We start from the raw sequence: 144,179 nt of genomic DNA, 5'->3' as shown, positions 1-144,179 counted from the left end.
TGTCAACACGATCCAAAAATGCAGCCGTCTTCTCTGGGCCAAAGCTCATTTAAAATGGACTGAGGCAAAATGGAAAACTGTTCTGTCAGATGAATCAACATTTGAAATTCTTTTTGGAAACCACAGACACTGTGTTCTGCAGACTCAAGAGAAGAGGGACCAGCTTGTTATCAGCACACAGTTCAAAAGCCTGCATCTCTGGTGGTATGGGGTTGCATTAGTGCCTATGGTGTGGGCAGCTTACACATCTGGAAAGGAACTATCAATGCTGAACAGTATGTAGAGGTTTTAGAACAACATATGATCCCGTCCAGACAATGTCTCTTTCAGGGAAGACCTTGCATATTTCAGCAAGACAATGCTAAACCACATACTGCATCCATCACAACAGAATGGCTTCGCAGAAGGAGAGCCCGGGTGCTGAACTGGCCCGCCTGCAGTCCAGATCTTTCACCAAAAGAAAACATGTGGCGCATCATGAAACGAAAAATCCGACAAAGAAGACCCAGGACTGTTGAGCAGCTAGAATCCTGAACTATTCGCCTTGCTGTGCAATATTGTACAACTTTAGGCAATGAACTATCACTTTCAGTTTTGAAATTTGTGACTGTAACCATACATGCATTAGTGAGATCCTTCTGGTGTGGGTTTCCTTCCAGTCAGTGATACATAAAAATGCCTAATAGTGCCCTCTTCTGATGAACACAAAAATTCAAACCGTTTACATACTACTTTTTCACAGTTCAAATAACAAATGGTTCCCCATATTGGGAAGACAGGGAAGACCTTGCATATTTCAGCAAGACAATGCTAAACCACATACTGCATCCATCACAACAGAATGGCTTCGCAGAAGGAGAGCCCGGGTGCTGAACTGGCCCGCCTGCAGTCCAGATCTTTCACCAAAAGAAAACATTTGGCGCATCATGAAACGAAAAATCCGACAAAGAAGACCCAGGACTGTTGAGCAGCTAGAATCCTGCATAAGACAAGAATGGGGCAATATTCCTCACCCTAAACTCTAGCAATCAGTCTCCTCACTTCCCAGACGTTTAGAGACTGTTGTTAAAAGAAGAGGGGATGCTACACAATGGTAGGCACGGCCTACTTACAATGGCCAACTTTCTAAATGAGTTAATATTTTTCATGAAATGGTAAAATGTCTCACTTTCAACATCTGATATGTGTTCTATGTTCTGTTGTGAATAAAATATGCTTCTATGAGATCTGCAATGCATTCTGTTTTTATTTACATTTAATTTCATTTTACACAGCGTCACAACTTTTTTGGAATTGGAGTTGTAGAAAAATCGTGAAAAAATGTAAAGGATGGGTTTTCATTCTGCAAAACAAGACTCAAGACTCAAAAACAAGACTCAAAACTCAAACTGCAATGAAAAATGTCCTCTTCTTCTACAAACATACTGTGGTACAGATCAAAAGTTTAGAACCTGTACTTTTGGCAAAATTGGTGCCTGAAGTGAATGCATCCAAATCTGTAGTCTAAAGTACAGGCTCCACATAACAGGGTTGGTGTAACGTCATGTTACAACTAAGCCTCCCAAAGTGAGGAATTTATTACAATAATGATGAATATTTGTCATATTGCCCAGCCCTAATCTCAGCTGAAATTACCAGGTGCTGACCGAAACTGTGTTTCACACAGACCAAAGCCACCCAAAGCAGCTATCTGGCACTGTATGTACAGTATACAGCATAGTAATGCATTCCATGAGTACTCACTCTCTCTCTCCACCTCTCTCTACCAGCCCATTACATAAGAAGCATCAGAAGCCGTAGCGAGCCGGCCTATTCTGTGCGAATAACTGCATTCATCTTACGAAACGCCACTCTGAATCAAGCTTATGTAAGGCCTGTTTGAAGCTGTGTGTCGAGCCTGGCGATCATGCCAGCCATACTTTACTCCACCAATGATGGATGTGCCAAAACACCGCACTGCCATGACTAAGAGGTGTGAGAAAAAGAGACCAGAACAGTGAGAAAGAGCGAGAGACAGAGAGAGAGAGAGAAATGGATAGAAAGGGAGGGAGAGAGAGCTTCTTTGAAGAACTGAGTAAATGCAGATACACACCATCAGACAAACACACACAATGACTGTCTCTGAGAGATGGTTACATTCTCCAGGGCTCCAGAGAAAAAAGAGTGAGCAGCACCATCTGGTTCCCTCCCGCCCTCTCTCTCTCTCTCACACATACACACACACACACAATGTGCTGACCCTTTGAGGCAGAAAATGCAGAAGGACAAAAGAGAGAAAAAAAAAATCACTCTCTCTGCAGCGGTATTAGCCTTAAGTCCATTACACAAGTATTTAACCCACAAACGGCTACACGCAGGGTGACTGAGGTCTGTTTATGTAAGTGGGCTAATCAGTATGCTAGGCTAGTGAGCTTGCACAATGGGCCTCCTCAACTAGCAGACTAACTCTAAGGTCACCTAACTTAGTGTGCAGCTAGACAGGTTTGGTGGCTGGGTTTCAACAGCGATGTCAGAAGACTTGGTTCACAGTCTTAATGCGATAGTACAAAATAATTTAATTCGTTAAAATGTAATTTGTTTTCGAATGCTAAGTTCAAACCAGAAGAGGCACAGCTACCAGTAAAGCAGAACGTTTCCCAACATGCTTTCGTTTTCAGAAAAAGATTTAATAGCCGTGTACTCACACTTTACAAGCCCATATTTTGAGGTCATTTTGCTCGCTTACTTAAGGTCACAACACTGGCACTGCAGACATTAGAATCCACTGGATTGGATCAGGACATCCATGCTTGGGACATCTAAGCAGAAGTGCATCACATAGTTTAAACAGGAGTAGCAGATATCTTGAAGCCTGAGTTTTGCCTGTTCTTTTGTCCATGTACAATAAGCACAATGGTAGATTTTGTAATTGGTGGCTCCATGTCTTGCTTGCTATGTTAGGCTTATAGTTCTAGTGCAGCATTAAAAAAGTGAACATGGAACACCAAACAGGACTGTGCTACCTGCAGGACTGCTGATCATTTGAGGTAAGAGGAAAATTGTATATTTAATCTTTCACCAAACTATCACTTTAGGTTCTTCCTCACTTAACCATTAAATTCTTAAGAGGAAAGCGAGTCAGTTTGAAGCAGGTTAGTGGGCAAGGAAGTGCTGAGTCAGCATGTGAGAGAGTTAAGGTGTTAAGGTAATGTGGATCGGTCTGACATGTACAGCTATGGAAATGCAACACCTGTTGCAAGACAATAGAGACTTTAAGCAGTGATAGAGGCAAGTATGCCTCGGCAGTGGCAGTGGCAAAAATCTGTGCTGTCCTGCGCATGGCAAATTTGACACGCAGCTTCCTGCCGGCCATAGCCTGCTGTTCTACTGTGGTCTTGGAGGAAGCCTGTGCTAGCCTTCACTGTCCTAGCGTGGTATTGTGCGATTCGGGGAGTCTTAACTTGTGGGTGGAATCGGATATGACTAAATTGGGGAGAAAATAACACTGAACGAGCATTTTTAGTTCTGTTTATATGCATGGCAGCATAAACTGACTTTACAACATTAAACGTCTCCTTCATGATACAAGTCTTTCATCTTTTCCATTCATTTAAATATGTAACCATACAGCTGTATTCAGAAGTTTGGCTGCCCGGTTACTTTACATGTTTTGCTGTCTTTCTAAGTGATGCGCATAAATGTGCATAAATACACATTAATAGACAATTACTGTTTATTTGCTGAATTTAACATATTGGAAAAAAATGTAAAATGTAGCCTGTGCAAAAGTTACAATGTTTCCACTATGTTATTCACAGCACATGAATAGAAACTACACTACAATTTGCAGAAAAATGACATATTTAGGTTTGTTCCCTTTAGAGGATATTTTAATTTTGAAAATCAACAGAACAACTAAATTGACTGGGGTGCTCAAACATTTGCATACGATTGTATCTATTTCTGATAAAATGTTTAACATGGAGGACGTCTCTTTCCCCCTGAAAAAGCATAGCCTTTCGCCTGTTGTCACTCATGTTTGCTTTGGAGTCATAAAGCTGTAATCACATGTCTGATACTGCACTGAAAAATGTAGTAAAAACTCTGTTTGATAGTCAGTGGAACAATGTAAGTGTTTACATGTCCAAATCTATCAAATAGTCCAGGCAATTTCGGCCTGGACAACGTTTTAATCGGGGTGAGCTTACTGACCTGTGCCTGTTCACATGATCATGTCTTAGTTAGACCAGTAGTCTGAGACTAATATCAAACCGCTGGTGTGCGTGTGAAAGTACTTAATGTCTCTGTGTGCAAACATGATATCAGGGGAAGTAAACAGAGCATTGAATACTAGAGCTGTCAGGATATCTCACTTAAACACTGACTAAAAATAGCCTTCATGATAAATCTGCAATGATTACTTGGCAATTTGATTGATAGACAATTTAAATTATTCTTCAAGGGCCTGTTGCACCAACAGGTCTCAAATAAGATGGTTGTAGCAAAGACCAGTTTTCAGAAAGGACTTTACACCTTTTGCACCAACCAAATTTACATCTAAGCACAACTAAGACCAGTCTTAGTGCTGCATGTTCATGTTAATACATATGTAAAAATGATGGTTGCTAACCAAAACTGCTGCGTGTGTAAATAGTACTAGCAACTTGCTAATGGTTTGGGAGGAGCACACAGCAGTATCACATTTCTCAACATTTTTGAACCATGAACATTCAACTCACCCCTGAAACACCACAGCTCTCTCCAGTCTGCTTCTGTTGGAAATATTAGCTACATTTCTAGCTCTGCTTCCACCTGTAGTTTGTTCAAAGTGAGTACTTTATCGTATAGGGCAGCTACCAAACACACAGACGAAAACGAGAAAAAGCTATTTCTAATCGTAAATAAACAAAACAAACTATCCACTTTGGTTTTTACTGTAGTTTTAAAACCTCTAACCTCAGTCATTCTGAACAAAGTGACATGTCTGCTTTTTGCATGGTTTGTAGTGCAGTTAGCTAACTATTTACTGGTGATACACATAAGTTGTTTAAGTTAGCTGTGTAAGTGCTGCTGCTCACTATGCCAGTTAAGAGACTTTGAACTAGCTGGTTTAGATAAACACTATTTAAGATTTTTTGGTTAAAATTGAAAGTAGTAGCATTACAGAGTCAACAGTATGCTAAAATATGGTGTCTGTGCATTGCTGCAAGTCAACCTGTAAAGACTTAAATAACTGTTTAAAAGTTAAAGGCGTCAGGTTGGATTTCACGGGAGTTTTTCGGACCATGTTACATTTTTTGTTGTACAATACTGGGTCTGTCACTGACACTGGCATCCAAGGTTCCCAAAAAATTAAACATCTGGTTTATTTCACTGCTGTGGTTAATGGCAACAGTTGCAAAAATTGAATTCTTGATGGAACGTTCTGCCTACTACTGTGGTCTGCGGAACGTTACCACTGGTAGAATTTTCCGTCGTGGCTCCATTGAAAACAATCGAAAATCTCATGTCTACTGCCAACATGTGGACACAGAATTAGTGAAATTATTATGACCAGTTGGTGACAAGTGGACAAATCACTTTATATGCATTATTGCTACTATATACTATTGTTCAGCCAGGTCCATTTTTTGTTTGGCCTAACACTCTGATTACTTGAGTATTTAGTAAAATAATTGTTAGATTACTCAGTTACTAATAGTGACATATACTTAGGTTTGAAGAAGTACCTGACCCGAACGCATGTGGGTGGGGAATGGATGGTGAATGGGCCTTTGACGTGTGTGCCGCTGTGTTCATAAGAAGGGAGGATATGATAAAAAGCCAGAGGTGCTTTATTTAGGTATAAACAAAGGGAGCATCCATTCACCTCTGTGCTGTCAGTGTAAACACACTCACACACATACACACAGAGAGGGGACAAAGAGAGGAGTAGAAAGAAAGAGAATATGTGTGTGTGTATATGTGTGTAAGGAGCACACAATCTATTCTAAGCCTCAGTGCAGACAGAGTGATGTCACCAGGACCACTGCAGTGACTCAGTCTGGACCCGCCAGTCAAAAATAGAAGCACAACATCGCACTGACCTCTAAATGATTCCACAGTACCTCATAGCGCACGCTGCGCAACAACACACACACACACATACACAAAACATCTCAGTGACGTAAATGGCTCCAGACCACATCACAGAATGCACCAACACCAGCAACATACACCTACATACACACAGGATATCATGCAGTTCACAAAACATCAGTCACTTCCAGTGATGTTACGCAGCATCACACACTCCTCAACAACCATGCAGCACATCACACAGAGCAACAGGGCACAGCAAACACACCTGAAAACAACATCTAACTAATGGCTGCTGATGCCCTTGTCAAAATTGAAAAGCACTTAACATGGAGTTCACAATTTTTCATAACATTATGTGGTTTCTGACAATGTATGACATACTGTTATCTATAAAAATTATCAAAAGTACAACACTAAAATTTTTTTGTCCATTTTAATAAAAGACAGTATGTTATACAGCATCAGAGACCACATAAGCAAGTTTATTTACAATTACCTAACACTTATTGCAGTTTGAGGCAAGCATGTGCAGTTTGCACACTGCTAATCAGTGAAGTGTAGGTTTCCATTGCTTGTTAGCCACATCAACCTTGTGCAACATCAAAGATGAAAATTTCAGACCCCAACCATGCCTTGGCTGCGGGGTGGCAAATTATCATCAGCCATCTAAATATCTACATTTGGCTGATTGATTTGTTTCATTCAGTAAGCTATAGCTGATTACCTAATATAAATTATGCAAAATCAGCTTAGGTTAAGGCTAATGTTGTTGAAACTTAAGATAAACGAAAGGTAAGTAGAACATAAATAAATATAGAATATAAAAAGTGAAGGAGCATAAATAGCTGCACAGTGAGCAGGCATGGATAGAGTTTCAGAAAGCTATTCATAACTACTTAAATCTGTCTTTGTGGATTCATTCAGGACATAGTGATGGATAGAGCAGAGTGTCAGAATTATGAAATTAGTCAAATTATTGAACAAATCCACTAAGGAGACAGATTAATACAGTTTTCTTTGTATAGCAGTTGAACAGCATAGTGAACAAAACCACCCCCAAACATGTAAAAGATGAAAAGTGTAATACAATATTCAGGCAGGAACACCAATGGAGTCCTTTAAAATTGTACTATTTATACATAAGGCAATTTAATGTACTGAATGTTGAACAATAATAGTATTAGTAGTAGCAGTAGTAGCACTAGTAGTCGTAGTAGCAGCAGCATTAGTAGTACTAGTAGGATGAGATCATATAACAGATACTGTTGCAGGTGGATTTGTCACCCTGCTTGGCTGATCCACTACATTTGATGCAGATTTGACTTTTGATTTAACTATTGCTTAAATAACCTTGCTTACTGCAACAGAAGCACAAGTATTTTAAGAACTGTCACTGTGCATAGATGCATAAGAGATTTTTTCTTTTTAAGCATTTATAAAGTACAAAATGGACCAAAATTCGTCATACAGCTGAATAATTAGGAGGTATTATATTTTATTGTGATATTGTTTCTAGCTCAGTTATAGCAGTGAGCTTATGAATGGTTCAGAACTGTGCAATAACCTCAGGTGAACATGACCTCTAGAACAGTGTGAAAATATATTACGTTGATTTCCTTGAACACCATTGTTAGAGACCTTAAACCTTTGGCCTTTATTCTTTGTAAAACTGCTGTAATTAAACTAACTCACAGAGTTTCTTAATATAGAGTTTCTTAATAAACATGCTGCGGTACACCACTTTATAGCCCAAACTAAAGTAAACTTTATGGTAACTCTAGTGCCTTAGCCAATATGGAAGTCGATGACCTCTGGACTAAAGGACCCAAGCTAGAGACATAGAGCTCGGCCGCCAGAAAAAAAAAAAACACCTCTGTCTTAAGCACCTTGTGTTCACACACAAACACACACACACACACACAACCATAAAGGAGTTTCCTACAAATGTTTTTATTTTGACTTTGTTCTCCATTATTTCAGGCACCATTTCTATAGGAGTAAAAGAAGTATTAGCTTGAACAGTTCTTCCACCAAGTAGTGTTTAAACAAACGAGAAAAAGTGTGTTAGTGTGAATATTATCATGGCTGTGATTTGGTTGCATTAATCTTGAAAACTGCTTTTGCGCAACAGTTCTGCAAAATAAAGAAGTAAAGCAGAGAAACTCCATACATTGCATTAAATGTTCTTTTATGTGGGGAATTCCGTCTGCCAGAAAAGAAATAGCCTTTTGCGTTATGGATACAGAGCCATAAAACTGTCACAATATCAGGTTTAGCTCAGCTTTTTCAATATTTGCCAGATTAACTTGATTGTAGTTTTGTTTCTGCCAGTCTATAAAGCATTTCCCAGCCCCTATTGTTTGCTGAGTTGTATTCTGTTTGCTTATAGCTAATTCCACTTTGTTTAGTTGTTCTGCCCTCACAGCTTCCGTCCAAAAAAGCTTGCTTAGGACCACGATTTGAAATTTGATGTAATCCTGCTGTCACACTCTTCTACAGAATATAACCAAGAATGTGGTTGCAGGGTAAGTGCTGTAAGAAATTACTCAATTTATCAATTTTCTGTTTTTGTATGTACTAAAGTAGAAAGTTAGTAATGGTTAGCTGCAGAGTAAAGCAAGTCTTAGCAACAAGCAAAAAAAAACAAAAAAACAAAAACAAAACAAAAACATGCTGGTGTCACAAATAACGGCACAAGAAGTAATTGTTTTTCAATAACTTTGCAATAATATAGAATTCCATGTATGTGTGCGGTCATTTGTGTGTCTACCGAGTACTTTACAATTAGATTTTAGAACTGGAACAGAACTGCACATTTTATAAATGATATTTATAAACAATTTTGTTCCTGGACCATGCATCTCATACACTGGCTATCCACACTCCCTTCAATCGGTTCCCTTTTATTCTGGTAAAGGTTCATTTTTGTTATATTTTATATAATAACATCAATCAGCACTTTTTTGAACAAGCTGGTAACAGACCATTCTGTTCTTTAGATGTACTAGTGATTTTCATGGTGTATCCTCTGTTGTTCTATAAGAATGGCGTTTTGCATGTAGTGTTATTGGACATATGCATGCTCAGCAGCTCGAGATTCTGCTGGAGCCCTTCAATAGAAGTCTTTCTAAAATGACAAAACGATTCCTGGAGCTCTCTGTAATAAGTTACTTAAGAAATTCAGGCTTGTTAATGTGTGTTTTAGCACATCTCCACGTGTCTGTTTTATTTTAACCTGTCTGTATCCTTAACTGCTTCTAGTAAATCTAGTAACAAAATTCTTTAAAAAAGGGCAAAGGAAACACCCCTGTCTTAAAAGATATTACTTCTACTCAAGATGAAATGTATCCCCTCAAGCACACTACACAAGCAAATTTGCTGAGTTGATCTTAGAATGCATCAACAGGACCCAAACCTCTGTGTAAATGAAAAATCAAACATATTTAAAAGACAAACAAATTGATCACAAAGCATTAAAAAGGTCTTTTTAAAAATTATCTCAAAGGGTCTCAAACTGCACCTCACCTACATATAAACTTTCAAACAAATGCTAACGACTAAATGTCAATGAAGAAAGTTATTGTCATTTAAGTCATGTAGCCAAAATCTACAATGACCATATACATTACAGCTGCACTATTGTAAGTTAATCGTCAGTAGTGAAATCCTGGAAGGCTGAAATGCAAATGAACCCACAAATGTTTTTTACTATAGGCTGAAACATCTTGATCAATTATAGTTTCAGAGGAGTTCACCTTTCTGGTCTCTTTACTGGGCAAGCTTAGCATTTTTTATATTTGAAGACACAAAGAAGACATGTATGATTAAGATACAAATGTTCTTCATCACCTGTTATTGGGCTTAAAGGACTGCCAACATCGAACACTTATTATAACCTATTATCAATTGACTTTTCTCATGAGCATCCTTTATTAAAATGCACCCACGTCAATGACGTAATTAACTTTCATCATCTTTTTGCATTACCATCCCATTAACTGTAATCATTCAACAAAAACACAGGCTGGGGGTGGAAAAACTGTACCACAGACCTACGTCATGCACTACAACAAAACAGACTTCAACGTAGGATGCAACTGTGCATCCTCATTCTGGAAGCCTCCTCCCTGCTATCACCTCAATTCTTCTAAGCGCATTTAAATGAACCTGGGAGAACCTACCTACAACCCATAGTGTCGTGAAGTGAACAACTCATTATATTTATACATCTAATTTAATAATCTGTATTTGTGATACTTTGTAAAAAAAAAAACAGTAGTCTGAAGATAAGGAATAATACCCTGGACAGTCATAGCAGTGGACAAAGATGAACTTCAACTAATTCAAAATTGTCAAAGCTGAAAATCACCCTGTCCAATGGGTTTCAAAGGAAACCCACAAAAGGGCCATCTATGGAGTCAACTTAAAACAATCCATAAGTCTAATCTCTCTCCATGCACAGATATACTTCTAACTTAACACATGATTTGATCCCTGCATTATCTTGAACCTTTGACTCTTCTCTTCAACTTTCACCTGAAATTGGAAGAACTCTCCCAACTTTCACCTTAACTTGGAAGTCAGAAGTGTGTTTGTCCTTTGCTCTACTAGGAAGTCAAAAGAGGGCAAGGTTCCTCGAGGTGTTCAGGTCATTCCTAAGATGGTAACCTGACCTGCTCCATGGGGTTATCACAGAACAAATCTGAAAGCTGAGAAGCTCATGGTCTCATTACAGAACAGACAGAAAAAAAAGAGACAGACAGAAAGAGAAGCAGACAACCGGACAGAGACTATATTTATGAGGCACAAACAAACAACCCAAGCAACAGCATGGCAGTGTAAAGTTATGACAAATAAAATTTTGGAGGTCTAGTGTGTGGAAATGTCAGTGTGCCAAAGGCATAGATCAGAGTCATTGACAAGGTGTTTTGAGTTTCTGGAATTCTTCACCTTTGTGCTGCATTGGTGATATAGTCTAACAAAAAAATGCTGTTGCTATTGTATTGTTTTCATTTCATTAGCTTGAATTTTGCACAACACACAAAGGTCACTCTGAATTTGGCTCTGAAGACAACCCTGTCTGGAAATATAGATAAGATTCACTACTATTCTAAAGTTTGGAATTACTGTATAAAAGTTGGAAGTAAATGTTTTTAATAAAATAAAACCTCTAAAAAGTACAGGAAGTTAAATTAAACAGACAATTACAATATATATATATATTACATGTGTATGTATCTCATGTGGCAACCTACAAAACAGTTCTGCTCCAAAATCACTTGCCATATTAACAATTTGTTATTTAATATCATCGCTGTCCAAAAAAAAACAAAAAAAACAAAAAACCATTTATCTCCATTTTTGTCAATTTTTATTTTTCTACATTACTTGAACACATAGTGTGAAATGGACCAACAGAAATCACTTGGAATACACTCTCTTTAGATTAACTTACATTAAAAGTTAAGATGGTTTTTGCCTTCTCCTGTGAAGTTACCATTTTGGAGATATTTGTTTTTCTTTGGACAGTGACAAAATACAGTAATAACTCAGACGCAAACATTTGTCTAAATACTTACTAAAATATATTTTTAAATATTTTATTCGACAGTTCAAGATTTCTGTGAAGCCATTAAAGCATAAAGAATATACTGCAATTATCTATTTACATTAACTTTTATCCATATTATTTATTAGATACTTGTAGGTTTGAGATTTGATCTCCACTTCTGAAATATGATGAATTTGAATATTTGTTTTATAACTTTATATTTATATGCATTTTAACAGCAATTCTAAACTTCTTAATGTTGGTGTATATACTGTAACCTACTTTTATTATAGAATAAAGCATCTACAACATTTCAGTCTAAATTCCTATAATTTCATCATTCATTCATCATTCATAATTTAAATTGCTCCCAGATATAATTATGAATAGCTCAGATGGCAAAGGTGTTCTCAACTGCTAAAACTTCATGGCAAAGGGTATTCTTCTTTAGTCAATTGAAACATGCACAATTTATCAAAGAATAAAACAAAATAATAACAATTCCAAAATTTTCAACTGTAGCATATATGTCATTTACAGTTAGATATTTACAGATATACAAAACCAAAAATTAAACATAAAAACTTTGCCTTGAGCTACTAACATTACAAAACTGAGTTTTCTTGGCTTGCTTCTGGACAAGGTGCTGTGTGTTACTGGAGATTTTCTTCTGGCAGTTGTTGAGTTCAAATATAGTTGCTCACTCAAAAGAGGCAGGTTAAGCATCTAAGCCTGCCAGATTCTAGGAAAACCCTATGCTGACAAGCCAGGTTACAGTTTTTCCAGGCAGCAGCGTGCCAACAGCTATCCAGCATGCTTTAGCAACAAGGTACAAGAGCCAAAATACACTCAGCCTGAGCGTGCCGTTGACAGTGCTGGAGCTGGGAAAGTTGCAAGGTCAACAACACGGCAGACTCCAATATGGCTCCATAGTGCAGAATTATACAGTAACATAGCACAGTAAAGTTGCCAGAGGAAATCCTCGGGTACTTTGGCCTCAGCTAGGATAGCTAAAAGTCCAGCTGTGAGCTATTCAATGTTGCATAATATCAAGGGCTTAGCTGGTGGTTTGTATGAGAGGCCATGGTGACCTCAGCAACCAGGCAGCTACCAGTGGTGAATAAGTGAGAGAAAAGTGAGGGGGGGGGGTTATCTAATCATGATTAAATGTTCCATATGAACTAACAGGGCAAACTCCCTAACTGTATCAACACACATCAAGACGTGAGTATGTGTAAGTGTTGTGTATAAATGTGCACCCTTCAAAATTTATTTAAGTTAATTTAAGTTATTTAGTGTTGCCGCAAAAGAACCACTTTTTGTTCCCTGGATTCTTCAAAGAACTATGTTTTTGAGGAACCATTTTTAGGTTTAAAGAAACTTCACAGAATGTAAAGGTTCTATAGTAATTTAAGGATTTTCCTAAAACTTTACGTCAAAGCCAAGAACCATTTAAGAAACTTTACCTGTAAAAGTGTAGTGAGTCAGAGACAGAAGAGAAAAACACGAAAAAGAAGAACAGCAAAGGAGGAGTGGCTTTAAAACAGCAAATATTATCCACTTTATCAGGACTGGAGAGGACTTGCTGTGGTTCCAGAAAAAAAAAACACATCAATGTCCTTTTTGTCTGAAAGAGCTTTTCTCTCTATCAGCATCCTCAATCTGAGCTCTATGGCTCCTGTCAGGCACACACACACACACACACACACACACAGGTAGAGAATAACCAGACGACAGACAGTGAAAAGAACTTGAGAGCTTTGGACAAACAGTAACATCTATTATTAGCCAGTAAAGGGGTCTGTGTGTTCCTTTAAAGGTGTGATGAGGGCTCTTATTCCAGGCTTAGAATACTCTCTCAACGTGCCATTAAAAACTTCCAGAACTGTGGTCCCAGTGGGCATTCTGACCTGTGACATACTCTTGTCATGCTTGTGGAATTTGGTCAAAAATCTGTTAATCTGTTCATTTTATTAAAAAGGCCTTTTTATAAATAAAATATTCAAGAACCCAAACCTTAACTGCATCTGCCATGACAAGGTAACCCTTTATGTATGATGTCTTAAAGAGCCTATAAACTGAAGCATTAGCATTAGCTAGAAAACAGTCACCAAGCTAGCCTAATGATAGACTTAAAGGGGAATTCCTTCAATTTTTCAAAATTTCTGAAAAATTCAGTCCTCGCAGTGTAGACAGAGTCATTTGGAGTAGTTTGATGTGAAACTGTTCATTGCAGAGCAACTAACAGACTCAGATTTCTTTACAGTGGTGGTATTAGGAACCAGGGGTCACAATGAAACAACAGAAATATAGTCAATTATTTACAATCCAAAACCACCAGTGAACCTACACATGTCTTCAGAGTTTTATATGTATTGTTGATGATTGTAAAATAGTCATAAATCTGAAAAAAAAAAAACTTTCGTTGGGGACTATTTTTCCTCACAACACCCTCCATGTATCCCTCCACCATGAATGGATTAAAATAAAATAATTAAAACACATTCTAATCCAAAACTTTATCAAAAAACTATCAAAAATGTGTCAAATGTATCTAACTTTTTTTTGTAATATCTTTCTGTAGGGGGACTTTTAGAGGCATTAAACTCTACAGATGTCTGGCTCCTATCACCACCAATGTAAGGAATTCTGCCACTGACCAGCCACAATAGAGAAGTTTGCTACTGCAACTTTTTTCTCCCTTAGGTCTCCCTCTATCACACAGTGCTACAAAGCTGAGAGGGTTCCTGTGAGTCATGTGACGCAACACCACCACATCTTTTCGAACTGCTGCTAATGCAAAGCCAGTGGGCACTTCAACACGCTTGAAGGGGAGCGCTGATAACTAATTTTGTTAGTTCGGCTAATTGATGCACATGTTGGTTAGCACCGTGCTAAGTAATAAAGTCAAAAGGACGGACACCCTGTCAAACTAGATAAAATGAGGACAATTCTGCTCTCTTGGACTCCTAGTCACAGATGGCTGTGGCATGGCAAGGGTTCTAAATCTCTCAACAACAGGGCCAACCATTAGACAGTCCCACTGCCTGCTCTAGAATGTCCTGCATTAGGCCAACAACAATATTACTATTTAATTAATCCTATACAAATACTGACCTGCTGAACAGGAAACTGCCCAGCCAAATGAAACCACCAGCTAGTTTTCTGCATGGCTAAACTATGGGAACAAATGTTTTGCTGCGTGTTTTTAGCCACAGACAAGCCTTATTAGCTTTTTAAGATGACACACATATGAAAACAGAAGTATGATTTTAAGAGTCGTTGGTCATTTTTAAGGGCGAAACTCTGTAGCAAAAGCTACTAATACTGAGAAAAGACTTTACTGTTTGTGTGCTAGAGATAAGCAAGGTAAAAATGCAGAACATCCATGTGTTCACAGTGCATGGGTTTGTGTGATTTCATAAAGGTCAGAGGTTTTACAGTGACAGCTGGAGTTCTAGTTATCATAGAGATTACAGAGAACAGTGTGTATATGTGTGAGAGAGAAAAATAAAAAGAGATAGAAAGAAGCAGCAGACATACAAATAGATACTCAAATTGTCCCACTGCAGCTGTTCAAGATGACATAAAATTTATATTTATATATTTAATATATATATTTATATTTACAAAATCTACATTTATATATATCATCTATATTTGTTCAATGTTTAATTTTTACTGTTACTTTCCAATTACGCAATGAAAGTTTGTTAACATAAAACAGGTGCTCGCTAATATATTAATTATACTTTGGGTATCAGCTTTCTTGTTCTGATGAGTAACAGTGACTTATATAATAATTAGGTTGTCTCTTCCAAACTATTGTTGAAGCACATACTGAACACCAACAGTGATTTAAACACATGAAATGGTTTAAGTGCTGATGAGTGCTGACATCACAACGCAAAAGAAACGTGTGCCGTTTGGCTTTATTCATAAGGTACTCTGTTAGACCTTTAGTTTTATCATTTTTGTAAAGACAAATAGCAACTTTCTATTTAATATGTTAATGTTATTGCGATCCGACCAAGAAAACACGCTCATTTATTATAAACGTTTTAAAAAGCTAGGCGTCCACAAACTTTTGATGGGCAAACTGAATCATAAGCCATCACAAAGCAAGCCATCTGTCCATCACCCCTGATGAACCCTGTGTGGCTGCTGTAATCTGTGGGTCCAACATGGCACACTGCAAGGTCAGAGACAGCCTGTTTCACTTGCTCCAAATCAGCCACGATTTCAACCCTCATGGCTGCCCTCATCCAAAAGCACTTCTGCAGAGCGTTCTGATTTAACACTGTGTTCGTGTCAGAGAACGGCATGACAAAAATATGGGCTATGTAGTGGGAAAACACCATCAAAGCATATTCTCAGTATTTTCTGCATTTGTGCAAATCAGTCATTTGTGATAAATACCTTCAGTTCCAGCATTTACATCCGCACACCAAATATGGTCAATGCTAAGGTCAATCCTGACAAGTAACCTCTATATACATGTGATATTTAAGTAGAAAACTTCCTGTTGTGCTATTATTATTCAGCCATGCAAAGGGTATCACACGCAAAATGACCAAGGATCATGTGGCCTTTCAGACTCAGGCGAACAAGCTGAGCAAGTGTCTAAATATAAAATATAAAATTTTAAAAAATGTTTGGCAAAAACATTTATTTACACACTTTTCCCACTTACCCCAAATGTAGTCGATCAGTTAAGACATGTTTAGTGTCCAAAATTTGCTTCTGGAGCTACAAGGGTAATGTAATTAGAAAGTAATGGAATCTTATACCCTGCCAAATAGCATTGCCTAAATCATCCCACACTTGCCCTTAACCGCATGGATAGGATTCTGGCACTGTAAAACATACTGATCTACAAAAATGGCCAAATCTAAGTCACATAGCTAAAAACGGCAGTAGCAGACACATCCATATTGTGAGAATTTAGAGGTTAAGCTTAAGCTGTCCAAATATAGCTGTGGGCTGAAAATTGTTGAGAAAGGATAACAGAGTTTCTCTATTCCCCACTATGCCACAACCATATGCTAGTCAGTCAGTTCTCTGACTACAACCAAGACATTTACATTTAACTGAAATGTCTTTTAGTGTGTGCTCTTTCTGTAAAATTTTCCTTATCTTTGCTGGCCTGAAATCTGCGGCTCTGTGGCCCTGCAGTCAGACCCTTCTCAATTTTGTTGTGAGAAATCATTCATATCAATTGACAACATGCTTTTGTTATTGCTGAGAACTGAAAAGTCTTAAGTGTTAATTAGGTTGTACGGTGGGTAGTGAATGAACATACCCAGGTATGGCTGCACTCACACTGGACAAGGTATGTGCAGTTTACATTGTTCTATCATGTGTCTTTCTCTGACAACCGCAGTATTCCAGGTAATACTGACTATGTTTACTTGCATAACAATGTTTTGGGTTGAAAATCAGCAAAATAATCACAGGTACTGTGGATTACTGTTATCAGAGGAAGCTGAGGAGGCTTCTGAAATCAAGAAGGTTGCATAACAATGCTCTTGTTTCCTGGGAGAAACAAACCAAGGCTATCGACATCAGAGATCACTTTAAACCTCCCTTTGCTGACGCAAATCCACATGCATTCACATGGTCAGTCCAAAGGCATTTGTTCTGCTTGTTTCACCGATCAGCTGATTCTTTACAAAAATGAAAAGAATTTCAGGAAGTTTTCCTCAAGCAATGGCTAATTTCTTTGCACACTTAACAGAAGTGTGTACACAAAGGGACTAATTAGTCACTAGCCTTAAGGTGATTCTCAAATCCTATGGCACTGAGCACTGTGGAATAGGAAACAAGAATACTTGAGTGTGCAAATTTAATGGGCAGTATTTAAGAGGGATCCTCAATGCTGTCATGAAAGTGCTAGCATCCCTTAAAAATAGTGAAAGAGGTCAAAGGAAAGTAGTTTCTCCCCATGAGCAAAAATATACTATGTTTTAAAATAGGATACAACATAGGCTAGCTTGGTGACAAAAAGCCACGGTCTCTGTTTTAGCCTCAAGTACCACCTAACAGGCCATATCAATGTGGTACTTTCTGAATATTGGCAGAATTTTAAAAATGTGCAAATGCAATGTCAACATCTTTTTCAGCCCAAAGAAATAACAGTTTGGGCAGTTATCAATTTTGCATCATCCTTTTGTAATTTGGGCCCCAAGTCAGAGATCATTAGTGGGATGAATTCAGCATCATTATAAGTTTTTAGGAAACACTCCAGCAATCGCTCCACTGTTTCACTTTATAAAACATAAAAAATCCCATTTTAGCATGTACTGTACAGTTTACTGAAGCCTCTCTGGCAATGTTCAGTAAGGGAGAATTTGAGTTAGACTTGATGTTCTTGAATCCCAGCCAAGACTGATATCTGCTTAGCACCATGGCATGCACATGTGCTATCTGCCAGTGCTGGTAAATTGCACAGAGGCGTCAAGAGTCTGGCACGCAAGCTGTGGTAGATTAGCTTTGGATGGCCAGTGAGCTCTGTACTCCGGCATGTATGGAATGTGGAGGAGGCTATGTATGGCATTTTACGGAAAACTCCTCGTCACTAGACCTCGCAGTCTTCTGACTACCTTGTCATCTCCTTAAAACTCTGCAGAGTAGCCAATCAGAATGGCTAAGTGTTTCTAAACTGCTCTAGTTTAGTGTATATTTGTAAAAGTGTTGCTAATTTGGATTTAAAAGCAATGGTTTGGCAGAAAACAGGTTTGTCCTTATCCTGATCTTCTGACACTATTTGTATTTTGCATAGCCAAAAAACAGTAGTAGCAGCAGCAGCCATCTTTAAGCCTAAATTGTGTTTGCACTCTTATCTATGTTCATTGGTAACACTGTCATTTAATGTTAGAAACCAAAAGTCTATTGGAGACTACACAACAAATCTAAAGTCAATATAGCCCCAAAGCTTATATTGTATAGGGAAAGGAGAAAATCATGCAAGTCTGATTTTGTCTGAACCATCACTTGATGAGAAACCACAACACAGGTCTTAGATCAGCAATGAATGGTACCTTCTAACAACATCATTGCAATGACATAACAGAGGTCCACTGTCTTGAGGGCTCTTTTCGCTCTGCTCTAATGGCCTGCTTAATGGACTGGAGGAATGAGAGTGATGAAAAAGGAGTAATGAAGCCTGCAGCATGAACTGTCCTTTGGCTGAGATATGGGGATGTTACTGGAGTCATGAATGTTGTTGGCAATAGCGCAATTGTTTTCGTCGTGATCAAGCAAGGCCGGAAAATTTATACTATGGGCTGACATAGCCACAGGAAGAACTCATTATCATTAAAATCAATGCAATGCATTGTTTAAAAAAATGCACTGCAGTTGCTGTTTACAGAAACAAAAATATTTCTGAATGCTTCTCAGCATGCTAAAGTGTAAGACTATGTACTTGTAAGCATTTGATATGCATGTGCATGTCTGTATGTGTACTTGTGACTGATGTAGGGGCGGCACAATAGGCTACATCTTGTGTTAATCTTTATTGCAAAAGATGGCCATAGCAGTATTGATATTACAAAAGCCTGCATTATGCAAATCAGCTCCCTAACAAATCATTACATTTTGTAAGCTGGGAGCATCCTGACCAATCCCAAACATTCTAGTTGTGTTTTCTGCATGTTTTGATGAATTAAAGCTTTCACATGACCCAAACATAAATGCAGACCATTCAAATCAAGGGTTTACCAATGTGTTTGTAATATGTTGCAAGGTATTTTGCAACTGCAGTAGCAATATGAAGCTATATAACTGCAATCTGGCATTTTGTCCAAACTGTGCAGTCCTACTCTGGTGTCTAATTCAAGGTACGTGTTTATGACCACAGTTGTATTTGGCCTGGGCAGTCTCTGTAGAGGTGTACTGCCTCTGGAAGCTGTCTGAGAAAGCTTTGACCCTTCACTTCAAACAGTTGGTCAATCCTTGGACACTCCACAGACTTCATACCTGCTCTTCACGCAAGGCGGAGCACGCCAATCGGCCTTGACACGAATCTGCACTGCTCTTTCTCCAAGATAACCATCTTATCTCTTACCTCGAATAATGCCCCCTTAATCTTTACTGTCTCTCAATCTGTACCACACACTGTAAAGTTTTACAGCCCTGGCCTCAGCCAATCACCTGCAAGGTCTGTAAGGTTTATGACCAATGCAAGTCCAATCATAATGAGTTTCAATGAATTCTGCAGATGTAATCATGGTGAAGTACAGAAGAGCTGTATTATACTACTAAATACTGTACTAGCCTTTCAGACCTTCAGTTAACTAATGTGTACAAAGGCAAAACTGAGGACTTGCAAACAAACTTGAAAAAAAGTTTCCAACATGAACATGTCAGGGATAGGATCAGACTCAATTAGCTTCATAAAATCGTCTAATCAAAGGTTCATCTATTGCCTTTAAGAACGTCACTACAATAAGTAGATCAATCAAGACTGGGCAAGGTGCAAAGTCAAGCCAAATATGACCCCACACTTCACCTATAAAACCAACAATAACATTTTCAGCTGTCACAAAGCACTAATAGCACTTTCATTTCAGAGGTGAAATATGTCTGACTCAGCCAACTGTCTTGCACGGACATGTTGGTTAGCATGGTAACATTTGTTTGTTTAACATAAGGAGTTCCCAGAGGATCCTGGGAAAGGAATCTCTTCTGGAATGACAGCACTATTGGAATGTAAAAGGGAGTTGGCGCTTCTTAAGAATTCGGGCTTGACAGAAATCAAAAAGAGGTTAGGCGCAAGGGTGTGTGTGTGTAAAATTTCTTCCCCTTAGATATTCTCATTGGAGATAACACATTTTAATTTTATGTTAAGTATTTCTCACTCATTGTTCATTGAAAATAATGGAGAAACTGCCAGTGCCGATTCTAAGCTTTTGGTAAACAACCAAACAATAACATTCGAATTATAATAAAACATAAAACTGTTTGTTATTAATAGATAGGGTTGTTACAATCATGAAATGCTACCTGATGATTAACTGTCATATAAATTATTCTAATTAACAATTTAATTGTCTTACAAGCCTAAAGTGACCAGATTGGCTGAGTAGCCACCTTACTTGCTAGCTATGTTTACTTAGTAGCTAACACTGGTTGTACTGTCAAATCAATACTGCGTGCATACACTAATATCTACAGTTACACAGAATTATGTGTAGAGTCAAGCAAAGCTACATGTTCTTCGCGAGAGAGAAAATATAAGCAAAAAACACACTCATTCAGGGAGCATTAATGCAGGAAATTAGAATTAGCTACATAGCTAACAAATAAACAAACATTATTTAGTGCTGCTCTCTACACACAACAGCACCAAGTTAGAATTTACAATTTTTTCATATTTTATGAGCCCCATGAAGTCTTAATGAATGCATTTAATAATTTCTTTGATTTACATTATGTGCCTCAACATGACGCACCTAATTCACTAAAAAGTAGCACATTTTTAATAGTTATATGAGTGAACAAAATAAGCTTCATCAGAGTATACTTATTCCTTTTAATAATTCATAAACATTATTTTCATCTTGTGAAAGCAAGGTGAATATGAAAATAGGGTGAACACAGTTTCCAATTTACCACCCACGTCCAGAAAGAGCAACAGTAGCTACTCCTCCATGATTGTTGCCTCTTGCACATTATACATTAAATATTGCTTCGAGAGGAACTGGAGCTTTCCACTTTGCTGTTATTTTTGTTGGTTTGTTGCTTGTTGATTTATCCATAGGTCTCCAAAGAGCACTGTCCAGCATTTTTTGTCATACTTTGTCATATTTTGACATCGAAGCAGACTTGAAATAGTAAATACAGAATGTAAATCAAATGTAAACGAAATTTGTTACTTAACCAACTATGAAATTATTATGTAATTATTAAATTAGATTTTAAGAGTGTAACGAAATAACAAAAATAGCCCTAGACTTCTAGACATTAAGGGTTAATGATTTGAACTGGACTGAATGTTTGTATGTGCATGTGAGACCCAACTACTCTTACAAATTTGATGGGGGCAGCAAAGAAAACTTTGGATTGTGATAATATGCATACCGAATCTCTTCTCTCTCAACTCTCTCCTTTTCACACGCACACTCAGATGACAGGTTATTTTAAAATATCAGTGCTCCACACCTCTTATCTTGGTTTCTTTCTTGACAATAACTTAATCAGACTGACTCATGAGCTCAGCTAGTATGAATGCGGCATACCATTTGCAGTCTTACCGCATTCTCTTAAGATGCTTCACCTCATTAGTCGAAGCATATGTAATATTTTTTATCATAACTAATAGCAACCCATCATGACACCACAGCCCTTCACATAAGTCAGGCCAACCTATTTCGCTTCCTATCAGGGTGTTCACCCTTATGAGGTCAAGTCAGTGTTTGTGTGTTTGTTGTAAACACTGCTCTGTGTTCAAAATCCTTGATACTTCACTCTAATAGAGCTGTTGGCGCTTGAACGCATCTTCTCCATGTTTTCAGTTTCTAAGCATTGTGTGGGAGCTCTGTAATGTATTGGCACAGTTGCAACAAAGCATAGCGAAGGCCAAACCTCACATGCTAAAGCTTTCTGCGTGCTTTGTTTGGACTTTCACATGTTGTTCCACAAAAGAACTTTAAGTCATTTGACCAGGTCATTCCAAGAAGCAATAATGACATTCACAGAACTATAAGAAGAGGGTACAAAATAAAGGTCATGAAAACCAAACGAAGACTTTGTAGAGCCTTTGTAGAGACTTTGAAACAAACATTAAGGCCTCGACCGAAGTGGATGCCTATATGCGCTTTAGGGTACCGTTACGTGCGTTGACCATTTTCCTCTTAGTGTCTAAATCGTAAAATAGAATTTCTCAAAATGCACTGGGAATTTCTAGTAAACACCATGCACTAGGCTAGTTTGTTTGCAATATACGACTGTTTGCCAACAGACGATCGCATCGTGGGAGGGAGTGGTGGCAGGCAAGTGAAAAAAGTGATTTTTCCACATGCCTAAAAAAAGGATCCACAAAAACTGCCTGAAAAGTTTCTTGAAACTAGCGCTGCAAAAATATAGATATTTCAAGAAAGTTTCATGATACATCATATGTCACAATTACTTTTTCTGACAACTGGTAATAGACAAAGTAGTGACACATTCCAAAAAATACTATCAAATACTATTAATCCAATCATTTGTATTCAACATTTCCCATACTATGCAATAATAAAACAGGACTAATTATGCTCTCTTTGCAGTTGGGAAGTGTTTTTAAATACTGACAATATCCATGATATGCTCAGAAAACCATTTTTTGGCATATTGTGAAGTAATTTATCATAATAATGATATTGTCATATTGCACAGCCCAACTTCAAACCCTAATTTACCTAGATCTTGCCATAGGTTTAATAAAATGTGCTTTTACAGCCTAAATTGCCCTTCTAATTAAAAAAATATCTCTGCTGTTTAACCAGCCCACTCACGATGAAAAAAAAGTGCTGCCTTGTCCTGCTATAAAGTTTTCCAAAGATGGACAGAATATTAGGGCTGGTATAGGACATGGACTACAGATAAACAGAAAAGTATGATTTATTTCTGTGCTTTTAAAAGCTGTAGATGGCACATTTTCCAACTTCAATTGAGTATTTGTCAGCGATTCACAATACAACTACAATCAGCTCAGGCTTATCATAGACCACTTCATTAGCTGACTGTATATCAAAATGTGCTGCATGTTGTTTCTGTTGTTACAGAGGAAGGAACTAATGAATGTTAGCTAATGCTAACGGTGGCCACTGAGCTGCTGAAAACAAAACTTAAGACTCTTATACTGACGAAACAGCTGTGTACAGTTAAAAAGACCCCATCACTTTACTGCCTGCTGCTGATCATGTAGCAAAAACAGTGACTGATAACTATAGGTTTTGCAATTATGGAGCAAGAATTAAATGTTCAGTCTAGCCAAGTTGTTCATTTTCTAAAATGCTTTTCAAATGTCTATGATTATAAATCAGCAGCTCCCTCAGGCACACTTAGCAACCCATGTTGGCTTGATAATGTGACTAGTAAACACTGACACAAGTTAATGAGAAAGATGAGAATTTAGTAGTGCAGGTAGGAATACATTTTGGTCACAGATGGTATCTATAGAAAAGTGAAGTACAAACTCTGTCTCTCTCTCTCTCTCTCTCTCTCTCTCTCAACAGTAAATACATCATACCTATACATTACACATAAGACGTTTGCTGTATCAGATTTGGGGTTTTAGCTCTCTAGCATGTTTCCAAGCTAGAAGCTGTTATGTTACAGTATGTGGTACACCTGGCCCACAGTCTGCAACCTGCATCTACAGCAGTTAACAAGGACTGGTCTGAGGCCAGGGTTTACTTGCATTTCATGAACCTTTCCGTATGGATCAGGATCCCAAAAGATCCAGCAAACAGATCAAGCAGGTTTAAGTATCCTTAAACCCAGATCATTCAAGATGCAATAACTTCTTGATGTTTCATGGTCCAGTGAAAATGACAAGAGCTGCATTGTTGTGGTATAGCACTTCCCAACCTGTTTTTCATGCTACTGGAATGAAACCATGTGGGGGATTACATAACCCATGCATATAACACAAAGTGAACAAACCACTACTGTCAACACACAGTATTGAGAAGAATTCTACAGGTCACATAGGCTTAAAGAAATCACACGCTCTTTCACAGTTATGCCCAAAACCACACAGAGCGAGGGAGTGAAGAAGAGATAAACTAAAAGAAAACAAAAACAATACCTACACCCATACAAATGTAACCCACAGTTGAGGTCATCAAACAGTGTAAAAAAGGGGACTATTAATATAAAAGCACATAGTAATATTATATCACTGTTTTCATAATAGGAGTGGTACTGGAATGAAAATAAGAGCAAGGCTGCAGGGTGCCTTTATATGCATGCCAATTTTGATACTACATTAACAATTCACATTTGGAATTATCTGGGTTCTGCTCTACAGTGGCTGCTTTTCTTGTAGTTATACCCAAGTTTTGTCACTCCAAGCCAAGCCAAGACATGGTTTTAGCAGGGTTTAGCTTCTACTATGCAAAATGACCTGACCCATAATGAGTAAGGTTATTTTAGTATTACATGACACCTATACTACAATACTACTATTAAGGGTGTAATAATACATGTATTTTCTAGCTCTAGGAGGCCTATGACAGTTGGATTACTTTCCACAAGTTTTAGCTGTTTAATTATATATTTTATGTTTTGTGTGTCACAACAAACAGAACATTGCATTTTTCATCCATTGGGTTGAGGCAAATACATGTAAATAAAAGAAAGCAGAAAACACATTTATTTGAGATACATCATGGGTCTTACGAAAGCAACAAAAGTTCTAACTTCTGACTATAACACGTTTACGTGCAGTGGTGAGTCAAGCAGTGCCTGTCGTCACAGGTACTGATGTATCTATAGCAGGGAGGAAGTGGGGTGCACCATAATACATTTTCAAGAAGTGGCTCATTTGAACATGGGTTTGTCATACCATAAGACTTGCCCCTCCCTATACACTTTACTTTGCTAGGATGCACCCTGATGCATACTTTTGATCATGGACAGCTGTTTCCATAAAAGATGGCGAGTAAGAGATGCTCGGAGAGCGAGGGGAGTATTGTTGATATGTATTGTTTTAATCGCTAGCTAATCAGCCAGTAGGGCCACTGTACCTTGTACTTTAATACTTACACACAATGAACAAAAAAGGCAGCTAAATTGTTAATAGAAATTATTTATATGACAATAAATCATCAGCTCAAAAAATGTTATGATTGTGACAGGCTTAGGTTCAAGATGATTTTCCATACTGAAGTCAACGTTCGATTCAATTTTGGACATGTTAAAAATGTTTTGATTCTACAGAGCTCCATATATGTAACACACAGATCAGTTAGGCTCAGATAAATAAAAGTTCTCAAACAGAAAGAAGACGGCAAATGAGAGATCCTCAGAAGAGGCCGAGGGGCATACTGGCAATACAGTTTTAAATTCAAAATCGTTACACCCTAAACTAATATGCCACCCGTAGAGATATCAGTGAACAGGGTCAACCCCCCCCCCACAAATAAGTTGTAGCAGATGTTTCATTTATTGCATGTTTCATAACACATTGATAAAACTCTGAGATTGTATGGATTGGCCACTGTAAAGTCCACATAACTACCATAAACACTATGGACTATTATTCTCAGTACTAAATTCTGTGCCCTGTACCTGAATCTAACTCAATAATGTGAAAGAGAATGGCAGAGGTTGTGATAGTGTGTCCATACCATATTCAGTCAGAGCCATGCCATTGTGTGCATCTGTTATAATTATTCTACAATAGCAAAAAGAGCAGACTAGACTAGAAAGAACTGATCTCAAATCAGTTGTGCTGTAACAATACCTGCTGATTCAACAGAACATGCCCAGACGCATAACAAAGCAATCACTCAACATGGGTGTATCAGCAAAAGCCTAGGTATCATAAGATTAGTGCTGTTACATAAGTGAATTTCTTTTTCAGACATGTTTATGTCAGCCAGCATTGTCAATTTCTCTCTGTTTTAGTGAAGTCCAGTCTAAGCTCTCCATTTGGTGCCTTATAATGTTCCATTTCATGCTATAATAACGATATTTTAAGCACAAAGAATTTACCTGTCATTCAAAATGCATGTGTTTAGATATACAAGCAGAAATCCCAGCTATAGTTTACATTTTATCATTTCACACTGGCACTTCATTAATAAATGGAAAATTCTTCTTGAAGTTAAAACATTACAGATTGAAGACTACACAAAGCCAAAAACAGAAGAAGGCAGTGGTTATTAAATATTTCGAGAAGGTATTCCAGGCTTCTGACGTTTGAAGAAATTTCCATAAAACACCAAATACGGTGAAATCAACTAATTAATGCATTTTAAGACCCATAACCTAATAAAATCTGAGATTCTGCAAGCAAGCAACTTTTACTACAGGCTAGATGTACCTTGGCTATTTCTGGAAGATTTAAGAGGACATCAAGTGCAAAGAGTGGTATAAATGATGGTCAAAATGGTGACATCTAATGTTATGATATGAGCTGATATGACACAATAAAACAATGCCAAACCATCCCAGTACTTCTATGATATGCACAGTGTGGCAAATCAGCAGAGCTAACACAATACACTGTTTACTTTTTACTCACATCATCATTGAGTACATTAAACATATTAAGCAATGATAACACTGTCTGAATTGTTTTTCAATTGTTTATGATAATTCTCTGATTAAGCTGCGATAATGAATAGATACTGCAGAGATGAATTAATGTAATGCAAGAGCTCGAACGCTTTCACTGATTGCTGCAGAAATACTCCTAAATGACTTGCTGAGGCAATGGATCAAAGGGTTAAACCTTAAACTTTGGGCCTCGGGCTTCTTTAACGAGAGCCTATGATGTTGACCCAGCCTTGCTGAGTATGGACTCTGCTTGGCATGATTCCTGGTGAGCAATGCTGAGGCTGGCCAAGATGTCTCACGTCTGGTTATTGCAGTCTCTGGGAAAGATTTAGGGGTTCTGTCTAGTTCCAGACACAAGTGGAAAAGGCTCACTTCACTGGAGTTGTCTTTTTGATAAGCCGATCCTTTATTCTGTAGGACCCACAAATGCGAACCTACTGGAAATGGGGCACAATCCCTTGCTGCTTTATGCTATAATAAATCCACACAGTTATAAAGCAGACTGTTCTTTAGGAGAGTCACTATTTTTTATTATTAAAAGTACAATAAGGCCTGGTACAAATAAGGTTATACAACAATATAAATTTAAGTCTAACCCTACACGTCTGTATTATTCTGCAAACTGTGAATAATTTCAGACTGCACCTGTGTTGCGTCCTCCTTCTCATTATTTCCTCCTCCTTTCTTCACAATTCACTAAGAAAGTGCACCCTCTAGTGATAAAATAGAAGCATTGCAAGGCTCGCAGCTGTATCAGCAGAGCCTGGCCTGTGCCTTGCACATGCTTAAAGTGTGCTCTTTTGTTGTAGCAAGAGATCAAAATCTATTCAGGTGCTCTATTCAAATATTTTCTTATATAAGAAATATCAGGAAACACAAGTCCTTATGTAAGATAGATTGTGCATGTGTTTTAGTATTGAACGCATTGACAATAATCTACAGGGACCGGGGTGTTAATTAGGGTTTAACCCCAAGTGTGCTTGCACAAATGTGTGAAGTGCAAGTGTGAGATATGCAGGTGTGTGTGGCTTCAATCTACAAGCCCTAACTTGCTCTTCATTTCTTTTAATGGTAATGTGTTTTCAAGCTTGAAGCTAATTTCAAGTTCTATAAAAAAGACCCTTTAAAATAAAGCTGCGTGCTTGTCTGTACAGCACAAACTGGATCTGATATTTTACTCAAGTTACATGACAAAATCACCATCAGATAAACAGTACATAATGCTTCCATCTTTGAGAGAGAATATGAGAGAAAATCAAGCTCCATCCTTGCTTTGGATCTGAATAATCCACAGATTCAGACTTTTTCCATCCATGCTTCCACTTCCAAGTGAGAAATGGAACTTGCTATGGGTCTGAAAGGATGTGTTGCTGTCAAAAAACATTACAGAGAAAAGGAAAAGACAAAAAAAGAAGAAAATCTGCTAATTAAACCAAGAAACTGCTGGTGTTCTCAGAACAATGGACTGACCACCCCAAAGTCCAGACCTCAACATCACTGAATGTCTTTGGGATTACTTGGGTCACGAGAAGCAGAAAATGTGACCAACTTCTAGGACTGAACTTTGGAGGTGTGAAAAAAAAGTATCCCTGCAGATTTGTTTGAAAAACTGAAAACTTGTACAATGAACAAACAAGTAAACCTAAAAATAAAGAAATAAATAAATGCAATAAATCAACAGATGAAATTTATAGATGAACTAGCGCTATGACTGATTAGTCAATAGCACTCCTAACACACACACACACACACACACACACACACATTTTCTAAACCACTTATCCTTCTGGGTCGTGGGGGGAGCCGGAGCCCATCCCAGCAGCCACTGGGCGGAAGGCAGGATACTCCTAATACAAGGATTATACAAGGAACAGTTCTTGGCTGTTCTAGGAAGAAAAGTTTAACTGTTATAGGACCTTTACGCTGTATGGAGATTTATTTTTAAAAGTGCGTTCAACTTAGAGGGAAAGTGACCATTTACCAAGGACCCTGAAGGAGAGTGGAAAATTTGTTGGCATTGCTATTTCTTGTAGTCAGGCTGGACTCACCTCTAAGCTCCAGTAGAATGGCCCTGAGCAGGTTGTGTATGTTGTGCCTACATTCTCTCGGGGTGGATATGCTGCTCTTTCCACGTCCCCGTGCTCACACAGTTCCAGTGTGGCCAGCTCCTGGGCCAGGTCTGATTGGCTGACTGACCGGCGCCACCTTGACAGGGGTGAGGTAGCAGGAAACCCAGTCTGTGAGGGCAAGCGACCTCTAGGCCCATTCGCGACGGTGGCTTGACCTTTGACCTGCATCCGACTGGAGCTCTCGCTGCGGCGGTTGGTTCGAGGGTCACTGCGAGGGATGGCTCGCCCCCGCTCTGGCTCCTGTGGGAGGGACAGGGATACTCTGGCCAGGCAGGAGCTAGGAGTGAGGTAGCGGGAGGTGGAGGGTGAGTATCTGGAGGCCTGAGGATGGCCGCGGGAGATGTAGCTCAGGGAGGGGTCATACGGATCATAAGGGCGATAAGGGCTGAGCAGGGTGGAGCCAGTGGTGTATTTGGGAGAGGAGTAAACTGGAGACATGATGAAAAGGAAATGGAGGAAGGGAGGGGGGAGTCAGCCACACAGCAAAGAGACCCAGACTGTTAGAAGCAGAAAACACAAAAAAGATGGGTTACACAGTATATAGCTCTATGTTATCTTCTTTGAAGTATATCCACCCACACTTGGAAATTCTTACAAAATTATCAAGTACTGATCTCCAGAGGTGGGTAGAGTAGCCCAGAGTTGCTACTTTTAATTAAATAATCAAGTACACATAGTAGGTAACAAACAACTTGAGTAAAGCATCAGGTCAAAAACATCTTAAGTACAGAGATTGCTACAGAACTGCAGTAAAGTCTCAGTAGATCCAGCAATGAAAGTGAAGTTTGTTAGGTGCCAGTTTTCCTTTTTGGGATATTTTTGGTTTAAAATAAAATGTTAAAGCGCCAAGGTGAACCAACAGATCAGACTGAAATTAAACCCCTGCCCAAAAAAAATGTGATTAGCAAGCAGGAATAGTTAAAGTGGAAACAAGTAGAAAGTGTATTCCTTTCCTCACTACTTGCTAATACCTCTGCTCATTTCTTTCACGTGTGAAGTGAAATTTAAGTCACTGGTAATGAATTATACCCATAGAAAAGATTTACCATTACAAAAGAAAGAATATGAGCTTGTGTGGGTGTTAGAAAACATCCCTTGAAACCTAACTTCTAGCTAATGTCAGTGAATGAAGAAAAAGGAAAATCCACAGAATGAGATGGCTTCTGTAGAGAGCGTTGCTAGTGTTGTTCTAGGATTCCTGCAAAGCCAGCCAAAAAGAAAGAGCAATCTCAGCAAGCCCTGACTGAGCACACTTCCCAAGAGCTAGCACAACAACATGGCACGTATTACAGGGCATGTTCTCTTCTCTCGTTTTCTGAGACTTTGGTCACTAGAGCCATAAATGTAGGTTGCTGCTGTGTGTAAAAAAAGGTCTCTTAAAATACTGATATTTTACTGAGTTTTCAGAAACAGCCATTCAAAAGATGCATTTTTGTCAGTCAGTCATTCAGTTTAGGATTGCCTATTTTTACTGTTCTCGTTATTGTTCATTTTGTAGTATGGAAAATGAAAAAAACATCACTACCATCACTACCTTTCTCTCTCTGTTGATGAACATTGGAACCAAGTCTAAGTTCTTAGGTAAAGGGAACGAAAAAAGACTTTTCAAAATTACTGTATAAGTCAATTGTTAAGTCATTTTAGAGTGGTTTGATGTGATATAGTGCATTGTAGAAATAATGACCATCTCTGATTTCTTTACAGGGGCACTGACAGGAACCAGGAGTCACTATATCTACAACTCAAATATAGCCATTTTATTTATCTATTTAAGAAAAATGACCAGTAAATCTACTTATGTCTACTAAGTTTTTATTTGTAATACTAATAATAGTAGTGAATCTGAAAAAAATTCTTTTGGTACAATTTTTCCTTATAACACACTGCATTTATCCTTACGCTATGAATATATTTAAAACGTAAATTTTAGACCAAAAAGATCATAAAACAATGTCCCAAACATCAGGTAGCACACCTTCGTAACCATTTCGTGTAACCTTTAGTGGCATTCTCTAGAATTTGATATCAAAGCACCCTGCATGACTTCGTTTACATCTTAAGCGTTTAATTATGAAGAACTTTAGAAAAAAGGGTGGAATTCCCCTTTAAATGAACCCAAGCAGCTCTCTGAGATGGGACCGTGGCTGAGGGACATGGGCACTATTTTAGATAAAATTAATACATAAAAAGTGAATATTCTTTTAAATTAAGACGTTACATATGTTATTCGGTAGTTACATCAATACATAAAGTGCCTCAGAGTCAGACTTAAGTGTGGCGAAATCTCTTCACAGTGAACACTGTGAAAAGTATGCCATTAGCCACAGTTACAGAGGCTGAGGCTGCCGTTGCTACCAACACTGATTTGGCTCGGAAGTCAGCTAATTAACGTTGCCCATTTGGGAGCAGTTCGCTTGGTGGTAACTGTAATTATTTAATTTCAAAGGGTTCGTAGTATTGCTAAATGAACCGTATGCCAAACACTGAGAGTGAACCGAGTTAGCTAACGGTACTAGCTGACCGGCGGGGCGGAATAAGTCGGTTATGTCACACTTTGAGCCTGTAGCTACAGCTAGCCGCAGCTAATCCTGCAGTAGTTCAGCTCACCGCAGAGCAAAGCCAACCAACCGTTCTTACCGGCGGAGTTCCAGTTCATCCTCCCGTTACACGAAATTATTCACACGAATTTTCCTCTAAAAACCTGGCCGTTTCCAGGCGAATTCGCCAAAAACGTCGACGCGTAGTTTGTTCAGTTTCACATAGACGCTGCTAGAGTTTGCGGCATACCGAGAGAGAGAGATAAAGAGAGAGAGAGCGTCCAGCTGGGGGTATTTTCGTGTTTTAAGCCGGATTCAAGGAACCGCCTCCCAAGCGGTCGCCCTAGCGACGCGGATGACACACGCGCGTGCACACACATCAGCCTTGTATTGCTATCTTTGTGGGTATTTCATTTGCTCTGAATTGCTATAACCAAGCGCTGGAGTGTTGAACCTAACTCAGCCTCTAATTCAGGCACCGAAAACAAGTACTTTGTTTCTTTTACTCTTCAAATTAAAGCTATATATTTTCATTTTTCCTATTGGATACTAGTCAAATGTCCCCATAACGTCGAACCCTTCATGTTTTATCACTGCGGGTACTCACAAAGCACTTAATACATGAACATAAACACATGCGCGCACACACTGTTGTATTTTTGGCTTGTAATACCTCTGACTAAACACCCTGAATAGAATCAAAGTGGGTAGAATAGATGTGAAGTGCTCACTTTATTCTCAAATAAACATATGCGATTAAAAAAAACTACAGTAGCCTAAGACATCCTCATTAAAGGAGGGGTATAGGCAGACATTTTTCTTTTCGTTCATCATTAATCTGGCATGTAATGTATCATTACCATTGTACAATAGAGCTACAGTTCACGTGAACAGAGTCCATGCATCTGATTACAAACATTCCTCCGGATTCCCATAGTACCATTAGGTCAAGTATTGTGATACATCAAGGCTACATTGCATGTCCGTATAACTTCTTCACCAATTGCTGTATCCTGATAAATGAAAATTTCTATTTAGCATCACATACAGTACATTTAGATAACCACTTTCATTCAAAAATGGGCAATATGTACAGGATTAATCACTAATCCTGTAAAAAATAGACTGCTTGAGGACAGCTGGAATATATAAAAGCCTATTCCCACCAGGTAGTAGGGGGAAATCACTTGGTAGCAGTGTGTCAAAATTCTCACTTAGCATCCTAGTTTTTTCCTTGAAAGTGTTGTCTCAAAATTAGGGCATAGTATCTAAAAAAACAGTATACCACTAGGTCGAAATAATTATTTTCTTATTTTCTTGAAAATTTGCCTTAGTATCCCAAAATAATTACTTCATCTCTGAAAATTTAATTTCAATGTAGTAAGTCATTATTTCGAGATACTAAGTCAAACTGTTGAGAAAGTTAGTCATTACAATGACGTAGTTACTTATTATTTCAAGATATTTTGACATTATAAGTCATAATTTTGAGGTACTAAGTTGAAATTTTGACATACTGCTGCAATATACAGAGGAAAAAGATAAAATTGTGATTTTTTCTCCTCGCCTTCTCCTCTTAGATGGGCTTCCATAGAAAATACTTGTGTTGGCTTTGTAACATATTTTTCTGACTCAGGGAATGCATTTATTTCAGGATTCTGCTAGTTATACGATAGTACCAAGTAACATGATGAATGGAAATTCATCTAGAATTCATCAATGGTATAAGGAAATACTTCACAAGACACTGAATGCTTCACATATTCAGTGCAGAACAAAGCTTGATCTGAGCAATACTTCATCAACGCAAAGAGGGAAATTAAATATTGGACAAAGAATGGCAATTTGAGAACTAGAGTAGGGAACAATTCATAAAACGTCTAATCAAACATAAATATAACCAGCACTGAGAATTTTAACCATTCACTGCAACATGAGCCTCCACAACATGGAGTTTATCAGGCATCTTCATAATCTAGTAAGTTGCACTAACATCTAACATCTAATCTCTAAGGCTGCTTTGGGCAGGGGTCCATGAACCTCTGCTAACAGCAAGGTTCTTGTGGATGAGTGTCTTGGAAGTGGATCTATTTTACAAAGTGTAGGACCAAAGCTGGTTTTTTTTTTGTTTTTTGTTTTTTTTAGAGTGCATCCGTACAGCTGGACATTGGCTCCCACGGCTTTGTGGGGTTTGGTCACAGTTCTTTGCAGATGGAGAAAAGCTGCTGGTGATGTTTAGCGCTCCTCTGGCCTGCAGCGTATGGTTATAACATGCACTCCTCTCTTCTTGTTCTGTCTCTCTGTTTCTCTCTTTCTGCCTGCCGCTGCTCCCCTTCTCCTCCATGCGGCTACGGTTCAGTTAGCGTTAGGAGAAAAGAACGGAGGTGTGTGTGTGTATCAGGAGTGCGACGCCAACGCCAATGGCAACCAAGGGAGCCAGGGGCTGGAGATCATTGCTGGAGCTGGTAGCTATGGAGAAAGATGAACAAAAACATGTTAGATAAGTCAAGAAAGAGAGAGAGAGAAAGAGGGAGAGAGAGAGAGAAGGTTAAGAAAGAATAATGAATTGAACAACGGATGGACATAGATTAGTTAGATAGATAGATAGATAGATAGATAGATAGATAGATAGATAGAACAGATAGAAAAATGAACAAAAACATGTTAGATAAGTCAAGAAAGAGAGATAGAGGGAGAGATAAAGAGAGGTAAAGAGAAAGAGAAGGTTAAGAATAGTGAATGGCATAATGGATGGATGGATGAATGAATTGATGGACAAAGATAGATGCTGCTCACAGTAACATAAGCATGGTGTGTGACGTACATTGGTTGTTCGTGTGTGTGTGTGTATAGTGTTGTCTGTGTGTGTGTGTGTGTGTGTGTGTGCGGTGTGTGACTCATCCTCTCTGCTCATCTTATACTGTATCTGAGGTCATACAGAATGCATGAGATACATTTTGGTTTAGCGTTACAGCAGAGTGGAACAGTCAGGCAGAGATGGGTGACATCCAAGGATGATTGCGCTGACATTTAATATGCAGAGAAGATGTGTGCTTGTGGGTGGAACGTTTCTGACTAGCGCCTTACACTGAACTGCAAAAAAGTCAATTATAGAATCATTTTTTGAACACTGTTGAAAACAATGATTGGTTCATCATTGCCGGCGATTAAAAAAGCGATTCAATATTAATGAGGGAATTTTTCTAAATTTCCGCATCATTAAATCAACAAAGTAATTCCAAGAGGTTTGAGGTGAAAGGTGCTGCTCTTGATAAAACGTATCAAGTCATCATGGTGGTATGAACCAGACTGAAACATTTTATGCATATAAAACTATAGGAGTCATGTTTAGGTTCCCTTTTAGTTTTGGATAGCAAATAAATATATTTGCTATATTTGCACTACACACACTGTGATCCTGGTACTTATCATCATGATACTCACAGAATCAGCTTCTCTACAATGCACATTTTACATCAAAACACTCTGAATGACTTTGTTTACATCTCAATGATTGAGTATGCAGAAGGTTTGAAAAAATGTTGGAATTTAGATTAGTCCTCACTCACAGCTTATTAAAACAAGCAAAGACATTATTTTTGCATTTATAAGTAGAAGAGAAGATATTTTATTATGATTTGAGTTTAATATAAAGTTATTGTTTTATGGAAAGAAAAAACACACTTTATATTTGATATAAGTGTAGACTCAAACTTTTTGATACAGAATATAAATTATAAATGTACTTCATTATGAAGGTCCTTATATATTCAAAAGAGCATTCTGTATGCAGCATTATATCCCTCATTCATGATTTTGTATCGTTTTCATGTTTCTGTTTATCAATGTTTTTGTCACTTATATGTTATTACAACTGTATAACTGTGGTAACTGTATTCAAACATTATAACAAAGGAGAAAGGATTAGACAGAAATCAGAAGGACAACAAGGAAAAAATGTAGCAGTTAGCAAAGTATCTGGATACCTTACCTCGGTTCTTATCTCTAGCTGACTAGTAGTCCTGACTATTCCTGACTATTAGTAATGTATAGAATAAAAATGACCAAAAACCAAGCTAGCATTACCTCGGTCATCCAACAAAACCATAAAGAAAGCAATGATTCTACCTCTATTTAGCACAAAATGAATAACAGAGACAAGTGTTTTTTACCCTTTCAGCTAGAGATAAGAAATGAGGTATGGTATCCAGATACCTTGCTAACTTTAGTTTTTTCCTTGTTGTCCTTCTGATTTGATGAATCATTTCTGTTTAATCCATTCTCTACTGTGATAATGTTACCACAGCTATACAGCTGTAATAGCATATTTAGCTACCTAGCAACAACGTAACACTATAATAAAAAAATACCTGGTTTAACTTACAAACTGACTGTGACTGTGCTGCAGTCTTAATAGTTTTATATAGTTTTAACAAAATTTTCTTTTTTACTTCCTTCTTCCATCGGGTAAAAAAAAAATTCAAAACAGTCCACCCGCTTAAATTCACCTTAAAAGCAGTTGTACTTTTTAAAAAGTTTGTCCCACCTTCAACATACATCATCAGATGAGAGGTTTCCTTGTCTTTAAACCAGCGCTACATCTTTGTAGGATGTGGGTAAGCATGTTTACAAAAGCTGTAGCAATGGCTTGATTTTTCATTTTGGCTGGAGTGGCCCTTTCAATATGTAATTACATAAGAATAACAAAACTAAATAAATAACAAAACTCCCAACTTCTAGGAGTGAAAGCTGAGCATGAGTGTATGTGTATGGCTCACCGCGACAGCTCTTTCCATCTCTCTGCAGCATTCCTGTCACACAGCTGCACACAGGTCCTGTTACCTGACTGGTGCAGATCTGCTCACAACCGCCATTACCCTCTTCACACCAGTCCGACTCTGCAACAGCACACACACACACACACACACGGATCACTACTGTAATTACCTTCTTCAATTATATGCCCACACATGCATCCTATTGCAGCTATCATTATCATCTTGACACATACACACAAACACACACACACACACACACACACCTCGTCTTCTGATTGGTCCCACCGTCAATATGTGCTCTTTTTGCTGGCTGTAGTCTGAGTAGCTCCTTTTGTTGTGTGGACAGTTCTAGGAATATACCCACCACAAGAGGTTAAAACACATAAAAATATCTAGAAAGATATAACCACAAGTTAATTAAAGGTGGAAAATCTCATCTTGGTAAAAAAAAAAAAAAACAGGTTCACTAGACAGTGCATAAACAGACTTAAGAGAACAAACACTTCTACATTGTGCACATTTGTTTTTGTTGGTTAATAATTTTCCAGTCATATACCCTTCACCTATACACAGACTTTTGATGATAATGATGAAAATGAGAAAAAAGTTTGTACTCATAGACATTAACAAAACTATATTTATGCAACGAGTAGCAATTATGATGAAGGTAAACATTTTTGGGGACAACATTATTAAACAACATTCAAATGGAAAAAGCTACAGAGCCATAGTAGACAGTTTCAACATCCTTGTAAAACAATAACAGAACACTGGCAATAATTCAACTTGTAGAAAGGTTGCATGTGCCCACTGTGAAGTACATAAATGGGAGCATCATGATACAGTGAGAAAATGGATGTGTCAACAAGACAATGTTGACAATAATTTTTATATCGAAATCACAATTGAGTGCAATTTTCAAATCACAAGAGCTTCAATTTTTATTACCGAATACATTATCAACAAGTTTTACATGGAGAAAATTTAACATAATAACACAGAGGTTGTGAACTGCCTGTAGATGAGTTAGACCAATTTGAAGCAACAAACCACCCATTTTTCTGTATATGTGATATCACAACAATCACAACTAACGGATAATCTGACACACTCTTTAAGCTTCATACCATAAAAAACTGATATTCTGGTCTTCTTAGCCAAAACAGGCCTGGAAATGAATTTATAGAAAATAATTGCATTTAAATTGCAATCACAGTATTGGTCAGAAATATCACAAATTGACCCCAAATTGTTCAGCCCTACTCAAGACTGGTTTTCTAAAAAGATGGTGAAGGTGCTTGCATGGTCTAGCCAATTTCCTTACTTGAATCCCCTTGAAAATTTCAGACTCTTGTAGCCTTGGGGAATTGAGGACGGTTTGCTCAGAGGAATGAGCAATTCAGCAAAAAGCTAATTACTTCTTCAATCTCAAAGCTGTACCTGCCGACAACAGCTTTGCAGCAAAGTATTAAAGTTATTCATTTGACAGCTTTTTTCCATGTCAATTTGGTTAAACACATAAATGTTTATACTTATGAACACATACTTTAAATTTTATATTTATACAGGCAAAGTCAAAAGCAATTATGTGTGTAAATTTGAATGTATAAAAGTGCATATATTCACTAAAAGTATACTAAATAACAAAAACAAAAGTGTCTGAATACTTGTTTCCCTTGACTGCACTGTAAACTGGGATATAATGTACTGCTCTCCTAAAGAATATGTGAAGCATATATTATGTTATTAGAATTTCTACATCATTCATTCAAAACATTCTTATAGATTGGTGCTATGTAACAATGTGTAGGTAAGACTGAGTTAAAATAGGAATAATATAATGGGCACAAGAACAAATTCAGTTTTGAAAGCTTCACCTGCCCTGGAGATTATGAACAGATTGCATCTACTGAGCAATATCTCATGATGTCTGTTCTAGTGAATAAGGACTTGTATTCTGGCATATGAATGAAGACCATCTGCATTCAAAGAACCATTGTAAGGCCTCAAACAATGACCTGACAACTGACTAAACTTTTTCTATTGTGAAAACCTGGTGATAATATGCACAGTGTGTGTATATTCTCACCACTTTGCATGCGCTGGTTTCAGAGTCACACAGTGTGACGTCACAGTGCAGATGAACCTCATCATAGTCCCCGATGAACTTAAACACAGTGACATGAAAGCGGCAGGTCAGGGACACGCCATTTTCGGCCATGCCTATAGTGTTGTCCTTAATGTTGGGACACCTGAAACACACAGAAGCCTGCAGTAGTGACATGACAGACGTGACACATAGTGCCATTAGGAAATAAATATGTGTGCATCCCCATCTTGATGCACTCTAAGTAGCTTTCAAGACATAATGAAAGAAATCTGTTCTTTGTTAAAATAAACATTTGCAAATGTATAGATTTGATACATAACTTTTTTTATAATATTTACCTACTTACATATATTATATGTATTGGACACAATGATATTACATATAAGTGCTTACATATATACAGTTGTATGCAAAAGCTTGGGCAGCCCTGGCCAACTTACATATTTTGTTGATTTCTGAATTGTGGCATCTGCAAAAGGTAACACTTTTGGATACTCAGCAAAGTTAACTCGTTAGGCCTTAATTGACTGGTTAGGACTGGTTAGGCAGGTCAAAAACTGTCATTATTAATTGTCAGCTGATGACAATTCCAGAGTGTAATAAATTCTCTGACCCTTTCAGCCTTGTGTTCTATGCAGCTGGATGAGGATCCAAAATGAAGCTAAATGATGCCTACAAAGTCGAGAAAGGCTATAAAAAGATGTCAAAATGCTTCTAACTTGCAAAATTCCACTGTTCAAAATATCATTCCCTTTCATCACTGACATATACAAAACAACACCTAGATAAGCCAGAAGCATTTTGGAAACAAGTGACATGGACTGATTGAAAAATGGACCTCTCTGGCCACAATCACCAAATGTATGTTGAAGGAGTTGCATTTGATTAAAACAACACATCAAAAATCAACAAAATATGTCATTTGGCCAGGGGTGCCCAAACTTTTGCATAACACTGTAGAGTAGTCTAAAGCCCTATAAAATAAAAAAAACACTCAAGTAAAAGTAAAAAAGTACCTTTCAGAAAAACAGCTTGAGCTGAAGTACAAAAATATTAGGTAAGTACTGAAGTACCGTGTATTGAGTAACATACAGAACTGCAGCAGAACTTCTAGGATTACGGTTAACTTCTTTGTACTTGTCTTTGTTTTAAATTTTTCTAAATTCTAAAACTTTCTGTTGTTTATTTGCAGGATTAAATAAAAACAACCATAGATTTTCAAAATGGTCTCAGACTTTTGAACCCCACTGTAAATATAATACATATTACACATATAATTATTATATATAGATAATTACATGTATGTAATACATATAGAACATACATATGACCCAGCCTCCTAATATTGCACAAAACAAATATGAGTGTCTCTGTGCATGTGTGTGTGTGGTGTGATTTCCTCACCCTTTCTCTATGATGATATAGCGGAGGCGGTCACTGCTGTAGCGGGATGGCGTGGCCCAGCACATGTTTACTATGAGGATGAGCTGGCTGTCATCAGCCCCCTCCACAAACACGCCCACGAACAGGACGTCCCGGGTGCTCAGCACCACCTCGCCCTCCCGGTATGGCTGCCGGTAAGATGCGTTCTTATACAACGCCATCTTAGTGATGAAGTTTCCCTCCTGGGTGGGAAGTGTCAGGTTTATAACACTGTAGAATGAGAGAGAGAGAAAGAGAGAGGGAAAAAGAGAGAGAGAGAAAGAGAGAGAGAGTGGCGTGATGTGAAACGCTCCGTTCAACTGTTCAACTCCGTTCAACTGTAGTGGTGGTGATAGGAAACAGATGTCCAAAGCATTTTAATGCCTAAAAGGGCACCTCACAGAAAGTTATTACACAAAATTGTTATGAATATGCTGCCTGATGTTTGAGAAATTGCTATATGATAGTTTTGCAGTAAGGTTTTGGCCTAGAATGTACTGTAGGGCATAGTAATACTACATTTTCTGATTAACTACTTTTTTACCATTATCAACATTACATATAAAAACTCAGAAGACAAGTGTAGGTTCACCTATTGTTTTAGTAAATAAAATGACCATATTTGTACTGCACTGTGACTCTGTTTACATCTAAAGAATTTAATTATACAGATTTTTTCAATGGATGAAATTCCTCTTTAAGAGCAACAAGCTGTTAAAACATAGAAAAATGCCGCTCATAGATATTTAAAGCACAAGTTGATTAGAAGAAGAAAAAAAAGAGTAAAACTGAGTTCTCTAGACACAACATAAACAATCTTAATATGACAAATACTTCTACATCTCCCCTTATATTCCAGGACTTTACTTTTGCACTGGGCAAATACTTCAGCTTAAACTTGTTTGGGCAAATATAAAAAAAAACCTGAAAAGAAGGTCACAGCTGAAAAATATAATGAGGTTACTATAATGTATAACTTTTCTAAAGAGTATGTGAAGCATAAAGTGAAACACTAGAAATTTGTGCTATGTGACAATGTTTAAGTAAGACTGAATGGATTAAAGCATTAAAAATATAATGGGTCTTGACTGTACTGTAAACTGGGATATAATGCATTGCTCTCCTAAAGAATACGTGAAGCATGTGTCATTATGTTCTTAGGATTTCTACATCAGTCATTCAAAACATTCTTATAGATGATGCTATGAGACAATGTTTAAGTAGGACAGAGTTAAATTATTAATAATATAATGGGCACAAGAACAAATTCAATTTAGAAAGTCTAACCTCCCTGGAGATTATGAACAGATTGCATCTGCTGTGCAATAAAAATGCCATGACGTCAGTACTCATAAAAAAAGACTTGTATCCTTCTACATGATAGAAGATAAGGACCATGTGCATTCATAGAACCACTGTAAGCCCTAGGATGCGGTTTAATGACACCCTCTAGAAGATAACTAGCTTGACTTCTGACCTCAGCATGGGCTTGAGCACGGTCTCCAAGGAGATCTTGATGTCCAGCTCGTAGGCACAGGAGAACTCCACGTTGATGGTCTTATCACGTGTCACCACATTCCCTGTGTTATTCACGCTCTCGATCCACACTGTGTTCTTGTACATAATGTGGGTCCCATTTGACTGAACATTCACAAACACACACACACACACACACACACACACACACACACACACACACAATCTAAGTGGTTTTGAATTGAATTACACAAAGTGCACAATGAAGACCGCATTATGAGAAACAGTCTCCTCGTCATAACACACAAAAGGCTGAAAAACAAATTACTGTCAAATCTATAGGAAATATACGGAGCAGGATTTGCAAGACTCTTATTGCAAGATCTTCTCTCATCAAACTAAAGTGCAATAAACTGGAAGGTAAGAATATTGTGACAGCGTTTTGTGAGGTTTCTCAGGGCATTGCTGCTCTTCAGTATTAGTTTCCAAAATGCTTTAGCCGAGCACACTAATGTTATTCCTCCTAATAAACAGACATACGTTCAGCTCTGTTTCCTCATTATTCACCACCAACACTGGAATATATTATTTGATGAGTTTTTGTCAACATTAACACATGAAGGTAATGAGAGGGGATGGTGAAGATCGTGTCTGCAGCGTCTGGGATTTTAAAAACGCTAAAAATGAAAAATAAAAGTCATAAATGAAAGCGTCAGTGTAGATAAATTTAACGTCATTATGCTAGTTACAGTAACTTTGCTGCCTGTCACTGTATGAAATGATAGAAACTGCTGGTTAAAACAGAAGTAAATAAAACTCTGGGGTTGTCTTAAAGTTAGGACAGAATTTAGGCAATTTTGCCTGCTAGTGCCACAATATTGTCGATGCTTCTCTGCCCGCGGCGTAACCAGCAAACTGTTGTCTTTCTTTATGGAATGGCGGGATTTTCTCAGCAAATAGACACCATATTGAGCACTATGTGCTTTCCCATTCCTATTTTAACCAGTGACCGCTCTCCTCACTTATAATGTCTCTGGCATCATCTCATGGTTGGTACACTGGTAACTTAGTGGATTGAGTCTGACGCCACAACAATCTGAACATTTGCTCGTACAAATTGCAAAGGCCCTGTGATGGAGTGCGAAATCCCAGTACATTCTTACCAGGCAGTTACCATTTATTTCCCTTATTTCAGCAGGGAAATACTTCTGAATGACCATTAAAAGCATTCAGAATGTTATATAAAATATAATAGTCTATCAAAGACAAAATTAACTTGTTATAAAGCCCTGTTGTGGACAGATAAAAATGCGGTTGAGGTTCTGGTTGTTGTAAAAATACTGTGCGGACCACTGCATTACAGTCTCAGCCTGTTCCTGTAAAGCAGCAGAGGGTGCTTCACCTGCACAATGGAGCCACAGTGTCCCTTTGTGTTGTTGATGTGGAAGGAGATGAAGTCTTCTCCTTCAATGCCAGGACAGCGTTGGTCATTAATGCGCACATCCTCCCTCTCAAAGCCCAGTTGGAAGAGACGACACTTAGAAATGGACACCTCCATCTGCGCATGTTTGCATGTTACCTCGGCCTGGATAATGTCGTCCTCACCTCAACGACAGAAAAGGAAAAGATGCTCAGAAATTAAAGACTACAAAAAAGAACAGCACCTGCTACAGTCATCTTTACTGGCTTTGAAGTATTCATAGTAACGGTGGACATATTTGAATCCTGACTCATTCATTCAGCATAATGACTAAAGCTATAAATGTCTTCTGACTATTTTCAAAGCACAATGTGCCTCTCAATGGACAAATTTAGCCACACTGGTAATATTTAACTACTGGCAATCAACACTGAGTCCATGTGCCTCTAATAAAACAAAGCATCTCTGCGATTCCTGTATGATGCATAGGTGTTGGTGGAAGTTTCATATTTAATTGTCGTTTCTCTTTTAAAAGTCAAGGTTATTATTTGTGCAGAGGGAGCTAGAGTGGCTTCTACTTGGAATACATACAGACACACTCCCTTCTGCCTCTAACTAGTTTACCAATGTCAGTGCTGGGCAGTTCTGGACAGCCACACAGGTCTCCTCCATTCTCCTGCTCACATGTGTTGTTCGTGCAGATCTCTCCTGCACAAGGGTCATAGATCCATTCTGCTAAAGACAGGTCCAGGCACAAAGTTAGCACACACACACACACAGAACTAACTGTGCGGCATTTCAAATGCAAACACAACAGACATGCCGACATATGTTACTGTTCAAAAGTTTGGAATCAATTGTTATAATAATTGTTATTTTATTCAGTAGTAATTTCTACCGTGGAGCTTGACTTATAAGGAGGTATCTGTTGGTAGATGTTTTTTTTTGGGAACAAGAAGTAATTAAACGATAAATTATAGATTGTAATTATCTCTAGTTATTTCTTGTCAACTTATTTGCATTGAGATTTGATCAAAATCAAAATTCTATTTCAAATAAGAGGCATTCTGTATATCAATTTGAGAACTTCATTCTCAATGTTATACAGCTTTCTTAGTCATTTTTTAATCATCTGCATCTCTGTTCATTTGTACATTTTAATAGCTTCCTATAATTCCTTAACATACCAAAGCCATACCAGAATCCTTTCACATAGATAGCTGCAACAAAAATATTTTATTATTGAAAACAGTGATTCCAGACCTCAATGGTCATTCCAAACTTTTGAATGGCAGTTTATATTGTATATCCACTCAACAAAGCCGTCCATTCCTATATTCAATGTTTAAAACCTCACTCCCTGCATCCCTTGCTTTTTCCCTTTCCCCACACATCCCCCTCCTGTCCTGTAGGTGGCGGCGTGCCCTTACAGCAGTTCTCCTGGGCAATCCACTTGGTGGTGAGCGTGCCAAAAGAGCGGCAGGCCTCAGCATAGGCGGCCATGGAACCACACACTTGGGCCTTGCGGTGGTTGTAGCAGCCATCCAGGTAGCAGGACTGGTAGAAGGGCCCAGGATCCAGCAGGCCGTGACACGGCTGGAAGAAGCCCTTCAGCTGGGTGAGTTTCAGACAGCTGTCCTCCCCCTGTAGATCCAGGATGGCCGTGTTGTCACAGGACTGGGCCAGGGCAACATACTGAGTCTCATCACAGCTTCACATATATACAGGAGACAGTGAGAGAAACACATATTGAGAAATGGCAAGTGGGATATACCATCATGTAACTTTATAGAAAGAAAAACATTCTTAAAATCTGTTTATATGACTTAAAAATATGAAAATGCCTCATTTTTTCAAAACTGTATGCATGAAAATCTGATCTTCATAAATCAGATTTCAGCCACTTTCGGCCTAGATCAGATACATATCTGAGGTGACTATAATAAGAACCATCAGATCAGAATTCATTCATTTTTCTTGTTTTACATAACACTTCACTGTTCAAGTATATACTAACTGTATTACTGTGTCATCATCCAGTGTCTGCAGCATATCAGCTGCAGCTAGCATAATTAAAATATGTGCTTGTGGACCATTCCACTGTAGAGGTTTATTCACTCTAATGACAAATATATATCACTTACAAACACAAATGTGAACTGTAAGAGCAGGAAACTGGAAGTGAGCAATAAGACTTGGGCCTCATGCTAATGTTAATGGGCTACATGCATAGAAAAAGTGGCAGCTCCTTGCAGGACATAGACGCAGTGCAAAATGTGGCGATATAGACTTGCAACCATGTTGTTTTCCAATTTTTACATTTTTTTTTGTTGGAGTAGAATTGCACTCTTGTGGAATGTTTTGGTTTCACTGCACCTGCGTTCATATGTCCTTCTGGTCTTGATAGCGTGAGGACTGAGAAAAACAGTGATAGAGAGAGAGAGAGATTAACGAAGAGACAGAGAGAAAAGGATTGAGATAGAGATAGAGACAGAGAGACACTGGCAGAAAAGACCAAGTAAACATTAAAGATACCAGTATAAAGGCACATGTTCACTCACACACCTGTTCTGCATGCCATTGGTTTTCCAGCTCTGGGCAAGCTCCAGGGCACTAACGGCTGGTTTGCCACGAGAGGTGATGTAATCATCAGTGGGGTCGCCATTAAAATTCCCACACAGACCGCACACCTTGTTCTGCAGCCGTGGTCCCATGGTGATGCTGAGTGTGTTGAAGCGGTTATACCGGACCTGGATGTCCTGTGGAGTGTCGATCACCAGAAAGCCTTCAGACGTGGAGACTCGGGTCATTAGTCCCGTCACGAAAGGCACAGACACAGGCGTCCCGTTTACCTGAGGGAGAGACAGGGAGAGTTCAGAATCATAATGGACAACATAACACACCAATTTACATCCTGGACTCAAAGAGCTTTTAGGCACCTGCAAGGGAAAAGGACACCTCTCTAAACTTGATGTGAAAAAACAAACAAAAACAGTTACAAAAGCAAAGAAAGGAAGGTGGATTCAAGAGAGTGAGATAGTGGCAGTTTTTATGCCATTAACTACATACATAGTACATTTTGTTTGTGTGTCAAATACTATGATATGATATTTTTGCCATATAGCCCACATCTACTTATGCACATGCTTAATAGATTCAACATGCCACAGTTTTACTTATCAAACTTATTGTAGCAAGTTAAATATTTTGTTAAAAATTACTGATTAAAAATATTTTTGGGGTTTTGGACAGAGAAGGCCTCACAATCTGGTAACTAAAAATTACATGTCTGTAATGTTTAGTTCTTCTTTATTTAATGAAATCATGCTTTTATGTAAACCCTGCAAGTAATACAGTACTACTCTTGTTTCATTGTTAAGTTTTGGATGCAAATAGAAATTTGGCCAATAAGGAATTGTTTTTCTCTGTGGTATCTAGGTAGATATGGCTAAGCAAGCTCCTCTATTGCTTAAGACTTCAGCAGCTGAAAAGAATGCCTAAAGGTTAACCATTAGCATAATCACGAAGTGACAAAAATCAACCAATTATGATCTGATTTCCAAAAAGCAGGACCAATTTTATGACACAAAATGTCACTCTAGGCCAGACTTGTCAAACTGGGGACCTTGTGGGCCAAAGTGCTGTGGAGATTAGCATTTACCCTTATCTAACACTCTGAATATAGTTAATGAAGGCCTTGCTAATTAGCTTAAGAGCTGAATGAGGTGTGTTTTATGAGGTAGTGTGCTTAACTCTGCAGTGTTTTGGCTCGTGAGGACTGGAGCCTGACACATGTGCTCTAGGCCTTCTGGAAGTCCTAGATAAGTCACTCACTGTGATAAAGGAGCAGCAGCCAAATCAGTGGGTTGTTAGAAATAAAAACAGAGGCTGCAGGTTTATACCAGGGCTCTCTATTGAAAGAGTCACTGTGAAACTCCAAGGTAAAATATATGCTAATATGTCAAAAGCTAAAAGTAAAAGTAAAACATGGAATGTCTTTTAGAAGCTTCAAATGTGAATTGCTATTAGCTTAGCGCTAAAAAACTACTAGAACTCCATAGGGGTGTTAGCAAAAGTTAGCATTGTCATAGAGGTGGGTTTTTGTCATGTTTTGACCGAGTTTTAACTTTTATGGCCTGAATTGAAGGCCTAGCTTCAAAAGTCACAGTTTGCCACTGGCAAGCTCTGTATATGTGGATGACAAACATGTGTGAGTCATTGCTCATGTCACACATAGGGTTTATGTATGAAACAGGCCTAGACAGGAACCTCTAAGATTCATTTTCTATGTGAAAGAGCAAAGTAAGTGTCTTTTGCGGACCTTGACGGTGCTACCAGAGATGAGGATATTCTCCTCATTGATGTAGAGGTAGGCATGGGAAATGGTGGTGAGGTTGGGTGTGCTCCACTTGTCGAAGTTGGCGATAAGTTGGAAGGATAGCTCAGGCAGCTTGTGACATATGGTGGATAGGACAAATGAGCACGAGGCAGGCAGGCGGAGGGAGGCACCGTCAAACGTGCGGAAGACTCCACCGCCTGAAGCTACACAGTGCTGGTTGCGGCGGGCGAAGCAACCCCGGACACCGTGGCGCAATGCACACTCTTCTTCGGCCTTGCAGCGACGTGGGTCACACTGGATCAGGTTCCGACCGATGCACTGGCAGCGCTTGGTACAGTCGCTGTTCCAGAACAACTGCTTGGGCTAAGGTGAAGAAAGGCGAAAAAAAAGAGATGGTACTGTAATACTTTAAATAGTATTTTTAACATACACTATTTTTGATTGCTTATACTTAAAGTCCACATTTCATGTAAAAGCTCACTGTGAGGTAGCTTTTAGGTGGAAATAAAAGCTTTGGATATCTGGTTAAAATCACTACCACTGTAAGCTTCTCTAGAATGGTACATTTCACATTACAGCACTCTAATGTGACTTTGTTTACATCTTATGATGTATTATGACATTTTGAAAAAAATATGGAATTCCTCTTTAAAGGAATAGCTAATATATATATATATATATATATATATATATATATATATATATATATATATATATATATATATATATTAGCCAATATATGTTTGGTGTCTAAATATTACCTCTCAAGAATACCTTCCAGTTAGCATTGTGTGACCAACATGCCTAAAGCTTCACTCTTGCCTGAAATCACATTGAGTTATCTAGCATTAAATAAAACTTGCTTCTGTTGTTTCTGAAACTGTTTGACTGTTATCTAAATCAAATAGACCAAAAAAGTGTCGGATAACTTAAAACAGTAGTAGCAAACATCTAGATGCTTGAATTTTGCCCTTTATTTTGTCTGGTTTTGTTCATAACAGTTTGTCATGCAGTGTCAGAAACCACATAAGCAAATCAGTTTGACATTACTGGAATTGGTACAACATTATTTGATGGCCTTTATGCTTCCATTACTTGTTAGGGAGACTCCAAAAATATCTTGGATAATCGACTGCACTTGGTGTAAAGGGAAAATTAGTTACTTCTGAATCTTTGCCAAATTCTTGTTTAAAGTAGCCATGTAAAATCAGGTAGATCCTTCCTTAGAGCGTCTCTCACCTCATAGTACTTGCCATCGGTGTAGCAGCCACAGTTCTGATTAAGGATGCAGCTCTTGCCATTGAGCACATAGCCCTGGTCACACTGGCAGCCCTCCACACAGTACTGGTTGCAGTCCCTCTGGCCCCGCGCTGGCGCACACTGGGGCTGGCATGCCATCATACAGCTGGAGTAGTGACTGTTCATCGGGCATGATAGCACTAGATACGTACACAGAGGGCACAGCAGGAGGGATTCAGTGCATGGTCTGAGCCTCCCCAGAGATCAGAGGACAGGTTGTGTGGTACCACAAACAAAAATGAAGGTAAATTAATGGGATGCAGAAGATTAATGAAAAATGCTGTGAACGATTCAAAAGATAAAACATGTAAATCATGTTTTTTTTGCTATATTTCTGCTTTCTTTTTCAAATATTTACAAAACTATATTTGTCACAGTACATACAATCATTGGCCACTTTATTATTAGAATCTACCTTGTAGGTCAACCTTGGTGGTGTAAAATTAGATTGTAACCCATTTGTAGTAGAATTTGTGTTAGCCATCCTCCTCTGATTATTAATGGTCAATTTCTGATCACACAGCAGCTCGTGGCTGGATATTTTTGAGTGGCATACCAGGCAAAAAAAGGTGACACTAACGTAAAAAAAAAAACACTTGTACCAGTGGCACATCTGTAGTGTCACTGCTATTTGGAGACTGGTCCACCATCCAAATAATATCTAGGTATCCTATGGTCAGAAACCTAACAGTGATGAGTAGGGTAGATGGTAGTTGTCATTTTGTAATTGTACATCTGTATAGTGAACCGGTGAGTCGGTGTATACAATATGAATCAAATACAAGGCAGGTGTTTCTAGTAAAGCAAATATGTGTAGTCTGTATACTGTGTGATGTGAGGATGAGTAGATTGTGTGCCTCACCACAGGGAGTCGAGCTCCTCCAACCAATCACAGGCACTCCCTGTGTCTGACACGTACTGGAGTAAATCTGCAACCAGTTACAGATAGTCTCTCGTGCCCCCTGATCCACACATGTATCCTGCAGGCAGCTCTGGTAGAAGTACGCTGGTGCCACTTTGCTGTGGCACCGGGCGAATACACCACCACGATCAATAATGAGTCCACACAGCCTGACTGCCTCCGGTTCCACGTAGACATACAAGCCCTCAGCCAAGTGGAAACGGTTGCCTGGGTTACCATTATCAATGCCGGCCACTGCGTCCATCGTCTGAGCAGGGGCAGGGACATCAGCTCCCAGGCCTCTTTCAACTAATCCACAGCGAGGGCAGGAGTCCCCACACCCCACCTGACAGAAGGTGTCACGCTCTGCCCAAGTCATACCCCACTCACTGACACTAAGGGCAGGACCAGACACAGGCATTCCCTGGCACAACCCACAGGTGGCGTTAAAGAGGCTCCGGGGCAGAGAAAGCAGCAGTAGCGTATTCCAGTCAAATGCCACCTAGAGAGGGAAGAAGATTATAAATGGGCTTAAACTTTGACCACCATGTTTGTTATGTGAAGACATAAAGAAGAAGACTGGGTAAATGTTGGTGCATTGTAAGTTAGTGATGCTACTCAACCTTGAGTCCAAAGTCAGTCTCCACCAGTAACTGTAAGCCCAGGGTGTAAATGTTGACTTTCCCTGGGCCCAACTTCAGAGGCAGGTATAAACGCTCTTTGTTTACCTTGTAGCGAGAGAGAGACAGATGCACAATATAAAATTTCTATTTACCAAACTTACTATTAGTACAAGTGAGAGCTTGCTATGCTCTGCATTTCTCCCTGTCTTCCCAAGTTCCCATACCGCATCTCTCAATTTCTGTATCTTTTTCTCCCTTTATCCCCTTACTCCCTCTTCTGATCTTCTATTACAGAGAGAAAGTCCCTGAAAACAGCCTTCTCCATCTTTCCTCTCTTCTCTGTATCTTTATTTGATCTAAAGTTCTTCAGATCTTTAGATGGTGTTGTGAACCTCTTCCAACCATCACTCAAGTGTGAGCTTTTCTCTGACTTTGCTCCAACTTGTTAACAGACAGAGGCTGAAATCAGATATTCATGTTTTCAAAGTGGAATTTATTCTTTTGTCTCCAGCCCCTGTCTGCTTGATTAAAAATAACTTTGTGTCATAAGCATGAAGTGCTTGACCTTCATAAAATGTGAGTCATTCATGTATTAGATGAATTGTGAATTCTTGTGATTATGAAATGTCTAGCCCTCAACAGAACATGTCTTACAAATAGCCGGAATCTCATCGGTGGTTATGTGTTCTTTTACAGGTGTGGGGGCTTGTGTAAATCCACTGGCTCTTTTGTTTGCTGAATTTCACTGAATATTAAAACTGAAGATTATTCAAGTCATTAGGCTGAATAACATAATAATGGGGTTGATTCTGGTCACAATACATAAGCATCAAAGTACAATCATGACTTTGCTTAAAATTTCACATTCACATTATATTGCAAGAGGTCTACTTTCCCTCACCGTGACTGTATGTTTGAAGCTCCTTGACACCTCTATCTCATAACCATACACCTCCAATACAAAGCCTCGCACCCAGATGGCCTGCCCTGTGTCCCGCTCCTCATTCCGGGCTGAGAGCTGGAACCGAGGTAGGCCCCCTGGACCCATCTCTGCACTGTCCAACCCTCCGTCTACTTCTCCATCCTCCTCAAGCCCCCCACACTCCGTAGTCACCAAGTGAAGTGTGCAGCTGCTCTGAAGGTCAAATGGGACACCTCCGAAGGGTAAAAAGTGTCCGTATCCAGCTACCACACACATAGCCTCTGTCCGAGGCTGGCAAAAAAACAGCCCCTCATTCTCTTGGCAGTATTCCTCTGGCTGGCATGGGGAGAAGGTGCAGTACACACTGTTATCGGTCCCATTGCAGAAGCAGCGCTCTTGGCATTCCCAGTCGGTCCAGAAGGTCTCGTTGGTGGCCAGTTGTCGGCCAAGGTAGAAACAGCCACAGTCACTCCGGGCCACACAGAGCCCATCACGGAGAGCATACCCCTCTTCACATTGACAGCCTTCAGAGCAAGGGAATGGACATGGTTCCTCTGGCTCATCCAGGTTCTCACAGGTCAGTGGGCACGCTGTGGTGCACTCATCAAAGTGGCTGTTCTCTGGACATGGCAGAGCTAGGGAGGAGAGACAGAAAAGATATCAAAATCACTGGAGCACTGAGACGCCACTGAGATAATACTGGTTTTTGAATTCTTACGGCAGTTGGTGGCACTCCTCCAGGGCCCCAGATTGATCTGGGCATCTTGACATGCAGAAGCGTAGGCCTGCAGAGAAGAACACAAGGCAGAGCGGTTGCCCTCTTTTACACACATGTTATACAGGCAATTCCTGAAGAAGGGTGAGGGGTTGACAGCTGAGTGGCAAGCAAGGAAAGAACTATTCCCTGGGTCATTTATGTTGCCGCAAAGCCATGGGCTCTGGTATAACCGCAGGTCTGTGCACATGCGGTACAGGTCATCACAGTCACCATTGCATGTCAGGTCATCAGCAATGGCCCTCCAGCCTTCAACGAACTGGTCAGCTGTGTCAGCCTGCCTTCCACTTGGCAGACGGAAGTCATCAGATGGGTCTCCATTAAAGAAGCCACAGAGGCCACAGGTGGAGTTGTAGAAGACAGTGGAGAGGGTGATATTGATGAAGCCTTGGCGGGAGTAACGAGCACTAATTAGACCGGTCCATTCCACTACAGTAGTATTACCGGAAGCACGGTACACCATAAGAGGTTCCAGTGGGTGGACATATGGAAGGACCACTGGCTCACCGTTTAACTAAAGAGAGAGGGGAGAGATGTCATCATTATGTGACCTCATGTGCTGAGCTAGTTTAGCAGTGTGCTAAACTAGACATAAGCCAAGAAGTACATGTCTAACAACAAAGGCTTACAGAAATATGTTCTATGTTAGAAATAAGGAACATAGAACACAGAAATATGTTCTATGTTCCTTATTTCTAACAGCACACAAAATCTGAGAAATTGTAATTTTTCCAATGAAATGCAGACTGTACAAACCTTTACGAGGTCGAAATCAGAGCCACCTATCTGTGTTTCCAGGTGTGCAACCCTGATAACTACAGGCCTTATCCAGGTGGGACCCTTATTCACCAACTTCCTTCCAATCTTCACCTCCACTGCTGACACATTGACCGGCAGTCGGCCCAAAGTCTTCACTAGGTAGAAAGAGCTCTCGTCTGGGAATGGCATGGATGAACCATCGAACGTAGACAAGACGTGTGTCTGAGACAGTGAACACACAGCCTCTCTACGAGGGTAACACCCTAGCAACCCTACTTCTGCTGTGCATACCTCGCCCTCTCGACAGGAGTCATTAAAGCAGGTGACTTCACCCACTGGGCCACACACGCAGCGCTGGAAACACTCGCTGCCCACCTCTCCCCCCTCACCTGCCCAGAAGGTCTCATTAAGGGGGTAGTAGAGGCCATCGCGCTCACAGCCACATTCAGAGCGTCGTACACATCGGCTGCCACTCAGCACAAATCCCTGATCGCACTGGCAACCTTCTGTACATGGATGTGTGCAGTACAGGTGAGAGGTCAGGTCTGAACAGGAGGCTGGGCAAGCACTGGTGCAGACCTGGTAGTGGCTGTTCTCTGGGCATGTCAAAGCTAAGATCCAGTGGAGGAAAAGAGATATAGAGAGTTTTCATTGACCATTGACTTAAAGCCATAATCAATATAGATAGAAACAAGATCTTATTCTTTATGTAAGCAACATGAAGTAACTTACCACAGAAGGAACGTGACCTCCAGGGTCTGATGGTGACCCCCAGTGCCTGACAAGCCAAAGCATATGCCTGTATAGCCTGGCAAAGTGTTGTAATATTGTCTCGATTGCTGCACATATCATACACACAGCTGTAGACAAATGCAGTGGGGTCCACCACAGCCCGACAATCTCTGAAAGGCCCATCAGTCTTGTTAATGAGGCCGCAGTAGTCAGGCCGAAAGTAGAAGGCTTCAGCAGCTGGTTCACATAAGCTGCAGTTCTGGGCACAACCATCTGTACAGCGGAAATCAGTGTCCTCTGCGCGCCAGCTACCACCCAACTCAACAACACTCTCCGCTAGTGAACCATCTGGCAACACAGGGTCATCAGCAGGGTCATCATTGTAGTTACCACACAGGCCGCAAGTGTTATTGAAGTAGGAGCTGGGGAGGGAGATGGAAGCGTAGTGCTGCCCATCGTATGTTACTAAGAGACCAAAATCAGTTTCCAAAGCAACTGCAACACCAGACTGGTACACCTTGACAGCACCTAGCTGGAGTTGGACAGGTAGAGTCTTCAAGAGGCTGTCCACCTGAAACCATAAATACAAGTCCTGAACACAAAATATACTACTGTAAAGACATAAGCTCATAACTTATCATTTTGTTGGCCATTTCCATTATGGCACCTTCTGCAAGAAGATTGTGATCCCATTTTAAAGGGATAAAACCAGGATGAAAACTCACTTGTACAGTGCCTAACGTTCCTTTGGGCAGCGTGACTCTATGTCCATACACCTCCACAGTGACATCTCTTAGCCAGGACACAGAAGCCATGCCTCGGTTTTCATTCTTGGCTTCGACGCTGAAAGATGGGAGACCAGGCACCTCCCAGCAAGGACGTGCCAGTAGATATGAACAGGTACCCTGCAGGGTTAGGAAAAATGAAGATGTCTTAATGTTGTAATAATAAAATCTAATCTTTGGTCTTATCTAATTTAAAGTCATTCACTAATGGCAAGTATTAAAACTGTCTGCATGTGAGTAGTCAAGTTAATGCTAGACTGGGACATGACAAACAAGGTAGGCAGTCAGTGTTTGTATTGCTGTATTATTAAATCACTTGCTTGTGATCTTACTTGGAAGTGGTAGAGGAAGCCATCAAAAGTGTGGTAGTGTGGGTCTCCAAACACTACACAAGTGCTGGTTCGGGTGGGTTGACAGTAGTAGGCCCCCTCTTGCTGCTCACATGTCTCCAACTGGCCACATGGAGCCTCCTGGCAGATGACCTCATTGTCCACATCCAAACATCTGCAGCGCTGAGAACATTGGTCCGACAGCCAAAATACCTCCCCACGTCGATAATACCGCCCTGAACATGAGAGAGGAGTTGGTGTCTTTACTTAAGATAATCATTAAACTTCTATGATACTGTTGAAAAATCTGACAGAACTCATGCAAATCAGTATTGGACTAGAAGAAGCAAGGAAAAGACTTAGATAGGAATATGTACTATATAAGTGTAGGAAACTGAAAAAGAGTCATAGAGATCCACAACAAGTCGCCAGCACTCAAATAAAAAATGAAGGTACTCAAGGATCAGAAGAAAAAATGAATTAATTATTATGTATTGAATAAAGCAGAACATTCAATGTCTAGACTTGTTTGTTCTACCATTATAGCTGCAGCCATTGGCTGGGTCTATCTGGTCTGCATCGACACGGAAGAACCAGCGGCCAGGCATGTTGACATTTGTTGTCTGCTCAATATTGACCACTTCGTTTGAGCGGGAGCCAGGCAGGTTGAAGAAGTGGCTAACATCTCCACCATTGAAACCTGACTACAGAGGTCAACAACGGGCAAGATATCAGACCTAAGGAATTGTGTAATGTTTCACACTTGTTTTGAGTAAATCCCCTTCACAGTTATTATCTAACCATCTGTTATGATGGTTTTCACAAAATTTGATACCTTTGACTAAGAAATGATATGCCACAAATTCCCTTAAAAACACAAGGGTACCTGTGCAGTTGTTCCTCCCAGGCCAGTAAGAGGGTCTCCCCCACTAGCTGTCCCTGTGCTCCATGTGATTTCTCCATAATTAAACATGGCAAAGTATGACGCTCCATCTGAGATTAATACTGACTGGAATGTGTTCACCTGTGACAAGATAAAACACTTTCTTTAGTTTGTGATTAAGTGCATAAAAACAGGGCTTGTGTCAATCAATGTATTCATATACATCAGATTTCAGTAACTCAGAAGGCATCAGGTACCAAAGTTTCTTTTATTAAAAGTCATTGTAAAGATTCTCTTTTATCAAATAGTGGATCTACAGCAGCAGTGCTACCAGTGGAAGGCTACTATCAGTACTGATAGGAAACGCCATGCTGTGTTTGTGGCTATCCGATTTTGTAGTGCAAGATATGTATTTATTTGCATCGCTGCTAAATGAAAGGTTATAAAAGAAACAGATAGGAGAGTTTCTTTCTTTTCTTTACCGGTGTTGTCTGGCTGCCTCCATAGAAGGTGACCTGGTTCCAGGTGGTGATGAAGGCCCAGGTGGCAGTGAAGGATGGCATGTTCTTGAAATATTTCCTGACGTCCTGAGTAGCTCTCTCCAGGATCTCTGGCTCTGTCACCTCACGGTAGTACACATCTCCGCGAATACCATTGTGCACGTCGGCCCATAGGGGAGCGATAAAGGACCGGCTGTCGCTGAGGGGGAAAGCCTCAGGAGTGAATTGGCTCACCGGAATGTTGAAGGAGATCACTCCGTTGTTGTTAACCTGTGAGGTAAGCACTGTTAGTCAACAAAATGGGTACTATCGTTGTTAGCGTTAATTGATGATAGATTATAGGATAGATGATAGATTTGAATGGGTTATATACACCATATTATGATGTAATATGTTTGCATAATATTAAAGTGAAACTGAAGCAAATACAGTGATAACTTACATATAGTGAGCGGTATGGGACATTGAAGAAGATAAATGGAATTAGTAGAGGAATTTCTGTTGAACTGCCATCATCCATCTTTGGGGTTTCTACGTCCCTAAAGGCTGGTCCAAAGGGATAGAGGGTATCCTGAGAGAAAGCTATGCAGAGAACACAAGAAATACACTGGTTACATTGTCCATTACAGAAGTTAAGATATATGGAAAATATATCTTGGCTAGTTGGAGACAGGGACATTTAAACAAGGCCTGATCATCAAGAGATTTAGCTCTATCTTTATCCATTAATGCAGCTACACATTTATTTTTCACATCTCACGACGTGACTGCAATGTTATTGTTAATCATGCTAAGTTATTCAGATTACGAAGCAGGATGCTGCTCACAGAAAGAAGGGAATTCATTAGCAGAAAATAGCATGACTAGGATGACTCACCTCCTCCAGGAGCAAGAGTGCTGAAAAGCTGGAGTAGAGAGACTAAAGTGCTTGTTTTGACCATCCTAAAGACCTAAAGCACACATACATAGAACTTAAAATAGTTTGTCAACAGTAGATTTCTGCAATGCTAAAATGATGGTGGCCTACCAAATGTCAAATGGCCTTAGGGCATAAGTCATTTTCAAATAACATATGCTCTACGTGTGAACTGATCCATTAAGTACTTATAAAAGGACATTAAAAAGGCAAATAGACCAAGTACAGTCCCCCCCTCTAATCTTCCCTAGTTTTAAGAGCAGTCTCCCAGGTCTCCCATGGGGCTTTCTCCCCCTTTCTCCCCCGCCATGGTGGGCCTGTTGGCCCTTTGCTGAAAAGGTCCCATTATGTGATAGGGAACAATGTGTGGGGATCACGTTCACCAGCACTTCTGTGTGAGTGGGCTATGGAGGAGCAGTTCTAGGCCTCTACGTTGCCAGTGAGCTTGTGGCTGGGACTCAAACTGACCGCTCTACATCGTCTGGAGGGGTCCATTACCGTGTGTTTGTGTGCCATGTCTCATTGGCTTCAGAGAAGGGGCGTGAGCAGTTCAGCTAATGGGTCTAATTGAGAAGGCTTGAGTTGCCATGGTCTTTTTTGAAAACCCTTAGGGGCCCAAGTTTGAGTTTCGCTCCCCTTGAAAATTTTTTTCAGCCTTATGATGAAATTACTTTTGTTTGACTGAATATAAGTAAACGCAATCTCTATCTTATTATTGCCACATAATAAGACAATGTTACAGTAGTAGAGTACTAAATACCCCTTAAAATACATTGAAAGGTGGAAATCTAGGTCTAGATAATTCAGATTTACACTCATGCCTCAGCAGACCAAACCCTTTGCTGGATTTAATATTACCATCATGCAAACACTTTACCACCCAGATAGTAGAAAGTTAAGTGTGGTTTCATACACTGTTCACCTTTCAGCCTTAGCACCATAATCAGACATGAAGAAACTGAGTGATGTTAGTTTGCACATTTCCAATGAGTGATTCACTGCCTCAGTTTATTAAATTTTGACAAATGAAAATCTTTGAAACTTTGAGATATATTATATAATTACATTTATTTTGATTGTGAATGCCCATAATTGATTCAGGATTGTATTTACATGCAGTTAACCAGTCACTTACATCCAATTGCGACAACTATAGCTGATTTGACTGTTGGGGAGGTGTCTAACATTATTTACATTGTTTCAGCAGCCATCTCCAAAAAGGCTCTTAAACATTTTCACATTAGTATGAAAATCAAGTATGAATGACACTGAATACTTGTACTCTTTGTTAAATTTCTAAGAGAAAGAAAATACACTTTTTCACATTTTCATTTAGACCTTCAAAGTACTCACCAATCAGCATTGATACAGTGATATGAATGCAAGTTTATGTGTGGGTGTAAGTGTGTTTGCATTTTAGAGCATTTAAGAGTTTGTTGAAAAGGGTAAAGACAAGCCAGGCATTTCATATCCACAATTATAATTAATTTAATGTAAAACTTTAATGTATGTTTAAAAGTAGGTACTTTTGACTTTCAAGTATATTTTTATACCATACTTCCACTTTTAATTGAGTAGGATTTACACAGTCCCCATACTTTCACTTATGTAAATTTCTCTGTACTTTTTCCACCTCTGGATATTTATATAATTTAGTTGTTTCTATTTATATTAACCTATTTATCTCACATCTTTATAGATTACGGTCATCTCATTTCGATTATTTAGATTAGCAGTAGATTGCTCAGATCTGCTCTCTATTGTAGTTCCTGCTGATAAAGCATCATAAATTAGTCATAACTTTCCATTCAGTTTGTACTGCTGTTGAACTGCTGAAACATAGCACACTATTACAGTAATATAATCTACAGCACTGAGCATATGTCTTCAGATATCTGACAAAATTATATGTAAAGCTATTTATCTATCCACTAAGCATTTATTTAATCAAAACACTGACATTAGAATAAATGCAAATAAACAAATAAATAATACATTGTGATTTGATGTGAGTGTTAGCTAAACAATTTTCAAACCTCTCCTTAGTTACCATCCGATACTTAGTTTTGCTAATCAGTCTGTCATTTCAGGTGTGCTGCTGATGACATTTAATGCATTTATCCATTATGGCTTGAGTGCACTGAGAAATCAGGAACCAAATTTGTGTTCTTCTAACTGTATGTCTTTTAAAAACAACAAAAACCTTGCCACTGCATTTGTTTATTTGTGTCACATTGTAAACACACTTTCTGCTGAAATAACCAATTTAAAACAAGTTCCTTCTATGCCTAAGACATGCACAGTACTGTATACATAGAATGATTAAAGTATGATTGAGTATCTCATAAAAAGCAAAATATCTGTTGTTACTAATGATTATTTATCGTAATGAGATCTTTATCATCATGTTCAAATGATAAAAAAATGATATAGTGCTGCACTCTGTTTTGCTAATTAGATGTCTTTTTTATCAGTGTATAATTAGAACTAGTTTTGGAATGACAGTGATCACTTCAGTATTGCCATGAATATCTCACTGGGCGCACAATATAGGTATTAAATTCATACAGTGCAGTCTGTAACACACTGTACGTCAATGGACAATAACAGGTTTTTTTTGTAGTTTTGCATTCCAGCACACTGGATTTGACATGACACATTGTTATTTTAAAGTGCAGAATGGCAGCTTTAGTTCATGGGCATTTATATCTATATTGGTTGAACCATATAAAACTCACAGCCTTTTATGCATAGTTCTTGCCTTTCAGGGGACCAAAAGTGATTTGGTCAAATGAACATAATCTTAAATGATATTTAAGCAGTTTGCAATGGGTGAATGCTTGCTTTTTACCGTGCATCTTATCTTCAGTAATTGAAATGCATCCACAATGAGATGATTAGCTCAGCATGAACATTTAACTTTTTTGCCCCAAAAACTTTAGATTTGAGCAGTTAAGATACTTCAGTGCCCTCCAGAATTCCTGCTGCTCTCATCAACAGTCACATCATTATCAAAAACAAGCAAACCAGTTCTCCACTCACAGCATCTTATTTCAACACTGTGTTTCGGATTTTGAGTTAATCTATCACTCCTTGGTAAACTATGTGTTTGCAATTACTAAGCTTGCCATCACATTCTTGCTTCTTATTTGGCTGTATTTTAGGTAAGGTGATTTCTAGTCATATCATGGCCTGCTTTACTGACATTGGACACTGACTGCTTTGGTGCAAGGTCCTGTAAAATGGAGCTATGTATAAAAAGGGCTATAATTCTTATACAGTTCACCCAATATACACTTAAATTAAAGCTGACATTCAGAACTTTAACAGTAATTGTTTCATTTCAGACCCAGTGTGCTGAAGTACATAGTAAAAGACACAACAAAAGTTGTGTTTATGGTCTGTATTGTATTTGGTTATTCATTAATAACAATAATGTCGTTGAGGTTTTAATCAGTTGTTGATTAATTCACAGTTCCAGCTGCATTTCAGTAATTCTCCCAGCTACACCTGGACAGCAGACATTAGATATACAGAACAGATCAACTAACTAGTATTTAGACAGTGGGCCATAAGTAGTCATTGCATAAACCTTAAAGAGCAATAGGATTCCTGGATTATTTTATTGATGTCGCTGTCCCTCAAGAGAGAGCAGTGAAGCATCTCTTCTTCTTACAAATGAGTACATATCCCCACCTTCCAACATAACTGAAACCTAGTCTTCCAGAGAGAGTGTGCTGCTTAGACCACATGCTCATGTCTGATGTTCTCTGTGATGAAACCGAATGAGGGCGAAATTGGTGTTTGATGGCAATCCCAAGTGCACCACAAGAGATTGTAAGAGATGCCAGAGAAGTAAATCCATCTCTTTGCATAAGCTGACAGGGTTCAGTTGGCTAACCCCACGAGAAACTGATCTCTAACAAGTTGTCTTCCCTGACGACACATCGAGACTGACATTAATGCCAAACATAGATGTTATCAAAAACACTTGGGTACTTATTGGCAGATAAAACTGATGATTTACATATTCACACATTACGTGTGATTCTAAATGGAAGAGAGAAAGGGGGAGAAAGAGAGGGTGAGAACCTGGACATCTCCTATTAGAGATAAAGAAGGAAGGACAGACTCTGCTTCTTACAGTCCTGTCTTAAAAGACTACATGATGACCCGTCTATTGCTCACAAATCAACTGGTTGTGAGATTACACTAGAGGGGACAGGGCAAAGGTAAGTATCTACTCACCTGCCTTCAAAGGATGGAAGCTCAGCACCTCACCTGTGGCATCAGCCTTCCAGTCCCATCCAACTGGGTACCATCCACACAGCTTCAGGAGTGGAGGGGTTCTGTGCTGGGACAGAGGGGAAAGGGAAGGGGAGGGGGGTGCGTGCCCAAGAAAACCCTCCTAAATCCCCCTCACACAAGAGCGCTCTACTGGTCCAAGTCCGCAGGATTACCGAGGAGAGCAGGAGTAGTGAACCCAGCCCAATCCGAGCCTGCGGTGCTTGTTTGATTTTCAAGGAGGCGAAAGCCTGGAGAAAGTGATCCCAGGATGAGAGAAGAGGAAAGTGAATGTTTGTGTGAGTTCCTTTACTGCCGTGCTGGAGGGAGAAGCCACGGAGGCAGGCACTACCTTTTGCACTGCAGATAGTGTTAAAGTTAATCTGAGATCCTTATTTTCTTTTTTTGGGAAAGGGGAAGATGGGAGAGGGAGGGGTGGAGGGGATGGAGAAAGGGGGTGAGACTTTTTTTGGAAGAGGGAGGGAATGAGAGGAGAGCAAGAGAGGAGTGGTGAAGACAGAAAGGGAGGGTAAAGAAAGAGGAAGTTGACCAATGATGGTTAGTGGTAGGTAAGTAAGTAAGGGGAAATATTGAAACAGCTCTGGTCAGAACAAAGAGGATTTCTGAAGAAAATGTCAGACCTCTGGAGCAGAACCCAGTTCCCTAAAAAACAGCTCTCTCCATAGGCCCTGTACTGTCCACAGCATCCCTTCAAGCAAGCGTAAAGCTCTTCTGCTCACCCTTGTGGCATTTATTTACAAAAGAAAACAAGACAGAAAAATAGTCTCTTTGTTTGTAAATATAAAGAAGGGGTAGCTAGAGTTACGGCATTAACATGAGTCAATCAGGACACTCAATATGTATGCGTGTGAGTCAACGACTGTTTGTGTGTGATGCGTGTGAGTGCTCCCCCTCCTGTTCTGCTTGGTTCCCTACACTAATTAAGGACAGTCTCATTTACGGCACACATAAGGCCAGGTCAGTCTCAGAGGGAGTTGATTTCCATAGATCTGGTGCTAAGATAGAACCAAAAGGCGGGGAAATTACTGGTGAATCCGTGGTGATAGGGTCTGGGAAGGAGATGGGAGAGAGATGGGAGTCAGACGCAGCTTTGTTCACAGAGGGACAGTAGAGGTAACCAGAGACCAGAGAGGGGCTGGACGTGTGAAAACCTGCTGGACAGAACGCCAAACCTGGATTCCCTATGACCAACGTGGGAGTCCCAGAGGAGGATTCTTTTACACCTTGTCGCCTTGTTGTGTAAATGCACCCATATTCTTAAATCAATCTGCTGTGCAAGAAGGCAGAAAAGATACAATAAAGTTCCAGCTAGCAGGTTCAACTCTTGACTTATCCTGAGCCGGTGTGAATGGATGAAGTACGGATGGGAGAGGAAGACGTGGCACGAGAGAGTGAGACTGTGATTCCTATCTTCTCACCATCTTGTCTTCCTTACAATGTAATGAGTTTGCTAATAAGACATATCGTCCCGTGTCTTTTCTCTCCATCTTTCTCTCTTTCTAGAAAAGCAGCTTGGTGCTTGTGCAAAAGGTCAGCTCAACCGAAATGGCTCTGCGTTGTCTGAACCAGTTTCTGTCCCACAAAAGACAGGCTGAGACGTTAGCGATAAGCACTAACTCTACTGTTTGGGTGTAGGAGTCAAGTGTCTGATTAAACGCAGCCACAAATCATCAGCCCCATCAACCACCTGCCAACCAAACTTGGCAGATCAAAATCAGGCTGACTGAGTTACCATAATGTCAGCAGGCACAACGAAGAACTGTGGAGGCAAGGAACCGGTTCCGTGGGAAAGGGGTCAAATGTGTTCTGGAGCACCAGTGTTGTCACAGCGTTCTGGTAGGTCTACCAGGCCTGACCCTTGAAGGGGGAGAAGGTCCTGGCCAGGAACCCAGATGGGTCATCCAATATCTCCATTTCCATCCTATCCCCCAGTCTGTTGCTTAACAGTTGGTCCTGCTTTTCTTTCCTTTCGTCCACAATGTCAACCCCCATCAGGTAACTCAAACCTCTACCAAAAATTACTCCCTCTCCTGGCCACACAATGAGTCTCCTTCAGCCCTTCATGCCCTCTCCCCAGCTTTGTGGTGCTCTGGGTGGATCAGGCTACCAGCAGCCCAGCCAGAAGACGTTTGCTTTTGGTACAAGGGAAGGTATAAAAAGCTTTCTTAAAGTCCCCACTATTCCAAAATGTACTAAGTCCCACAGCCACCCCCTTTCTGTGGCCTTTCTTTTGTGGTCTGCCCCTGCTTTCATGGCCTGGTAACCCCCTGTCTGACTACCACTTTCACTCTCCCTCCAGATCACCATGATACTTGGTCTTGCCAGGCTGATGGTGAACTCTGACTCCTGCTTTACTCGGAAAGACTTTTGCTGCCTGATAGGGAAGCCACTAAAGAGGTGGGAGTTTTTTAATCTGTGATGACAAGTGGTGTAGGTGTGTTAGTGTGAGTGAGTTGCCAGATTGGGCACGTGTGGCTCTCACCTGTAGGCGTGACAGCGCTAGTCCAGCCCCTCTTAGCACCTCGGGCCTTGGTGACACAAATTAAACCTGATTATTTTTTCAGCCAAGTTGTTGCACTGATCCAGGAGGCAGGCATGCAGGTAACTGGAGGACTGGATGGGCTCCAGTTGGATAGTAGTTTGCCTGGGGTAAGGTCTTCACTGTGGCTTGTCCCTGGTGTCTGAGGACAAAAAGTGCTAGCGCAGCTAAAACCATCTGCTCTGTGGAGAAAGACCATGCTAATACCAAGGAATCTGCTGAGACAGTACTAGTCTTTGATAAATGTATAGAATGTTTATTTATAAACTAGATTTTAAAGGCATACCCATGCCAGTACCAACTTAAAAGGAAGTTGAACCTTTATGACATGTGGCAAACTTTTTAATCACATTACAGAGGTAGGCAAATGTAGCATTAGGAGTCTTGCAAAGGGAGTCTTGTTGATGCAGTGTGATGCAGTGTCTGCCCAGGTAACCACTTCACAATATCAACAATGAACCAGATGAATTGCTCCCTTTCAGCATCTGAGCTTTCACAACCTTTAAATGTAAAATGTTGCAGAACCATTTTGGGTTTTATTTAGTGTGTCCCTGCACAGGTAACCCTTTTTGACATGAGCCAGAATGAATGCATGAATGCATATGACACCTACATAAGCATGAATGCATATGACACCTACATAAGCTAAACTTACATAAATGTTTATAGACGCTTATTCCAACAGGCATCATTTGCTATAAGGGTTACATTTGTCAATTTTAATCAAAGTTGGCTAAAGTAGACTTTTTGACAGATGACACCTACTGGAATAAGCACTGATAAACATTTATGAGTTATGTCAGTTGCCATGACATGCTTATGTAGGTGTCATGTAGCCTTATGAACAGTACCCTACAGTAAAGTGTTACAAAATTATGCTATTCACATTTAGATTATATTAAACCTCATTAAGAGGTGGTTATTACATCCAGTTAAGAACATTAAAAAGCTGGAGAGATGGTGGACAGCAGTTTATTTTTTAATTAGCATCTCTTCAACAGACTTTTACAGAAAAACAAGAAAGTGTACAACAGCATTCATTTTACTACTGATATCACACATAATGGCAAAAAAACAATATGAACATCAAGATATTCAGAGATGTGGCACTATTGTAACAGCCCTGGAATCAGAAACGCAGCCAGGCTAGAAAGACCTAGCAGTGACAGGGTACACAGTAGTGCTTGCTCCCTTTTCACCAGCTAATCAACACTTTGGTTTCGGAGTATGGGAGAAAAGCCCTCTGGGAGTTGTTCTGAAAAGGCTTAGTATCAACACCATATCTAGAGCGAAACACAAACAACGAACCACTGTAAAAGAAGCAAAGAGGCAAAAGGGAGGCAACTCAGAGACCTGAAAGGTCTGGAGAAAGCTAATAGACATCACTGATTAACAGACGTGGAGAGAATACATGCAGCTGTGGTGACGCACCAGCTAAAGAACCATTGGTAAGTATTAGCATGATTCACAAAGTAACATGAGATGGCAATAAGACTGATCTAATCAAACACCAAGCAAAGTGACAAAGGTGAATCAGTAATAGTATGTCATAATCAAAGGATTAGGGGCAAAAATGATTTCAGATGGAACTCAAATGGCAGTGATGGAAGATGAATGAGTCATTGATAAGACAACAGTGGTTGGTCCATTTGTTGGTACAGAGCAACAGTAGCTGTTTAGTTCAAACTGAAACTGATCAAGGACCAAATTGAGAGAACATATGGGCCACTAATTGGACAATAATGTCTGATCAGTGTTACACTGAGACAAAGTGTGCAACAAACTCCATGCATGCTCTTGCCCCATCAATAGAGATAACATACACTCTTAATGGGTCTTGAGCTCTCTGTTAACACTCTTGTCTAGTGTAGGGTTGCATAGGGTTGCCTGTAACTGGAGAAGGGGCTGCACCCCATATCACCTCAACCAGGATTAGAACCACTTTGCTGGGAAATGATAGAGGAGTAGAGGGTCAAGGCCTGGTAATCCAAAACCTAAGATGTATAGACTGGCATGCAGTGATTGTATTAAAAAGAGACTTCACAGATGGAGCTGAGAAGGGAATACAACAGCAATCTTGTATTATTGGTAATTGTTATTGAAATTAAGGTCAAATGTCTCACAAGCTCATACATGGTAACAAGTGAAATGCTTACGTAACAAAACAAGTATCTCCTGAAGGCAAATGACTTGGCTGAAATGCATCTGTGTCTTGTCTCCTTGAACACAGATCATTTGGAAGATAAGTGAAGTAAAGGATAGAATCTGAACAAAACATATTATCTACTTAATGAAAATGCTTAAAATCTTAAAATTTGTCAGACAAGATTTTTTCATTATTATTATTTTATTGTATTTTTATTATATATTTTTTATCATTTATAGTAATATTAAACCTATTATACACATAAACCTATACCAAATCCTTAAGAAGCCTTTAATAAAATGAGTTCTCTGAACTTTTCATCATACAACTCATGCACGCACACATACACACACTAATTGAGCCCATAACCTGCATATACTGTAAAATAAATGAGAAGCTATATCTCCTTGGAAAAGTACATTACATTTGGCTGCAAGCCACTGCAATTAAGTGCAGTTTCATTTACAATAGTTCTTATTTTTCCCCAATGTGAGCCAAACAGTCACTAGGCACACAGTCTTATTCATGCACCAGGGACAGGGAACATCGATCTAGAGGACCAACAGCGGTAAAAAATGCTTCAAAGGTGTCTCTGCTCAAAAGGACGAGAGAGGTAAAGGGGCTCAGTGGCTGAATATCAGATAACTTGATTCTTCTTGATGTAAAGCCTCACTGCAATCAGTTACTGGTCTTAAAGGGGAATTCCACCAATTTTGCAAAATTTCTGCATAAAAAAAAAGCTAAAGATGTCAAAATCTTTCAGAATGGTTTGATGTGAAAAGTTCCATTCTAGAAAAACTTCCCAAAATTGTTCACAATGGTGACGATGGGAAACAGACATTTGAAGAGTACAATTGAAATAACAGTAACAGTAATAATTTTGTGATGACGTTTTGGCCTGTTTTTGTTTTCATTTCATGGCAGAGAAGTACATGCAGAGTGTTGTAAGGCAAAACTGTTCCCAAAGTAAACATATTTTTCTGGATTTATTACTGTTTTACCATTTTCTGCATATAAAAAGTCAGGGTAGGTTCACTGGTCTTTTTGCATGGTAAATAAAATGGCTATAACTACAATGTGGACATCATAGCCCATTGTTCCTTATCACCACCACTGTAAAGAAATAAGAGTCAGCAAGTTTCTCTACAGTGCACCATTTCACATCAAACCACTCTGAATTATGCAAGAACTTAGAAAAATCTGTGTAATTCCCCTTAATAATGGAAGCTAAAAAGGGACATACAAATTTCATGTGAAAAGACATGTAAGCCCAGAGGGCTTTTGGGTGGGCAACCGTAATGTTACCCAAGCAGAAAGAGTGTCCCCCTGCCATGTTACTATTGTCTAGGGTCTACTGTGCACCTCCCCATTCCCTCAACAACACTCTAAGCTGACTATTCCACTGCATCCATTCATCATACAGGGATAGGATGCAGGAAAATCTCCCCTTCTCTACTAGCCTTTTGTCTGACAGTCCTTTATTCTACATGACTGGACGTAAGGATTTTTGCAGCTCATGGCTTGGTGCTATAAACAAATTATACAGGCTTATGCTAGCTGCTAGAACATTAGCATTCTCTGGTGCTTTATGCTGGGGCAGCTGGAGTGGTAATAAGAGCTTATTACTGAATTAAAAAAACTTGGTGTGTTTAAAACACTCCAGTAATGTGGATTCTGTAGAATAAAATAGTGTGTGTGTGCTTCAGACTGCTTTGTTTCATATAGTGCTTATAACCCAAAGGGCAGTTGTCTTGAAGGTCCCGTGTACTACACATCATTACTAGTGGAAAACACTCTTTGGAACTGCAAATTGAGTGAGATTATTTGTTATTCCTGAGAAGCAGTCTCACACACTCACATGTTTGCATAATTTGAGCAACTACTAAGCAATTAAAAGCTTAAATCTTGAAAAAAAACGCACCAGTGTCTAAACATCACTTCTCTTCACAAGAGATAGTGTCTGAAGAATTGAGGAAAGAATGTGCCCCAATTCAGAGCATCTTTTAGTGGACTTCTGTTTTTGATGGAAAGGAATAGGACTCCCAATGTCAAGATAGTATACAGTCAGCTTTTAGAGCAAGCTAAACTCTCTCTCCTCAATTCCCCACAACATCTGGTTCACTGAATTATGCATTACTTCGGAACGCATAGTTCACACTGGCTTTATTTGGGAGACCTTATCCCTCTTGCTTCTGTCTTGACAATCAGCCAAATCAACTGTTCCCTTTTTCCAAGTAGCATCCATATTATGGCATCCCTTGAATCACTTGGGCACCACCAGGATCTCGTCTCCATCCCGTATGCTGTAAGAATGGAGGGCTCGGCCTCCATACTTGAGCTCCTGAGGTGCTAGAGCATAGCCTAGCTGCCGATCAACATAGTAAACACGCATCTTGTTAGCTGGCAGCTGCAACACGGGCCTGAGCTGCTTCTTTAAGTCAGCCACAGTCTGGTCCAGCCGGAGCTCCAACTGCTCAGAGTGGTCGCCAAAACGTAGCTCCACCTGGGCAGAGCTCAATGGTCGCAGGTCCACGTCCGCCAGTGGCGCCAGGCGCCCGTAACGGGCCACCAGAGTGTGAAACCTGGAAGAAGCAAAAAAAATGAAAGCAGCTTGATCAAGACCTGAATCTTCTCACTGAAAATATCTGATTTGCACAATTTTTCCTTTACTCCAAAGTTGATCAGCCAAGATGTGTTTGCTTCTTCAGTTTTAAACGGGGGCTACAAGGGTACTGTAGCTAACATGTAATGGATCACCAATTACCACCGTGCAAACTACACTATATTATGTATACATTATGTACTTACATTTTTAAGTAATCTCAAATAGGCACTGTATGGTATACTCTATAAAATGAACGAAAGCACATTGCAGAGCTGAAAACAGTAATCAGCCATTGTGAAGTCTTAATTTAGCCTCTACACAAATGGGAACTGAAAGCACACTGATGTACTCAAGAAATCAAATGTACCCCAACCAAATGGGCACCTAATAAAACAGAATAAAATTCCTGATGGGCCAACATGACATTGAAAAAATTCGAATACATGGTATGTATTGAAGAGGCTGGTCTCAGGATCTGTGGACCTATGTTCTGTGATGTTCAGTGAAGTGTTCAATACCATCTAGTTGAATCTGTAAGACCGCACAGGCTGCAAGTATCTGGAAAGCACTAATGACAGAAGACTTGACTTTGACTCACTTTTATGGTTGACACTGAGATGAGAATGAGTACATTTGTACATTACTTGCATTACTTACATTGAAATTCTTTGTATGTTTCTCCATTTTTTTTTCGTATTTTTATTTTTTTGTTATAACTCCCATTTCGTTTATGTCGCCACATCATTTCACTACGAATTTAGGGTAATTCCATTAGCCTGCGTCACAGCCTGCCTCTCTGGAAGTCTGCACCTATAACTGCAAATCAGCATTTTAGCATAGCTGCACCAGTGGAGACACACAAAAAAAGAGGTTTGTACATCACTCACACACACACACATTTTCCAAGCTGATTATCCTTCTGGGTTGTTGGGGAGTTTATTCAAAGAGAACTCTTTCAAAACTTTGTGAAGGACGTGTCTTCTGAGGATGTGAATAAAATTATCTACTATTGTCATCATATTTTCAGTCTTGATTTTGCATCTGAGCATCTAATTCCGATCAAAACATTAAGTCGGACCTTTCTGAGCCTGTGCTTGTGACGTTAATACATAAAGACATATGGCGTGGGCTGAAAAACAGCCTCCAAATACATCCAGTACCTCTAATTTTTAAATTGTTATTTCAGGGATGACTTGCAGTGACGCATGCACACAACATTTTAGTGTGTTCTTTTTTCCCCATATTAAGCAATGCTACTTCTTTCATTTTTAACAAAAAATATTACAAAGTGCTGCTTTAACTGTGGCTTTAACTGGTATTTTTTGGCACTGTAGTGAGTGGATTTATGGCTCTGCACCACTCATAGTGTATTTGTGTACCTGCTTGTGTTTGTAAAGCACAAGGAGTTCTCTTGCCGTGAGAAAGTTCTCAAATCCCGCCCCCCCCACCAACTTAGTGAAGGATTGTGGGAAAGATAAGAGGGATACGAGCAGGAATGATTCAGTAAAATCTAGGAAGGGGCTGCGGGTGCTGTTTTTTTTAAGCGCTACAGTACGGGCCGAGCCAATCAAAGTAATTTCCCTCTCAGCCTGCCGAGAAAAGTGTCCCCACAAAGCGGAGGCCGAGCGTGGGTAGGTGCCTGCGGCTCCGAGCCTTCGCCATGGGAATACTGCCCCGTCCATACAAAGTGCCACTCTGTCTGATGGGGGAAAAAAGCAAGTCTTGCTCAAAGGTCTCATTTAGCCAGGGCTAAGCTCTCTTAAATGCAGGGGAAATCGCATTGGCGGTGATAACACGGCTGCCCTGAATTCCACCCACACACCGTTCTCTGATCAGCCCCAGAGATGAGACTGGACAATAGCTAGTGGAAAGTACAACGGGTTCATACCAAGAGATATACAGTGAGTCTACTGTAGGTACTGTAATACAGTAACCGATGGAGCTTACAGACAGAGAAAGAGACATAAAGAGAAAGGATACAGTGACTTGTCTCCCTTAGTGAGGACAGAACGATGACACAAATGATGGGGTTGGCTTTCGGCTAGATAACTTGTCATGGGAGACTGTTAATGCATCACTGGTTCAAGATGTACATTTTTGTGAATATGAGGACATCCAAGTCTAAGTTATGTTTAGAACAGCAAATCTTGATTAAAAAAAATGTCCTTTAACTTAAGAAATTGATTGCATGATAGGATATGTTCTATAATTCAGTCTCCAGTTCTGTGCTCAAACACACCTACTAAACTTCGTAACTAAGTGCTGGTGTGTTTGAGCAGGGAAATAATCAACGTTTGCTGGACTAAGGCCCTCCAGGACCAGAGCTGGACATCCCTGCTCTAATCTTTGAACTTTCCTATTGATGAAAAATGTTGACTTGGACTTTCGGTTCTAGGAAAAACCTAGATTAGTACAGTTCTTCACACTCACACATCTTATGTACAAAAAGTAATTCTTTAAGGAACCATTAAGTTTAAAGAAGGATTAGAGAACCAAAACTGGTTCTTCTATGCAGTTATGGCACTACGATTGTTGTCTTTGAATTAGAATTTCATTCCGTGGGCCGAGGGATATGGGCTATATACCTGTAAAGCAGCATTAACACGATCATGGCAAGTGTCTCAGCCTTTAATTTTTTTTGTTGCATTTTTACCCAGTTTTCTCCCCAGTTTAGCTGATTCTGTTAGGGTAGCTAACAGATGCTCGCATTGGCTAGCATCACTCTGAGTGATGTGGGGAGAAGGAGGGACATCTACCCAGGGAAAGTGAGGCCTATTGCGCTCTCTAGGACTACGGATGGCTGTGGCGTTGCTGAAGAACAAAAATGCAATCTCTCGATGGTAGAGCCAATGCATAGACAGTTTCAGGCCATTCATTTTAATGGGGCAGTTCATTTTTTTTTTATTCTGACCTCACACTGTGCTGACTTTCAAATGTCAAAACTTTCACAGGTAATGATGCTAGGCTGTTTCTTGATTTCCTGTCGCTGCACAATATTAAAACAGTGTGTAGTCTGTATTAAATGATCAGCTAAAATGTGTGTTTAGGGTGTTTGTTTGAATTCCTCTGATGAGTGGTTTGCCACTTTGAGTGCTGGAGTAGATGAAGCTTGCCATGATACAGGGTGGCGCACAACTCGCTTCCTGTGATTGTGGGTGCACTTCAGTATCCACTCAGCACGTGTGCCAGTTGTGCTGTATGGGAGTGGGTTCCACTCTATTCATAAGCGGCACATCCAAGAGGAAAATTTCATTGCTCAAATATTGCTCTTTGATGGCCCAGGAGACTTATTGGTAATTCTACAAAATTCCTTTTGAGAAATAGCATTAGACAGAAAGGACCTATGAGATACAGGAGAGATAAAAGAGAAATGTTGCAGATAAACATGAGCATTTTCATCTTGGCAAATCTGAGCACAATGTGTGACTTTATTTACCTCTACTAAAATTCAAGAGGAGACACTTGCTCAAAATATCTAAGCAGCAGGAGACTTCAGCGAATGTTTTCAGTCTGCTTTGTCTTTACATCTGATCCTTTTGTTGTATAGGAGAAAATACAGAGATATTAAGAAATTTTACATTTTTTCCCAATGGGATGATGGACCTATGCTGTTTTTTCCACCTGAAAGATCCAGCTCAGTCAGTAAAGTCACATCATTATCATAACATATACCACATGGGAAATCATGGCAAACCCTGGCTAAGAGTGGAATGGTAAAATTGAAATGTACTTTCTGAATCCACAAGTGACAATTCAGTTTCTGAAACTGAAAACAGCTTCTAGTGGCATTTTAATTGTAACTGTAAATTGGTAGCACAACATTTTACATAGGGCTGGTATAAGTGTCACTGACACTCAATTTAAATGGGTTTGTACTCCCTTACTGCTACATAGAAAGCAGTGAGCCAGCACAGATAGTTGGAGCACACCTTGAATGCTGTTCAACTGAGATGTTTGCTAAGCATTGTTCAAACAATGCAGTAAGAAAAACAACAGTGGCTTGCTAATCGACCTTATCATAATAGGAGAAAAAACCTTGTGTGTCTTGCTTTGCACACAGGATCAATAATGACTTTAATATTACAAGTGATTCTGGCATTTATGTTGTCCATATGCTGTAATTCCTTAAATCCACCTGATAGCATCAATGCCAATGCATTACTCGATAAACTCATGCTCATAACAAACATACAATATAAACATAAAAAATACAGTATACTGTGAATCACACACATTTTCTAAGCCACTTATCCTTCTGGGTTGCGGGGGGGTGCTGGAGCCTATCCCAGGAGTCACTGGGCGACTATGAATCAGTATAATGTTAAAAAAAAAATCGCATTCACATATATATCAAGGGTAAAAGTTGAAAACTCTTCAAAAGGATTAAAAAATGGGAGAAATTGAAAACTCATCAAAAGAGTAAATGAAGAAAGAATTAAATCATAAAATGGATCTCAAAACTGATTTGTTGGATTGTAACATGGCTACGATCATCGTCATTTTTCTTGAATTTAAATAATGTGTTCACTTCGTTCCTGCACAACTGCCAATTATACATACATATTGCTAACATTACATTTGCTTTATCAATGACTGTACAGCACAACAACAGAAAAAGAACAACATTGCAACACATAAAGGCACGGACAAATACACAGGCACAAACGTATCTCTGGTGTGCATACAGTAAATCGGAAGTGGAGGAGAAGTATATGCTGTACACTTGCTTATACAAAACACTACAACACTACACCACTACACTAGTGCACCACATCATGTCAGTGGACTTAGGTGAAGACACGTGTAACAGTTACTGTGCAAACCATGTGTACACTGATACAGTGCAGTCTCTTATAGTCTATATGTTCTTACTAGGTAAATGTAAATGTCAGGCTCTGTAGACACACCTCTTAGTAACCACTAACTCCTACCACTTATAGTCTCTTCTTTCATAATCTTTCATCATCCCTTAATCCAACTCAAAGACTTAGCAGCTCTTTTCTCATTCCCTCATTCCCCCCTCTTATCCCCTAGACCTCCATATCTGTCTTCCTTGTCACTTTCCATGGTTACTCTGTGACACATGGGCCTTGAGGTCCCTCGTTCATTTCCATCACGCTCTCCACTCTGATCCCCTTCTTCCCACACTACCTCGTTCATCTTTCATCTTTCTCTGTGCTCCTCTCTCACTCATCTCAGATCTGGCTGTGGTGTCCATGCCAACAGCTGTGGTTTTGGGTTCTCAAAGGCTGTTGGACATATAGAGCCTTTTATCCTCTGCCTTCATTCCTCCCTTATTCCACCATTCTACTATCCTTTCTGTCCTCTATCACTCTGTCAGTCCACTGCAGGCACAAACAGATTATCTTTTGGTCACTCTTTTTCATGATCCCTTGACAATGTCTCTTCCTTTCTCAGCAAAGAGACATCACCAAGCCACAGTACATGGCCAATAAGTCCAGGAGGTCATATCAAATCACTTCACCACTTTTTTCACCCCTCTGTTCCTCTTTTTCATTCACTTCTCTTCTTATTTTCCTTCAAATGCTGCCTACACCCAATTCTCTTTATGCTCGGCTGGAGAAAGCTATAGGCCAAAGGCCTGATCTGTGCTACCAAGGCAAGCAACCGAGTAGGACAGGGTTAGAATTACTCGAGAGTGCCCCACTCCTTATATCCCCTCACCTTCATGGAGATAACAGCACCATGGCTATTCGGGCCCTCGCCTAAGCAACCATGGCAAAGCTTGGGGTTACATAACCTTTTAAGTTTCCTCCAATTCCTGCACAGTAAAATCTACAGCATGAAATGAACTCCTACAGAGTTCAGTAAACATGGTCTCAAATAGACACTGAAGGAATTTAGTCAGTACTGTAGATTTTACTGGGCCTCCAGCTGCTGTTTCCCATCTACAGTCCTGAAGTACCACTTGTTCTGCACATTTTAGTGCTTTCCCTGCTCCCAACACTCCGGATGCAAATAATCAGCTAATTAATGAGCGCTTTCTGATTTGACGTGAGTGTGTTATAGCAAGAAAATGCTAAAATGTGTGGACCAAAGCTGGTAAGCTGTGTCTTATGGACACAGGTTATTTTCAAGGTAAACCCAGACAGTTGACTTTCCTGAAGACAGGCTTTGTGTCTGCACGTTCCTGTGTTTTCTGATTAGTGTTCAGGTTTGTCCCACCTGAAAACACAGCGCGCAAGACCACACTCAATGTACACTAACTGTACCCTTTCCTAAATACAACATCAAAGCATGTCATCTCAAAAAAAAAAAAACATTTATTCCCACCACATCAAACAGCCTCCCATTTTTACAATGAATGTACTGTACATCATTCTTTTTTACTGTATTTTAGTTCTTATTGCAATAAACATTTTGAATTTACTTGGGAGCAATTTGTACATCCAGGTTTACAAATGTCTTTGCGCTTTATAAAGACTGTGTAATCTAAATGATGGTTATTCTAATTGAAAAATCACATTTTTAATCCAGTTCAGAGACAATGCATGAATATTGAGATATATATTATTTATAGCCAAAAGGTCAAATAATGGCGTATCATTTATTTAAACTATGTCACCCAGTCCTATGAAACAAAATCTCTTGCTCATGGCTCATTGAAACAAGTAGAGAAATTCTGTCCAAAACGCAGATAAGCAGAATCTATATTTTCATTCGAGAATCAAACCATATAAATGGGATTTTGCATGCAGTCTTGTTGTGCAAAAAGCATTCTGTTTGCTGTATTTTTTGCATTTCTTGACATTGGAACAAAATCATGCAAATTACATAATTACAATAGAAGAATAACACTTATAACTATAGATTTCAACTACAGACCCTTCAACGTCACCCTCTCCTTCTCTCTCATGAGAAGGACACAAAGCTGCTTCAGCCCAAAGCCCAGAGGGGAGGGAAAGCTGTCTGGGTCAGAAAAGGGGCAACCTTAACTCACCCCTAGTGTTTACCCTACACCAGTGCTACCCACTCAGCACCTGCCCTCCCATGCCCCTCTATTGCCAAGCCTGATCTCAAACACATTTCCATGGGAAACCTCCTGATGCTGTGGAAGGGGGGGGCGAGAGGGGGAGAAAGAGAGAGAGAGAGAGAGAGAGAGAGAGAGAGAGAGAAGAGATGGGGGGCCAAATGAAGTCTCTTATTATTTAAAGGATATGTGAGGAGAAGTACTTTGTTGACTGAATAATCACTTTTTCTTAAACCTTCGAAAAACTTTTATTATCATTTTGCTATAGTAACAAGAGCACTTACATACAGTCGTATACATAAGTTTTTGCACCCCTGGTCAAATTACAAGTTTTGTTGATTTTCTGAGTGAAAATTAAGTACACATATTCCACAGAGAACACACTTCTGCACAGTCACTGTTTTTTTGTTTTTTTAGCTGAATTTAACATATCGGAATAAAATGTGGCCTATGCCAAAGTTGTGGCACATTCTAGATATTATGTTTTTTTCTCCTCATATTTTAAACTCTAAAACTAAAAACTGTGCACTAAAATGTGAAGAAATTTGCCATATTTAAGTTTGTTCCCTGTAGAGGATGTGTTAACTTTATCATGAGAGTATTTAAACTTTTGCATACATACATTCCATTCAATTTACTTTGTGTATCGACAAGTTTGAATCCTCACTTCTGACTTTTCATTGAGGATTCGAAACATTTCCATTTGTTTAGATGTCAAGAAATGACAATAACATGGCAAAAATGTATAAATTATTAATAAAACATCATAATAATACAGCTCATAGTCTACTTACAAATGTAGTATTTATTGAAACCTCATGTTTGACAGAAATACCTACTTGTTTCAATGAGTCAGAAATATAATAAGGTTTAACTGTATAAAAAACAACATTTATTAACTGCATACCGGAAGTTAAGGTGCATCAGATAATATGAATGATGGTCAGTGGCAGCAGTAGCACTAAATCACATGGTACAGTGGAGCTTTTGCTTTGTTCTAGACTGCTTGGCAGTAGAAAGCCTAGTCCACTTACGGTAAGAGGTTTCATATACAATTACTGTATATAGAGTTTTCATTAGCTCTTAGGGGAAATCCATTAATTATTCCACAATAACGTTCCCTCTGCATGCAGGAAATGCTGCGTCATTACTGCCTAACACAACTTCATCAGCTCATAAAGCCTGTGAGGCACTCACAGAAATGAGAGAGGGAGGGGGGGAGACAGACATTCACCATCCCATCTTGCTTTAAAAAAAATCCACCTGTCACCTCAGTCCCCTTAAAGCAAAAGAAAAGACAGGGGAAAAGAAAGAGGTGGAGAGGGGATATAAAGAAGAAGAAGGGGAAAAAAAAAAGAATCGAGCTGCCACCTCGTATATCGGTTTCCTGGCTGGAGTATTTCAGCACAAAGGCGTCTTTGAGGAGGCAGAGACTGGCTGTATTGTCTCCAAAAGGTTAGGCTTCTCTAGTCGAAAACGTCCTCGCCCGTACTCTCCCAGGTTAAAACACAACACGGTGGGCTAAAGAACGCGGGTGATCCCTCTTCCTCCAGCGGCCGGAAAATACCCCCCACCCAACAAAGATGCAGTGACAAGCAGAGAGAGTAGACGGTAAGTGAGAGGGAGGAAGACGTGAGGGATGAGTGCAGGACACAGCCAAGAAGGTTGGAAGAGCACCATGGAGAATGTGAGGAAGAAGTTAATGAAGGAAAATCAGTGCAACATGCTGGACGGCAGCCATAACAAACATTTGTTCAGACACAGCCAAAAAAAGAGCAGCAAACACAGAGTCAGTGTGCGTATGTGTGCCTACACTGTGCGCGTGTTACTGATCTCAGGCCTGTTCTGAATGGATCAGTGCACACAGAGAGCTGTGCTGAACAATAGCTCTTAAAGCTTTCCCGTTTGAAAGATGCGGACAACTGATAGGGACTGCCCGCCGTCCAACTCTCCAGGAGTGAAGCTGACACTTTTTAAAGGTTCCTAAAGGGTTCCTGGCTTGGATGTAAGAAAAAAAGTTGGTGTAGAACATCATGTGAAGGGTCTTTTTAGCTTTTAAAAGGTTCTTCACACTTGCACATCTCATTTACAAAAATGGTTCCTTGGTTTGGTGAAAGGTTCTTTGAGAAGCTTTGATTACTTGTTAGCTACATTAGCTTCATAGCTCCAGTGCAAAACTAAAGAAGCACGCTTGGAACACTAAAAGTGACTTGGCTAATCAATATTTGGGATACAGCGTAAATCATGTAAATTTTTCACTGAACTTCACTCTAAGGGTAGCCAGTGCAATGCCACTCATATGGGCACATCAGGGAACATTGCAGTTTGTGTGCAAGTATCGTGAAACCTACCTTTGTGGTAACTCATCCTCAGGACAGTCCAGGTGGTGGCGGATGTAGAAGCGTTCTGCGTCCTCTCTCTCCCCGTCTGTCACCACACTCCCATTCAGAACAGTCACAGAAGGCAAACTGCAGCCATGCAGGAAACAGCAACTTATTATACAACTTACAGAAAACATGTAATAGTGGCAGAAGTGCAAGTTGGCATTCTGTCCACGGAAGAACATGCGTGCCTGTCAATGCAACAGTGTGTGTCAGGCAGTATTCTTAGGCTGGATTTACATGGTGAAATTTTATGCAACTTTTATGCAACTACTAGCAGGTTGTGAGTTGCATGAAACATAATTACCATGCGCCTTAACAGTTACATAAAGCAATTAAAAAATTATGAACATATTTGAATATTTCACTGGTTATGGAAATTAGTAGCTCATGTTTTTTCATATATTGTATCATTATAGCTATATAAAATCATCTGCCACATCATTTATGTTATTTAGCAGGCAGTTGCATCTTTGCATTAATATTAATATACAAAGTCAAGCATAAAATCAATGATCTAGCTTAAGCAGGCTAAAAAAACATAGCAAATGCTGGCACAAGCAGCCATTTAATCAGCTGTCATGTCAATGTTAGCTGGCTAGCTAACTAGCTAATTAAGCTAACCAGTTACCAGCAAATAGGCAATACTATTCCAAGAGACCTATGTTCCCCAGGCTTATGTTCCCTTTCATAATTTTGGAAACAGCCCTATATTCCCAGGGTCCTATGTTCCCTCAATAAAATCTTCATGGGATATAGCTTTCATGGGATATGTTCTTATGTTGCCTTGAACATTTTTCTTGAAGATGAAAATAAGAGTAACGTCCACACCTCTGGTATATTTACAAACTTATATTTTAATGGTATATGTTCAGTAAATAAAATATATAAACTGTGTTTATGTACATGCTGCTTCCAAATAGATACTCATTCTGGTTGAACATTTCAGTAAATAAGACTGAAATCTGTTCACTATTTAGAACGTAAACATAAAAGTATTTAAATGATTTTAGTCCTAATTTTTAACTTCGCAATAATAAAAACATTGTAAAACATTAGCAAGTTTACATTTCAGCTAAAATGGAATTAAACATCCTCAACGACAACATCTATCCTCCATTTCAGTACTGTTTTTAAGATGTCTTGTCAACTTGCTTGCACCAGTTGCTCAGGTTTGTTCCTTCAGTTTGATAGCTTGCTAGCAAGCTAAGATCTACACAACTAGCAAAAACTAAAGAAAAATAATGCACCACATTTAAACCAGACAAAGTAATTATTTAAAGTTACTGTATGTATGTATGTATTTATGTATGTGTGTGTGTGTGTGTGTGTGTGTGTGTGTGTGTGTGTGTATATATATATACTCACTGTGCTACCATAAGGTAGCGTCTCTCCTGGTCAGTGTATGGTTGCAGCAAGGGGATGCCCATCAGACGAACTTCGCGAAGATTTGGGAAGAAATTCAGCTTCTCAATGTCCTCCCAGCAGCTCAGGCCTGCAACAAATCAAGGACAAACACATTCATCACCACTCCTTTTTCCATATCATAAATATGGAAACAATTGTTTATCATTCATGAATGAAAAATGATGGTCAAGAAAAATATATTCAAAAAAGTTAACAAGTGGTTTTAATGTCTGCAGTATCTGCAGGTCTACCCCATCACATGATGACACCAGCACTAGAAGGGTGAAGGCTAGCATGTGCTTACTCATCATGTGAAATCAGCCACCGCCACATTTTAAACTACTGCTAATGCAGCATTGAACAGCTCAACATACTTGGAGGAGAACGCTAACTGCCAATAGCATCATACATAATAGGTGGAAAGGGAGGGCCTCGGAGAGAAAGGATATTATGCTCTCTTGGGCTCCCATTCACGGATGGCTATGGCATCACCGGGGATCGAACTCACATCTCCAATACATATGGCCAAAACATAGACAGTTGTATCTTCAGTACCAGCATTTAAACTGCAGTTAAGCCTGCTGCCTTTTGTTGGAACAGAGTTAAATGTGTGTGGCTTTTGCACAATTAAAAGTAAAACTAACAGTGTATTCAAAGTCATGACAAAAGGGTAGTTTATTTTGTGCATGTTAGAGTAGTTTGAAATATCAAGGTAGTGTATTCAAGACACTATGAAATGGTTTTTTGAAAAAGGTAGTGCAAAAAACCCAAAATGTTCAGTTCATTGTCATATTATGTAAGCACAAAAAATTAAGTCAACCTAAAATCAAACTGGACCTTTTTTTTTACCGTGTTAGGTCATATCTCTGGTCATGTTAAGCATGATTCATCATACTATTTCATTTAAAATTCAATTTTTTGTTTTCCTGTAATTTTCTATTGAATTGTGGTGACATTAGTCTGCCTCTAAAACATATTCTGATTTTTGGCTATGTCACCATGCACCAGTAGGCAGGAAAAATGAAATTAACCAAGAATATCAATGTTTCATCTTTCCGATTCGTGTTGACTGCTAAGCAATTGGAGACTAGCATATCTTACCTAAACCGGGCTGAAGAGAGCACTGTGTGACTATTATCTACAAAAACACAAATATAGTCTTTTTGAGCCTGTGCGTGCAACATGTAATATGTTAAGATACGTGATGTAGTTTAGGCTTCTAGCTCCAGTGCAAAATGGGAAACAAACTTTAGACATCAAACTTGTCTTGGCTTAGTAGAGTTGCCAGGTGTCCGGTTTTGGACCGGACATCAAAATGTCCGGTTGAGTCTCACTCTAAATGCATTCCATTAGTTGAAGCAGATAAGGTGTCGTTCTAGCCCTTGTAATTATGCCTCTCTCTCTCTCTTTCTTTTTCTCTGTCACACACGCCGGGGTGCACAGGGTGGGTGCGTTCTGCAGCTGCGTCTCAAACCACAGATAGCGTACTTAACCACACGTTAGTTTACTACACCACCAATGATACCATTATTTTTTTTTAATTCTATTTAGTACATCAGTATGATTTAGACACAGCCTGTGTAGGCACAGGCAAAGGTAGGCTATGTTGTTGCAGGGTAGAGATAAAAGGGTAAATGAACATGTTATTTCTCAATTACACCTACTTTCAAAAAGCAGTTTTAAGGATCTTCATCTCTTTATCATTCGGCTACAGAAGACAGTAAATAGGTGTTTTATTTGTTACATGATGGCAGAACAAACAGATGGCTAGAATTTGTATTTTTACCTGTATTTTAACCTTAAATTACAGAAAGTGTGAAGAAATTTGTAAAAAACAAATGAAAAAAAAACCTGTTTACAAAAAAAAGACTAAGAAAGATATATTTGGAAGCTTGAGTAACCCCCCCTCAGAAATATGGCATCCCTACTTGGCTGATCTGTTGCATTTGGGGCATCGGTATAATTTTGATTTTGGACGGAACCACTACACTACTTTAAACTAGATTAGTATAGTTGCATGCAAAAATTATGTTCTGTTGATTTTCTACATTAAAATAAGTATACGTCCTGCACATTTTAATGCACAATTATTGTTTATTTGCTAAATTAACATATTAACAAATTATTGCACATTTTATATATATATATATTTTTTCCAATATGTTAAACTCGGCAAGTAAATAGAAATTGAGCTCTCAAATTAGGCAAATGTCATGTTTAAGTTACCTGTAGAGGATGTGTCAACTTAGTTTCGCTTTGAAAACCAACAATGTATCATTTAACTGGAGGTATTCCAACTTTATATCCGACTGTAAATCAAAAAAATTTGATCGGGACATCCCTTGTTCTCAGCGAATTTCACTCATTCTTATACGTGGTTCTGCATATGGGCTTAAGCAGACCTGAGTTGTGCAGGTTGATGCTGTGCAGATTGGGGAAGAGGCGCTGCAGTGAGTCTTCGGGCTCGTGGATGGACGAGAGCGAGTTGTTAGCCAAGATGAGCGAGGCCAGGCCAGGGTACATGAGGCCCAGCTTGCGCACCTCGCCCCACTGCTGCAGCTGATTATCGGTGATGTGCAGCAGGCGCAGGGACGAGCAGGCTACCGGAGACAAGTTCACACAGTCGTACTCATTCAGACACAGGAAGAGCTCCTCCAGCCTGTGGCAAAGATAAAGGCGTGGTGAATGCAAACAGGAAAGACACACACTGTCGAGCTCACACACACTTGTGCATGCACGTGCACTAGTCTGGAGAGGAAAGATATAGACAGCTTGTGTCAGAGTACAAGAACTCTCATACATGCATTATCATTCACAGACAGACACACAAAAAAATGCAAGCAGCACACGTAATGAATATAAACGCACATGTGCAGGCAATCAGATTTACACTAGCATGCTGATGGGGTCGTACATTAGAGGGGTGTCTTAAACCTTAGAAGTCTGTGTTTCAGGTGTTTCATTCAGTCCCATTGCCACAAGTGTATAAAATCAAGCACTTAGCAATGCAGTCTGCAGTTACATTTGTGAAAGAATGGGTCATTCTAAAGAGCTCACTGAATTCGAGCATGGTACTGTAATAGTATGCCACTGTGCAACAGGTCAGTTCATGAAATTTCTTCCCTCCTAGATATTCCACGATCAGCTGTGAGTGATATTGTTGAAAAGTGGAAACGTTTAGGAACCACAGCAACTCAGCCAAGTGGCAGACCACGTAAAGTTACAGAGTGTGTCGCCAAGTGTTGAGGCGCATAGTGCATAAAAGTCACCAACACTCTGTTGACTCAATAACTGCAGAATTCTAAACCTCCTCTGGTATTAACATCACAAAAACTGTGCACAGGGAGCTTCATGGCATGGGTTTCCATGGCTGCACAGCTGCATCCAAGCCTTACATCTGATGGACGAGTCTGGGTTTGGCGAATGCCAGGAACACATTAGAGTACACATAAAGTTTGGTGGAGGAGGGATAATTCCATGGGTTTTTCAGGGGTTGGCTTAGATCCCTTAGTTCCAGTGAAGAGAAATCTTAATGCTTCAGCATACCAAGACATTTTGGACAACTGTATGCTTCCAACTTTGTGGGAATAGAACAACTTTGGGGAAGACCCTTTTCTGTTCTAGCATGACTGTGCCCCACTGCACAATGCAAGGTCCATACAGACATGGCTGGGTGAGTTGGGTGTGGAAGAACAGAGCCCTAACCTTAACCCCATCAAACACCTTTGCGATGAACTAGAATGGAGATTGTGAGCCAGACTCTCTTGTCCAACATCAGTGTTTGACCTCATGATCATTTCATTTAGTAGTTTTCTGTGGGGGAGCTTTTAGAGGTGTTAAACACTTTGAATGTCCTGAATGTTTTGAGTCCTATCATCTTTTCTGTGAACAATTCTGACTTGGTGTGCTTGTCTAGAAATAGCACATTTTACACCAAAGCAATTTTTTTTACATCTTAATAACTAAATTCTGCAGATTTTGTTTATTTAATTGTGTAAGTACCGCTTTAATCTTAGAAGCCTCCACAAGTCTGCTTGCACACGTGCATATACACGCAAACGAAGACAGACTAGCACAAAATGTTTAAAACTATTTTTCTAAGCAGTAAGTACAGTAAATATAAATAAACATAAATACAGTAAAAAGAACAATGCACACACACATCCAAACACAATGCATTTTTTTTATTTATTCTTATGCTAATTTTGCTTTGAACATATACATGCTTACTGCCAGGACAAGTAGCTTTACATGTAATTTTCTCAAGACCTTTGCACAGTGCTGTACATATACACTTACTCAGGGATCTCCTGTGTGAATGTGTGCACCATGTCCCAGGAGACGTGTGTGTTGTTGAGCACGAGGCGGCGTAGCCCGGAGAATGCTTCAGCAGCTCCAGGATCCAGGCTGGACCCCTTTAGAGGATTCATACTGAGATTCAGAAAGTCCAGGTGAGGGATGTTAGACAGGATCTTGCTTATCTACAAAGAAACACACACATCACAAATAAATGGCTCTGATAAACGTAATAACATTTCAAACAATGCTTCAAACATTATAAGGCTGGCATAGTAGTTAAAGCACTCATAGACTTGTGGAGCAGGACGGTGCAAATTTGATGTGAGAAATGGGGGGAACAACATCGAGAGGTTATAGCCTACATACAATGCTAACACCACATATAGTTGCAGATTTCATACAAAACTGGGTAAAGAACATAGGGTGTAATGATTTCGACACAGTACTGAAAAGCATTAAACCTCTAACTGCTACATACTGTGATTGCAATATACCTTCCAATATTTTAAGCACACTGGCAAATTACTGATGTTACATGGTCTGCATTATTTTGACCAAAATGATTTATGCTTGGATCACATGAATGCTGGTTATGAATACACTATGTGATGTTTAATTCCTCTTTAGATCAGCTGAATCAGGGATTCTCCAGGCAATAGTATGTTTTAAAGCAATGCAATGGTACTGTAAAAATGTCATACAATCCTTATTGGTACACTAGTTCCCTGCAACCATGGTGTGGCATCGAACACTTAAATAAATGAGCATGCAGCCATACAATTCAACCTGAGCAGGTGAGAGTTGTGTCACATGTTCATCTCCCAGAGGGTGTTTGACATTTGAGAACACAAAAGAAGTAAATACAGGCACACATGCACTTTCAGGATTAGAACCAACAGCAGCTGCTGTGTGCCATGATAAGGTATTCAGTGCTCTGTTGAGATATTGCTTTTGAGGTGGGTTGCAATATCATTAGCTGCAGATCATTTTAAACAGAATAATCTAAGCAGAATAATCTTGCAATAATCTAACAACTTTCATATACTTAAGGGTTATTATAGTTTTAAAATTTTCATTTGTTTTTACTTTATTTAGTTTTTTTTTGGTTTTAATTATCTGAAAAGTAATAGTTTTAGTTTAGCTTTTATGTAGTTTCAGTTTAAAAATAATTTTTTGGTGTTATGATGAATGCTGTGATTGTGAATATTTGATTAAGATAGAATAAAGCTAACCCAGTGGACTGAGCTCGGTTTGGCTCCAGCTTTGCTTAAACATAGCCAAACACCGCACCGAAGCGATCTACTTCTAAACTCTCATTCACATACTGAAAAAGCAAAAACTATACGTTTTTTTCTCAGTAATTATGTTTCATTTTAGTTAGTTTTGCAGTAGACTTCATAGTTTTGATTTAATTTTTGTGTTTTTGAAAATTGTTTACTTTTATGTAAGTTAACAATTTTTTTAGTGCTAGTTTTTGTTTTAGTAACAGTTTTGGCTAACTATGCACAAGTTTGGACACCCCTGGTCAAACATGTTTTGTTGATCCTCTAAGTGAAAGTAAGTATGCAACCCTCTACAGATAACACACTCAAGTATATAACTGCTTATTTTAGTGAACCATTTCTATTTGTTTGCTGAGTTTAACATATAAGAAAAAAATAAAACATGAGCCGCCCAAACCTTTGCATAAAACTGTAGCATATGTCAGGGTTATGATTTAAAAACATGTCCTAATAAACCAACAAACATATTCATAAACACTGCCAGTGTTTAAGCCCCTTTCACACAGGCCCTTTTACCTGGAAACGTAACAATAATTCGGTGGGAAGTCGATGCCCCTGGTATTGAGTGTGTAAAAGTCTCATGTTTTGACCCAGATAGCAAACATTCAGAAATACTGAAACTGAAATTTAGTAGTTAGTGTTGTAACCAACTGTGATCAAGTGGGTTAGTTCATGTATCACAGTGCAACATTTTTACTGGATTAGTGAGCTGCTGCAGTCTTGTCACTTAGCACACTAAGGTTTCATTGTTTGTGAAATGCCCATGCTGAAATGGAGATTTTGATTGGTTCTAATGCTGAGCTTGACAGTTTGATGCAACCAATCTTAACTCAATCAAGAAATGGTGGGGCATCACCCCAGTACTTTGAAAAGTAGTAAGTCAAATGCCAACTTGTGGTTCTGGCAGCCATTCACTTACAAATGTACTGATGTCTCAATGAATGTAGGAGTGCTAACCACAAAATGTCTGACCAGAAAAAAGGCTTACCACAAAAATACCTATTTGGCCTTTTAGACTACACTTTAAGTACAGCTATTTCCAAGTGCCAAGAAAATACCAAATGCCAGAATTTAATAAACCTCATAACCTATGTCAGCAAAACAAAGGTGATTTGGTAGCAGCTAGCATAAAGCATTTAGCTTAGCTAAAGCCTCATTAGGCTAACAAATCTTCTTCAATATAGGAGGTCTTATTGTTAAAGGGCCCATATTACGGAAAACTGCATTTCCCTCACATTCATGAAATAAAGAAACGTGAAGTAATATGTAAACATTGTTAAAGTTTAAGACATATCATTCACTACCCAATCAATACAGTCCATATATGGAAACTATGCTGCAAAAAACAGCCTGTTTTGTACTCATTTACATATATCTACCTTTTCACTATACAGCAGTTTACCTCTGCCCATTCATATTCAAGTTCTAAGGAGAGCTTCAGCACTGAGTTCAATTCTAAGGGATGAAGAGAGGGTGGAAAATGGTCTCATAAGAATTAATCAAGTTTACCTCAGACAAATGTTATAAGTGAACCTCAAAAACTTTAGTTTTTAACTATATAATTTTATAACCCTCTAATATCTATATAACTTTTCTTTTTCTATGTAGTGTGGGGAGGTAATTATCAAATTAGCTATTTGTAGCTACAGGACATATCAGTAACTGCAAAAGAAGAGCTCCACAGTGGGAAACCTGTTCAGAAAATGAGAGCAGTCATCCCAACTCTTATAGAGAAATATGCTATAATTTATAAAGACGAGTTATGTCCTCAATTTCACATCTCATTGGAAGAAAGGCACCTTTTACAGTGCAGTGCCCTGTTACGGGACTGAGACATTAGAACACTAAAAGAATGAGCACCCCCCAGTGGCATCCCTAACACCTCCTCCAGCAACAGCTCAAACATTCCCACAGGGTCCGTACTAATCATCCTTACTAATCACACAGTAGCACACAAAGTGCACAAAGTCTTATCATGACCAGCAATTCACATGTAGTGGCATTGTGCATGCAATACCACGTACAATATTACCGACTCAAAATGTTCTTAAGGCTAAGTAGAGCTAGGTTTATCAGATCATATAAACATAAGATAAAACATCCACAGTAATACTGATGAAGGCAGTGGACAAATACAGTCTTGTTCTCTGTGGATAAAGCCTATTTGTGGTAATTACATGGAAAATAATGAAGGCTAGGATCGTTTTGAAAGAGTTCAGTAACCAGATAGTGAGTTTGATATGTGACGCCTCTGCACAACCACAGACAAACACTGCCCTCACCTCTGCCCAGTCTTTAAACTGATTGTGAGACAGGTCCAACTCCACCACATGAGAGCAGAATCTGGCCACCTCCTCTTCATCTCCAGCATGACTGATTCCACAACCATCCAGAACCAACACACAGGGCAGATTCAGACGATCTGACACATACAAATGAACAAACAATGGATTTGAACTTCTGAACATGAAGTGCCATCATGGAGGTAAGAATAAGCTTCTAAATGATGCATCTTGCAGCATACATTAAACTTGCAGTCTTAGTGTTTGGTCTCTTGAGCTATGTCAGAAAAGATGTTAAAAAAACCAACACATTAACATGACTCAATGTTTTTTTTACATGCCTAATGTCTTGAAATTAATCACTGTAGAAGGCAGAAAGTAATAACTGTATTGTAAGAACAGTGTAATAATGAGGAGTGTATTCAGTAACCAGAAAAAGGAGACACAGCTTTGAAAAACTAAAAAAATTTAAAGTGGTAGTTTGTCTGAAAAATTAAATTAACACAATTTCCCCCTTACCCAGCATGAAGTCAGCCACCCAAGATATGTTTGTTGTACAAATTTTGCACAAACATGTGTTGCATATTTAGAAACAGTAATACCACCCAAAATCTGACAAAATTCAGACTACATTCAGGCTTGATTCAGATACATATTGTAGTGAAATATACATTCAGGTACATACTGTATTTTTGTCCATTTTTCAAATAACAAGTCGATTTTGGGTCAACATGAAACCAAAATGGACCCTTTTTACCTCTAATTTGTTTATGTTCCTGATCATATTAAAGGTGCATTATATAAGTTTTGGGGATTTGGAGACCTCATTGGTGCGAATGTGTAATTGCATGCAACAGTGCAACATGCGGAACGACATTTTGTAACGTCAGTTGTGCTTCGGACCCCTTGCCCAAATGACTGATGATTGTGAGGACGCTGAAAGAGTATTCAAAGAAAACTCAGTCAAAACTTGGTAAAGAATTATTGTCATTACATCTTAATCAGTGTAATGTTGATTTAGCCTTTGAGACCTAAACATCAGCCTGGGTGTGTGAGGTTGATATATAAAGATGTATGAAGTGGTCTAAAAACTCACCTAAAATCTGACCTGCCTCTAACTTATAATTAGTATTTCAGGCTTTATAGGATGACTCACAGCAGCTCGCAGACACCATAAAATAACAGGTACATGGTGCGATTCATTAAGCATGATTCATCAAATCATACTTCAAAATACAAAATTCTTGCTTTTCTGTAATCCTCTAACAAAATATAATGACTTAAACTCTAAAACATCAGCTAAGTTTTGATTGTGTCACTGAGCACCAGAGGGTGGGTGGGTATTAATCAATAATATCATGTTTTATCTTCCCCTCCCACCACTGCTATCTATCAGTGAGTGAAAATACTCAGCTAGCTCAGAGACCCTCTTGAATGATAGTTTAGATTAATGATAGATTAAATTTGGGTTCAGGTGCAAAAAGTGTATCACTTTAATCATGAGGAGATCAAGTGACCACAGTGTGCTATGTATGCTTTTATCAGAAATGAATCATTTGATTGACATAGCCATGACTGTAAAGTCTCAGCCAGATGTCTCTCACCTTTGACAGGTGAACCCTGAGGACTGGTGCGGATCACCACGCCGACGCCGGGCCCTCGGCAATAAGGGAAGTTGTCTGGGCTGTATTTCTCACTGATGACTTGCACCAGAGTGCGTCCTCCTTCGTCCTCAGACTCCATTTGTCTTCTCCTTTCTCACTCTTCCACCTGGACAAACAACAAAGCAGCACTAACCACAAACAACAGTGGTGCTGAACATGTTACAATGGACTTGTTTCCCAGTGATTTAGTTGACATTTGGAGAGAGAATGTATTTTAGAACTCTGCGTCTATTATAAGAGGCCGCCTTATCACAAGGGTGCAGAGGTCAAGAGTGGAAGATCCCAGAATAGTGAAGCAGTGTAACAACAGGTGTGGCATAAAAGGCCTATTTCTGACAATATGGTTAGTCTGGAAAATACTTTAACATTATGAGGAGAAAAAAGAATTTAACTTATAAAACCAAGCATTAATATTGTTCTATTACATTAATAGGACAATATTAGCCCTATATAAGCTTATCAAAGTTATTATGTTAATCCATTAAACTGCGAAGACCTGCATGATGGCTCATACTTTAATTCTTTCCACACTCTCTAATTTATATTAGTTTTACAGCAGTTACCAAATAATGTAGACAGCATTGAAAAGTAGTTTCTAAGGGTTCTTTATGTGGTTAAATGCTTCTTCTCTATGATAGAAAACCTGTTGTATATGGCTCTTTAAAAAAACTTTTACAAAATGGCTCACCAAAAAGGCTTCCACTCTTGCAGGTCATAGAACCTTTTTGGTACTATATAGAACCCTTAATAAGAGTGAATTTACTGAATGAAAGTCTAAGATTGTCAACAAAATAATAGGGCTGCCATGATTAATCAATTAAACTTGAATAATCGATTAAAAACTTTTTTTACCTTTTTTTTTTTAAACATGATCTTTTTCTGATAATATTTAGGTATAATAGGCACATGATAAGTATAGTGAAAGTTTTTAAACACTCTGCATATAACTGATTGTGTCAGCTCTACTGACTAAAAAGCTTACGGTTCATGGGGTTAAAAGCAACTAACTAGACTTAGTTACCTCACGGTTGAAGGTCCTACTGCAGTCCAGCTCTGGACACCAAATGGCTACACACAACTTCGGTGCTGTGTCTGAGCCCCCCAGGTCATCCAAATGGAGGCGGAACTCAGGCATTCAGGCAGGGATGGAGCCTAAATCTGGTCCCGAGGCCTTCCGGGTCTGGGGCTGGGTTTCCCTACACAAGCCCTCTACTAGCAAACAGCAACAAAGCAGAAAAGTTGAGAGAGAGAAAGAGGAAGACAGAGAGATAAAGAAAAAGAGAGAGACTGAGCACGTGACATGGAGCACTAACAGTGACAGAATGGCCATTCTTCTCTGCTATTGTGACATCAGCACAATGAGGTAACATTAGCGTCGGAAAGAAAAGGACTGGCCTTGAAATCAGATCCTACAACACTTTCGCTGACTCCCATATGCTGCTGGAGATATAATATCTAAAAGCCTAAAGGGTGACGCTGAGAAAAGTAACACACTGAATTTACTTAATTTGAATATATGCATCATTTCTACATAAAATTATATTATTATTATTATTATTATTATTATATTAACATACACACAATTATTGCATACAGTAAATAAACTGTGTCGATGTAACATTTTTTTACTGTGGAAATTAAGTACACATTTGAATCAAACTTAATAGGGATGCACAATGATATTTTCTAAAAATGTAGAAACTTTTCTACGTTAAAGATATTGGATATTGGGATTGGCCCACAGTTTCCATATCTGTGATTCCCTGAAACTTAACACAATACTTTTTCATGCTGACAAGCATGTATGAATGTATTTTAAAAAATCAGTTTTCAAAAAGGCGTTGATGATGTCTTTTATCTAATCTGAGATTTTCATCTCACTTATTAGATTGCTTGATTGTCAACCGCAGTAGTGACAGCCTTTAAGTCATAAAACTGTATGTGCAGATATCTGGTCACGGCATGGTGAGTTTTGAAAGATGACCTGTAGGCTGAAAAATAAAGCAGCGCTTCTATTCACCCTTGTAACTATGTTGTCACAGCTAGTCTCAAATTTATAAGTTTTGCCTAAGCCAGAGCTCACATTTGCCTGCTGTTTCACATTAAAAAAGGAATCCCACCAATTTCTTTTAGACTTTTTGCATAATTCAGTTGTTAAAATGTAAACAAAATTATCGGAAGTGGTTTAATGTGAGATACATCATTCTAGAGAAAGAGTCAGAATTGTTTAACAGACGTTTAATGATTCTAAAAGCTACCTCACAGAATGTTACTACTCAAAATGGTAATGAATATATGAACTGATGCCTGAGACATTGTTTTACTATAGTTTTGAGATAAGGTTTGAACCTAAATTATGTTTTTTAAAAATATATTCATAGCAGAGAGGTAAATGAGGGTGTTTTTAGGCAAAACAGGACTCAGACTGTCACTATTTTACCATCATCAACATTACAAATAAAAGTCAGAAGACATGTGTAGGTTCACTGGTTGTTTTGGACAGTAAGTATAATGGCTATATTTGCACTGAACACATTGTGACCCCTGGCCCATATCACCACCACTGCACAGAAATTAGAGTTGACAGGTCTCTCTACAATCTGCCATTTCACATCAAACCACTCCGAATGACTTTGTTTGCATTTCAATGATTGAACTTTGCAGAGAAATCAACAGAATTGCCTTTTAAATGTGAGAAAACAACCAACTAGGGCATGAGTACAGAGCTGTTTAATTTTCCTGCCATAATATACATATACCTGGTTATTAACTGATGAGTTTATAGTGAAACGTGTTAGAGCAGAGAAATCACCAAACCATGCTGGACACTAAGTCTCCACAACTCAACTTGGGCATCAAAGGAGCATTGTGACTACAAATTCTTATGGGGTATGGAAAGTCAGACACTTTGTGTCGTATTCACCACCTGCTTTGCAAAGAGGCCTTGGCATGCCTTGATTGAATCTGAAATGAAGGAATCTACTTCATTAGTCTCTGTGCGTCAATTAAGAGGTGTGGAGTGAGCAGGGTAAATTGTAGCTCACTGTCAGTGGCAGCTTGGTGTGTTTGTACACTGAATGTCCAGAAAAATCCAGACACCACTGATAATCAGTGAATTCAGCTACTTTAAGAGGCCCAAACTGCTGACACAGGTGTTCAATTGCACACACACAGCTTGTATAATCTTGACAGAAAAGCGTTGCCAATAGAATAGGACACTCTGGAGCAACCGCACATGAGCCTAAAGTCACCAAGCATCAGCTAGAGGGGTACAAAGCCCCCCAGCACTGGGCTGTGGAGCAGTGGAACTGTGTTCTCTGGACTGATGGAGCACCATCCAATACCTTTGGGATGCATGGGAGTCATCCAGAACTAATCATCCATCAACAGGATCTGGCCTCACTAAAGCTCTTGTGGCATTCAAATTTTCACAGCACTGTTCCAGCATCTAGTTTGAAGCCTTCCCAGAGAAGTAGAGGCTGTTACTGCAGCAAAATAGGGATTTCCACATTTCTACATAATTCAGTTGTTGAGATGAAACAAAGTCATTCAGAATGGGTTAATGTAAAATGGTGAATTGTACAGACATTTGTAGACTGTTTTCTTTAATATGCTGGTGAGAGAGACGAGTGGTCATAATGTTTACCCTGCAAATATAGCCATTTTGTTTACTATCCAAAACCACCAGTGAACATACATGTGTCTTGTAAGTTTTAGATATAATTTTTACAACAGTAAAACAACAGTAAAATTGAAACTTTTTTTCCTTTGGAGACTATTTTGCCCTTCACCGCCTTGCATGTATAACTCCAACCATGACTTTATCATAAAACACATTTCTCATTCTCATTCTCATTTCTCTAGAACAGAGCATTTCACATCAAACCACTATGAATAACTTTGTTTACATCTAACCCATTCAATTATGGAGAATTTTTTAGACAAATCTGTGGAATTACCACTATTCAGAATCATGAGTTCTGTATAGAACCATTTCATGCTTAAATGGTTGTTCAGATTGATATATATGATTATATATAGAACCTTTTTAAAAATGGTTCTATATAGCACCAAAAGGGTTCTGCTATTGTTACAAGCTTGACATCGTAACAGTAGAAAAACTCATTTTGGTGCTATATTGAACTATGTGTTCTATATAAAAGTGGTTCTATTTGGCACCGTTACTTCTATATAGAATCATTTCATGGTTAAATGCTTCTTTGCATGATAAAATGGTTCTTCAGGTTGATGGAGAATGTGTTGATGATTCTATGTATCACCAAAAAGGGTTCTTCTATTGTTGTTTGACATCTTAATAGAAGAGCCCTTTTTAGTGCTATAACCATACACAACACATTCTCTGTCAATCTGAAGAACCATTTCACCAAGCAAAGAACCATTTAGCATTAAATGATTCTATATAGAAGTCACGGTGCTGAACAGAACCACTGCGTTGAAAAAACAACTTATCAAGAGTGTAGAGAAAAGTGACACTGCAGACTAGACTTTGCACGTATGACGCAATGTTTCTGATTCACCATCTGTTTACAACATTGTTTAAAAGTAAAAAAATAAAAATAAAAAAAGTGGGCGTGTTGTGTGCAATCTGAGCCGTAATGGTTCTGCAGTTCGATTTTCTTACATAAAGAGGAGACATGTAAACACAAGCAAGACTCTCGGTGTCTCTTTAAATAACCTCCGTGTTCAGGGTGAACTGAGCGCTCTGGCAACAGCTGCGGAATGTTGTTGAATTTCAAACGGCTGCCATGACAACGCTTATGTTTTGAATCGGCGAAGTTTGACGGCGCTTGTCGAGAACGAGCAGCGATTTCTCTTAAGATTTCGGTTCAGTTTAAACGCAGAATGTTATCGACAGTGTTCGAGTTCGAGAACAGCGGAGCAGTGGATCTTTGTCGTTTTCCCCGCTTTGTAGCAAAGCACAGGCTCCAGAGAACAGCAGGTAGTAACGAGGCTGAGGTCGGCTTCCTGTTCGAATTTTTCACGTTCCACCTTAAATAGTGCCGCAGTTACATTCTTGCGCTTGAGGCGACAGAACGTAACTGCTGCACTATTTAAGGTGGAACGCGATATTTCGAACAAGAAGCTGGCGAATGAGAAGCTGACTTCAAGCTTCGTCAGGTAGCCAAGCGAACATAGCACAAAAACAACTCTAGGTAGCCTGCTTCGTGCGACATAAACGACACCGCGTCTGCCTTTCTACTGGACTAAAACGATATATTACTTTACAGTAGATCGAAAACAGTCCCAATGCAGTGTGTATAATTCGTAACACGCGACTGCGAAGCGAGCCAATAAGCGCTCGAGTAGTTGTTTATTTTTGCTCTGACAGGAAGCGAGTATAAGACCCTGCAGGATCGCTTTAAAAAACATCTCAAATCTGTCAAGATACACAATATCATATACATACACTACGCGAAACTGTATTTAATTGACGTTTACTATCGATACGCAAATAATCGAATGCTGACGTGTTATATAGTAAAAATATACGTTCGCCGAAAAAAAAACTAACACAAAGAAAGAAACGCAAGGGGCAACAAGCTCATTTATTTTGCACATGGCACTTACCACCTGGACTTGAGGCCACAAACTGAAATACCGTGTAAAAGTATGAAAGCATGCAGAATATTGTTGGCTTGTCCTACCGAGCGCTGTCCAGGTCGCTCCGCTTGTTTTTGTTGCTGGTCGGTGTACAGTAGCCAATCAGAGCGCCTGCTTATCCTGGAAGTGACGTGGTGCAAAACAAGAAAACAAACCAAAACGAGGGTTTTTTAAAAATGGTGCCGGGGGCTTTTAAAAATGGATGACGTGAGCTTCATATAGTGTCTGAGGTCTGTTTGAAAGGGGAATTCCACCGACTTTTAATAGTAAATTCTGCACAATACAGTGGTTGAGAAGTAAACAGAGTCATTCAGAGTGGTTTGGTGTGAAAACGTTAATAGTAGAGAAACACACTGACTAAAATTTCTTTACAGTGGTGGTGGCAGGAACCAGGGGTCACAATGTCAACAACATTATTACAGCCATTTTGTTTATTATTTAAAACCACCAGTGAACATGCACGTGCCTTCTGAGTATTTGTATGTAATGTAGATGGTAAAATAAAGGTAAATCTGAAAAAAAAAATCTTTGGGGACTATATTGCCTCACAAAACCCAGCAAGTATTGAAGTATTGAAGTATTGAAATCTCTTCTCACGTAAGTCCTGTTCCACTCTTAAAGGGGAATTCCACAGATTTTTGCAAAATATCTGCACAATTGTGAAGAGACGTCATTCAGTGTAGTTTGTTGTTCAATTCTAGAGAAACTTACAGAGTCAGGGTTGTACACAGTGGTGGTGATAGGAACCAGACGTCTGAAGAGTTTATCACCTCTCAAAGCTCCCTCACAGAAAGACTGTATGTGAAATAGTTTCAGATATGTTGTCTGCTGCCTGAGACATTGTTTTATGATAGTTTTGAGAAGGTTCTGGCCCAAAACACTGTATTATAAAGCCATTCATGGCAGAGAAGCACATGCATTGTGTTCTAAGGCAAAACAGCCCCCCAAAGAAAATGCATCACTATTTTATAAACTTATCTATTTTTAATACTGAATTATTTCTTAGTGTAGTTTTAACCTGCCTTCTGTAAATTCACACTAACTTCACGGTGGCAGATTTAGGTTGCTGTAAATTTTGTCTACAGATAAAGGTACTGTAATATTGTCTACAATGTAATACTATGGTTATTGGTGTATTTTCTCAATGATTAGTCATGTTTTTAGAGTACAATGTGGGAAAAAAGGGTAGTGTACAATTTAATGTTTTGTCCCTTGAAGTACAAACAATGTAAATCTCCCCTTAAAGATACAACATTCCTTAAAGTCCAATTGTTAAGTTTAAATATGTTTTAAAGATACACTATATTTACTTTCCCAGGGAAAAGTGCCTGTTTTTGGCTTTCTTATTATAAATGTTTAAAATTGAAAAATAAAATAAAAAGCCTAGAGTCAAAGCAGTAACACTTTACTTTGAGTGTGTCTACATTCTTTACATCTTACTTCATAACATGTTTATGAATGTTAAATCAACATTTATAAAGTATATATGTTTTACGTGATATTAATATGAACTACGACATTTTGCTGAGATACACTGTTCAAAATAAAAGTCCTCATTTAAAAATTTTTTATTATTGTCAGTAAAATGGCTCATTTCTGGATAGCCAAAATAAAAATAATCTCACTTCATCCCTTTGGCCATTAAGTGCTTTGACACTCAGACATGGTTCACCTATACTTTCCACTTTTTTTAATTATTAGTTTTTTCTTAAGCATTTGTTGCACGTCACTTTAGTATATAGACAGTAAATTACTCATAATACTCATCCATTCCCTGTAGATGCAGGATAGCCACATGAATGTAAGTAGACTACTTTGCATTGCAATTTGAAGATCCACATTACATGCATTTCAGTCTGGTTAACCTCCGTCACTTTTGAGGTAAAGGCAAAACAGAATTGATGGATCCTTGGGATAAAAGTGCAAAATTTAACCTCAAAGAGTGTCAATTAAATGGGATAACCAGTGCATAATTATACTTGATACCATAAGCAAGGAAGGACATCACTAAAAATAAAATAAAACCTCTAAAGTATTAATTAATCATTGGGATAACAGTGCTAGCATTATCTCCAAGAGAGTTAAACTGAGGGTAAATAACATTTTCCTCAACAATGTACATAATAAAATTTTAAAGAAGTCATCAAGCAAAAAGGATAAAGAATAACAAAGCGCTAAATACAAATGCTTAAAAAGAAACAAATGATAAAAACGAGGTTGAAAGTGTCAAAGGACCTAATGACCAAAGGGAGAAAGAGAGGTCATTTTTATTTTGGCTGTTCAGAATTTAGATGTTTCACTGAAAATAATATAGTTATTTTTTTTTAATGAGGGCTTTTATTTTGAAAAATGTCTCTCAGTAAAATGACATAGTAGTCCATGTTAATATCATGTAAAATATGTACGCTTCATGAATGGTGAAATTCATGAACATGTTATGAAGTGTTTATGTAAGATGTTATGAATGTGTTACGTAGACACCCTTTAAGTAAACTGTTACTTTGAAAGCAGGGTGTATGGACACCCATGAAAAGAAACAAAACAAAAACAAAAAAAATCTGCAAAGGAATACAGTATGCTCCTTAACTACAGGTTAGTAGCTGTATTTATCGTACGTTTACTGTTTAAATTTAAATAAAAAAAGGTGGCAGCTGTCAAAAACTGAAGTAATGTGTAAATGCAGAGTTTCAGGCTCAATAAAAACTCCCTCACAGACAGTTATCACATGGTTATGAATATACTGACTGATCTCAGATAAATTAAATAAATACAGATAAATAAAAAAATGATATTACATTTAAAAATACATACAATAATACAAGTAGGGCATAGATGTACATGCAGGCTTTTGTAAGGCAAAGTAACACCCAAGGAAAACTTATTTTTTCAAATGTAAAACTAACACTATATGTATATATATCACTGGTAGTTTTGGATAGTAAATAAAAAGGCTATATTTGTGTTGAAGACATTGTGACCCCTGGTTCCTATCACCAGCACCTTAAGGAACAAATCTGAATGACTTTGTGTTCCCCTCTAAGGTTATAATAAATACAAATAGAGTCTAATCAGCACAATAAACAGCGCAATATAAGAATATAGTAAGTGGTTATTAAGAGTGCTTTCTTTAATCAGATTCAGGAATCTTATTAGGTATGCAGGCTTGTCATATAATTACTAGTTAAGATTTCAAAACAAATGCTCCAATAAAAACAGTCAAAAATAACTTGAAAAAAGATCTTGCTACATTCACTTTTGAACGTTAAGAATGTTTCCTCTTGTGAAGTTTTTTGGATGTACAAGGTTTTGTTCAGACAATGGCGACATACTAATATAACTATATAAAGAATGAATTATTATTCCAAACTTCATCACACCCAAAGCTAAATATTATGTGGAATTATCTGCAGTTAGAATTTCTTAGAATTGTACATAAGTACATAATTGTTTAAATCCTTAGTTAAAATGTAATTAGCACTTTGTGTTCCACCTTCTTCTGTTCAAAGCTGTGTTCAAGGTTCGAAAGTTGGTCTAAAAACATGAATGCATGACAAAGGTGTTGCATCCATATTTAAATGATGTATGAAAGTAAACAAACACAAACAAAACCTGTTTTCTGTTTGTTTGGTTGATATTTTTATACTGAAGACACAGTGTTTTGCAATATTTTATGGCACACATTGTAATAATAATAATAATAATAATAATAATTGTGTGATTTTCAGAAGAGTTCACTCAACAGCATTTCACAAAAAGCACAATTTTGTTTATAAAATGTTCTATGAAGCTCAAAACTCCACTAATCCCCAATAAGTGTTAAAGGTTAAATACTGTATAAATGTGACCTACATTTTCTACACTCAAGCACCGCACATCATTTTACTAAACTACATGCATTCACTTCCTACCCAACAGGGGCACAGCTAGAACAAATTGCTGATTTCTTTAAGAGTAACATCAAAACGTGACTAATGTATTGCGTTTATTCCTAGTCATGTGTTCACTTGTTCAGAAATATCATTTAAAAGATAAACTTTACAAAAATCTATTTATGTTTGGTTTTGTTAGATCATGTTATTTATATAACAAATAAATGCAACAACAGAATTCAAAAATCACTTTATTAAATAAGAAGAGCAGATTAAACAGCAAAAACAGCTGATTCTGATCTTCCTTAAATGGTTTCTATTTACTGAACTACTGAATTTGCTCTGATAAGAAGTTGGTGCTGTGAGATGTGGGTAGCTTTCAGTTGCTTTAGTTTCTCTGCCCTCCCCTGAATATTTATTGTAAGGTCCATGCTTTAATTAATGTCTATTGATATTAACACACAAGGGCCAACTAACATCTGTCTGCGGGCTGCATTTGACCCTGGGACTGGACATTGGACACCCCTGCATTACAGTATTAAAATGATATAAATAGTGATGCCTTGTTTTTTCTCTGTACATAACTAATATAATTTCCACATATAACACAATTATTGCAAAAAAAGACAACACTGTGTCAATCTATCTTAGAAATTGTGTATTTAAATCAAGTAAATTAAATGCATCACTTTTTTTACAGTACACCTTCACTTTAACTTAGCTTAACTTAGCTTAAGCTTAGCATGAACCTTAACTCTTAGAAAAATATTTAATATCAACCATAGATGTTATTTCTGAGTCTAATGACTAAAAAGCTAGCCGGACAGGTCTGAAAAAGTTAACCTACAGCACAAGAATGTATTCAACTGAAAAAAAAAAAGATTTTAGTTAGCCTGATAAACGATTATAACTGACTCTTTTTAATGGTTAACTCATCTTACCATTGCATAGATTACATAGATTGAAATATACATAATACCCTGAGATGTAGGTAAAAATTGGAAACTCTCTTCTGTTTGTACTGGCTCTGCTCGTCAGCTTTATGACTGGTTTGTAACGCCCTCTGCTGGTAAGTAATTGCAATAACTTTGGTATGACGTCTACAGAAGCAGTGTGAAGAATAGAATAGAATAGAATAGAATAGAATAGAATGACAGTATGCGTGGCTAAAGAACAATTTTCTGATGTTGAAGTGGGGTGATAGCGGTGGACTTGACTTGGGCTGAACCTCAAATAGCTCCCTACTCCCTACATAGTGCTCTACGGAGGGCCTAAAGTAATGGCTCCTGGACCCAAACAGTGTATAATGTGTCTAACAAATACCCATTTGAGATTCAGCCACATGTGCCCTGGACATACAGTACACTATTTGGGCGTCAAAGGCAAACTTCATAACTCATATAGTGCACTACATAGGGAGTATGGAGCCACTTGAGATTCAGCCTTGGTTGAGTGATGTGTCAAATGTGTCAATTCGATGGGCTACATGGGCTACAGGAATTGATGCAGTTTTATGACAAAATGTGAGTTCAAATAATTTCATAAAGTGTTGAAGAGAATTATGTATAGAAGTAAAGTCATTTTGAAAGATTTTGTCATCCCATAATTCCAGTTTCCTACGGGGAAATTGCACAGCTATATATATATATATATATATATATATAGACTCACATATGTTGTTTTGCTTTTTGTTGTTTATTCACTATTGGAGTTTCAATGAACATTATTTTTACAGTGTGATGTCCTGACCTCTTTGATTAGGTGGATCAGGACTGGAACTGAACTCTGAGGGATGTAGATGTCCAGCAGTTGAAAGACCCAGCCCTTTCAAATGAGCTCTAATGGATGTCGATGTCCAGCAGTTGAAAGACCTAGCCCTTACAAATGAACTCTAATGAATGTCTATGCCCAGCAGCTGAATGGGCAGAGTTGCCCTTGTCTGTGGGCCAGTGCTCTGTTCCTCAGCATCATCTGTGCTCCTCAGGGCTCTCAGCAGCGTCCCTCCTCACGGACTGAAGGTGACAGAAACACTGGAAAGCTCTGGCTGTGCAGACACACAGAACGCCTCACGGACATCGTGGATTTCCTCTTTAAGGTAAAAACGTACGGGATATTTCGGTTGTTCGTCCTCTTACAGGACAGATGCCCCGTTTGCTGTTGCGCTCGTTCACGCTGCTGCGCGTTCCCGCGTCCTTCCCAGCATTGTGCTAGTGTAAGTTAGCAAAGCTGTTCATATTCCTGTCCTAAAACCAACAAACTGATCACAGGAGCGTATAAGGTAGTAAAAATATTTAGCAGGGTCTTTTTCTCGTCCCCTCTGCAGACGTCGAGCACCGTTTGTAAAATGGTGCTGAGGAAAAATCCCCCAATTTCCTCTTAGAAAATACTTGTTGAACGCTCATCATAACTTCTTGCCTAACGAAATTCTCGTTGCGCAAAGCTGAAAGCGCCTTACAAGCTCGCACACTTTTTGCGGTTTCGTTTTGCCTGTTGCGGATGCTCCACGAAATTTTATAAGTTCAGTGACTTCTGGAAAACGATTCCGTCACAGCTCTAACTGTGCTGAGTCCAGAATGCTGCCACTGTTTAAGGTGGAGCGGGAAAATTCGAATTAGCAGCTGGAGAACAGGACGCTAACTTCAGCCTCATTCTCTTCTGAACCTTAAAATAAGATAACCTACATGTTTTTGGGCCTACTACTACTGTATAACACAATTAACATATTACATTTAGGAAGTATTATTAATTTTTTTATATTTAAAAATGCGCGTTTAACAGTGAAATATTTTGCTGTCTCTGCCAAAGCGCTCAGCATAACGGTACTTTTTGCGAAACTAAGCTCCTCAAAGTTGCCAATCTTTGTATGCTGAGGCCTTAAGCTTTAGCTGCGTCCTGCTGTGCAGATAGTCTAAAACAACACGCCTATCTTGCAGTTCATAACGTCTATGAAGTCAAAACATATGATGACATTTTCTAATTTTATCTATTTTCTCCAAATAGGTTTTTATCGGCCTGTATTAGTGCTGCTAGACCAGTAGTGTGTATTCATTCTGTGCTGAGGTGATCCGCCATGACGCTGCGGTCTGCAGTAACCACTGGCATCTTTGTGGGTAAGTTAGGATGATTACAGCCCTGACATTTACTCGCACAGTCTTCTTTTTCATTCCTTTAAAATATATTTAATATATGTGGGTGATTTGTGTCTGCACATTTCTCTCTTTTACATATATTGGCCAATTATTAAGCTTCACTAACAGTTAAGCTCAATTTTTAAAAGCCCAAAGCCAATAAAAGTTGGGACGGTATGTAAAATGCTAAGAAAAAAAAGAAAGCAGTGATTAGTAAAGTCTGTTTAACCTGTATTACAGTAAAAACGGTAAAAAAAAAAACACACAGTATTGTATATTTTACCTTTTACATTACCAACTTCACTGTGTTGTGGAAATATACCTTCATTCCAAATTTGATGCCTGCAATGTTCCAAAAAAGTTGGGACAGCAACATGTTTAGCGCTGTGTAACATCACCCTTCCCTTTAACAGTGCTTAATGATCATTATAATTATTAGGGGACTGAAGACACAAAGTGATACAGTTTTGAATGTGGAATTATGAGACAGTTTTGGACTCCAGGCAGGCCAGTCCAGGTCCTGCATTCTCTGATTTATCAGCCATGTTACGCAGTTGTGTTACGCAGCCCCCTCCCCAGACACACCATTAAAAGCTCTGGATTTTGAACTTCACCATCTGAATTATCCTCTTGTTATTTGCCCCAGAGAACACGACATCCATTGTTCCCATAAACAATCTGAAATTTTGGCTCGTCAGACCCCAATACATGTTTCCACTTTGCATCACTCCATTTCAGATGAGCCTCTGTCTAGACAAGTTGACAGCGTTTCTGGAAGCTGTTGACATATGGCTGTGCCTAGTACAGTCTTAACTTGCATTTGTGGATGCAACAATGGACAGTGTTTATTGACAACAGTTTTTCAAAGCATTCTCAAGCCCATGTGGTGATGTTCATCACAGAAACATGCTGTTTTTAATGCAGTGCTTTCTGATGGATCGAAGGTCCCGATCCCAAGCTGGGGAACAATGGATCAGATTCATGATGTGTTTTAAACCGCAGAACTGCTCACTACTTTGTGCTCTCGAGTGTGCATAGATTCTGTTCTTAACTAAGAACAAATCCCAAATTCATAAAACTAAGTGGATTTTAAGAAGAAATTTCTTCTTAAGAACAGTTGTGTGTGTATGTATATATTCCCATTCCTATTTGTGGTACATAAAACTACAGAAATGTCATAAAAAATAAAATACAAGAAAAATGTAGGATCTTTAATAAGGACTTGTACCCACCTTTGCTGCAGTAACAGCCTCTACTCATACGGAAAGCCCTTACACTACATGTAACTGATAACTACTATACATTATTCACTAACTAATATTAAACTAATAAACCATTCTTTGTTATTCTGTAAGGGGTTATAGTAACCATTTTATGTTTTTTTGGATACTAAGTCTGCCCAATGTTACTTCTGTGTTTAGTGTTTTCATCTTGTTTGATTGGACCGACTGCTGCATCATTAAGCTACCAGAAACCCAGCTTCTTGGATATTAACTCCTCCTGGTGGAACCCTCCTAGAAGCCTTCAAATATCCTCCTGTCTTACCTACCTGGAGAAGAATGTGCAGGTGGATTGCGAATTCCCCCAGACCGACAAGATCCCTGGGCCGCTCTGCGAGTTCAAACAGGATGGACGCCTTATGGGCACGACTAATCCCAACCATCCTGTCCACCTCATCCCACCCATAGAGACCCGCTGGAGGGCTAATGTCACACTGGTGCCTCCAAACATCTGCCGGCTCACCTGGATGCCTATGTCGGATGACCGGGCGTACACCTACACCTGCAGAGTGTATCAGGGGAGCACCTGGAAGGAGAATAGTATGGCCTTCAACCAGAGTGAGTAAAGTATACAATCTTATGCAAAACTTCTTTATTGGTGATGCTTGTTTTTACCTTGTAGTATTTCAAGTTTAATTAATTAATTAATAAGCAACTACCCATTAGCTTTTACTGTGTGTTTTGAGCCACAGATTTGTTTTTTCCAAAGAAGTATGAGTACATTTTATAATTTTATACTGTTAGGTATCCTAAATAAAAGATCTAAACAAATCAACAGTTCAATCAGCTCCATGCGGTCATGCTTAATGTTACCTTTTGTTACATTACTATTTGTAGATATATGAAATCAGTTTAAGGGTGGCCTGTTAATCTCAGTCGTAGTTAGTACTGATCCTTGCCATTTGTTTACAGAAAAATTAATTATAATGCTTTACAATACTACTTTTAATTAGAAATACATATTAATGGCTTTTCAACTAATTAGTTGCTCTCTATGCTTTTTTAAGTTTTTAATTTGATACTTAATAAACTTGCTAGCCAGCTGTACTGACCACAGTTTGCACAAATCTATATTTCTGTAACTACTTACTGATTCAGATATTAGATGTTTTGAATGAGACCCAATCTTTATTGTAGTATGCTTATTGCTGAAATCCTTTCACAACTTCAGGGGTTGCAGGTTGACATTACTTCCCAGAGCCCCTCCAACAGGTCTGATATGACTGGGTTACAACTTGCAAGGTCTGATATGGCTGGCTGAGCTGACATGGTTATGTTAGTAAATCTCTGGTAGCACCGCAGAGGCAGTGGTTGATTAGAGCAGTAGCGCCTCCCCCAGTTCGCGCCCTGCTGTTACAGTATGTTGTAAATTTGGAAACACAATGACACAGTTCAATAATGAAAAAAAAAAACAAGAAAACACAAAATACTGTTGATGATTTGAACTATAATGTACATTAATTTGGGGGCTAAATAATATTTAGGGGGTTAAATTCCCTCTAAAACTGGCCTAGCGCTGCCCCTGCCCTCATATCATTAGCACAGATGCTAGTTAACCACATTTGTTGTATTTGGTAATTCTGTGCTAAAATCGTTGCTGCAAAAAGATAGTTTTATACATTACAATTAAACCCTTTCCAATGGTAATTGACTTAATTGTGACCATTAGAGACCACAAGTTTCCTGTAGAACACCTTTGCCTATTAGAAAACTATCAAATGTTTCTGGAATCAGTCCCAGGTCACTTGGAAATCCATTATGATCTTGTTATGAAACAGTTAACAATTTCCACGTTTTTTATTCAGCAGTGATTAAGTCCTGTTTCTCATCGAAGCCGCTGTCAGCAAAGAAACCTTATATATATATAATATATATATATATATATATATATATATATATATACATATATGTTGTTCCTGAGATAGGGTAATGTATGTTAGATGCATGTCTTCTTAAATTCAGTGATGGAAGGTGCCCCAATCTCAGAATCACCCTGAACACTCCCAGTTGTTGATTCTGTTGGACCTGTAAATTCTTGTGAATATGCTAATTATTTTGTTTTATAGAACAAGCAAGAGGTCTTCATTAGAGACCAACAATCTCTGAAGTGAGTCACTTCATGCAGTTGGCTGACATCAAGGCGAATATGTCAGTCTGGGCTTTCTTCAGCTGACCGTCACCTGACACACTGACCAATTCCATAAAACAATTAAGAAACTTTAAACTGGGTGTGTTGTACTGAATTATTTCTTAGTATAGTTTTAACCTGCCTGCTGTAAATTCACACTAACTTCATGGTGGCAGTTTTAGGTTGCTGTAAATTTTGTCTACAGATAAACATACTGTAATTTTGTCTACAGTGTAATAATATGGTTATTACAGAATTTTCTCAATGACTAGTCATGTTTTTAGAATACAAGAAAAAGTGTACAAGTTAATGTTTTGTCCCCCCAAGGTACAAACAATGTAAATCTACCCTAAGATACAATATTTCTTAAGGTCTAATTGTTAAGTTTAAATATGTTTTAAAGGTACACTGTATTTCCAGGGGAAAGTGCCTATTTGTGGATTTTATCAATACTTTTTTTAAAATTGAAAAAAGAAGTCTAGAGTCAAAGCAGTCTGTATGGACTCAAAAAAAACTTGTATTGCATTGTATTTATCTTATGTTCACTGCTTAACGGATAAATTTAAAGCTGTAAATTTAAATGAAAACGTGGCAGCTGTCAAAAACTGAAGTACCGAAATGTAAATGCAGGATCTCATGCATGATAGGATATACATTAAAAAAAAAATTCAATGAAACAAGTAGGGAACAGAAGTACATGTGGGCTTTTGTAAGACAAAATTGTGCCCAAAGAAAAATTATTTTTTGAAATTTAACAGTATTTAACCATACTCATACCCATACCTTTACCACACTAACACACTAAGAAGACACATGTAGGTTCACTGGTAGTTTTGGATAGTAAATAAAAAGGCTATATTTGCGCTGAAGACATCGTGACCCCCTGGTTCCTATCAGCACCACCACTGTAAAGAAATCAGAGTCAGCAAGTTTCTCTACAACAAAGTATTTCACAAAGTAGTTCATCAAACCACTCTGAATGACTATTTACTTCTCAACAATGAAAGAATGCGTACATTTTAAAGACATTAGTGGAATCCGCTTCTAAGGTTACAATGAATACAATCATGGTGTAATCGATATAGAGCATAACATAAGAATATAGTTAACGGTTATTAATAGTAGTTTCTGCTAGGAATATAATATTACTGTACTGCATATTGTTGCTGTTTCAAAATTTCAAAATCCAGTCCTTAGTATGTAAATAACACTGTGTGCCACCTTCTTTCTGTTCAAAGCTGTGTTCAAGTTTTTGAAAGTTGGTCAAAGAACATGGATGCGTGACAAAGGTGAATGAAAGTTTTATGTTTGGTTGATATTTTTGTAATGAAGACAGTGTTTGTTTTGCAATATGTTATGTGATACATTGGAATAAATAATAATAATAATATTTGTGTGACTTTTTTGAACATTGAGACTGTACTGAATTGTGCTCCATTTTGTTATTAATTCTTAAACCCTGAAATGGCCAGGGCCCACCAGCTGGCACAAAGTTTTATTACACACTTCTGTAACCTAAGAACAGCCTCAGCTTTGCACTGAAGTCCCTGTAGTAACTGAATACTCCACTAAGCTCTTGGAGTCTCATGCAGGCTTTTGTAAGGCAAAACAGTGTGTTAAATGTGTTAAGTGCTAAATGATAAATATTGTATAAATGTGACCTACATTTTCTACACTCATGCACTGCAAAATTTTGCTGAACTACATGCATTCACTTCCTACCCAACAGGGGTGCAGCCAGAACTTTTAAAATGGGGTGGCCAGGTGAGACTCTTTTATTACTCTTCTATTTTACTGGAGTAGCACACTATTTAAAATTGCTGCATTACTGCAGGGGTGTCCAATTCTTTTTTCAAAGAGGGCCAGATTGGACCATGTCAAAATACCCAAGGGCCAAAATATTCACAAATAATTAATAACCCAATTTTTTTAATATTTTCAAAATATATAAAAGTACAACTATGTAGAGCAATTAATCGAACCTAGTGTCTTGATGGCAATCTAATCGAAGAATTTGCTGACACCAGATTACACAAATATAAATCTGCCACCAGAAGAGTTACACTGTGTGCATGTTCACGCTGGTCAGAGTTTTGCTCTGAAAAGAAGTTGGTGCTGTGAGACCCGAGTAGCTTGCAGTTGCTTTAGTTTCTCTGCCCTCCCCTTAATATTTATTGTAAGGTCCATGCTTTGGTTCATGTCTGTTCGTAATTACACACTCTAAAATAGAAGCCAAGGGCCAACTAACATGTGTCTGCGGGCCGCATTTGACCCTGGGTCTGGACTTTGGACACCCCTGCATTACTGTATTATAATTACATAAAAAGGGATGCCTTGTTTTTTTCTCTACACATAACTAATATCATTTCCACATATAATACAATTATTGCACAAAAAGATTGAAAGACAAAGCTGTGTTAATCATATTTTAGTCATTCATGAGGATTTTTTTTAAGTAAATTAAATGCATCACTTTTTTATAGAGTACAACCTCAACTTTTAGAAAAATATTTCATATAGACCATAGATGTTATTACTTTAGACTGCCCTCGCTACAGGTTATGTATGAGTCTAATGATTAGAAAGCTAACCAGACAGAGCTGTATAAGGTAACCTACAGCACATGAATGTATTTAACTAAAAAAAATTATTAGTTAGACTGATAAACGATTATAACTGATCAAATCATTTTTAATGGTTAACTCATCTTACCATTGCTTAGAATGCTTCATAAAGAGACCCAGTGCACATTCGCCCATTTCCTCAGCAAATGAACCCATCACAGCAAAATATGCTAATTATCAAATGCAGCATCACCATACTTTAATAACTCATTATTTTAACTACCCTGATGGCATATTTTCACCTTAAAGTGTAATTGATACTTTATTGACGATGACCGACTGTCTCACTTTCCATAACTGGGGTGGCCTAAAGGGCGGTCAGACTTAATTTCAGAATGACACTGGCCACCTGGCCACCGCTCGGCTACACCTCTGCTACCCAACAGTTCACTATACCGATGTAAACAAATATACCGTAGCTAGTAACGCATAAAATATACTGAGATGTAGGTCAAAATTGAAAACTCTCCTCTGCTGTACTGACTCTGCTCGTCAGCTTTATGACTGGTTTGTAGCGCCCTCTGCTGGTAAGTAATTGCAATTACTTTGGAATGACGTAAATCTACAGAAGCAGTGTCAAAGTTGCAGAGATTTCGAAATTGCACAGCTCTTTAAAGGCCTATATATGTTTTTTATAACGTTCCTCCATGGCCAACTTAGACTCACATATGTCGCTTTGTGTTGTTGTTGTTTATTTACTATTGGAGTTTCAATGAGCATCATTTTTACAGTGTTTACATCAGATTCATGAAGTGTATTTAAACCGCAGAATTGCTCGCTCTGAATTTGAAATGTTTCAGCACCTACTACATTTTCAATGAGCCACAGGAGGACTGCCAATCAGTACAGAGGTCATTTACATACATCAGTCTTAATCATTTAAGACTAATCATTTAAGATTTAATTTTCTGTACAGTAACAAAAACAGCAGCCTCTTTAATTCTACAGGATATTGCGTATGTATTGTATATTATGTAAAATGAAGTATGACTATTTATGGTACATAAAACTACAGAAATGTCAGAAAATATAAAATACAAGAAAAATATAGGATCTTGGGATGTAAGGGTTAAAGTAAAGATTTTATTTATGTTGGCCACTGTATGCCCAATGTTACTTCTATATTTAGTGTTTTCATCTTGTATTGGACCGACTGCTGCATCATCAAGCTACCAGAAACCCAGCTTCTTGGATATTAACTCCTCCTGGTGGAACCCTCCTAGAAGCCTTCAGATATCATCCTGTCTTACCTACCTGGGGAAGAATGTGAAGTTGGACTGCGAATTCCCCGAGAACGACAAGATCCCTGGGCCGCTCTGCGAGTTCAAACAAGATGGACGCCTTACGGGCACCACTAATCCCAACAATCCTGTCTACCTCATTCCGCCCTTAGAGACCTACCGGAGGGCTAATGTCACGCTGGTGCCTCCAAACATCTGCCGCTTTACCTGGATGCCTATGTCAGAGGACCGCACATACACCTACACCTGCAGACAGGGGCGGCTGGCCAATAGAGGGCGCTAGCACGCCGCCCTCCGTGGTGGAATTTTTCTTTTTAAAATAAACATTTTAAAAATAATCAAAAGTATGAAGTACTAGTGTGTTAAAAGGCACAATCATTTGTAATATATAAAATATGATGTCGGAAATTTACTTCCTCTTCATTCCCTCTCTCTCTTTTGGAGCGATAGAAATATAAGAAAACTTGCAGAGAACTCATAAACCGGCTTTGGAAATATCACCCGGTCAGAGCAGCAGCGCAGCCAGTTGCTGACCGTTGCTGACACAGGATACGTACATGACAACATAAATTTAGCCAATTAGCGTCCTCGAATCTGATGCCTAAAGGGTGCTTCATTTATCGCCCCAAGCAGAGTCAGTGGTGGAGTATGGACACCTGACGTTGTTAACAATGATGACTCAAGACACAGGTTTTCAGCTGCCCCCAAAATCAATAAGATCTCTTCTCAAAAATCCATTTGAAAGAAGAACTTTGGTGGAGAAACTGCACGTAAAAGATCTTGGCCCACATTCACCTGGCATAAAAATCACACAACAGGCTAGCGAAAAAAGTAAAACGTACGTGCGAGGCTTCTCCTGTAATCCCGAAATTGGTACAACAGAAAGGCTCGGCTAGCTTGATGAAGCCATGTTAACGCATTATTCGGCTCTAGAAATTCCTAATATTTTGTCTTTAGTGTTTTTTGCTAATTTTACTGTACTTGTTCCTGAGCCAGACTCACAAACAGCCCCACCTATAATAATTTTCACCAGCCGCCACTGTGTCTATGTACAGCTGGAAAAAGTAAGTGATTGAAACCCTTTAACCCTTAGAGTGATGATAAATGCGGGGGCAGTTCTTTAGTAATGTTCATGATTTAGATTTTTGAGTAACCTTTGAAGAGGCTCATCAGAGCACAGACACCTAAAAGTGAAACGATTTATCACTGTCAGATATAACCAGCTGCTCTTTGTGGTTTGTGAAGATTTCATGTTGAATGGATCAATTGAAATGAAAAGAAAACCTTGTTACTTTAACTTACATTAAAAGTTGAAGTTCTTTCATCTCCTAAAAGTTACTTTTTGGAGGTAGGTTTTCTCCCGACAGTGATGTGTTCTTTATCAGATTACTTACCTCTGCAGTGATGTTCTGTCTTCTCTTCTGTTGTCTTTATTGGGCCTGTTTAGCCTTCCTCCTTTTCTCCAGCAGCTTTCCCAACAGCTCATTCTCAGTCTTCTCCCATTCCTGGCCCAGCTTCTTCAGCTGGTGTTGCTGGTAGGGACTGTTGAGGTTGTTTTGTGTGGCGTAGTCTACCACTCTCTGATAGGTCTTTCTCACAAACTTCATCAAATGTCCCGCTGCTATCTTTAGCTTTTTAGCCTCCTCTCCTCTCCTCCTGAACAGCTCCCTTTCCACCTCAGCCTCTTCAGCCTTCCTGTTCACCTCCCTCTGCCTGGCTGCTTCAGCTGCTTCCTGCAACAGGTGCTGCAATACAGATCTGATTCTTCAGATCTGTGTGTGACTGCCCCTGTCTTAACCACTTTGCTCTCTTTGTTAGGAAGGTCTGTTTCTGGCTTTTCTGGATGTTATTGAGCATCTCTTCTTGGCTGTTTCTTCTCCTCTCTTTTTTCATTACTTTCTTTCTCTCTCTCCATTTCGTGTCTATAGGAAACGTCCCTTTCTTCCTCAGAGTCCCATGGGCTTTCTGTTTCTTTCTCCTCGTTCTTCTGCTGTTCTGTTTGGATGTTCTCTTCTTCTTTTGCTTTTCCATCACTGCTCTCCTTGCGCTCCTTCTTTTGACTTTTCACTTCTTCAAAGTCTCCCCTCCAGTTTTTTGTTCTTTTTCCATCCATGCTTTCTCTTCTTTCTCTGACTTCTGCTCCCTCACTCTCTCTTTTCTCAAACACTCCTCAGCTTTTCATTCTCTGCTGTCAACCTCTCCACCTCCTTTAGTAACTCATCCTCTTGATGGTTCTTCTTCACTGAAACAGCATCTCTTTCCTGTCTCCCAATCTTCTTGCATTTTTCCTTATCTGTCTGTTCCATCACTCTCCTTCTCCTCTCCAGCAGTGCTGGTGGTCTTCCTTCAAGGATCCTAATATTCTTTCTACAGACTGCTCTGTGATTTTCTTCTGCAGTCCTCTTTTGCTCCTTCCTCTTACTCTCTGTTTGGTCCCAAGGAGATTTTTCAGTGTTCTTCATGAAGGTTTTTCCATATTCCACAAAGGAGCTCATTATTCAGACAATCTCTATGGCCCTGCACCTTCTCTCTGGCTCCATCAGGAGCAGAGTGTAAAAGATCTCATTCTGGGAGCTCATCTCCTAACGGATGGTGGTGGTCTCCTCCTCAAGTCTCTTCAGCAGCTCACTCCTCTGCTCCAGAAACTCCAACATCTCCATCCCTTGGTTCCCCATGCCTTTCTGGATGTTCTTTCCCACAACTGCTGTGTAGTGGTCATGGAAAACCCTCTCAGTCCTCTTTCTGTAGTCAAGAATGTTCAACATCTCTGTTTTTATTTTCTCCTGTGGCTCCATCACAGAGGAGCTCAAGGCCCTTGTTCTCTTAGTGGGTCCATCAGCAGAAAAGTGTAGAGTGTGTCTTTTTGGGTGCTCATCTCCTGACGGATGAAGAAGATCTCTTCCTCAATCCTCTTCAGCAGCTCGCTCCCCAGCTCCAGAAATTCACTGCTGCTGCTGGATTTTACGTTCCTCTGCTGGACTCTCAGTCTTTCCCTCTCCATATTAGCACTGAAAGAGATTTAATAGAGATGTTTAGAGATGTTTAGAATGAACATAATAATGACATCCCAATGTTGTCTATTAATCATTAATAACAAAATAATACAATGGAAATTCATTACTGATATTATTAGTGACTGGCAACTTCAAGTCCACCTCTTGTATCTACACTCTTTCTCCATTTTATCAGCTCCACTTACCATATAGGAGCACTTTGTAGTTCTACAATTACAGATTATAGTCCATCTGTTTCTCTGCCTACTTACTGTTACCCCCCTTTTACCGTGTTCTTCAATGGTCAGAACCTCCACAGGACCACTGCAATGCAGGTATTATTTGGGTGGCGGATCATTCTCAGCACTGCAGTGACACTGAAGTGGTGGCCTGCTGTTGTGTATTACACTGGTACGAGTGGTTCAGACACACTAACAAAACTATTAATGCATTCAAATGCTTCTTTCTTGTTCTTCTATATATTGCTTTATATATACATGTTGCCTTTACTAAAGATCCAAAGGGTGTCGCATTCTTTTTTTAGACTTGCATATGCTCAAACATAATATGCAAAGATACAGAATGTGTAAATAGTTCATTTAAACAGAAATTAGAACATTAGCTAAAATAAATGTAGATACACTCTAAAAAATGCTGGGTTATTTCAACAACCCAGTGGCTACGTTACTTAAATTGGGTCACATATATGGGTTATTTCGTAATTTGCTGGGTCGTTTCAGATAATCCAGGTCCTGGTTTGACAGCGCAGACCTGAAAGGGAACATGCACGTAACGTAACATCCTGAAGTCAGTTTCTCATTTCCATGGTTTCCCTCTGGTTTAAAAAGGCTGCGGCAGAAGAAGGAGCTGAAGAAAGTAAGTGACTTTAATTATTTATTGGTTTTTGACGCTGTAGTGTTACGTTTTTGGATTATATTTAGATGTGTTAGACATAAGTTCTTTTTAATGTATTTTGGCTCACGAATAAAGGTAGAAAAGCATAAAATGTGACTCCCTTTTTGAGCATTTCAGTCTTTTGTTCTTAAAGTGGAATTCTACCAATTTCTTATTAATTCTGTTTTTGAGATGTGAACAAAGTCATTCAGAGTGGTTTGACATGGAATAGGCCATTGTAGAGAAACTTAGATTTCTTTACAGTGGTGGTGATAAGAACCAGGGGTCACAATGTCTACAACACAAATGTAGCCATTTATTTGCTATCCAGCACCACCAGTGAACATACACGTATTTTTACATGGAATATTGATGATGGTTAAATTGATGTAAATCTAAAAAAATAAGTTTGCTTTGCCTTACAACACTCTGAATGCATCTTTCCACTATCGGTGGATTACATTGAGTAGTTTCGAATGTATTTAAAGCCAAAGCTTTATCACAAAACTATCTTTTTGTGCCAAACCACTGAATGACTTTTTTGCATCTCAACCATTTAATTATGTAGAATTTTTAAAAAAATCAGTGGAGTTCCCCTTTAAGTGAACAGGGTGTCTGTGGGTCCCTAAAAAGGTTTAATTTACTTTTTACAAAGCAAAGGCCTTGACATCACTTCACACACTTACAAAAACAATATGTATAAATTATGAATTATGAATTATTTTGAAGAATGTTATTATATCTAATATTGTCATTGCAAATTTGGCCTTCAGTTACATTTGAAGTGGTTAAAAAGTGGATTAAAAAGTCCTTAAAGGATGAAGATGCCAACAATCTGATGTTCTCATTTAATTTATTTAAAAAATTGAAATACTGTTTTTTATGCCTGTTGGTTAAAACATTGCATTCATGAAACAGGAACTGAGCGAATGGAAAGTAGAGAATCTTAATCTCAAGTTTGACTGTAAGTAACCAGTATAAAATGGACTTTAAGGTTTTTCACTTTATGATGAAATGAATAGATGAGCCTTTGGCAACATAAGTTCTTTGAAAGATATTGGAGTTTAATCAAACCACTTAAGAGGGGAATTCCACAAACTTCTATATGGTTCAGTTGTTAATTAGGTAAACATTCAGTGTGGTTAGATGTGAAATGCTCTGTTCTCAGGAAACTGAGTCAGAATTGTTCACAGTGGTGGTGATAGGAACCAGATATCCTTTTTATTTTCAAATTTACCACTATTTATACACATCATCAACATTACATAGAAAAACTCAGACATGTGCAGCATGACTGATGGTTTTGGGTAGTAAACAAAATGGCTATATTTGTGTTGTGTACATGGTGACCCATGGGTTTTTTTTAACAAAGCATGATTTCTCAGTTAGCCATATGTCTTAAGCCCAAAGTTGTGGATTGTCCAATAGGAATGTCCCTCAGCCTTTTTCCTCTTAGACAGACTTTACTCATCTGGCTAAACTGAGAAATCCTGCTTTGTGAGATATCCCTCCGGTTCCTATCACAATTGCTAATAATTTTGACATTAGCATTCGGTTGATATGATTTTAAACCATCTATATTGGCATTCATGATGAAATGCATAACTTCAACCACCACATCTGCTAAAGCACACTTTCATCTCTTTCTCTCTCTCTTTTGAATCTCTCTTAGTTAAAGAGATTGATAAGGAGAGCATCCTTATATTGGATGATGCTTCCATTGCAGCACTGGTTCCTGTAAAGTTGTGCCTGAAAAAAAATGAACGAGGGAAGGCAGCCAAATTCACATGGGGTGTCTCTGTTTTAAATGTACTTTGGCTGGGTGTAATATTGGTCATCTGTTTGCCCACATCAGTGTCACTGCAGTGCTGAGAATGATCCACCAACCAAATAATACCTGCTCTGTCCTGTTGGAGACCTGACCATTGAAGAACAGGATGAAGAGGAGCTAACAAAGCATGCAGAGAAACAGATAGACTACAGTCTGTAATTGTAGAACTACAAAGTGCACTTATATGGTAAGTGAAGCTAATAAAATGAACAATGAGTGTAGGTACGAGGAGGTGTACTTGATGAAGTGGCTGGTGTGTCTGTGTAAAAATAAAATTTTCCTGCCATTATAAAATAACCAATGCTGTGTTTGTATTCACCACAGGTTGGTACTAATATGGTGGAGTTTCTGTCTCAGGCAAAAGTTACCAGACCTGATCCATTTGTTTTAGCTGTAGGAGAGGATCAGTCTTTTGCTGTTGTTAACAGACAAGCTATTGAGCAGAGAACACTTGTTGGAGCAGTTGATATCTGCTTCAAGGCATTCTTTGTACTTGATATAATCTCCAACAGTGTTCTCCAGTTTGGGACTTTGTGAAGACAGTTGTGTATTAGCTTCCAGGTCAGGAATCCCTGCAATAAGACTTTATTTTTGTCAATGAACAGTGATGTCCGTCCATGATAAACTTCCAGAACAAGAAGGGAGTGTTAAAAGACTCTTGCTGAACAAGATCTCTGGGCACTCATTTTGTAAGTAACATTGAAATTGTAACTGGGACTCCAGTGCTGACAAATGTTTGTTATTCTAAAATGCATTGTTAGTGTTGGCAGTTGAGGTATGACAAGTGTTTTTATAATTTTCCAATGTTAATTCAATCTAAAATGTATGGTAAATAACATTTTTATTTTGAATATGTAAGTATTATTTATATAATTAATTGAATGTTATCATATGTTTTTATATGTGCAGTATTTCCCATGTTACACTTAATGGATTTTATGTACCAATTAATATGTTCTATATATAAATTTATACAACAGTTAGTTCTGGCCACGCAAGCTGATTGGATGAGAAGCATTCTAACTGGGCTGTTATTTTGCCATAACAGCACATTTTTTCACAAACACTGTATCTCTGCACTGAGACACCGTAGCTAAGCAATGACTTTGACAGCTGTAGGAGACGCTAAAGCCATTTGAACATTTTTACTTCTTACTTTGCGCACAAACACAAAATGGATATTTTTAAGATTACATTAGACCTACAGCCAATTTGGTCAGACTCTGAAGATGAGACTACACTAAATTTGGAAACTGTCTTTACCACTGAGCAAGCTTTTCAGTTGGCAGCTGTGACAGAAGAACATCTAAATAACCTGGAATTAGCCAGAAATGAACGGAATACCATTCGCCAAACAAAAAAGGGCTGTAAAATGACTGGCTGGAACAAAACAACATTAATATTAATCTAGCAAAAATTGACAAAACTGAGCTAAACTTGATATTGTGGCAGTTTTATGGCTCAGTCCGTACTTCAAAAGGCAAGGCTTACAGCATACAGTGCAGCGAGTGAGTGGAGTTCATTACTCTGATGTAGCAACCAGCTGCTTGTTAAGGAACTATAATTTGGTGGAAGAAACTGCTATGATTAAAACATATTAAATGCCACATTCACGGCCCAATTTATTTATTTCTTACTTTATTTATTTAACTTGTTGTATAAAAGCAACAGAACACTTGAGGTCGTATGTTATCGCCAATAACATCACGGCTGTGATGATCTGATGTTATTTCACAACAACACACTCTCGTGTTCTATTGCTTAAATATAAAATAAATCACTACATTTTTGGTGGCTAAATGTGATATTTCATTTTTATGCATATTATTTGAACTTCAGCATTGATTTGTTGTGTAAGGACATAATATTGTGTAATGTGACTAAAGTTATTCAATTTTAGCAATGGAATAGAATGGAAAGAAGAAAACGATCCAGCCTTTTTATTTTATTTAACCAATAAAGTAAAAAGTACACAGCTATTAGGTTAATTGCTTGACCCAAAAAGCTGGGTCAGTATAATAACCCAAGATGCTGGGTCATTTCTGCCCAATGCCATGTTTGTCCAATACTAATGGAGCATTACATTTACATTTACATTTACAGCATTTAGCAGACGCTCTTATCCAGAGCGACTTACAAAAAGTGCTTTGTCTATCCAGAGAAAGTATCTTTGCTAGTTAGCAATAGGTTAGAGAGAAAGTCAGTCCCGAGCTCAGATACTGCTAGAATCAGAAAGTCATTACTGACACCTAGAGAAAAAGGAACAGAGTTAAACACAGACCAGTGCAATACAATACAATACATACGTGCAGTACAATACTTTACAATCAATACTTAATTCAGGAGCACTGGGTTATGAAAATGTCAAACATGTCAGGGGGAGCCTCACCGACGTATTCAACAACAAATTTGTTCCATTTCTTCTGAATCTCCTTTGTCTTCTCTTTCCATGTCCGGAACTTCACCCAGGACGGTTTAGGTTGGCGAGACTTCTTTTTTTTATATGTGAATGTGTCCATCTCTTCTCTTAGTTCCTCTCCTAACAGACAGATTTCGTCTGTTTGCACGTGTAGTGTCTTTTTCCAAAGTGCTGCTGTCATTTTCTTCACGGCGCCTCAGCCTTACACACCTTTTTGGACTCATCCCACAGCTTTCTGTTCTTTTGTTTATATTCCTTCCATTTTTCCTCTGTCACTGACACATCATTCCAGTCCATCTCTTCTCCTAGTTCCTCTTCTAACAGACAGAATCCGTCTGTTGGCACGTCTAGTGTCTTTTTCCAACCTGCTGCTGTCATTTTCCACAACTGCTTCCTCATGGATGTTATCGTTGCCATCACGAAACACTCACAATGTTAATTAGGTAAACACACACGCCGACACAAGTCAAAGTGAGAAAAGCATCATCGGCAGCCTCTATTTATAAGTTCGGTCGCCAACGTAAACCACCGTTCCATATATAAGGTGACTCAGAAGAAGTTCCAGTCAGTACAGGACCCGCAAAACTGCACAACATATTTTTTATTTTGGTTTATTTGTTTATTTGTTAAAATGACGAATACATAGTAGCGTATCCATTGATAACCATTTATGGAAAATGCATTTTGGGTTACTTTTAACATACAGTGTCTTAAGTGATGAAACAATATGACACAAAATGTGTTAAAATGGCCAACACAAGTTAGTGTGCATAGTTAGCATAAGAGAAAAAAAAACTTTCACTAAATAACAGCAGTAAACTGGGTCTCTTTACCCTGCTGGCGGGTCCTGGGGCTGGTTACGAACTCATATCCAGAACCAGGCCGCTAAAAGCCAGAGATGGTCAAGGCTGGAAATCTGCGCTGAGAAGGCAGTTCATCTCCAAATGAAGATGAAGTTCGCTTTGCCAGGTTCTTTTTCAAATGTTCGTTTCCACGTTAAATTGTGCCGCAGTTACATTCTGTACACCATTTAAGGTGGATCAGAAAATTTGTGTAAGAAGGTGTTGAATAGGAAGCCTTTCAGGGTTACTCGTGCTGTTTAGCTCGAAAACAGCGATCTGGTACCAAACGTGATGAAACCAGATAAAACCAACACTGCAGCCCCTTCACCCTGAGGCATGTGTCCACTCACAAACACATTTGCCCAGACGACACTGGTTAACTGACTAGCAATGTTAAAAACAGCCAACAGAGATGAATACAAAGGCGGGAAAACAGCACAGCAAACTGGAAAACCCAAATCCATTAATCAGAAGCAAAAACATTCTGCCACGGCAGGCATGAAAACTGTTCAATAAAAATAGGAAAATATACCAAATATAAATATGAAAAAAATGCAAGAAAACAGAAAATATAAAAGAAAATACACAAAATAGGAACAAAATAGGAGTTTAATGCCTCTGAAAGCTTTACAGAAACGTATTAGATAAAAGGGTTATTATGAATACACTGCCTGATGTCTGAGGTCTTGTTTTATGATAGATTTGTGATAAAGTTTGACATAAAATGACTTGTTAATCAATTTATTTTAATCCATTACATACAGGTATTGTAGGGCAAAATAGTCCCCAAAGAAAACTTTTTTTCAGATTTTCCACTTTACCATCAACATTACATAAAAACTTAGAAGGCACGTGTAGGTTCACCGATGGTTTTGGTAAATAAATGGCTATATTTGTGTTGCAGACACGGAAACCCCTGGTTCCTATCCAACCCAGTCTCACAGAAAATAGGTTCATATACACCTTAAATGCAGCACCTTACATACGTTGCAGATCAACGTTTTGTTGTAGGAATACAACGTATCAGACTTTCACCGCGCTGATTTTGCAGCCACGATCTGCAGCAACGTATTACTTGAACACACCGCGTGCACGTCACGTGGTCATCAGCGCGCTCCCGAGGTTAAGTAGCACTTTTTACAAGACGTCTTCACAGAAATATATATTTCAAGCTGTCAAAATGACAGCACAACGTATTCATCTTGTTTTTATTTATGTGCTTAAAGGCGTACAGATTACTTAATTATATGCTGGTGTAAAACATAAGTCAAGTGCAGTAGCCATTGCTGTTTTGTAGCTCTCTTGTCAATTGCTCACAAAATTATATTGCTTTTACAAAACCTAAGGTCACTTTTGAGAGCTAAATCTTTCATCCTGTCTGTCTCACATACTCAGTCTCTTCTAAACTCTCTCACAGATTTCATACACACTGGATTTCTTCAAGTACTGTTCTGATAAGTTACGTTTGTTGCTCTTTTTCTGTAACTATTTGATTCAGGTCGCTTTAAAGTACACATATGACCTTTTGAAAGTTGCTCGATTACTTTGAAATAAGACCGTTAAGAAAGTCACAGCATATAAGCCTGTATTCACGTCTCTGACTTGCTTTGTCAACATTTGTAATAGTGTCAGTAAGACTGAAAGTCCAGTTGAATGATTAGTTTGGTCTGTCTGTCATAAGTCCTCTTCTTAAATCCATATCACTGGCCTCTTAAACTTTCTCAAATCTGTTGTTCAAACAACCTGTCTGTTGTTCTTACCAGTCAAACCTGCTTCTTGAGCTTTTTGAGATGCCTGTTGCCATTCGATGTTCTATAACTGGGTTATTAAATAAAATCATGAAAACGTTACTCAGTAACATAAACCATATAACCTGTTTATAACCTTTTAACACTCATATGTGTGTAACACTGACTTTTTGTGTACAATTACAATGTGATCGTTTCTGTCATACAGGCGATTTTTCACCATGTTTTGTGTTAGCAGACTGTCTTAGTAAAACAGCAGCTCAGCAGTGTTATTACATTATAATTACGATAATAACCAGCTGTACTCATAATAAGTGAAAGAAAGTCTCACATCAATCATTTCACTTTATGACCATCAACGTGCTCTTCTTTTCTGCTAAATTCTGTATACGTAAATGGCAGTATATACATTTTAATGTTTTGTTTGGGTTTTTTTCAGCTCTGTATTTTATTTTATCAAACAGCAATAGCAACTTAGCCATAAAAGCTTTCAGTTTATGAAGTGTACAGAATGAAAGCAGGTTCAGGTTGTGGTCAGAGCACGGACTGAGCATTTTAAATGTTCCAAATGTGTCCAGATGTACACTCCTGGGCAAAAAAATGCCCAAAATGGCAAAACATTAAGCTTTTAATGGTCAAAATAACAAATCATTAAACCAATATATAAAGTAACTTGATATGGGAGAGCTTTTCCCTTTAATTTCTTTAAATGTTGAAGTTTTGTGTGTAAATTTACAGACAAACTTTTACAGAAAGAAGAGTCAGTCTTTTTCCACTCAGCATTGATGACTTCAAACACTTGAAAAACACTGCCAAGCTAGTTAATGTGAGACCAAATATTCTCTATAGGGTTTAAATCTGGACTCTGACCAGGTCAAAACTATATTATAAATATACTTTTTGCATTTTTTGCTCAGAAGTGTAGTTTAATATAAAACCTAATTCCTAAACAGCTTTGTCTTCACTCTTATACATTACAGCGTAGTGTGGTGGCTCTGAGCACTACACAGTAGCATGCTAATTTGCATATCCCGTAAACCATAGCAGGTGCCAGTGCTATTGTGTTTTCGTGTCCTATCTTGCTGTAAGTGGTTATCAGTTGATGATTAATAACGTGTGCACTGTCAGTTTATACGTTGAAAAGGACTAGCCTGTGAGTTTGGCTGAAATTGTTTATGTTACCATTCATGTGATTTAGTTACCCCACGCTAGTTTAGACTGTTGATTAGACTAAGATTAATTAGTGCAATGTTCATCACCCACTTATAAATTGAATTACTTCACTTTTGTTCTGTTGTCTCACCGTAACATAACTGAAAAGTAAGATGTAATAAAATGATACCATTCCAAATCTTCTAAAATGTACGCAGAGGGTTGCTGAGGGTTCAATACCACCAAACTATGACTTTTTCATACTGCAATAACTAAAACATTTTATATATTATATTGTTGTTTGTCGCTGTTGTCGGAAGAAAATCTCGTATCTCAATTTTTGACATTTTTCAGTTTTTGACATAATTTGAAAATACTTGTTACCTCTTACATTGTATGTAAATTTCATGATGAATGGGCTAAAAGAAATGACCAAAAATGACTTGAAAAAAAGTCTGGTTCCATTGACTTACATTACTAGTAAAGTATGTTTTTTCCTTCTCCTGTAAAGTTATCATTTTTGAGATAGGAGGTTTTGTGCCGACAACAGGGTTATGTTTTTGTGTAATCACAAGATATGAGACAAGAAGAAAACATATCTTGTCAAGTTCAGGCACTTACTAAATAGTAACTACGGTATACACACTAAACCTTTGACAGTAAAATGTATCCACTTTGTTATGGACATGTACAGAACTACACTGGCTGGTCACTTCATCCACCTCCTTGTTTCTGCACTCTTTCTCCATTTTATCAGCTCCATTTACCATATAGGAGCACTTTGTAGATCTACCGTTACAGACTGGAGTCCATCTGTTTCTCTGCATACTTTGTTAGCCCCCTTTAACCCTGTTGTTCAATGGTCAGGACCCCCACAGAGCAGGTATAATTTTGGTGGTGGATCATTCTCAGCACTGTGGTGACAGTGATGTTGTGCTGGCGTGTGAGTGTGTGTTGTGCTGGTACGAGTGGATCAGACACAGCAGTGCTGCTGGAGTTTTTATACATTATGTCAACTCATTGTCTACTCTATTAGACACCTACCTTATTGGTCTACCTTGTAGATGTAAAGTCAGAGACAATAGCTCATCTGTTGCTGTACACAATGTGTTCGTCATCCTCTAGTTCTTCATCAGTGGTCACAGGATGTTGCCCACAGGACGCTTTTGGCTGAATATTTTTGGTTGGTGGACTATTCTCAGTCCGGCAGTGACACTAAGGTGTTTAAGCCTCTGGGGTCTAAGGGCGTTTTCTCAACAAACAGGGATGTCCTTTAAAAAGATGTCATCTAGATGGCAACATATGTTGTTCCAAATTGCATATGTACCCCTCACCATTAATAGTGCTTTCACAGATGTGCAAGTTACCCATGCCATTGACACTAATACACCCCCATACCATGACAGACACTGGCTTTTGAATTTTGCATTGGTAATAATCAAGATAGATCTTTTCCACTTTGGTCCAGAGAACTCAACATCCATAAACAATTTGAAAGGTGGTCAGATCACAGCAAACATTTCCACTGTGCATCAGTCCAATTCAGATAAGCTTTAGCCCAAAGAAATTGCCAGTGTTTCAGAATGTTGTTGATGTATGGCTTCCATTGTGCATAGCAGAATTTTAACATGCAGGTGGTGCACTGTGTTTGACAAGGGTTTTCCAAAGTATTCCCAAGCCCATGTGGTTACATTCATTACAGAAGCATGTTAGAAGAAGGTCACAAGCATTCAGTATTGGTTTTCAACCTTGCACTTTAAGCACAGAGATTTCTCTAAATCTTTTAATAATGCTATGGACTGTAGGTGGTGAAATCCCTAAATTCCTTCTTAATCTCGTTATTTTGCTATTCGCTCACACAGTTTTATGCAAAGTGACGGCCGAGCGTATGGATGCTCCTTCACCAGTTTACCTTTGGAAAGTTCCAAATCAGATGTTTTTGCATCTGTTTCCACAGCCTTGCAATCGTACCTCACCCCTGTCCCATCTTTTTTGAAATGTTCTGCGGGCATCAACTAAGGAATATTCATATATTTATAAAAATCTGATAAAAATTGGGTTTGTAGAAATCAAGACTAAAGATTTTATATTACTAGAATGAAGTACAGAGTAGAAGCATAATACATTACTGTGTCTGATCCACTCGTATATTACTGCTGTGTCTGATCCACTCGTACCACCACAACATGCAAAAAGCACGACAGTGTGAAACATGAACAGCAAAGCCAGATGCACATAGACTGCAGCATAAAATATTTACATTTGTAATTTAAAACAAAGACAGAAAGAAAGACACTAAAGGTTTGAAAAATAAGCAAAAACTGTGAAAAAAAAACATTGAAATCAACAACTTTAAAAGGAAAAATAGAGGAATGTAAGACATGAAAAGCAGGTGAATGATATAGAAAGAAGAAAAAGTCAGAAAGAAAGGTTGAAAGAAGGCTGTGAAGGGAGAGAAGTGAGCAGTAGAAACAAAGAATGTACTAAAGGTAGCCCGAGATCATAGAGCATGCCTATTCAAATCAATATGATGAAAAAATGTTGCGGTTCCTGTTTACATAAGTATAGTGCCAAGTCATGCCACCTACTCCACCTCTCTTCTGCTTCCTGGAAAAAGAGCAGCCTGATCAACACAGACCTGAAGCACAACTGTTAAACTCTTCACTCTAAACTTTAAATGGAAAAACAGGTATGAAAGGGACTGTTTTTTGTTGTCTGTGTAAAGTAGGGATGAAGAATATTTTGGGAGGGTTTGAGGAAGTTGTTTTGGAAGCTCTTAAACCAGTTGGGTAAATTAGACTGAAGATCAAACACAACAACTGTTAAGAACATAAAAGTGCAATTAGTTTAGCATTTCACTCCAGATGTTACAATGTGGACATATTTCACCTACAGCAGCGATATGACTATATGAAGAACAGCAAAGGTAAGCGCAGTTAGCATCATGCTAAAGCTTACAGTAAACATTGAACCTGTGTAGAAAATTAAACACAAACGTCAAGTATAATGTACTATAGAACTGATATAGTTACTCTAGTTTTTTGTATGTGTATGTATCTGTATAAGGAGAGGACATAAAGATGACGTACAATTAACACTAAGTTAAACTTCCAGTTTAATTATTACTTTGCTGTTTTAGTGTATAATTGTTTTTACCATGTTGTATCAGAGAGAGTTCATTTTTATCAAAAGAGACAGATGATGTACAAGACTTTTATTTAACGAAACATTTTATTTAAAACAAAATTATTGGCACCCAATCCCTGGCACTCTTCTCCTATAATGCTTAATAAGATACAGAATGCAGAGCAAGCAATCCGCAAATAATCCCTCAATACAGAATCTCTCCAGATCCTCCAGGGTCCTAGTTCTAGGTGTTGTCATGTAACTCCCCTCTTTAGCTCACCTTACAGGTTTTCATTGGGATTTAGGTCAGTGGCAAAAGCTTCATTCTGTGGTCACTAAAATACTTTTGTGTGGATTTGTATGTATGTTCTGGATCATTGTCCTGCTGGAAGATCCAGCCACTACCCAGCTTTAGCTTAGCTTTTAGGAAATGCCGCTACCGTTCAATCATACAGGATAAGCTGCAAAAGCATGGAATTCCATGTTTTCATGTAGACGAATAGTCTGAAAAGACTGAAGCATAATTTAACTTGACTGACAGGCCTTGAGGATGAAGACTAACGCCTTCATTCTCAGACATGACTAACACGTTGGAATTCATTTGGGCCCGATTCATTTGGACTTTGGCTTTAAAGAACCGCAGGATGGTTTTGGGTTTTGTGATGAACATTTTGTGGAGAATTCACACACTTAGCAGGAAGTTCTGAGTGAACACAATCTGCTGTCCGAGTATCTGAGCGAAGAGCCATCAGACATTTTGATTCTGTCTCTTCACAACCTGAAATCTGAAGGAGGTTTAAGACACTGCAGCTGAAAAAGCGGCTGTAACAGTCTGTAAAGTCCTGACCGTTCTGAGGATGGTCAGTCTGTTTGATCATCAGCCAGTCTGTGTACTTGTATGCAGCACATTTATAACAGGAACAGTTTTTAATTGTTGTTATTAAGTAAACACATATGTAATTTCCTTTTGTCTGAAAAATTAATTTATATTTTTTCTTTTTATATTTTAGTAGAAAAATGTTGTGACCTTTTTAAATTTTATATTTTAGTATGAAAAATTAAATCTAGTGTCTGGAAACTTATGAGATGGTTTTTGTGTAGCTGTGTGTAACTGTGTAAATCTCTCTCTCTCTCTCTCTCTTTCTCTCTCTCTCTCTCTCTCTCTCTCTCTCACTCTCTCTCTCTCACTATAGGGTTGTGTTAGTGTGAATCTGTAGGAGGAGATAAAGAGATAAAGATGGCGACTGCAAGAAACAGTAAGTTAAACTTCCAGAACCTACAAAAGGTTTTACTGTGAACATCATTAAATAATATTCTATCAGAGAGTTTATTTTTATTGTAGAGACACACGAGATACAATTATTAATGTGTGTGTGTGTGTGTGTGTGTGTGTTTGTGTGTGTGTGTGTGTATGTGTGTGTGTGTGTGTGTGTGTGTGTGTGTGTGTTTCTACACAGATGAGTTTAAACTTATTGGACCCCCATATACAGAGTATCCGTTTAACTTTGCGGTCACTCTCTCATGTCACCTGTCTCCTGAAATCAGTGCTGTTGCCCTGGAGATCAGGTGGTTTAAGGGGACAGACTGTGTTTGTCTCTATAAGAACAGGCAGGTGACAGAAGGGAGGGACTACGAGGGCAGAGTGAATCTGTTCACTCAGGAGCTGCAGAGAGGAAACGTCTCCTTACAGATCAGAGACTGTAGATGGTCAGATGAAGGAGATTATCTGTGTCAGGTCACCAATGGAGACACAACAGAGGAGTGTACAGTAGGGATGTGGAGCAGTAAGTATTCCAGAAGTTCACTCTACACAAACTCGACATCATCATCAGTGTCTCATCTCAGAATGATAGATGAAAAGACAGAAATGAGAAACACAGAATGTTGTTGTGTTTAGATAAAGGAGGTAGAACATACAGAGAATAAATGATGTTAGTGTGAAGGACAGATGGAGCATTTCAGTAGAACAAACAGTAACTCTGTTTCTTACTCTGACACTAAACCTCCACATCATGACAGCTGAAGTTACAACTGCAGCTGCATTAAAAACTTCTATAAGAGCTAAAGAAATATTTTAGCTGTTTCTAAACTCTGCCAAGAAGACCTGAGATATTTGATGGAAGAAGATGCAGCTGTACTAAAAACAAAAAAAAGAGAAAAAGTGAGATCTTTAAATATTAGATTTATTATTAAAATATTACATTTAATATGTGACGTCACTATAGGCTGCTGACTCACTCTTTTAGAAAAATTCTGTTCTTAAGTAATTAAAGCTGCAGATCCACAAACTATAGACACAGAAAGGGGCGTATTCAGAGTTGAGCTGCGCGTAGTGAGGAGATAAAACCGAAACTGCGCATCTTTATTCACACTTCAGTTGTATCTGTGGACTCGGGCGCTGTTCAGACTCGTTGCGCGCGGGCGGAGTTCACCGAGAAAGAGGCGAGTCTCAGTTCTCCGATTCAGATCCTGAACTTAAACTCATTGTTCTTGAGCGATGTCCATTCCCACCAGGAGCTGTGTTAAGTCCAGCGCCCCCGTCTGACTATTTAATGTAACCACACAATTTCAACCTGAAATTACTGTCTTTAAGTGTAAAATACAAAAAACCGAATTGAGACCAAATTTCAACATAAACATCATATAAATGAATGCAAACATTCATCAAAACAATAAAATGAAATAAAATACAGTCAGACAGTTTAAGATGAAGAAAGTAAATGAATGTGTTCTCCAGCCTGTAGAACTAGTGATGATGGTGAACATTCTCTACATCTGTAAGATCACAGCAATACTACACTTTTAGAGTTATTTCAGGCCAGCTCACCTTCAGCCTGACAGGACACATCATACTATGTCATCAATACTTAAGATGATTTAGAACTGAACTAAACTGATTTAGAGTTTAGTTCAGTTCTAAATCATCTTAAGTATTGAGTGCTGAACTAAACTCTAAATCAGTTTAGTTTAGTTCAATACTTAAGATGATTTAGAACTGAACTAAACTGATTTAGAGTTTAGTGCAGCACTCAATACGTAAGATGATTTAGAACTGAACTAAACTCTAAATCAGTTTAGTTCAGTTCTAAATCATCTTAAGTATTGAGTGCTTTTTATAGAATGACTAAATTGATCTGAAATATGAACTAGATACACTGTAAAAGTCAAACAGGCTGTTTTAGAGGTTTGAATTATAAAAATTGCTTTGTTTGTCTGTGGAACAAAATAGATTCACGACTAAAAATCAATTTCTAGGTTATTTTGAGTTTATTTTCTCTAAAGGGACAAATTCTTTCTCCTCCAACTTAAAACATTACAGTCTAAAACATATATAGTTTTAATTTTTATTATATCATACTGCAGTTATTATATTAATAAAAAATATATTATACTGTTAAAAAAGTATAAATTTCTTAACGAATACTAAATCCGTATTATTCCCATATTTATGATTCTTAATAATAATAATAATAATAACAATAATAATAATAATAATAATAATAATAATAGTAATAATAATAATATAAAGGGGGTAAAAGCTCCCATTCACCTTTTTAAATTTCCTGATTAAATGCTGAGGCTAGAACCTATACTGACATAATCAGAGAATAATACATTTATTTTCTTCTTCTTCTGCTACTTCTTCTTCTTCTGCTTCTTCTTCTTCTTCTTCTTATTATTATTATTATTATTATTATTATTTGTATTATCATTAGTAGTAGTAGTAATAGTAGTAGTAGTGTATATGCAGTAGTAGTAATAGTAGTAGTAGTATCTTATGTTTATACATTTGCAGGCTTTGTTTTTTTTTTTGTCCATTCAAATTTGCTGTTTTTTTGCAGAGCTGCAGGTAAAACTCAAATAAAGAAGCACTTTGTGAGTAACTGATGGGTCTGTTAGTCATTCATTTAGAGCGGGTTTATGTGGTTTTAGTGAAAATTAGTTTCTGAAAAAACTCATTATTTAACAAACTTTTTTAAAAAACATGATAATGAAGTAATTTTGGGAAATGAACCCAGAATGACCATCACAGTAAAAAGCCTGACCTGCTGCTTAATCGCTCTAATTTGAGCCTTTTCAGCTCTCAATTCTCCACATTAACCTGAAAACGTGTTCATTGTGTTTGAGTATTAGGCTCTCCTGAAGCTCAGACTCCTTACAATAGAGATTCACTTTTCAGTCTTTCATTCAGTTTGTTCATTAGTTTTCCTTCAGCTCATGTTCCTTATTCATTCATGTAGATTCATAACACAAAGCTATCTTCTTATATTTACTGTTTCTTAATGATTTATTTAATATGTTCCTTCATGATCTGTTCCTGATTGACACTATATTAGTTAATAGTTATTAGATCAGTTAATCTTTTAGTTAATATATCAGTTAATCTTAGTTATTATATTACTTAATCTGTCTGTTCAGTCTGTAAATGTACTTTAACTGATTTTAACTGCTGCGGGGAAAAAATCCTTCTCATGTTTGTTCATTAGTAATGAAGAATAACACATTATTCATTAATGATAGTTACTAAATTAGTTCATGGGTTGATGACTTATAATTACTAGTTTACTAAAGAATCTTATTGTAAAGTGTTACCAATCATTTCTATAAGGGTTGAGTCTCTGCTGTAGGTTTACACTTTAACCATTTAGCTGAACATCTTCATGGAGTTGTATTGAAAGCAATGAGTGACAGTGCAGTAGTGAGGGATGAAACACGACAGTACAGATAAGAAAAGGAGATTTCTGATAAGGAGATTAAAGGTTAAAAAAGACTGAAGTATTCTAATTGTAAAAATGTCTCTCATGGAGATTTGTCTAACTTTGTGTTTCCTTCTGTTTTTATTCCACAGCATCATGGGTAAGTAAATATCTATGTTTACTTCTTTCTCTGCTGGTAATGACTGATTTTTATACTCTCATAATCCCACTGCACTGCAGAAATGTAGAGACAGTGAAGTTCACTGATGAGAATAAGACACAACAACTAGACAACAACTAAGTCAACAACTAGCCCAGAACACACACACACAGCAGGAGCTTCTGACACACACTCACATACACTATCTGCCTGTTTGCCTGAGTCTCTATATCAGTGACTCAAAACAAATAGCAAACAATGAAGAGTCAGCAGCTCTGAAAGACTTGATTACTGAGATCCTCTCATCTCCTTCACTTCCATTCACTTCATTTAAGAATAAGCAGCTTCTCTTATTCAGTCTGCAGATATCTCTCAGCATTTCTAGATAAACAGCAAAGAGTTAAAACTAATCTTAAAGTAGCTGAAGGGGAGATTTCAAAGAAAAAAGGGAGCAGTATACGAGAGACTGAAATAATAAGCAACTAAGAATAATAAATAACTAATATTTTTTATACATTGTACATAAATGAAGTTCTTTACTGTTATTACATTCATTTTAGACTCGGTACATACAGTATTTTAAGTACTTAATTTGGTGTGATGGATTCCATAGCATTTTTTTATCAGATCACAGAGACAAACTTCTGCCCACATTGCTATTTTCTACTCTGTTATGTGACACTCAGATACATGCCAGTCTGAGTTAATCTAATCAGGAAATAGCAGAATCTCAGGTGTAATATTGAACAGAAGGCTGTGATGTGAGTGAGAAGCTCTGAAACTCTACAGAGAGTGTATTAATTCACTTATGATTCCATGCATGAAATTATATTATTATATTATTCACTTCACAGCTGGATCCATGGAGAGAAGCAGAGAAAGGTGAGTACAAGTCAGTGTGAAATGCTTTTATTTTGACATGTGGATTGTTGAAGGATGTTGTTGTTGTAAAGACTGTTGTTGTAAAGACTGAACTGAAATCTGTACTGTGTGTTCAGAGTGTTCAGAGAGAGTTCACTAACACACACTTCAGCACTGTATGTATCACTATAGTGTAGAGCTCACAGCAGCCTGAGATGACTGACACAACATTAATAACACCGTTACCTCATTCACAAACGGTCTCATACGCGCACACATCTGATCTACACACTGATATTGACAGATTGCAAAGTGAAGCTCACAGTTTTTCAGACTGATGATCATTAATATAATCAAAAATCTGTGTTAGAATCATTTTCTTTACATGCACTTTAACAGCAGATTTACTTTTATATCAGCATCTATATTTAATACTGTTCTATAAAGGCAATAATGTAGTTAAAGAAATATAATACAGCGATACCTGGACTGAACAAATAGTTTGCAGACAGTCAGAGAAGTGCAGCAGAAAGTCAGACTCATTGAGGAGAGAATCAGACTAACTACTCAGAAGCTACAAAACAGCACATCTCAGACTTTAAAAACTTCGTTTTTTTATCTGTTTAATTTGCAGTTTCTATTCCAGTGCTTATTTATTTTTCCTCTCAGACTAGAATATCAAACAGAAAAACATGATCTGCAAGAGGAGAAATTATTATTATAAAGTTCTTAAAAGTCCAGCTGTAAATACAGTAGCAGCTTCTTTAAAGGGCTGTTTGTGTTACTTTTAAGACTGATATCTGTAAATGAATTCTGATTGGTTGTCCTGTATTGTTGTGCCTCATTAAAAAAGCAGTCTAAGCTGAAACACTCCTTATAATTTCAGTGTGAATGGGCGGGGCTAAACTGCTGTCTGCTGAATAGATGGATATATAAAAATGTGTTGGTTTTTGTGACACCACAAACACAGTAAACTTAAAAAAGGATGCATTTGCAGTTTAGTTTCCATATATGGACTGTATGAACTGAGGAGTGAACAAAGAGGAAAATTCTATTTTCTATGATCTGGGCTCTTTAAACGTCTACACATCTTCATGTCTTACTACAGAAAATACTGATTAAATGTTTTGTCTTATTATATACTTTCAATATTTTAAATGTTCTTATTTTGTATCTAAACAGAGGCTCCTCAAGTCTTCGTTTCTCAGGTAAGCACATTATTCTAAATAGACCCTAAATAGTTGAGTTGAATGTTATTACAGTGTTAATGCTTATCAGTGTTCTGTAAGTGATCATGATCCTCAGATGGCTGCAGTGCTGCAAACATTTTTATTTCCTCTTTTTTGATGTCGGCATTTCTGTTACTCACATCCCATGAGCTCATGATTGATGAATGATTTATTATGAAAACTAAAAGTATAAGATGGAAAAAGCTCTTATTCAGTTATTAGTAAAATATTGCCTGTGATGATCACAACACAGTCTCTGTAGTGTATCTCTGCACTCTGTCACAGTCAGACTGTTCAAAGTCACACAACTGCAAACAAACAATGTACTTAATGCTGCTTAAACACGAGTTAATAAAAATGCAGTGATTTTCAAACAACATCAGTTTAAATCAATTAAATTCATCAGAGTCTCTACTGTTATTAATATCAGCTCTCAGTGATTCATACTGACACATAAACAGTGATTTAAACAAAGAAAGTTATTGATCATATAATATACAGTATGACATCCTGTATGAAATCTTCACACTGTTTTATTCAGAGGGGCAGAAAATGGACAGAAGAGGAGAGAATGAAAATGAGGGAATCTGCTTTGCTGATTGGTGAGTTTCAAAAGAGACACAGAATTAAAATCAGTGACAGTTAAACCTGTTATATACTGATATTATAATGTGAGCAAGTTTCTCAAAGCCATCACATTTTTAATTGTAATGAAAACAGTTATTATTATTGATATAATGCAGTGTTATGAAACTATCATGTCACAGGCTGTGTTTTACTGCTTTTGATATAAATCATTCAGATCACTCTGCTGCAGTTTTAGAGATTCTTTCTCTACTGACTGTTTAAGATCATCACTCTATTCTGTTAAAGGCCTGTTTTAGAGGATGATTTTAGACTTTGCTGATATTCTTTCAATCAGTTTTCATCACTTGTATGTGTTTATTCTTGTTTAAAGCATCTGATTAGCTTAAAGGTGAACTCCACAGATATTTCAAAAATTCTGCATAATTCACTGGTTGAGGCGTAAACAAAGTCATTCAAAGTGGTTTGATGTGAAATAGTTGATTGTAGGAAAATTTACTGACTCTGGAGCCATATTACAGAAACTTCCTATCTTTTTGTCTTAAGATATGACAGGTCAAGATAAGATTTTTCACAAATTCGTATTACAGAAGCAAATCTTATCTTGATTTAAGAATCTTATCTTACAGCATCTTATCTCAGGTTAGGAAATCTTAACTTACTCGATCGAAGTCGACAATCAACTGTCATGTCTGTTACCTAGCAACCGACCATACGCGCACAGCTGAAACGTAAACACTTAATCAAGGTAGTTAGCCAGACAGCTAACGTTAGCTACTGTTACTGAGGTAAAAGAGGTCAAATAAAACTAAAGCGCGATAAACTGGAAGTTAAGAATGTTGTGACAGCGCTTTGTGAGCGTCGCTGCTCCCCAGTTTTAGTTTAATTTCCTAAATGTTTTAGCCTCGTAATAAATGTTATGTTTATCAAACATTAACACCCGAAGGTAATAAGAGGTGGATATCGTGTCTGCAACGTCTGGAGTTTTTAAAACACTGTTGGAAAAAAAATCAAATTCAAATTCAAAAGTCAAAGCATCGTTTTCAATGTAGATAAATGTAGTGTCATTATGTTAGTTATAGTGAACTATGCTGCGTGTCACTGCACAAAACGATAGAAACAGACGGTTAAAACAGAAGTTAAGACAGTTCTGGGGTTGTCTTAAAGTTAGGACAGAAATGAGGAAATTTAGGAATTTTGTCTAGTTAGGATGTTTCTGTAATGCTGTTTTTCTATCTGGAGTTGGGCTAAGATTATGAACTTAGGAACTGTTGTTCTGTTATAGCTTTAGTTCTAAATTCATTCCTAACTAGCTAGTTGTCATGGTGACTATGCAGATAAGACTTAACAAGTTTCTGTAATATGGCCCCAGATTTCTTTACAGTGATGGCGAAAGGAGCCAGGAGTTGTAACCATTTAATGTAATAACTTCCTGTAAGGAAGATTTTTGAGGCATTAAATTCTTCAGACGTCTGGTTCCAATCACTACCACTGTGAACAGTTCTGACCTGGTAAATGATGATTTTGTATTAAACCACACTGAATGACTTGGATATTAACTCTTTGATTTTAAAAGGAAAACATTATTCAAAAATTCTACTTTGCAAAATTAAAGGAAATTCCCGCATAAATGAAAAGAAACATATTTAAATTTTCATTTTAAGCCATTTAGCTCCGTTCACCCCATTTATTGAGGACTCACTCAGGGCACCCTCTAGTGTTCTGCATTTGTAGTTTTGGTATAATGAGAGTAATAGAGCCAGGCTCCTCTAACACTCACACTGGCTTGAGAGAACGTCAGGAGTGTGTAAAGTGGCGACAAGGCAAAGTAGGGCAATTTAAATAAATTAAAAAAGATATTTTAATTTGTTTACACTTTTTTGCTCTGCATAATTCTATATGTGTTATTTTGTAGTTTTGATGTTTCCACTAAAATTTTAAATTATTTGGAAAATAGTACAAATAAGAGGAGACTAGTAAGTCTGACAAACTTTGACTTGTAGTCAACCGGTCTCTACCATTCATTTCTTCATTTCAACTCTTGATTATATCCAGGCCATAAAGCCATTTAAATAAATATAAGATATTTTTGATTGTTTGAACACTTTTTTGGTCTCTGCATAATTCTAAACGTGTTACTTTACTCTGAATCTAAAATGTGGGAAGTAGTAAAAAAAAAAGAAAACCCTCCTATAAGTAAGTGTGTGGGCTGGAGCCTATCCCAGCAGTTGTTGGGTGTAGACAGGTCACCAGTCCATCACAGAATAGTGAATTTAGAGAGACTGAATTTATATTTTCTTACAGATTTAACTGAAAAGACCAAACAGCTCAAAGAAACAAAACATGTACCATCTGAGAGAGACACGCATCTAATGGAGAGAGAAAAACAAGTTGAGGAGAAAGACAGACTTCTGACAGAAAATACAACAACACTTCAGATGAAGGACAAGATATTAGAAGAGAAAGACAGACTTCTCACAGGGACAGAAGATGAACTCAGACAAACAACAAAGAAATTAAAGAACAATCATAGAATACAAATGGAAGAAATGGAGAAAAGACTTGAGGAGAAAGATGAAGAACTAAAAAAGGTAAAAGTACAACTGAATGATAAAGACATGAAACTGAAAGAGAAAAACATGATTATAAAAGAACCTTTAGAGACTATTGATAAGAGAGATTCATTATTAAAGGAAACTAATGAAAGATCAGAAAGTGTTAATAAGCAGCTTAAAGATAAAAACACACAACTGGAGAATAACATCAAACTGCTGAGAGAGAAAGAGACTCTACTGGAGATCACAGTGAAAGAGGTGGAAAGCAGTAAAAAGCAACTGGAGACACTGAGGAAGGAGCTGCAGGACAAGAGCAGCAAACTACAGGAGATGATGATCCTACTGGAACAACAGAAAACTGAAGTGAGTGAAAAAGACAGACAGCTTGAAGAGAAGGAGAGACTTCTAAGTGAGAGAAACACACAGCTGATGGAAAGAGACAAGCAGGTTGAGGAGAAAGACAGACTTCTAGAGGAGAGAAACAAGCAGCTGCAGGAAAGAACAGATCCAGACTCAGCAGTTCAAGCCAGGAAAAGAAACGGAAAGGAGCTGGAGCCTCAATACTGTAAGTAACTACTAAGATTGCATGAAGATGTTTAAAATGAAATTCTTTAAAATATAAATGTATAAAGTGTTTACATTGTTATATGATCACACACTGTAGGTGTCTAACAAATTAAAATACAGATATATATTCCAGGAAAAATATGATTTAAGAGGAATTAAAACAAACAAAACAACTCTCAATTATGCTATAAGGTGTAGCTGTATAAGAGTTCAGTATTTGGTGAGAACAGCAAAACATTAAACAGCAAAATGTTAAACTCATTTATAAATTTCATGACATAAACTACTAAAAAACTACTTATATTATTCAGCCTTGCCCGTTTAAAGGAATCTCTTCAGATTTTTGCCCTTTTTAGACTTATTTTAGTCTAATCAGAAGACAGTGAGTGTTTCTCTCAGTAAGTGCTTCTCATGAACAAGAACAGTCTTGTGTTCTTGGGAAGAATGTTCCCTTGAAAGAGCGACCTTTCTAGAATATGAGAACAGAGAACGTATGTATAACAGTTTGAAATGTGCTGTGTTCTCACTATTTATACTGCACAGTTCTGAATCCAGCTGTATTCATCAGCACTAACAGTAATTAGTCTACAAGCTCACAATGTTATACAGGATATCCAGAAGACACTTTCATACAATACAAATGATTAAAACCAGTCTGATGTGACTGCTTGTATAGAAAAATGTTTTATTGATATGATGAAGCCAAAGTTCATTATTTAATTGATACAGCCTCTTCATCAACCACTGGTGGCATTTTTGTTTGAATGTTTACAAGCCAAGAGTGGAAAAAAAAGACCCAAAGCCTGTTTTTGAGTACACTGCAAAGTATGAAACAAAACTGAGCAAAAGTATTATAATGCAGCCATCACTGTATGAAATATTTACCTAAAGGAGGAGCAGCTCAGCTGCTGTGCTGATCCAGAGGAGATCCAGGCTGAGGACAAAGAGAGGCTACTCGCTATAATAAATCTTATCTTCAGCTGTGGCTTACTTTAGTGGTACCAACCACTCAACTAGAAACAAGCTAATGTGTCCTTAAAATAGTCATTTAATTGCAAATTACCGCTGCTAAAGGAGAACCCTATGCTGGCCACTTGTGATATTTTAAACATCTAGTATTTTTACATAAATTGTTATGGCTGTATTGATTTAAAAAAGAACAATAATGCGGTGGATCCACCAGACCCACTGAGTAACAAAAACATGAAAACCACACAAGGGTTAAACTCTTTTTCAGTGACCAACAATTGCTGCCACTAAACCAGAAGGTAAAAGACAAAATTAACAAGATGGAGGCCCCCATGTTTCTTCTGCACATACCGTGAATACGGAGTCAGTAACATAATCTCCTCTTTGCTGGTTGTTCTTTTTAATAGTGAGTGGAGGGACTCCAAAATCTGCAGCATCACTCAGGAGAAGACCCCGTTTGCAAGGACTTCCTCCAGATAGTAAATGATTCCATTGATTTCCTATAATATCTTAAATATTTTCTAAAATATAATAATCACCATTACACAGTAAGAGATTAAACACCTCCTTGTTGTTGTTATTTTCAGTGAGTGGTGAATCCTCTCCAGCCTCTCCAGAGTCAGTTCCTGTAGCAGAACTCAGACTGGTGCTGCTGGGGAGGACTGGATGTGGTAAGAGTGCAGCAGGAAACATCATCCTGGGAAGAGAGGAGAGGAGCCAGGCTGGAGCGTCTACAGTGAAGCAGCAGAGTGAGAGCAGACAGGGGAAGGTGGCTGGGAGGCAGGTGACTGTGGTGGACACTCCTGACTGGTTCTGTCCTGGACTCTCTCTGGAGGAGGTGAGACAGACCGTGGGACTCTGTGTCCGTCTGTCTGCTCCAGGACCCCACGCCTTCCTCCTAGTCATACCAGTGAAGCAGTCTACAGGAGAGGAGGGAGGCATGCTGGAGAAAATGGAGGAGATTTTTGGAGAGAGATGTTGGAGGAACACCATGATCCTTTTCACTGTTACTGATGAAGTCCAAGAGAAGAACATTGAAGAGTTTATCAGGTCTGGAAACCAGGAGTTCCAGAGACTTGTAGAGAAATGTGGGAATAAGTTTCACTGTCTCAACATTAAGGAGAGTAGAGATGGTTCTCAAATCTCAGAGCTGCTGGAGAAGATAGAGAAGATGGTGGAAGGAAACAGAGAGAAATTCTACAGCATTGAGATCTACCTGGAGACAGAATCTCAGATCAGAGAGATAGAGGAAAGAATGATGAGAGAAAGAGAGGAGATGAGAGAAAGACAAGAACGAGAAACTAGAGAGAAACTAGAGAGATGTGAACAGGAGATTAAAATGAAGTTTAAAGAATTAAAAGATAAGTTTAATGCACAAATAAATCAGCATGAAGAGCAAATAGCTAAACTAGAGGTAATGTTAGAAGAGGATAAAGATGAGGAGAGAAAAGTAGAGCTGGAGCAAGAGCTGGAGAGAGAGATCCAGCGAAGGAATGAGGTTCAGCTGGAGTTAGAGAGACTGAAAGAAGAGACTGAAAAGGAGAGGAGAGAGATGGAGGAGAGACACAGACAGGAGATGGAGGAGATCAGGGAGACGTATGAAGGAGAAGCCAAGAAGGAGGCAGAGAGAAACCTCCTGCCTGAACTCCAGCAGAGAATGTGGGAACTCATGACAAAGAAACAGAAAGATTTTGATTGTAGGATGGATGAAAAGGAGAGAGAGTTAGAAGCACTGAGACGGAGACTCAGAGAGGGAGTCAGAGAGGGAATCACAGCAGCAGGAGATGATCATCAGGAGGACACTAGAGGACTGTTTAACAGGTTAACACAGCTGCTGTTTTGGGGAACACTCTGTGATCCAGTTATAATCACTCAGTCAGCTCCTGACTTTCTGTCATAGCAGATTTGTCTGATAGTAGCAGCTGATAAAAAAGGGAAGCTCAGAATGAGTGAATTTTTCTCTCAGTGGTCAGAGACTCAATACGCATTTGAAATATTTTTAGTAAAAAAATTAGGGAAAAATAAAACTTATTGTATAAGTTTTATTTAAGTAGCCAGCAATGAAGCAACCACATTTGAATTTGTCACGTTAACCCATAAATCAGTAAAACTATTGATTTCATGATTGTTCAGTATGGGTTTATTTTCATTGTTACAAAAAAGAGAACATTTTCCATGCAGTACAGATCTCATTTGCATCACTATTTAGAATAATCTTTTTAGAGAAATGTTTTTACTCCTACTTTTATTCCCCACATGGATACAGATATTATCCGTCAAATTATCAGAACTTCTAATTCAATTTTTATGCTGAATTGCATAATATTATCCTTGAAAACAATATTGTCAAAATAGAGTCTGTCAAAACATTGTTTATTTATTAAAAAAAACCTACACCTACCTCAAAGTCAGTGGCCTTGAGGCTGTTTGCAACTACATTCATTTTTGATAAGGATGAGTTTTGAGTGTTGATGTCAAGTAACATGACCTGCTGGTTTCTCAATGTGTGTCTTCCTAGCCCTCATTTCTTAATTTCTTAATCTTAATTTGCATACAAGTGTAGTTCACAAACCTACATAGTCTTAGATACTTTCAAATGTAGTTCTCCTCAGTTTCTGGCAGCCTGATCACCCAGTAATTACTGTCAGTCATCAGAGTGAAGAGTAGAGTGTAATTAGCTTTAGTTCTTTCCACTCTGATCAGATCACTGTGTGATAGAAAGGAGACCAGGAGTGCCAAATGATTACTAAAGCTGATTTATAATCTGCATTATAGGTATACTTTATATGAAATTGTTGATTTTTTTAAAAAACGTTTTAGTAAATGTTAAGAAATTATCTTGTATAAATAAATTAATTTCCCTAATATCCACAATTTTAGTGGTAAAATAAAACTTCAGCGTCTCACACAACAGAACTCTATCCTCCACTCAGTTTAAAGCAACATAAACATCATCTTTAGGCTCATAAAGGTTTTCATTCCAATTAAGCAGGAATGTGCATCTGATCATTTGAGTGATTGAGAAGAATTGAACAAACAAATAGAATCAGGAGCTTCAGTTCATTTGTAATGAAAACCTGCAGCCATAGCAGACACCTCTGGACTAATGAATCACTGCAGAAATGTGTTCATGATGTGCTGTGGTGTGTGTGTGTCCCAGTATTCATCAATATAATTAAACATCATGGATCTCCATCCTCATCATGATGTGTCGATTTCATATGTCAGTCACATATTTCAAACTCACTCGGCCTGTAGAGCGTGACAGCAGATCATACTGTGTGTGCTGATCTTTTTTCATTATCCCAGTTATGCTGACTCCTTATATCTGTAAATAGGATTGGGGTTTAGTGAAAAACTATTCAGAATAGAGAAATCATCTGTTTTCAGTTAATATAATTCTAAGAAGGCAGGATAGAAGGCTGGATAAAGTGGGCTTGGGGGAACAGACTGATGTAGCAGCAAAATGTTAAGAACATTAAAGTGGTAAGAGATTTTTTTTTTATAAAACACACTAAGAGAAGAATTCATCAAAGAAAACTGCAAACCAGTAACAGCAAGGAAGAATGTAAAGTAAGTAAAAATGTAGAAGAGCAGAGTTTTTCCCATGTGCCTTATGAAGATGTATTCTAAATGTGTTCTAAATATTACTTTTTAATGTGCTGTAGTTGAATATGTTACTGAGTACATTCAGTGTACATTTGTTTGTAAAAGAAATTATCAACCAGAATTTGTGTCTAAATGTTTGTTTACGCAGTTGCTTTTAAAAAGGTGTTAATTAGTTATTTTTAATGATTTTATAAGTGCCATTATCTTTAAAAAAATAAATTAAAGAGAGACTTTATAGCTTCATTTAACATAACATGACTAAATAACATGGAACCTACTGAGCTGATAGATTGTGGTGAACTAACAGAAAAGAAAAAGGAGGAAAAACAGCCATTAAAGCCATTAAGCCATTAAGTTTAAGCGGAGTAAAGGAATGAATGCAAGTTCATTCCATTTAGATGCTGTTGCCCTTTTGTGCTCAGAGAACAGATTGAATGTTCTAAATGTTCCAAATATCTCCAGATGTAGTTTAATACAAAACATCATTCATAAAGAGCTTTTTCTTCAGTCTTTAACAAACTCCCAGTTTAAAAGAAGTATTAAGATTTTATATGACAAGAAATATACTGGAGAAGTAAATAATGTTTCTACATTAGTGTCAGCATAGAAGCAAAGATTGATTATCCAATACAGTTTTTGATAGATCTTCCTCTTCAGTGCACTCACATATGATGGAGGCTTCAAAGCTGCTAAATGATTTAATTTCAGATAATGACTTATGTGATGTTTGGAGTTTAAGAAACAACAATTGTAAAGATACTTTTTACTCTTCTTATCATACAATATTCTCTAGGATAGATGATACTTTACTCAAAGAGAGCAAATTCAGAGTGTCAACTGTATCAATATTCTCAGATCATTTTCCTGTAAGCTGTAATCTTTATCCTACTCCAACTTCTCGGATACAAAGATGGCACATGAATACTACACTTTTACTGCAACCAGAATTCATTAAGCAGCTGTGTAGTAAATTAATAGTGTTCGTCAAAGACAATGTGGGTCCAGAGGTTAACGTTCAGGCTCTTTGGGAAGTAACCAAATGTGTTCTGAGGGGTAGCTGTATTTCTTTTTGCATCTTATATTAACAAATCCAAGGTACATAAACTAAATAGCTTTTAGACTCAGATTAAAATAATAGAATAGAAATAATAGAACTGAAAATATTAAGTCTTCATTTTCTTAATAAAAATATAATACACTGACAAAACTGTGATCTGAATATAAGGCTAAAGCAGAATTTCTTTCTCATCATATGAAACAAAATCATTTTAATGTAAAGCGTCTACTACTACTACTACTAGACTACTTGCTTTAAAACTGAAGCATAGTGAAGCAATGTGTGCTTCACAACAGTCCAGTCGAAGTGAACACTATTTCAAAGGTTTTATTCACACTGATATAGCTCTAGTTCTTAACTCTTTTAATTATGCCATCGAAACAAACAGCCTTCATATGGAGCAGAACACTGCTCTTATTTCACTTATTCTAAAAAAAGGGAAGGATCCTCTTCAGTGCAGTCAGATAGCATGCAGATTTGGGCCACTTCTGGCAGAGATATGGCACTACTGGCCCGCTGTCGGCACTGGCAACCTGCATGTGAGGCAGAAGTGGCCCACATGTTGAAGACCCGGAATTGGCCCATATGTCTATATAAATGTTTATTTGAAGTGGATTTTGTAAAAGCTTATGCATTTCAGGTGTGTAAATCTGCTGTGTGAGTGTAAAAATACAATTAAAATAAAAATCCTATCCACAGCTCACACTCATTTCTGCTTTGAGCTATACCACTTCCAGTTTGTTATGTAAAAAAGACAGTGTCAATCAGGAATCAACAACTGGGATTACATTGTGTACACTTTTTATTGTTTATTAATATTGTTTGTTATTGTGTTGTGTATGCATCGCTTTTTTCCCACACGGATGTCTATTTTGTTTTTTATCCTGACTATGGTCAAGATTTTTGAAGTAAAAACATGGTTCTGTTTAACACAATGCTTTGCATTCTTTATCATAATCATCAACACTAAGATGTGGTTCCATGTAAAAGTTCTCTTATTTTTTTTCAGACAGAGCCAGTTGGGAGCACCTACACTCAAAAATGAAAATGGGATGTTGTTAAATTTATTCATTTGAATAGTGTTTAACGGAGTAAAAATATAAGAGCTTGTTAGTTTAAAGTGCATTATTTGCATAGAGCTGATGTAAGTCTAACTCTGAGAGAAAATCAGTTAGATTATTAATAATAAGTCAACAGGCCCACTTTTCTGTCTGCTGATGTGCACAGGCATCAACAGAAAGTGATGGCATCACGATGCTGGAGGCAAAAACACTGGACTTTTTCTTTCCCTCCTTTCTGTCTAAACGGTGAGCTAACTATCTGGTTAGCTCTGCAGTATGTCTTACATTACAGTGTTAGTGTGTGTTTTCTCACACCATATTTGCAGTCTTACTAGATCTGGCTAACTTTACTGTATTCTAAAATTTTAAATATTGCTTTTTATGTTATAAAATGCTTGGAAAACTGAAATTGAGAACACTGTTTCATTAACATAGCTCCACTCTGTCTAAAGTCCCTGCAATTATGCTCTCTAGTTAAAATTTGCTAATGTATTTTAACCTGCCTCTGACTTATGCAAGCATGGTAGAGTGCTCACAGAATGGGACAACTGAGTGCTGAAGCACATGAAAATGGTCTGTCCTCAGTTTCAACACGATTCAAATGATTCAAAACATCATTAATACTGTTTGTCAGGAGCCAAGCATCCACACGTAAACCTAAGACCATCATGCACAGTGTCAAACATTGGCTTGAGTAGTGTAAAGAACACTGGCGTTGAGCCCCATAGCAGTAGAAACTCTCAGGAGTGATGAATTATGCTTTACTTCTAGCCAGTCTGATGGATGAATTTGGGTTCAGCAGATGAAAGACAACTCTACCAACCCAATGACTGCACTAACTGCAATATTTAGTGGAGGAGGCATAATAGTCTGAGGCTATTTTTCATGGTTTTGGACCCTTAGTTCTAGAGAAGAGAACTCATAATACCACAGCATGTGTGGAAGAACTTGACTTGGTGTCTTTGACTGGTCTGCACAAAATGCTGACTTCAACTTTATCAAACACCTGTCAGATACACTGACTGTGAGCCAGGTCTTACTGCCAATATCAGTGCCCAACCTCACTAATGCTTGTGTTACTAAATGGAACTGAATCCCCACAGCCTTGTTCCAAAACCTTGTGGAAAACATCCCAGAGTAGTGGAGGCTGTGACAGCAGCAAAAGGCAGGACCAACTGTATTTGACAGAATGCATAAATGAAAGTGTTGTTTGGATATTCACACTTTATTAGAAACCTTTTGCTTGTTTTGTTTTGGGTAACGGAACACAGGGATTGCCTCCAGCAGGTCCAGAATGTCTTCAGGTTAAACTTTGGCATCATAGTTAACAGTCTCTGTAGTGGAGTCGGTTCGAGGCCTGGAAGGTGGAGGCTGGACTATGTCCTCGTTATCAGAGGTGGTGTCCCTCTTCCTCTTTCGTCGCTTCTTCAGCTGATGGCTGAGTAGATCTGCAGATAATATGTGTTATTTAGAACTGACTCTTTTAAGATTCTACACTGATTAAAGCTTGATTGTCTTTTCTAATTAAAGAGAAACTGAGCTATAATAACAACTTCATGTATGTCATACAGATAAAATACAGATTAATTGCTTCTGAGTGTTCTGTTGTCTAAATTGTGATAGATGTGCATTAGAAAGCTTACTTGCTGGTTGGATGTTATCAGTGTTGGGTGCTTCATTGTTGTTGGTTTTTAGGTCTGTGACCTGGCAGTGTTTTTCACCCTCAGAGGTTGGAAGGTGACCTGGAGGCAGCAAATAACCTGTTAATTTTAGTGGACCGAATTCCTCAATGTTAGGAGGGTCCCAGAGGATCTCTGTGAAGAAAGAGTTGTGTTTATCAGAAAAATAAAGTTTGCATGACTTCTTTTTTCCAAGATACAAGTAAATGCAATAATGTTGATACATTAGTACATGTAAATATAGTGGAGTGTTTAGAGAATTTACCATCAGGGTTAATGATGTGTCCGTTTGAAGTGTAGATGATGTTGCCAGCAACCTCCTCATCCCTGTTATCCTCAGTGAGCACTGGTGGTTCCTGGAGACTTCCTGCAGGCCCTGTCTGGTCTTCACACCCAATGTTAGATAATGATGGCTCCTCTGTTGGAGCATTCTCTTTTATCATTGTACTAGCCAGGCTTACAGTAGAGAGTTGCTGGCTGTCATCTGATGTTGCATCAGTATTTAAATTCTGATTTTTGGGGACACCTGTCAGATCAGCAAAGATGTTGTCAATGTTCGAGAGCCACTCTGTGAATAAAAAGTTGTGTTTCTTAGGAAAATGAACTCTTTAAACGACTTCCACTTTTTCTAAATGAGATTCTAAATGTGGGTGTCTATATAGAGACCTACCATTTATGTCAATGACACCTTCTGGATACTCAAAATCACTAGTGAGGTTAGCAAGAGCCTCATCATGAATGCCATATTGAGTGATGCCTGGAGAACCCATCCACTGGTTCTGCAGAACTGTCGAGTCATTGTCCATGTTGGTGTCCTGCATCTTAGTGTTGAATGCCTCTTTTTCTTTAAGACTTCCTTCATTTTGGTTGCTCTTTATGTCTGATGTATCTGGGTCCACACATGTGACAGAGCAATGTTCCTCAGCCTGGGAGTTTCGAGGGTAACCAGGTGGGAGCATGAAAGTCCCCACAAATTTCAGTTGGCCATATTCCTCAAGATTAGGAGGGTTCCAGAGCATCTCTGTGAACAAAAAGTTATGCTCATTAGAAAAAGAAAGTTTCAGTGAACACTTATTTTCAGAAGATACAATATGGTGTATAATAGTATCGATACATGAACACACACACACACATCATCTAAACCGCTTATCCTTCTGGGTCGCAGTGGGGTGCTGGAGCCTATCCAAGCTGTCATCGGGCGGAAGGCAGGATACACCCTGGACAGGTCGCCAGTCTATCACAGGGCAGACAGACAGACAGACATACACATTCACGCACACACACACACTCACACCTAGGGGCAATTTAGCGTGTCCAACTGGCCTGACTGCATGTCTTTGGACTGTGGGAGGAAACCAGAGTACCCGGAGGAAACCCACGCAGACACGGGGAGAACATGCAGACTCCATACAGAAATGACCCTGGTCGTCCGGCCAGGAATCGAACCCAGGCCATGCTTGCTGTGAGGCGTACATGAACACAGTGTTTTTTAAATTTTACCGTCTAGATTGATAATGTGTCCATTAGATGTGTAGATGACATTCCCCAATTGAGCTATTATAGTGGGGCTGGCAGGAAGTTCCTCATCCCTTTGATCTTTGGTAATCACTGCAGGTCCTGTATACTCCTCGAGGTCTGGTTCTGGTATCGTAGTCTCTGTCTGTTCCGCATATATCATGCTGTTCTCCAGGCTTTCAGTTGGGTAATAATCTGTGACGCTGCTCTGTAGACCCGGCTGAATGGGGATGCTGAGTATATCTGCCAGTGATGCAAAGGTTATATTAGATTAATTGGGTGATCTGACTGCTGCAATCTGATTACTAATTTTTAGT

The 144,179-nt window shown here is 38.4% G+C and overlaps 2 protein-coding genes across 3 annotated transcripts; one reads left to right on the top strand and one right to left on the bottom strand.

Annotated features, from left to right (window-relative positions):
• Positions 1-33,690: 33,690 nt before the first annotated feature.
• tecta (tectorin alpha) lies at positions 33,691-94,122 on the bottom strand. Its single transcript, XM_036562911.1, has 36 exons — positions 94,011-94,122; positions 89,443-89,633; positions 88,362-88,527; positions 86,758-86,897; positions 83,193-83,374; positions 81,296-81,552; positions 78,855-78,981; positions 77,457-77,573; positions 65,771-65,815; positions 65,102-65,124; positions 56,046-56,185; positions 55,586-55,873; positions 55,107-55,244; positions 54,759-54,924; positions 54,224-54,456; positions 53,832-54,011; positions 53,107-53,677; positions 52,372-52,985; positions 51,559-52,129; positions 51,022-51,475; positions 50,820-50,973; positions 49,919-50,023; positions 49,588-49,797; positions 49,257-49,473; positions 48,335-48,534; positions 47,078-47,458; positions 45,322-45,608; positions 44,114-44,467; positions 43,381-43,553; positions 42,739-42,941; positions 41,338-41,501; positions 39,843-40,091; positions 38,418-38,580; positions 36,592-36,676; positions 36,329-36,448; positions 33,691-34,019 (listed from the first exon to the last, which is right to left on the bottom strand). The coding sequence occupies exons 3-36, from the start codon at positions 88,498-88,500 to the stop codon at positions 33,916-33,918; spliced, it is 7,554 nt and encodes a 2,517-aa protein (XP_036418804.1). The 5' UTR covers positions 88,501-88,527; positions 89,443-89,633; positions 94,011-94,122; the 3' UTR covers positions 33,691-33,915.
• Positions 94,123-122,773: 28,651 nt separating this feature from the next.
• LOC118802447 (interaptin-like) lies at positions 122,774-137,659 on the top strand. Of its 2 annotated transcripts, XM_036562999.1 has the most exons (11): positions 122,803-122,881; positions 123,088-123,118; positions 124,512-124,574; positions 124,776-125,102; positions 128,168-128,175; positions 129,030-129,057; positions 130,219-130,244; positions 130,807-130,867; positions 133,155-133,970; positions 135,349-135,420; positions 135,529-137,659. In XM_036562999.1, the coding sequence occupies exons 3-11, from the start codon at positions 124,556-124,558 to the stop codon at positions 136,839-136,841; spliced, it is 2,670 nt and encodes an 889-aa protein (XP_036418892.1). In that variant the 5' UTR covers positions 122,803-122,881; positions 123,088-123,118; positions 124,512-124,555; the 3' UTR covers positions 136,842-137,659. The 2 variants fall into 2 exon arrangements, with proteins under 2 accessions (XP_036418891.1, XP_036418892.1); XM_036562998.1 differs by lacking the exon at positions 123,088-123,118 and having other exon boundaries at positions 122,774-122,881.
• Positions 137,660-144,179: the final 6,520 nt, after the last annotated feature.

Source organism: Colossoma macropomum, unplaced genomic scaffold (assembly GCF_904425465.1).
Source record: "Colossoma macropomum unplaced genomic scaffold, Colossoma_macropomum, whole genome shotgun sequence".
NCBI lineage: Eukaryota > Metazoa > Chordata > Actinopteri > Characiformes > Serrasalmidae > Colossoma > Colossoma macropomum.
Note: the sequence above shows the minus strand (reverse complement) of the source record. Positions and strands in the feature narration are given on the sequence as shown.

Excerpts from the sequence above, each read along its gene's own strand:
- LOC118802447 (XM_036562998.1), top strand. Across the intron at positions 129,058-130,218 it reads ATGGAGAGAAGCAGAGAAAG|AGGCTCCTCAAGTCTTCGTT; the intron begins GTGAGTACAAGT and ends GTATCTAAACAG. Across the intron at positions 130,868-133,154 it reads GGAATCTGCTTTGCTGATTG|ATTTAACTGAAAAGACCAAA; the intron begins GTGAGTTTCAAA and ends ATTTTCTTACAG.
- tecta (XM_036562911.1), bottom strand. The coding sequence starts at position 88,500 with ATGGAGTCTGAGGACGAAGGAGGACGCACTCTGGTGCAAGTCATCAGT. Across the intron at positions 53,678-53,831 it reads GAACGTTAGGCACTGTACAA|GTGGACAGCCTCTTGAAGAC; the intron begins GTGAGTTTTCAT and ends TTATGGTTTCAG. Across the intron at positions 34,020-36,328 it reads AGATGGAAAGAGCTGTCGCG|CTACCAGCTCCAGCAATGAT; the intron begins GTGAGCCATACA and ends CTTTCTCCATAG.